The sequence below is a fragment of the Panthera pardus genome, unplaced genomic scaffold (genome assembly GCF_024362965.1).
Source record: "Panthera pardus isolate Hobbes unplaced genomic scaffold, ASM2436296v1 HiC_scaffold_15, whole genome shotgun sequence".
NCBI classification, from domain to species: domain Eukaryota; kingdom Metazoa; phylum Chordata; class Mammalia; order Carnivora; family Felidae; genus Panthera; species Panthera pardus.
The window spans coordinates 48,716,411-48,860,589 of NW_026526710.1; the positions used below are offsets into that span (position 1 = coordinate 48,716,411).

Here is a 144,179-nt window from a genome sequence, read left to right on the forward strand (position 1 = left end):
TACTGAGCCTCATCAAATGTATTTGCTTTGCAGAGCTGCAGTGGATTAATTCTGAATAAGTAATTTGGAAATGTTTTTATTCATTTCTGTGGAAACCATCTATTTGGATTTTCATATATCAAGATCATAGAGATTTGTCCCAGTCCAATTGCAATCTTAGTTACAGCAGTGCCAGCTTACATATTAAGGGCATAGATTTGCTCTGATGGCCCTTCAGAAATCTGTAATTGGTGTGGAACACTGACACTAACAGAATGTGTCTTATGAGGTCCTATGAGTTTGACTTCTGCGGATTAAAGGAATCTTTCTTGATGGAACAAGCCCTTTGGAATTTATTAACACTATCTGCCTCTCCCATTAACTACTCACTTCTCACACAATTCATTTGATCTGCTTCTCCTGGCATTTTAGAGTCAAACCTGAATCTGAGAGTCTAACTGATATTCGAAGTGATATATACCAGACATAGTCCTTGACTTTTTACCCCCAAACAGGACTTTTGTTTGTTTGTTTGTTTGTTTTTGTTTTTGTTTTGGGATGAATAATGCTTCCTTATATATTTCCTTTGTACAGAACAAGGTTCTATCTTTTTATTCTCAGGAAATGTCATCCTGTCTCCATCATTATTTTATGCCCTCCACCCCTACACTCAGTTTTGGGATTTTGGGGGGCACATGGTACCTTTTTTTCCTAAACATTACTGAGAGGGCTGTGTTTGTATGTGGGTAGATATTGGGGAACAGGCAGTGCAGACCTTTGGAGACTAGGGACCATGTTTTAAAAAAAAACCAATGCTGTGGGGATGGTCTAAAGATCTAAATATCATGTTAGAAATTTAAGTTGCAGATATAAATTGAGACAGCTTATAATAAATATTTAGGATCTCGTTCTCTCTCTCCCTATTTATCTATCATCTATCTTTTTTCCTGTCTCTTTCTTTCCTTTTTTATTCATGTTAAATAATTTTTGTACACAAATTGTTTCTTAAAACACTGATTAGTTACAATTAATTAATACTATGTAAAACCATTTATCTAATATGGCAAATATCACTAACCCAGAGGTGCTAGGCTTACCCATTTTGATGAACTTTTAAAATTCTGCTTATGTTTATATTATACCTAGTGGTATTACAGCTATACCAGCTTTCTTTTGGTATATTCTTACATTTAAATTTTATCTCTTGTAAGCGTTATGACAAACATATTCTTTTACTTAGAGTAAATTTAGTCCATTTACCTTTAATGAGATTACTGATATATTTCATTTTTTATCTCCCATCTTACTATTTGCTTTTTATTTCTTCTGTTTTATATCCACTTTTCTTTCCTTTCTTGCTTTTTCTTGAATTAAATATTTTCACTATACCATTTTTTTGCCTATTCATTTGTTATTTTACATTTTTTCTTTTTCTTTTGATGGTTAACCCAGAGAGACGACATGTCTCCTTGACTTATTATAAATGATTACTTTTATCTCTTCCCTAATACTGCTAAAAACTTAGAACATTTGAACTGTATTTACCATTCCTTTTTGTCTTTCAAATTATTCTTATTTTACAATTTAGTTATCTATATATTCTAAATTTCCTAAAAATTCACAATTTTTTTGTGTGGTCAACATTCATTTATAGTTACCTGCATATTTATCAATACATATGTATATTACCCATATATAAACTTTTTTCTATTCTTTTTTTCTTTCTTCTGTCTGTGCTTCATTTGGATATTTTCTTTTTTTTTTTAAGTTTATTTATTTATTTTGAGAGAGAGAGAGAGTGGAGGAGTGGCAGAAAGTGAGGGAGAGAGAGAATCTCAAGCAGGTTCTCTACTGTCAGTGCAGAGTCTGATGCAGAACTCGAACTCACAAACCGTGAGATCATGACCTGAGCCGAAATCAAGAGTCAGATGCTCAACTGATTGAGCCATCCAGGCACCCCCATTTGGATATTTTCTATTAATCTTTCAGTTTACCAATCTTGTATTCTGCTATATCTAATTTGCTAATTAGAAAATTATCTAATTAACTCCATTCATTGGGTTAATTTAAGATACCGTATCTTTTTTTCTTTTCAGTTTTAGACTAGCTATTTGATTCTTTTAAAATACAGATTCTAATATTTTGGTGAATTTTCCATCCTTTCATTTATATTGTCTACATTTTCCTACATTTTCTTTAATATATTGATCAAAGTTATTAGTTTGGTAACTCAAAAATCTGCATCAATAGTGCATTTATTTGTATTCTCTTTTTGTCTTTTTTGTTGTATTGATTATAGATTATATGGTCTTGTACTTTTTCTCCTGTCTAGTAATTTTTGACTTAATATTGCTTTTTTGTATAAAAGAACTGTAGTGGCTCCATATAACTTTATTTTCCATTAGGAAAAGTTTCCTCTGAACTATTTTGTGCAGACAAAGTGAAGAGGTGATTGTCTCAATTCATTCAGGAATTGAGGTTGGCTGGGGCTCATTTCAGGATTTTTTTTTTTTTAATGTGTACTGATTTTTGAGAGAGAGAGAGAGAGAGACAGAGAGAGAAAGAGAGACAGAGTGTGAGTGGGGTTGGGGCAGAGAGAAGAAGACACAGAATCCGAAGCAGGCTCCAGGCTCTGAGCTGTCAACACAGAGCCCAATGTGGGATTTGAACTCACGAACCAGGAGATCACGACCTGAGCTGAAGTTGGATGCTCAACCAACTGAGCCACCGGGCACCCTCCATTTCAGGATTTCTTAGTCTACCCTTAGTTCCTGTTCCTAGGGCAGTGTCTCCTAAGCTCTTGGCTGAGAGTCTGGTCTTTGTATCCTCAGTCTGAAGTCTGATGAAGATTCAGTTCTTTCTTTTAGTGGCTTTCGGCTTTATTTTTTAATCTTCTTGACTTGTATACCTTTAAAATTCACAAATGTCTTAAGGGAATGAGGAGTCATATATTTTAAACAGTTCTGTTTACCTGGCAAATCTTTAATTCCTAAGCACCGTGAGATTGTGGAAACTTTTTCCTGTCTTCTAAAAGTTTTTGACCTAGTTCCCTATTCTCCTGAACTCCAAACATTTCCTGTCAAGGAAAACTGGTTGTGCGTTTAGGGTTAGGGTTGTGCGTTAGTGATAAAAGTTTTCATTTTGTCACTTCAGTTCTGTATGACAGCTAAAAGTTTGCTTGTTTCTCTTTCCCACAGCGGATTCTCTGCCTGGGCCAAGGTTGATCAACCTGTGTCCAGGACTTGAAAATGTCCCAGGGAAAAAATGTACTGGTCATCATCAGCTCACTTTAGAACACTGTTCCCCTCTTTGGAACTTTAGTTCATTTAGTCTTAATTGCTTTTAGTGTTCTCTGATGCCTCACAAAATATTTTAAAAACTTAACTGATTCATTTTTTGTTAGTTGCCACAGTGAGTGTCTTGGATACTGTGGATTACTTCATTCTATGTAAACATTAAAAGTCCTTGCCCTCACACTTTTTCATTTTCTTCATAATTTATGCCACCATTCAGTACTCTACTCTGGAGAGGATTATAATATATTTTATCTAGCAGTTTTCCATATGAAACTAAATTAGTTGTTATTTAGCATATTTTCAAGAGTTACCTCACAAGCATTAATTGAAGAAAAAAATTCAATTTATTTTATACCTGTTCTTTGGACTGACTTTATATATTCCCTCTGCCCTGTCCTTCCCTGATACCCCTAGTTGGACATAAACTCTTCCTTCCAGGAACTCTCACATCACCTTATTTATGTGTCTTTATTGCACATATATCTTGCATCATGGTTATGTATATATTCTTTATATGGCACATCACAGAGCTTTGTCCATCCCAAAAGGAATAAATGAGGAAAAAACCTGACAGCATAATACTGGAGATGCTCTCTGGTATACCAAGAGAATTATTACCTATTCATCCTCATAATTTGTGAAGAGATCCCCTAAGAAGCAATATTTGTGAATGTTTTCTGAACAGAGGCCAGAATTGCACCAGCACTATCTTATTTGTGTACCGGGGCAAAGATTTTTATAAAAGTAAGGGTTTAATGCAACTGAACAAGGGTTTTTTCATTAAAATTCTGGCTTTCACAGTCATTAAATAGAGGAAACATGGTTAATATGACAAAGGCAATTAGCTCGCCCACACTTACAAACAGAGGCCATCGTGGAGTTTGTCATAGTGAAAGCAGTCAGAATTGTCCTTGAGAAAATCATGTACAACTTACATTTTCAAGATTATGACCATAAAATTTCGGAGTCAGAAATGACTTTACTACTCCACAGATTCTAATACCTCAAAAATCAACCTCTTCCCATTTATTGAGCACAACTGTGGGCAAAACACTGTGGGGAAACACAATATTTCAGGCATTGTCCTTTCTGCACCAAGGAGATTAATTAAAACAAGGCATAAGTATGTCATATAACACCATCAATATAATAAAATATACGATGGATGCTATATGAATGTATGTATAGGTAGTAAATATTCTAAGGATTTAAAGGATATGATGACCAGCCTATGAATGGTTTAGTCAGAGACTTGAATTATATTTTCTCAACGGACATGTAGCCCCAAGGGCCTTTGGTTTTAAAGTTCTTTCTTTTCCTTTCATTTTTTTTCTTTCCTGTGAGTTGGATTAACATGGCCAATCATGTTGGAAAATAAACAAATACATTTAATATGGCACTCTATCTCAGCTGGTTTTAATAATCTGAATTGCTTTTAAGAAGTACTTGTGAGACAAGTAAAGATCTTCCTGCCAAACTATATGAATACCATGTGTCCTGAATTGGGATGTTGGTGGCCTGAGTCCATTTGCAAGGAAAGTACAAGTTACCACAACTATTCTGGAAGAGCCTGGAGGGGGGGGGGGGGGGCGGCAGGGTGGGGGGCGGGCAGCAGCATTTCTCACTAGAAATGTTACATGAAGAAAAGGAGCAGAGATGAGCTGAATAAACAAGATCTCTGGAGAGCCAGGGCTTTTATGTATTTCAAAGTGTTTGTTATAGTGAAACAATATTAGCAGTGGGTGGAACTGAACTGAAGAGTGAAATTGGTGAGAGGGAACCAGAAAGAACACGTAAGAATGCTGGTTGAGGATCCTGTGGCACCAGTACCTAAATCGAAACTTGCCAATGCTTGACTGTTCCTCTAGCATACTATGACCTTATTAAAAATTACCATAAAGACCACTTAGTCACATGGAAACAGGTTTGTGAAATGCTAAAAATTTAAGGCGTCAAGATATAAATTTAGTTGCATAGAATGCAAAATGTCAAATGAAAAAGACATGGGTAAGAGTTCAGACCCCAAAAGATAACAATTATTGTGTTGTACGGTGGACTAAAGGTAATCTTTTTTTCCTCCTGTATTTCCCCAAATGTCCATAATTTGGTTATATTACATTGATAATTAAAGAAATATTACCTTTCTTCAATAAGTATTTTATGGCATTATGTTTTTTCAAAGGCACATTGTATATTATCTCTACCCTCAAGGAACCCCGAATCTAGTAAAAACCTCACAAATAGTATGGAATAGATAGAGTAAGAAAGCCATAGTAAGTCAGATGAAAAATATCACACAAGACTGTTGTGATCATGAAGGCTTAATGAAAGCAGTAGAGGTTGAACGGGACCTTGAAGGACATGATTTTAATAGATAGTGTTGAGCATGAAATGGCATTCTCTGTGGAGAAAACGCACAAGCGAAAGGGCAAAGATGGAAAAGCATAGCTGTGTTTGTGGAAAAGCAAGGATTCACACTGCTTAATGGACACCGTAGTAAAGAAAAATGTGACCTAAAGGGGGGCTGAGGCCAGATTTTGAGGTACCTGCAAGGCAAGTTGAAAAGTTGGACTTTGTCCTTGCATCCTGATAGTTGATCTGCGTATTTTACTTTGGAGTTTACCAGATGCAAAGCATTTTCACATTCTTTATCTATGATTTTCACGATAATGCTTTGAAGAAGAGATTGTATCGCCCGAAGTACAGATGACAAAGTGGAAATTGGAGAAGCTAAATGACCCTCCCAGGTCACAGAGCAAGTTCCTTTTGCCCATTCTTGCACTTCCCTGTAGTTAATTTACACTAATAATGTGGCATTTGTCATGCTGCATCACCATCAATTGTTCCCTTTCCCCTCCAGCACAGCCTCTTCATATATGGCAAATGCAGACCATTCACCTGGAGTGTCTACATGACTTCAAATGGTCGACTTAAGAAGTTTCTTTGTTGTCAGGAGAAAATGGTGGTTAGAGGATGACTATTCTATTCTAATTGATCAATTAATTAATTATTTTTAAGTAGGCTCCATGCCCAGCGGTGTGGGGCTTGAACTCATGACCCTGAGTCAAGACCGGAGCTGAGACCAAGAGTGGGAGGCTTAACTGACTAACCCACCCATGCACTGCAGATGATGACTGTTTTAAAGCTTTGGTTTGAATCCTAGCTCCACTGCCTATCAGCTGTCTAACCTTATCAAATAGTTTACCCTTTCTGAGCACAAGTGTCCTTACCTTTAATATATGAACAATATTTACCTCATAGAACTTCTCAGAAGAATAAATGAGAAAATATGTATAAAATATCAGCATAATACCTGATTCATAATAAGCATTATGTTACTGGAAGTGTTACGTTGTTATGTTATAATATTGTTGACATAATAATGTTGAATTAATAATTAAATCCTATTTCTTTTATTCCTTTTTCCTAATTTAATTCAATCAGTTCCCAAAAGTCTTGAATTTGAGTGACTTGATTGGAAGCCAGAAGCCTGCCGTCTCTCTAAATGTAGGACGACTTTGTCCTGCAGTCAAATGTTTACCCCCCCATCCTCCCCACCCCCTGCCTGCCTAACCCTGTGTGTCATTTTGTTGTACATGGGGGTTTGGAAGGTCAGAGAGGAAGAGTCAGCCCAATACATAAAAACAAAACAAAACAAAACAAAACCAGAAGGGGAGGTTAGAATCAAGGATCACTTTACCTGAAGTTATATAATTCTTCTTAGACTGAGGAGTAGACAGTTCTACTGTCTACATGTTAACTCCCTCCAGTCATCTTGTTTTTAGCATCATTAGTGAGCCAAAACACTAAAGTAATATTACTCCTGCTAATGTTAAGAATCGACATTTAGTGAGTCCTCAATATATGCCGGGCAATAACCTGGAATAAAATAAGCCACTCAAACTTCAATTTGTAGAAACTTTTTTTTTTAACGTTTATTTATTTTGAGGGAGAAAGAAAGCATGAGCAGGGGTGGGCAGAGAGAGAGGGAGAGAGAGAATTCCAAGCAAGCTCCATGCTCAGTGCAGAGCCCAGTTTGGGGCTCTGTCTCACCACTGTGAGATCATGACCTGAGCCTAAATCCAGAGTTGGACACTTAACCAACGGAGCCTCCCAGGCACCAGAACACTTTTGTCTTATTCTTATGCCATTGTGTTGCATTCTTGAAGCACGTTTTTCGTATGCATCTGTAGAACTGAACCTTTTGTTATTGCACCATGCCTGAAAACACAACAAATGTAGAATACTCCATCAAGAAACCCCATCCACTACTTGGCCCATGTTTATTGTACTAGCCAGGGCAGCCCTATACAGCTATAGCTACACAAAGCAAACATACTATTTAGATTTTTTTTTTATATTGACCTTTCTGTTTCTTATTGCCATTTTATTTTCTATCACAGTTTCAACATCCTCTAGGTCAGGTGCTTCTAGGACGTCAGGCTTGATCAGTCATGATCTTCCTGCTACCTCATCTATGGGAACTCAATCTATCAAGGGATGTTTACCAAACTTATTTTAGCTCATTTGCTGTTTCATCTAAAAAATGCTTTGACCTAGAGAACCAAGTTTAATAAGAACTCTGGCATTTATAGTGATGCCTTTTGGGATATGTTCAATAAATACTTGATACTTACAATGTCAATAATGATGACAATTTTTTAAGTGATGTAAGTGTCATGCAGCTGGGAAAATATAAATTTGGCCCTAACCGGGAAGCACAAATGCAGGCACTAATTTTTAGCCTATAGACACAGCTTAACTGAAAAACCTGGTCCCTACGCTCACTCTCCCAGTTTTTGCCAGTCTAGTTATGGACTTAAGTAGGTGGTTTCATGGGATTAAGAAAAAGACAAATTTTTGTTTAACTGCCCATGATATTTGGTTAGTACTGGAGCTTTTGGGGATTCAGGCCATTTGGAAGAATCCCTACAGCAACTAGCCAATTGGCTCAGGAGAAGATGGTAACAGAGACTACCTCACAGCAAGCATGGAGAGGTGAAGATTCAGTAGACGAACACAGAAACCCCATTTCTGTTGCTTTCATGGAATACTAGGAGGGATCACATGATCCCCAATTGTGAGTTTAGTCATCAACAAAGGTACATTTGGCTGGGAAAAATGCAAGTAGGTTCTTCTAACTTGCAGGTTTCAGGAAATAGCTTCCAACGCTTCATACCTCTTTGCCTAGAAGGTTGACCAACTTCTACCTTCAGTGACATGCCTCAGTTTCCCCTACTGTCTCCCACACCCTTTCTTTGCACTGCACTTCTTTCTCAGATTTTAAAAAATAAAACACAACTAAATACTATGTATTTAGATAATTGTTCTAATTAGCGTGTGATTCACTTATTCTTTAGAAAGTGTGACAGTGCTGTTTAATACATATGGTACTTCTAGTAATTTACACAAAGAGTTATTAGATCTTAGATAACTTATGCCACTCTTGCAGTGGATAAATCAGATTCTAATCATGATTTTTTAAAAAAGCTTTTTAAGTCAGCTCTACACCCAACATAGGGCTTGAACTCACAATCCCAAGATCAATAGTCACATGTTTTACTGACCGAGCCAGCCGAGCCACCCCTCTACTCGTAATTTTTAACACAACATTTTTTCAGAAGCATTCCATAATTTTTTGCATTGTCCATACTGTATACATTTATATATTCCAGGAAGCTAAATGAACGTATAAAATGTATCAGCAGAATAAAAATATTTAGGTATTTACATATTGTAAACCTTTAAACAATTCAGTGTAGAGATTTATACATATGCCTTATAAGTAGGAGTATGAGACAGTTGAATTAGTACATAAAGTTTTTATTTAAAGTTTTCCCCTTCCAAGCAAGCTTCATTTACACATTCTAATACTGTACAAAATTTACAATCTCTGTGACTTACTTACTCACTATTCACTTCTAATAGTTTGTGCCTTTCTGAAATACAGAAAGCTTTACTTACAGTTCTCATAAATGCTCTTATTTATTTTGGCTAGAAATAAAAAATAAATGAAGAACAAGTCTAAGGAAAGTGAATATCCTTGTATAAACTGTGACTTTCAGAAGAAATGGTGACAGTTGACAAAAAAGGTTCTGAAGCAGACCTTGTTCTCTTCGTGACGTCAGCTGGGATTTTTCCCAAGTACTGTAATTTTTCTTTCCTATATATATGTTTTCAAGGAAAAAGAAATGAAAGTTGATTGCACTGAATATATATATATATTTATATATATATTTTTACAACGGATCCTTTGGATCTGAACATACAAATAAATACAAAAACAACAAAGATTGCACTTTACTGTAGAAACGGCATTGGATTCCAGTACACCCATCTATCTCGACATGCTCCACGGTGAAAGTTTATCACCAAGGCATTTTTAGTCTGTGGCTTCCCCATGTTGTTGTTTTGAATGACACTTTTGTGGAGGGATTCAACAACACCTCTGGGTGATTAAAAAACATTTTAGGCTACAATTTAGTATTAACTGTTGTTTCAGCTCTGAAGCGCTTGAAAATCAAATTCATGTTCCTTCCAGTTTTGCTCTTTTGATTGTTCACATTGAAAACTATCTCATGCTCTCCTGACCTTCTGCTCCTACATTCCTCATGCTTCTAAAGACAACTAGCAATTGTTCAGCTAACTGATCTCAGGCATCTTTGGTGATAACAAACAAATATGATGAGTTGGAGAATAATCAGGGTAAGTCATGTGCTTTCCTAGAGCCAAATCCAGAGCCATTTCTAGAGCCAAAGGTGAGGAAGAGGGAGACATATTTGTTAAGAGCTATAATTCGTTCTTGTGGCTCTTTTAAGTGGTGTGTTTTAGGGACAGAGAGACAACTGGGATGGCACTTAAAAGAAATTTTTTCTTTCTTTTCATCCCTGAATTCCTGAAAGCAATCTCCCAGTTTCATCATAGGTTAAGTTTGGGTCAGACGTGTTATCCAACAGAATCTCTTCAATATTGTACGAAAACTTTGTCAGTCCTACCTTTTGAAGGAAATAACAGATGTGTTCACTACTTTTTTATATACTGTAAAAAAAAAAGACAAAACATGAGCTTCTGTGGAATGAATAGTGACATAGTATGTTTTGTCTTAATCTTTCATATAAAATTGAGGACACAAATTGTGACTGGCTAGCCTAGAGCCCACAGGGCAGAAAGCAATTGCTATGAGAGCCAACATCTTCCTCTTCTGTGATCCCGTGAGGTGCTGTAAGGGGCAGGCGGTACATGAAATGAAGTTATATAGAAACAAACATGTTCCCCTTTAATCTTATATGATTTTCTATAACTGTGTTGCCTATGGAGTCTGTGAAGGAGCCACAGGTTAGGAATATAGAATCGAGTGGCAATTTCTGTAATGCAGTGTAAGTATTTCAGTGGGTCGAATTCTGGATCGTTCATGAACACAATATCCCCAAAACTTCAACATAGGTCACATGCAGGTAGACTACAATGCACAATACTGATCTGAGGTCTGTCTGGGGCACTCTTCTGTATTGTATCTTTCTCCTTTTGAACGTTAAGATCCACATGAGGAGTTTTCGTAAAGCTGGGACAAGTTAAAACCAGTCTGAAATGGAAGAGTCTGTCACCACAGGAAGTTTGGTGTGATCCGAGTTGCAGACACAGTATCTGTTCAAGAACAGGTCTTTTTCTTTTGTCATTACTTGTAAATCATTAGAAACCAAGGGCGGGTTTCGGCAGTTGTGCCATTAGATGCACTGTTCCTAGTACAATAGTGATGTCAGCTGTCATTGTTTCCTAGAATGTGAGAGTGTTCATTCCAGGGTTCCCTGGCGTTATTTGTTGTAAGGTACACAGGCGGGCAAGATAACCGGTGCGCAGGCGGGACCTGCCAGTGGCTCTGCTACATCCCCTTCCAGTTCTGTCCAGGTGCCTTTTTCCGGGCAGTAGCATATTGTGGATGATTTGTAGGCCCCCTGTAATGGCAGAGGGGGGGCGTTTAGGGAAGAATGTTCCGAGAAGTGCAATGGCAATCCTACTTCTCACATTTACATTGGAAAGAAAATGTCAATTCTCTGCTCTTGCTAAAAAGTTCCAAATGAAAGCGGTGGATTTGAAACTGTTTTTTCTACAGGCAAATCTGAGATTTGCAAGATTGCAAAATCTGTGTGTGTGTCTGTGATTAATAATAAAAGTCGAGTGCCTTCAACACCTAGATGATCAGCAAAATCCTTTAAAATAATGGACCAAAAATTGGAATTTATCCAGCTGGTTTCAGTTAAAAAAAATTTCATCTTAGATTTTCAAATAATTTGGGTCAAACAATTTGGTCAATTTTAAATAGTTGCCTCACTTTTCTGGTTTTATTTTACTACTGTAAGAGATAAGATTCAAAACTAGTTCAAAATAAGCCGGACAAGAGGGCTTGTCAACTTCTTTGCACATTGATTTATTTTCAAGTGGCCACATGAGAAATTAAAAAAAAAATGTCTTTAATCTCGTTTCCTTTGTCAACCTCTGGGGGTAGTGCTTGTATGACATTTCGCTTCTAAAACCATTTAGCATAGGCAAAACCCCAAAATTCCAACCAACCTGGTCATCATTTTTTGAAAGTGTCCTCCTGGTACCTGGTTCTAAATGTGTCCACTCTTGCAGCTAGTAATGTGCACCAGTGAACAAACCCCTTATGAATATGTAGTTCAATGTATATTTGCCTACATATAACTAATACCTTTTTAAAACTCACCCCAAACATTATACAAGAACCTCGTTTGATGCAAAAGAAATAAGCTAATATTATTAATGCCCCAAATTAATATTAAGAAACCAACACCTATAAATCAACAGTCATCATTTAAAAAGTGAATGTGTAGACCATAAGGTCATACGTGTCTATGTGATGTAATGTGATGTAATTCGAACTACATGGCCACCTCCTCAAGTGTTCTTAACAAAAGAGAAGAAATAAGGAGCACAATAAATTTAAAAAAGAAACAGGCTGAACTTGTGTTAAGTCCTTATGTCTAACTTCCAGTTTTAGAGGAAATATGGAGACAGAGACTGTATTAAATGATATCGCAAGGTAATCATTAGCTAATTCCAGAATGTCAGCTTTTCTCTCTAATAACTGACCCTGTTTTTTTCAACAAGTTAATGGCATGGACGAAGAAGTGGAGTGGGGTGATTTTCCAGATTGCAAGAGATGGATGAGATATAATAACCAAATACAAGTGAGGGTATTGGATTCTGACTTGAACATATCAACTTAAAATATATATATATTTAAAAAAATTTTTTAAATGTTTATTTATTATTGAAAGACAGAGAGAGACAGAGCATGAGCATGGGAGGGCCAGAGAGAGAGGGAGACACAGAATCCGAAGCAGGCTCCAGGCTCCGAGCTGTCAGCACAGAGCCTGATGTGGGGCTCGAACTCACAAACCACAAGATCATGACCTGAGCTGAAGTTGGACGCTTAACTGAGCCACTCAGGCACCCCGAAATATATATATATTTTTACAAGTGAATAGGAAAACTTTGAATGTAGAATAAGGGAATTATAGTTAATTTTGTTGGGTGAGATGACAGTGTGTTTACATAAACGAATACTTTTTTATTTTTTTAATTTTTTTTTTTTTAACATTTATTCATCTTTGAGAGACAGAGAGAGACAGAGCATGAGTGGGGAAGGGGTAGAGAGAGGGAGACACAGAACCCGAAGCAGGATCCAGGCTCCAGGCTGTCAGCACAGAGCCCAACGTGGGGCTCGAAGTCACAAACTGTGAGATCATGACCTGAGCTGAAGTCGGACACTCAACCGACTGAGCCTCCCAGGCACCCCCATAAACGAATACTTTTTTAAAGATAAATACTGAAGCATGTAGGATCAAATACTTCAGCCAAAAGTTTTTGAGGGTGAATAGATGAAGTATGCTAAAATTTTGATGGATGTTGAAGCTGGATGCTGGGTTAACAAGAGTTCATTGTACTCTCAATTTCTGTGTAACCTTGGAAATTTTCCTGATAAAGATGGGGGAAAGTGAAAAGCCATGGAAAATTATATATCCTAAAGGGAATTTGTGGATATTTAACAGGTTCAAGTGTTTATGCCTTACTGGTCAGAAACTTTTCAGACAATTCAAACAATTCAACAAACTATTCAAACAATTTCAATGCAATATTTGTAAAACCACTTCAGTATCTTTACTTTAGTTGGAAAGCCAGAATCCCAAAAGCATGGCGAGAAGAGAGAAGTAGAGACCTACTGCATTTGGGGATATAGTTGATCAGACAGCAAGACAGCTCAATAGCAACCACACCAATTCTATTTTATTACTTAAAGTAACTTACTCCTAGCATACAAGCATGATACTCTTAAAAGGTTTATGTGTGAAAATAAATTCAAAATGGATGAAAGACCTAAATGTGAGACAGGAAACCATTAAAATCCTAGAGGAGAACATAGGCAGCAACCTCTTTGACCTTGGCTAGAGCAACTTCTTACTAGACACATCGCTAAAGGCAAGGGAAACAAAAGCAAACATGAACTATAGAGACGTCATCAAGATAAAAACTTCTGCACAGTGAAGGAAACAACAAAACTGAAAGGCAGACTATGGAATGGGAGAAGATATTTGCAAACAACATACTGATAAGAGTCAGTATCCAAAATCTATAAAGAACTTATCAAACACAACATCAAAAAAACAGACAACCCAGTTAAGAAATGGGCAGAAGATATGAATAGATCCTTATCCAAAGAAGACATCCAGATGGCTAACAGGCACATGAAAAGATGCTCAACATCACTGACCATCAGGGAAATCAAGATAAAAAACATGATGAGATATCACCTTACACCTGTCAGAATGGCTAAAATAGACAACAGGTGTTGGAGGATGCTGAGAAAGGGGAACTCTCTTGCACTGTTCATGGGAATGGAAACTGGTAGAGCCACTCTAGAGAACAGTATGGAAGTTCCTCAAAAAAGTGAAACTAGAATTACCCTATGATCCAGCTACTGCACTATTAGGTGTTTACCCAAAGGATACTAAAATACTGATTCAAAGGAGTACCTGCACTGTTTATAGCAACATTATCAACAATAACCAAACTATGGAGAAAGCCCAAATGTCCACTGACTGATGAATAGATAAAGAAGTTGTGGTATGTATATACAATGGAATGTTACTCAGCTATCAAAAAGAATGAAATCTTCCCATTTGGAATGATGTGGATGGAGCTAGAATGTATTATGCTAAGTGAAATAAGTCGATCAGAGAAAAAGAAATACTATATGATTCACTTCTATGTGGAATTTAAGAAACAAAACAGATGAACATATCGGGGTGGGGGTGGTGGAAAGAGGAGAGAGGAAAAGATACCACAGAAGACTTTTAATGATAGAGAACAAACTGAGGGTTGATTGAGGGAGGTGGGTGGGGGATGGGCTAGATGGGTGATGGGTAGTAAGGAGGACACTTGTTTTAATGAGCACTGGGTGTTGTATGTACACGATCAATCACTGAATTCTACTCCTGAAATCAATATTGCACTGTATGTTAACTAAATAAAATTTAAGTGAAAAAAAAAGGTTTATGTGTAGGTGGTAACATTTAGAGGGAAACACAAAGTAAGCACAAACAGAAGGAGAGGATGAGGAAATGTGGACACATACCATACTCCAGCTGTAGCCACCCACAAGGTAGATGCTGTCATCAAGCACTGCACAGCCAGGGCCACTTCGACCTTCCAAAATGGGAGTTTGGAGAATATTCCACTGGTCACCTTTTGGGTCATAGCATTCCACAAGCATTACGTCAAGGTGGGAGAAACCTAAGTGACATAGCAAAATGGAACCACATAAGAATAAACTCTCAGGGTGGCTGCCTGAGTGGCTCAGTCGGTTAAGCATCCGACTTCGGCTCAGGTCATGATCTCACGGTTGGTGAATTTGAGCCCCACATCAGGCTCTTTGCTGTCAGCACAGAGCCTGCTTCAGATCCTCTGTCCCCCTTTCTCTGCCCCTCCCCCACTTCCTCTCGCATGCTCTCTCTCTAAAATAAGTAAGCATAAAAAAAAATAAAAAAGAATAAACTCTCAGGGTCCCAATTCAGGGCTAGGGCTTCTCCTTCTCCTCCTCCTCCTCCTCCTCCTCCTCCTTCATCATCTTCTTCTTCTTCAAGTTTATTTACTTATTTTGAGACAGAGAGAGAGAGCACAAGCTGGGAGGGGCAGAGAGAGAGGGAGAGAGAGAATCCCAAGCAGGCTCTACACTGTCAGCACGGATTTCCGACACATGACTTGAACTCACAAACTGTGAGATCATGACCTGAGCTGAAACCAGCTGAGCCACTCAGGTGCCCCAAGGCTAGGAGTTCTTTTAAAAATAGCTCTAGGGCTACAAAATAGATCATTGTGTTTTTAAAGAGACAAAGGTATAAGTTTACTAGTGAAATAGGGAGACATGTTACGAGAGACCTAAAACAAACTCTGGGTATGTCCAATTCATTCAAAGCAAGAATGTCTGACTCAATGTCATTGGTAAATGTTGATTATATGGGGGTATATCTTATTTTAAAATGTTTATTAAAACCTTATTTAAAAGGTTTAAAATAATTAAACGTAAGCATTTTATAGAGTGCTTACAATAAGCTGGTTGTCTTCCAAATGCTTTCTGTAGATGAATTCACTTAATTCCTCTCAACCACCCCATGAGATAGTTATGCCATTATATTCATTTTAGAGAGGAGAAAACTGAGAGCAAGAGAGAAATAATGACTTGAGTAAGTCACACAACCAGGAAGTAGATAGGCTGAGGTTTAAACTCAGGCAAACAGGCTTCTGAGCTCATATTATTACAGGCTAAACTGTATTGCTTTTCCTAAACGAATATTTAACTCTCAAAATCTTTAAAAAAATTTTTTTTAATGTTTATTTATTTTTGAGAAAGAGAGAGAGAGAGAGAGAGTGTGCAAGCTGGGATGGGACAGAGAGAGGGACACAGAATCCGAAGCAGGTTCCAGGCTCTGAGCTGTCAGCACAGAGCCTGATGTGGGGCTCAAACTCACACACTGTGAGATCATAACCTGAGCCAAAGTCAGATGCTTAACCAACTCAGCCACCCAGGTGCCCAATCAAACTGTTTTAATTAAATGGTGTTCAGAATCTTTTACCTTTTTCAACAGTTTATGTTTATAAGCAACTATGATGAAGTGAATAGTTTCCAATATCTACTAAGGATCAAGGTTAAGTAGGGGGCTAACTTTCACTGAGGGCTTCTTCTCTCACCTCTGATGAAGTTTTTCAGTGACTGGGGCAGTAAGTGGGTTGCAGAGAACAACTTAAATTCTTAGACTCCACTGGGGCCCTGCCTTTAATTTAGAAAGTCAAAAATCTGGAGGGGGAGTGCTTCCTGGTCACTGAACAGACCAAATCCTTGATAATATTTTTCTTCTCTTTACATGTGTGCAATGGATATTTGCTAGCTGACAATTACAATGCATACACTCAGTCAAAATCAACCTACTGGACTCTTCAAAGTAATTAAAAAGATAGACCAAAAAGTAGAATAATTTTCATTCTTGAAGAAGCGGACAAATTATTTCAGGCCACTAACTTCTTACACAAAATAAATCACATAGATTTGAGAACAGTAGAGTGAAGGATTTACTGGAATTCTGTGGTATATTCCTTTCCTGTAAGATTATTGATGATAATTTCTGAAGCATGGATAATTGGAATGAGGACTGGGGAAAATTTCCAGTTCTGAAGTTCTAGTGGCATCATAGGAGGATACGTATGCCTTCTTGGTGCCCGCTACACATATGACATATGTTGATGATAAGCCTCAAAAACTATAAGGAAAAGATAATTACCCCTCTTTTATAGACATGGGATTAAGTGTCTTGAGTAAGACCACACAACCACAAGTGTATAACTGGAACCCAGATCCATACCCTTCTCTCTACACCATAATGCCTTCCTGAGCTGACCTAACTTTGATGTGTGTGTGTTCGCATTTAGGTTGTCATTACCCTGTGCAAGTATAACCTCAAATATTAAAGCTTCCTAGAATGTGGGGCAACTGGGTGGCTCAGTTTGTTGAGCATCTGACTCTTGATTGCGGCTCAGGTCATAGTCTCATGGTTCATGGGGTGGAGCCCCATGTTGAGCTCTGTGCTGACAGTGTGGAGCCTGCTTAGGATTCTCTGTCTCCCTCTCTCTCTCTGCCCCTCCTTCACTCGCATTCTCTCTCTGTCTCTCAAAACTAAATAAACATTTTTTAAAAATTCCTAGAATGTTTAGTCATCATTATGCAAAATAAATTAGTAGAAATCACATTTTAATGTAGAAAGCTACAAAGTTAATACTGCATACAAATATTTTGATGAGAAGGAATGGTGTATGGCTTGAGATGAAAGAGAAGCAATGAAAGAAAAAAGAATAAAAAGGGAAAAGTTGCAGCAGCAAAGGTAATCAATCCCTTCCCACTGGGGAGAGTACAAAGGTGAGCAGCATAGACTAGGTAGGGTATTGACGTTTCTGATTGAATACGAACTTGGAAATATTTACATAAAAATTACACCTGTGTGGTCTTTATTATGTTAGGGGTATATATGTATTGGGAGAACCAGAAAGGAATGTCTACATCTATCATTTTTTAGATGGTTGTATGATGGAAAAATAAATGCATAGAAGGCCTTATCTACCATACTTGGATGGCCTGTTTCACATTTGGTTCAATTTCAAGGATCATGGCAGGTCAGAGCTAGAGGAGATTTTAGAGATCATCTATACCAGTTTCTTCATTTTTAGGTAAGAAAACTGAGGCCCAATGCAGTTCAGGGATCTTAACAACACAGTTCTCTCTGCTTTCCTGTCAAATTCAGTGTGATATGCATGTAGATAGTTACACACATGCACGTAAACTACAAAAAGTTGTAGTCAGGGGCACCTGGGTGGCTCAGTGGGTTAAGCATCCGATGTGGGCTCAGGTCATGATCTACAGTTCGTGAGATCGAGCCCCACGTTGGGCTCTGTACTGACAACTCAGAGCCTGGAGCCTGATTTAGATTTTGTGTCTTCCTCTCTCTCTCTGCCCCTCCCCCACTTGCGTGCTCACTTTCTCTCTCTCTCTCTCTCTCAAATGAATAAACTAAAAAAAAAAGGTGGTAGTTATACCAATATATGGAGAGGAGAGGAGCCCAAACAAAACTCTAAAAATATCATGTTTTTTTTTTTTTTTATTAAAAAAGCAAGTAGAATTTGAGAAGCATAGGTTTGGTGTTCAACTCTTAAAAGAAATAATTCCAAATTTAGACATGAAATTCTACTAAATGTTTTCTTTAAGAAAAATCACGTATTAGCTTCTTTGTGCAGCTATGACTGAAGTTCTTTATGATCACTACAAAAAACAATTTTCTGGAAAAAATTTATTGCTATAACTTCGGAGATAGGGAATAATTTATTTTACTGAATTCATTGTTACAACAAATTGTTTGTGCTTTCAGTTATTAATGCTTCCGTTTTTTACTTTCTGTTGACATCATTATTCATTTCTTTAATGTGTGTGGTAACTTAAAAATAATCCTATCTGCAGAGGAGCCAAAATAAATGCCTGCCCAAGGGTACAGCTAATTTACACAGAGTAGATTTTATTTGGTCAACATGTTTTTTACTTGGTTAACTATGATTATCTAACGAGAAACCCCCTTAGCAAGAAACATGAGATGCAAATGATATTGTGATTTAAAAAAAAAAAAAGAAAGAAAAAGACCTTTCAAATGATTTCCTCCAATTGCATACAAGCGATCATTCATTACAGCCAAAGTGTGGATGGCGCGTTTTGTGTTCATATCTTGTTTTCGAGCCCAGACATCCATTACAGGGTCATAGCAATATAGCCATGGGACATACTCTCCATTGTGTACACCCCCTGTGAATTAAACATATACATACAAGTCAAGAAAGTGCCTTGGAACTGAAGTTTGGAACAGAAAGTGGAGGAATGACTTGCCTGAAATGTATATCTTCCCATTGTGCACTGCTCCTGCGTGAGCAGCCAGAGGCTGGGGCAAAGAGGACACATAACGCCATTCGTTCGTTTCTAGGTTATAGCTCTCCACGCTGGACAAATAGCCGGTTTCGTTCCTTCCACCAATAACGTATAAATGCTTGTCCAACCGACATGCATAGAAACTGGCTCTTCTACAATGAAAACAACAACCCACCATAAATCACAAAAGGGGCTCCATCAGTTAGGGAAAAGGAGGTACATCCCGCCCTAGAAAGGGTTGCAGAAATTTGGAAATAACACACACAGCTCCCTTCTAAATCTGAGACCTTTACAGTAATTGTACGCATTGCCTGTTCTGGTTAGCAATTTCATATTAAAGTAACAGTAGAGGAGAAAGTCACCAACCCTGTTTCAGCTTCTTTTATCTTGCTTTTTTATACACTGTTAAAGTGTTCACTAATGTTTGGGATATTTGGTACCTTGTACAGATATCACAGCTCAGTAAGACAAAGTGAAAAATGAGGTAGATAATGTAACAATAATAAATTATCTTGACATTCACTTTTTTCATGGTCCTTCAAGGGTCATTGTTCCCAATTTATAAGAGAACTACATCATCAAAATTTTTCTTCAATTATCATTTTTTTTCTTCCCAGTACTACCACAAATAGAGAAACTTTTGTGAACTGAATAGAGTGCTGAAATTTTGTTCTTATACAAACTAATCGTAGGAATTTCACTGATAGAGCTTTTAGTGTTGTTTCTTACAAAGCTACAGGATATTTTTTAGTCTCTTTTCAAGAGAGGCAATTCATTAAATTATCCCATTATGCCTTCAAAGATAAAAGACACAAGCTGTGTTGAAAGGGAGACCAATCCTGAGGTAGACCATAAAATAAGAGTGAGATATTGAGGACCTGAAGTAGAGTTTTATGGAAGACACAGAAGAGCTGAGCAAAAGATATTTTAAAGGACGATGTAAGACTCAGTAACTAGTAAGACATGAGAGCTGAGGGAGAATAAATGTTCAAAGGGGACCTGAAAATTTGGAGTTAGGATGACTAGGTTGATATATTAAGCAAGTCCTTAACCCTTTGCTTCTTTTTTTCTCATTGATGCTACTGGAATAATACACTTTATAAGGATAAGATATGAATAAGTACGATTGTTAAGTGCCAGGCCCCTCAGAGAATATAATTTATGTTTGATAAATGTATGGTCTTCATAAAAATAAGGGCCAAGACTCTTGGGCAATGTCAGTAGCAAGATCAAGAGTCCTAAAGATTTTTATCAGGAGATTTTCCAAGTTGTGTTTACAAAGTGCCAAAACCTCTAGGAAGCAGGAGACAGCGTCTTGATTAACAGTTTGGTCTCTGGAACAGATTGCGTGGCTACATGACTTATTGGATGTGTGACCTTTGACACATTAGTTAACCCCTCTCAGCCTCAGGTTGCTCATTTGTAACAAGAGGATGCTAATGGTACCTTTTTTTACAGGGTTATTTGCAAATGCATATGTAAAGTGCTGTCATAGTGTCCAGCTTTTTGTTCATGTGTCAGAACCATCACTTACCATGACCCAGGTAAAAATGTTATTAAAAATCAGCCATCAAGATGTTTGCATATAAACTTTGCCTAGCCATATTTTAAATGACAGTGAAATTTTTTAATGTTTGTGTAGGTGATTTATTACCAGTAGGTATGGTATATGTTATAGATGTTGATGTATTCAGTTTTATTTTTTTCTAGCTTTTTTGAGGCATAATTGGCAAATAAAGTTGTAATATATTTAAAGTCACAATGCAATAATTTGATATATAGATACATTGTGGAAGGATTCCCACAATCAAGTTAATTAACACATGTATCACCTCACATAGCTATTTTTTTTGTTTTTTTTGTTTTTTTTGTTTTTTGTTTTTTTGTTTTTTTTTTGGTTTTCTACTCTCTTAGCAAATTTCAAGTATACACTACAATATGAACTATAGTCGCTATGTTATATATTAGATACACAGAACTTCTGCATCTTATAATTGAAAGTTTATACCTTTTGACCAGCCTCTCCTCATTTCCTTCATCTCCTGGCCCCTAGCAACCACCATCCATTGTTTCTTTAAGTTTGACTTTTTTCTTTTTTTTTTTTTCCAGATTCTACATATAAATAACTGTGTTTCTCTTTCTCTGTTTGGTTTATTTCACTTTGCAAAACGACCCTTAATTTCATCCACGTGGTCACAAATGGCAGGATTTCCTTCTGTTATGGCTAAATAATACTCCATTGTAAAGATATGCCCCCTTTTCTTTATCTATTCATCTGATGACACTTAGGTTGTTTCTATATCTTGGCTTTTGTGAATAATGGTGCAATGAACATGAGAGTGCAGATACCTCTTCAAGATATTGATTTCATTTTTTTTGGATATAAAACAGAAGTGGGATTGGTGGATCATATGGTTTTTATTTTTTTTAATAGTCCTGAAAATCATGGATAATTTTAGAGCAAAATTTTGGCTCTGTTTGTATTTTTTCCTGTATTTTCCTGATGCTTTTGAAAGAAATATGTGCTGTGGAAAATTCAGAAGGACGATGAAGAACAGGAATGATGGAAAAAGAGGAAGGAGGAAAGGAGGAAGGAAAATAAAGAGTAGGTGTGGCAGATTTCATAGAGTGAGTCTGGTTAACCTGGGTCTTCTGAGCGGTTCATGAAGCTCTGAAATTGTAATAAAATTGTAATAAAATGTTGCATATATAGGTCTTGCACGTATGCATTGTTTGGAGAATATGTTTGGAGAAAGGTATTAGGAAGAAGCTTTTTAATCAGATTAATCCTTAATCTAAAAATTTTGAGATTTCCTGTTACAGAGAAGTAAAACCCATTTAAATATAAAATCAGACTAAAAACAGTTGCAAAATTAAGTGCCTGCAGATGTCCATTGCTTCCTTCTATTTCTCTAACCAGATTTCAATTGCTTTCTCATTGAATAAGATAGGTCAAGGTTGTCTTAATAGTGGTTTTACCTTCTCAGTTAAAATGTGTCATTGAAAAGCCTGACATTCTATAAAAATAGGCAAAAGTAACAGATATTTCTTCGTGCCATCGACACAATCCCTCTTCCATATGATGATTCTATAACAAGGTTTAGAGCCTCTGAAATAATTAATTTACCAATCCTACTAACGGGCCATCTTTAAATAATTTGGACTGTGCGGGCCGTAAGGTGTTCAGTTCTTCTATGCGCGAGATACTGGTCTACAAGAGAAAATGCCTGCTAGTCATGACAAGTATGAAAACCCTCCACCAAATAAGTGTAGATAATGGAGAATAAGAGCAAAATCTCCTGGTAGTAGTGTGCACTCCTTTCATCTAGTCTAAATTTCAGTTTTCTCACTTTTTTCTATCCTGGTTCCTTCCTTCCTTACTGACACTGAGTGAGCCTGTCAGAACTTGCTGTCTTTCTAGCCAAGATTTTCTTAATTTGATGCTTCGTGTGTACTCCTAGCTTTATCCACACAGTGTCACTGTTAGGATCTAAATGGAAAAAAAAAAAAAAAATCAGTAGGTTCCACTTCCTGACTAAAACTGCATTTTTATGTAGAAACTCCAATAGTGAAGATTCTGAGCCTATGACTTATTCCCTTGCATGTCCAAAGTGAGAATTCATGAGATACATTATAGGAACACTGGATAGTTAATGGTCTGTCAGCAACTGTGAACATTTGCTCCAGGCTAAAATTTTACCATACCAGGTCTCTCTTGGGAGTGCTCCCTGCCCCTCCTCCCCACATGAAGAGCACACATAATTAGGCTATTTGGGTGTTTTGTTTTGGTTTTTCTTTGGAAAGTAAGTTCAAGATTACTGAAAATTTTTAAATGGGATTACACTACTTGTATTGCAAGTTGTTCATCTCCCCCTCCTCCACCCCTCCTCCCCCAATGCCAGAGGCAATAATAGTCAATGTATTGTGAGAAGTTAAAAAAGACTACCAGTTGCTGGTAGTCAACTTCCACAAACACATTGTGAACACTGCATATTGTACAGGTCTTTCCTAGTTCTTTCTGACCCTTTGGATGGTCAGTTTATATTCTAGAGCATGAGATTGAATTACTATAACCTTAGCTTGAAATCTTGACTTTCACCATCATGTTAAAAACAACAAAAGATTTTTTCAGACAGAATATTGTCTCACATTGTTTCTTAAGGCTTGTAGTAACCATTAAAATTTGGAAACATTTTTTATGTATTGCTTCTAGCTTTTGTCTTACTCTGTGAAATATAAGCTTTGCTGTCCGTGCTTTCCAAACTGCTTTTTCTTTCTCTTTTTCTTTTCTTTTCTTTTTTTTTTTTTCTAGACTAGCTAGGGGTAAGAACTCCAGATGAATCACACCTACAATGTTTATTTTTATTGAAGAAAAATGTAAAGTTACCAAAGCATTTCTATTGATCTTAGTTTTAATTTTTACCCTCTTCTTTTTCCTGAAGAATCAAATCCTACATCTGAGACCACAACAACTCAGTAGCATTACATTTAACCGTGTATTTTCCTGTAATCATTTCACAGATAGTAGGGATGCATTTCATGAGTCGTTTGAGTAAGCCTAGAAGCAGTGTGCCCATTTCCCTGCTGAACTGGGGGATAGTCTGCGCTTTGATTATAGCACTCCTTTAGAAGCTCTGATGAGGTGAGATATCCTAAGAATCTGTCCAGCCGGCTCGAAGAGTGGGTTATCCCAGAGGTGGTTTTCAACAGGCTTCTATTATTCTCGGTTTGGTAACTTCTCAGCAGTTTGGTACCAAGAATGGAAGGAGGGAGGTGGGGGAACTTCTGGTGAGCCTGATTCATGATCTATACAATGTACAATTAATTCAATTAAATGTTTCAAGAAACTTCAGATCTGAAGGGTGTCTCATATATATATTTTTTCTTTTTTTCTTCTTCTTTGTGTGCTCACCAATTAAGCCATGATGGTAACTGACTGTATTTGCTACTTAGAATGGAGGCTTGGCAATGACAGAAAAATTTCATTTTAGGTTATAGATTGTTGCCAGGGTCAACCAACCCATAGGAGATAGGGAGCTAGAAGATTGACTGGGCATTTGTGAGATCTGCCTTTTCCCACTCAGCTCTGTAAGGAGCTCTTTATTTGGTCTATCGAGTTGATTGTTCTAAATCTAAAAAAAAACTTCTTTTACTAGGGACCTGACATGATATACCATAATGACTTAGAAAGAAACGTTAAACAGTCCATCCTGTCAACGGTGGCTGCCGGGCGCCGACAGACCATGGCAGGTCTTTTTATCAGGTCAATGAGCTGCTAAAAATTGTCTAAGTAGGACCCTGCCATGATAGGCCATAGTGCCTCAGAGGAAGTCATTATAGAATATCAAGTAAACAATACACATTTAAAAAAATTACTAATTAGGTTTTGCAGCAATACTTCTCATCCTTAGGGGCTCTAGAGTGAGATAATTGACCGCGACGTGAGTTATGCCTCCCAAACGGAAGGCGTGAAGGTTAATTATCGTGGTGTGCAGCCCCCCAGCAAAGGGGACCGCGGTGATGAGATGCTGACATTTCCAATAGATTATTGATATTCATTTTTAAAATATGTTTCTTAAAGAAAACTTTTTGGAATGGTTTTGATTAAAGGGTAGAGTGATGCAGCCACAATAAGAGCAACCAGGAAATAACCCCAAAGGGAGAGAAACAAGGTGCAGTGGAGAGGACATCAGGCGGCTTTTATGCAGGCACGTATGCACGAGAGGAGGACTGAGAACTTTGTCTGGATATTAACTGACTTAGAATCATTTCTTCAGGTACCTTGGAACTGCACATTCCCAAAAGTGTCTGTGGTTCTTACATTGTGCCTCATCGTTTCCAGTGTATAGCTTTTAGTCTCCCGAAAGAGGGTTTTAATATTTTTATAGAGAAGAGAGGGTTAGATAGGGAGCTTTCTCATACCGTAGATTCATACTGTCCTGCTGCAGGAATGCACATTTTTGAATAAATGATATTATCCGAAAACTTATTTTTAACTTGGAATTTATGAAGGACCCCATTGGATCTTACTGATGTAATTCAATCTAATCGAATGTTTATAAACGAGATGTTAAGGTGACGAGTCATGAGGGAAACAGGAAAGAAAGTTATTTCTTAAATACTTCAGTTGAGAAGAAGCAATAGGTTGCAGCTTATTGCAATTATATCGGATACTTTGCTCAAGAGGATGCTGAAGTATTATTTGAAAAGAATCAAGGGCTCAGAATTTAGCATGAGAATTTGCATATGCATATTAAAGTGTGGCCTTATGTAGGTAACAACCAGGAGAGGCAAAATATAGTATAAATATAGTATAAATATATAGTATTTAAATAAATACTATATAAATATAGTATAGTATATATATAGTATATATATAGTATATATATATACTATATATATATAGTATATATAGTATATATATAGTATAGTATATAAATAAATTTATAGTATAAATATAGTTAGTAGTCACTCGTCCCTTGGCCGCTAGGAGACTGGGGTGAGATGAGCACCAAATATGTAAAAAACTGAGATGATACTTTGCAAAACTCTTTTTTTTTTTTTTTAAAGCTAGCAAATGACCTGTTCTTGAATGTATAATGGGAGGATAGTTGAGAAGGCAAATGTACAAGATTTGAGTTAGTGAGACTTGAAAATTTAAGACTGAAATTTCTGCATCAAAATGCATACCATTGTAAGAATGGTGGGTTTTTTTTTTCCAATTATAGGATTTAAATATATTATCACCAAGAAAAGTGGGATAGGCAGTGAGATTTTAGCTCCACTTGCCAACAAACCAAAGTAATATAATAATGGAAGACAATCATACATTTTTTCCTCTTCCTACATTAGGACCAATAATTGATTTACTTGATTAGTTTTCCCCATTGAGTTAACAAAGGAGTTATTCCAAATGGGCGAGGCCAAATTTTGTATTTTGACTCGTATGTCTTTCCTTGGCTCCATTTAGCATAATTTGTGATAGGAAACCATTCAGCATCTATGCTTCCTGTAAAGTAGCCACAAATGTTTCAGACATAAGAAACAAACACTTACCTTTCTTGCATGGGTGGAAGTTGTATCCAGCTATTAAATCGAGGATCATATCGACTGACAAAATTTGTACTGTGTTTTCCTGTAAAAATATATGTGAGACATTTAAAACTTAGTTTCCTTTGTTGTTTTGCACATCTAATAGTGTTTGTAAGATGTGTCTGTTTTCAGGTTTAACACACACATGAATTAAGTAGGGGGACTAGTTAGCCCAGTCTGAGAAGCAGTAGGTCAGTAGAAGAATAAATGTGCCACCTCAAATATTTTTCCTTTTTCTTCTTTTCCACTCCATCTTCTCTTTCTTTCATTTTTTGGAATGAGTCAGAACAAAACTAAATCAGCCATTATGATAAAAGCAAGTATGTTTACCAAACCAGTTTTACCACAAAGTTAGGGGGAAATTTTCTGAATTTTGGTATTTTTGTGTTTTAAAAATAGGAACTTATTGTCTGTAAATAATCAGTTCCAGAGACTTTTTAAAAAGTTTTTTTTTTTTTTTACATTTATTTATTTTTGAGAGACAGCATGAGCAGAGGAGGGGCAGAGAGAGAGGGAGACACAGAATCAGAAGCAGGCTCCCGTCTCTGAGCTGTCAGCACAGAGCCTGATGTGGGGCTCGAACCCATGAACCATGAGATCATGACCTGAGCCGAAGTTGGACACTTGACTGACTGAGCCACCCAGGCACCCCTGTTCTAGAGACTAACTTGTGTAATATCTGTGGTTAGATCCTTTTTTTTTTTTTTTTTAAATGATCCAAGAACCTAGCAGTGGTTCTTGGGGAGTGGTTCTTAGCCCTCTCCCCATGGAAATAACAGCAATCACTTCAGTGAGAGTTTGCATTAGGAAATCAGTTTTAGTCCATTCACGTCATGTAAGTTCTGTGTGTGTGTATTTGGGGGAAGCATGGTTGCAGGTACATGTGCTGAAATGGGAAACATGAGTCCTCATAGCTGGTGAACCAGCTTTTCCCCTCTGTTGTGCCTAGGAAGCACAGCAGTGCCTTTAAGGTATTAAAATGAATCCTATTTTACATATAGATTGACACCAAAGCAAGAAATGGAAGTGAAAGACTGTATTCCATTTTCTGTGTAGCACCTGAGATGACAATCATCTATAACACTTGAAGTGTTAACTCTGAAAATGTTTTTGTTCATATATGTAAAACTAAACATTGAAATACAGGTACTAAACTTCACCACAGGAATAAACAGATAAGAGTGTGTGTGTGTGTGTGTGTGTGTGTGTGTGTGTACATGCTTGTGTCTATCCAACACAATTATTAATTGCATAAATATATTTTGAGCATTTATTGTATGTCTTATGTGCTCCAGGTTCTGAGAATATATTGGTGAACAAAAAAGGAAAAGTCCCGGTTCTTGTAAATGAATAAAGAAATATATATTTTCAAGTAGAGACGAATGTTATAAAGCAAGGATTGATAGGGGGCAGGCTAGTTTAAATAGAATGGTTACCTGACTACAGATGTTCTCTGCAGAATGAGCCTCTCACACAGTGGGCTTGGTGAGTAGGAAGTCCCAGGGGTTGGCCATGAGTTCAAATCCAGCAAGAATACTGGAGTGACTTAGACAGAAGTCAGAAGCATATCAAGGACCAGAACACAGTGTGCCTTGTGGACTGGTGTAGGATTGTGTCTTCTGTTATAAGAATAGTAGGAAGTCGTTGGAGGGTTTTGAGCAAATAAAAAACATGGCCTAATTTATCTCTTACAAAGATCACTCTGGCTATTGTGTGAAGAACAGACTGTAAAGGGGCCACTCTGAAAGCAAGGGAGCTATCAGGAGGCCATTATAAAAGTCAAGGCAAGGGGTGCCTGGGTGGCTCAGTCGGTTGAGCGGCCGACTTCGGCTCAGGTCATGATCTCGCGGTCCATGAGTTCGAGCCCCACGTCGGGCTCTGTGCTGACCACTCAGAGCCTGGAGCCTGTTTCAGATTCTGTGTCTCCCTCTCTCTCTGACCCGCCCCGTTCATGCTCTGTCTCTGTCTCAAAAATAAATAAACGTTAAAAAAAATTAAAAAAAAAAAGTCAAGGCAAGAGCTGATGGAGGCTTGAATGAAGGTGGAGGCATTAAGATATGTTGGGATCTATTGTATGGGCAGTGCCGATAAAATTTTCAGATAGACTGAGTATTGGTATGAGAAAAAATAAGCAATTAAGGATGGCTGCCAGATGTTGAGCCTGAGTAACTAGATGGAAGGCCATGAAATTTGCTGAAGTACGGAAGACCAGGCAAGAGGAATTTGAGGATTAGGAAGAGAAACCATTAGTTCTGTTGTGGACTTAACCTTGAGAGACCTATAGGGTCTCAAAGTAGAAGTATATGGTAGGCCACTAGCTCAATGAGGCTGCAGATGCAAATTTTGGAGCCATTAGTCTAGAGATATTATTTAAAATCATAGAACAAAATAAAACCCTTTAGACAGAGGGTATGGGCATGGAAAATAAGAGTCCTGAGAAAGAGCCCTGGAGTACAAGAAGAAAAACCAGCAAAGGAAAGGAATTGTCAGAGACAGGAGCGAAAAGTATGATATTTTGGAAGCCATGTCAAATAGTACTTCAAAAAGAGGAGCGAACAACTGACAATTGACCATAGTATTTGGCAACATGGAGGCTGATGGTAGTCTTGACAAGATTGACTAAGATCTAAGAAAACAGATGCAAGAGGAAGGCAATGCTTCTTAGGATTTTGCCACGGGAAGGAATAGATTATAGCTGGAGGATGCAGCATCAAAAGTAGGTTTTTTTGGTAGTTTGATTGTATTTTTAAGTCCAGAAATACCGGAAAGTCCTTGAGGGACAAGGCAAGAGGGAATGAGAAATAGGTCTTAGGTTGAAGCAGAAACAAAAATAGGAGGGAAGATAAAATACATGGGTAGCAACGGTGGGAAGTGAACAGATTTGGTAGTAGCAAGATGAAGATTTTATCTTCTGATTGCTTCTATTTTCTTTGAATTAAGAGGCAAGGCCATCAGCTGAGAGTGCAGAGAGAGGTTTTGGAGAAAGAGGCATTTGAAGAGAGAGAAAGTGTGAGAGAGTTAACTTGGAGGGTGGAAGAGTATATTGACCAGGGAAGTTTAGTGGAGTTGGCCAGTAGTGAGCATGGTTCATTAGCAGCCAGTGTGGCTCTGTGGTTTTCTACATCCACATTTAGTTGCTCAGGAGAGGGAAGAGGTGGAAGGGAGTTGGGTTTAACCAGGGCCAGGGCTTTACCAGGAGAGTATAATGAAAGGAGAGGTGGATGCAAGGACTGCAGGTGTACGTGCTAAGGTAATCATAGGAATGGGCACTAGACTATAAACCCAGTAAGGAGGGAGGTAAGGACATCAGAGGATGATGGACAGTGAAAAACTAGTAGGGTAGAGTGAAGGAGGTGTCATTCCCAGGATAACTGTGGCTAGCTGCCACATGAGAGGGCAGAAGGTAAAAAAAAAAACCCTGAAGATATTCTTTACAGTGATGGATTTTAAGGTTATGGGAGTGACAATAAAGAGATAGTAGAAAAGCTACCTGCCTCCAATAATAAGAAGTTCTGGGCTCAGGTGGTGGAGCCATGAAGTCCCCATTAGAGAGGGTGGCTGGGAAAAGAGTATTCTCAGAAGATAGCCAGGTTTTGATTAGAAAAGAATGGAAGCGATCATTAAGAGGAGAGTTGAAGGATTCTGAGGATTTTGTGGACGTGATATTATGAGTTCTAAGGATCTTGTGAGAGTCTGGATAGTGTGATTGGATGGTAAATTAAGTTTGATTTGGAGGTGTACAGAAAGAGTTAAGAGTTCCAGGAGTGAGAATGACCCCCAAAATTTGGATTCCACAAAGAGAGGCTCCAGCTCAAGGAAGAATTATGTCTAGAGTTGGTTTCTAAGGGAGTTTTTGCAGAATTTGTAATCACTTTATTCTAGAAAAAAATATTCTTAGTAGGTTTCAAGGTTCCAAAAGAATCTGAAGATAAATGCTGTTAATAGGAATGTAGAGCATACCCCCCCTATATAAGAATGTTTCTTTTTGAAGTTTGGTTTAGAATTTCCACTTAGAGGAAGACATCTGCCTCCTTTTAGCAATGGGGCAGAGTGCCTTCACATGCTGAGCAGTGGTGGCAGAAATTAGCAATTGTGCTTTGGTTGTATTGGTAGTGGCCTTCACTCAGAGAAAAGGCTAAGCAAGGACTGGTGTGATATGGATGTGGATGTGGATGAAGAATTTCCAGGGGCAGAGTCATTGGTGTGAAGGAGAGGTAAGGATGGAGGACTGGGGACAGAAAAAGAAGGAAGGCTTTCTGGAGATGGCAAAGGATGTGGTGAGGGGTAATGAACCTCAGAAGAAATGAATGTGGTAGAGTGAGGAAGGTGAGCTCAAAAGAAATTACTTGTTCCTTCTTATGGCTTCTATTGGACTCTACCAGCAGCTTAAGAATTTTTGGTTACTTCACTCCTTTAGTTCCTTCTCATCTTTTCTACTTTTTCCTAATTCTTCCCCCAATTCTTCTCTTTTTTGTGGTGATGCCCTGTCACCAGACAGGTTTGTTGACTACCCCTTAGGTGATAGGTAAAATGGAGCATGGGTGGCAGTTTTCAGACATGGGGGAAAAAGAAGGAGGGGGGAGGGAAGGAAGTTCCCTACAGGCAGTGTTTTTGGGAGCCAATCATCAGTAAGTGACAAACGTAAATTGGTTTTCTGTAAGCTGGGGCAGTGAGAGGATAGATGCATATGTATTAAAATATTATAATGCATTCCTATCACTAATGATGTGAAGGGAGTTAATAGGAGTTAATATCCCTAGCTGAGTAGAAAAAAAAATGGGAGCACCTGGGTGGCTCAGTCAGTTAAGTGTCAGACTCTTAATTTCGGCTCAGGTCATGATATCACGGTTCGTGATTTTGAGCTCTGCACTGATAGTGTAGAGCCTGCTTGGGATTCTCTCTCTCTTTACCTCTCTGCCCCTACCCACCCCTCTCAGAATAAATAAACTTAAAAACGTATGTATCCTGCTTAAACTTCTAGTAACTAATATGTTTTATGATTTCAAATTGTCTTGTAATCAAGACAATAGATAAATGAAATTATATTTGTATTTTATGAGTACATACGTGTTTTATGAGCATGTGTTAAATTTAACAATTTTGAATTTCATTCAAAGACATGCATCTCAGGCACCATTTTTGTAAGAACTAAAGTTTAACTTAAGATTTCATCTTTGGAACTGACATATCCAGAATATTTGAATTCATGGATTTTTAATTTTTCCTCCCTGGTAGCAATGAAATTAAAGCATGTTATATATTATCATCAGATTGTTACTCTTTATAAATTTTGGTATTAACTGCTTACTTTTTAATTGCAAAATGTATTATAGTATGAAAATCCCATTTTTTTGAGATGATTGAGCCCCTTCGTGGTTCTCTAAATCAGAAGTGATGAAGATTCTTTGAGAATAAGGGCCCTTTCCACTGCGATACAACACTGACTTTATTTCAAAATATCAAAGGCAAAAACGTGATTGTTATTTAATATTAAACAAAATCCGTATGTTTGCGTGAGGGGGAATTGTCATGAAATATGGCTCTGGAGTCAGACAGACCTACACTGGAATCAGCCCATCTTCGTTCAAACTGTACGTGCTGGCCAGTTATTTCCCCTCTTCAGGCTTAGACTCCTCATAGTAAAACTAGAAGAATCATGGGACAGACCTCTTGGGATGGTTGTGAAACTCGGTAAAATGGTGCAGGTGAGTGCTTAGCAAATTTCTGGGAAATAATTAGTACTCAACAAATACTACTGCTAATGGTTTAAAAAGAAAAAAAAGAAAAAGAAAAAAGAGTTGGCTATGGTTGACCAGACGGTTGTCGTCCAGGTTGCTCATTGTCACCGCCGTTCCCTCTCTGGAGAACCGCTCTCAGCTGTACAGGCCGTGTCCCTGCCTGCCCTCCTCCCTGACGTGGGGGGAAGGCCCCCGCCAATGACTGAATGACCGGAAGACTTGCCCGCTTGCCTCCTGATGTGACCAATTCTCCTCTGTTTAGGGGAGCCAAATCAGTGGTTCATCAGCATTTGCCCAGCTCTATACAAGTGACTTCACATGCCACACATGGCAGGGACAGAATGACTCAACTTTGCAGGTAGGACTCCCACAGCTCTAAAAGGGGGTCTTACAGACACAGAGTTAGCTGCTAGGCCCATATTGAGAGTAAACATAAAATTAAAACGCAGTAATGAAAGTTTTACTAAAATTCAATTCTGAGTCTCCTAGTGGCTAAAGCAAAAGAGGAGGGACACGGTAAACCATACAAATGCATTAGTGGTAATTTTCAAAAGCACACAGTGACTCAGTATTGTGGTCTGGCAAGAATTTGTCACATGGGTCTCCACATGGGACACGCCGAGTGGTGAGTGACAGATGTCCCTGCAGTAAATGCGATGCTGTGTTTTCTACAGTATTTTGTCACAGCATATTCACTGAGGCCTTTAAAATGAATTCCTGTTCATCTCAGGCGTGGGGGGAGGCAAGTCACTGAAGTCCAATGGCACAGTTTTGTGGGACTCTGAATTAGTTCAGAGATAACACCTGGACTCTCCAGCCTAGAGGAAGGAATATGTCCATGATGCTATTCCTTATCGCCCCACCCAACCTCTCAGCTGTGTTTGATAGAAAGTTGAACAGTAAGCAGTCATAGGTTATTTTGAGGAGGAGAGAGCATAACCCGGGGAGCAGGTTTTCTGTGTTGCTGAAAAAGTCTGTCTTAGAGGAATGGGAAGTTCATAGTGTTTTGTGAAAACTAAATGGTTGCACCAAGACTGGTACCTTTTAATTTAATTTCATTTCATTTCATTTCATTTCATTTCATTTCATTATTTTATTTTACTTTATTTTTATTTTTTGAGAGACAGAGAGAGAGAGAGAGGGAGCAAGTGTGCGAGGGGCAGAGAAAGAGAGAGAAGTGGGGCTCCCCCAAAGTGGGGCTCGTGTTCACCTGAAGCAGGGCTTCGATGTGGGACTCGAACTCACGAACCGTGAGATCGTGACCTGAGCCAAAATCAGATGCTTAACCCACTGAGCCACACAGGCACCCAAGACTGGCATTTTAAAAGAGACCTACAGGAACTGGGAAGGGAGATGGGCTAAGAGAACAGTGTCACCAGAAAGAGGACTATGCAGCCTTCTCTTGTCATGTGTTCATTTTAATCTGGCCTTCAAAAAGAATGTTCTGTAGATACTTTGCTTAGATAAACCTGATGGCTGTGCACTGTTGACTTACAAAGACTCTATTCAGTTCAAATTACGTTGGAGGGAGAACAGGTGAAATAGCAATGGGGAGTTACAGTGGATTGTATATATGCCAGTGGTGTTTTCGGGGCGGGGAACACGTCAAGCCTGTCATTGCAAAGGTAAGTTAGAGGAGAGATATTAAATATCATTTTTGCTCCTGTTCTAAACCTGTGTCTCACAAAGCCCAGGAACTGTCCTCTTTGGATAGGAACCAATAAAGCTGCAGGTTTTGGTAAAGAACGTCCTGCTCTCTTCAAAGAAATGTTCTTGGAGGGTGGCCGGGTTGTTTTCCTTTAAGATTTTCTAGAGTGAACAGATGTAACAATTTTCTATAATTTGCCTTGGTGCAGATGCTGAAAGAGAGCATTCACAATAAAATATATGCAGTATACGTAATTTCACTTGGATGTTCTGGGGTTTTAAAGTAAAAATGTGTACCTGCAAGCTGTTTTACGGTTTCTCAGTCATAATAATCTCTGTTACACAGAAGGCTACAACTGCAACCCCTCCTTCACGTGCAGGAGTTCCAAAAATATCTTGATAATTTTGCGTATTCGGCAAGGCACGGTGTTCTCCCTGGGCTGGCTTGGGAGCGGTGCTAAACGTGTTCAATTTCTCTTTGCGAGGAATTTATCAAGTAACCACATCCACAGGGAGGATGGTGGATAGTCTTCGAAAGGAGCCCCAACTAGAATGGGTCTCAAGTAAGAAATGCTGCAAGAGACCTTGAGCTGTGAAGTTCACTTCAGTTCGGACTGCACATGACGCTTATCTACTGAAACTGCGTTATTACACTGATAAAACGGGAGGAAAGTGGTGGAGAAGGTGGTGAGAATTCTTAATAGCTGCAGCTTGCTACCTGCCTCTGGGGAGTCTGTGCTTATGTTTGTGACGTTCCTCAGGGGACGGATAAGGAGAGGGGCCGGGGCGTCACTGCAAAGCCAAATCCCCAGACGGTCCATGAGCGAATGCTCCACTGCGCGCGTCCTCTGCCAGCTCAACGGTTGACCCTCCCTCCAATCGTCAGCCCAATTTACCGACTGCTTCGTGTGTCCCTGTGCACAGAAGTGCATTTCCCACAGTAATCACAAAACAGGCTGCCACCAGTGCCTTCCACGACGCACATGCTCGTTGCGCACCTACTATTGAGCAGTTCAATAGTTACCATTGGGGTTCCATTGGTCCTCTCCACCCAGCACAAACAAGAAGTTTTCTACCTCCACAACGCAGTGGTGGGCGCTGTTGTACGGCATAACTGGAATGGAGGGGGGAGAAAAGAAAAGACGCATGAAATTCTCCACCTTAGGACTTGAGACCTTGGCTCACTAGTTATTTGCTTCCACCAAAGGGTGTCAAATGTGAGAGTAAGTCGGAAGGAAGAAGACAGCAGCAGCCACAGAGCGGGACACCCGCCGGTCTCCAGTGGTTCAGCCGTGTGTTCACAGCAATTTCAAACCCAGCCCCTTTTGATTAATTTTACATAATGTTATTCCACAAATTAGTCAAGAACAACCTGTCTTGCGGCTTTCGAGTCTTAAGTTGTCCTCACCTGCCTGATGATGGGGATCGCATTCTAAAGCAATGACTGATAGTCCCAAATGGTCAGGGCTGGGGGTTACTTCTTGGAAGAAATAACCCTGCACGCGCTTGGAGCCGTTAAGATGCTCTGCCCAAACTTGGTTTGCTGGCAATCTTTCCATAAACAGACTCAGGGTGCTTGGTAGCTTTCTATTCCACAGCAATGAGCAAGCTGAATTTCCATACAGTTTTAAGTTTTTAAATTAAGGTCCTGCTGATTTAATGCCTTCTCCAAATGTATACGCTTAATTTCCTGTACAATGTCATTAGCAGCACAATCACACATTTTCTATCTATCTGCTTAGGAGCTCTTCTGTAACGAAGATAAAAACTGTCAGGAACATCACAAATATCCATCCGTTCCCCTGGTCTCGCCCTTCGCCCTGCCCCAATGTGGTTGGTGTCAGGAGGGGGGTGTTATTCAGAAACCCACCAAAGCCCCGGTTGCTCTGTGTTTGTTCTCATTTACATTTTCTTTTGGGAGACACACACAGTATGAATAGGACAGCCCTGTCACCCCATGTGCTGTGCAGTGTTGGTGGCTGCTATTGTAATATCATATGGCAAATGTAAACTCGAGCAGAATTAGTTATCACATCACATGCAGTGGTTTGGACCCAGTGACACCCAGTAGGAAAAATGATGTCCTTGTTCGGCTCATCATATGGGCACCTTAAATCTAGGTGAGGACAAATGGGGAGGTGATGTGCATGTTCAGGCAGAGAACTTATTGCTTGACACGGATCAACAGAGCACTTAAGAAACCAGTGCAGTGGGAAATCAATATGAGTCAGGGCCAGCTCTTCCTCTGTGCTCTTTTGCCAATGCCGAAAGAGACAGAGCCTATCCTAGACCCAACTTATTTGGGATGATATATGTCTCTCATTTCATTTTGTGTTTATCATCTTTTCTTTTTCTCAGAATGCACTTATGCTGGCTAACATATGTAAATAAAATTAACAAGAGACAGGCACAGCTTCGAAATCTATAACACAGCTTCGGAAAGAGCGAATCAGATCATTTAAGCTTCTTACTAAAGGATTTTAGGTGTTTGGGCTATTTTATGAGTTATTTATTTTTTACTGTGTGTATTCATTGTTTTTAAACTTATATTTCTAATGCTAGAGGCCTTGGTATGGAAACCCCTGATTTCTGGGACAATGTAGAAATTGGATGTGCTATGGATTTGTGTGGTCTATTAATTAGGTCATTGACATAGGGAGTCACCTTGGGGATGCCCTTTTGCCCCTCAACCCTCAGTTATCTCTTTGGAAAATGCTTTTAACCACATAGCTCTGCAGAGATACCATACAGTTTCTCAGAATCTACTGGGGCAGAATATATGTTGAGTTCACTGACCAACTAAAATCAAATACATTTTGAACACCTTTTTTTTTTTTTTTTAAACTAAACGTCATTGTTTGGATTATGATGTTGGTTCCAGAATAGCAAATACCAAACTATGCTGCTCATATATGATGTATATTGTGTATATTGTGAACAGTCTGGTGCCACTCCAGTTCACCATCATGTCAGCTGGGCAGTGTAAACTCACAGCATGGGTTATCATCTGCATGTGTCTATTCACATGGGACCTGAGGATAGGAATAGGGGCATTGACTATAACCAATGACTTTATGACTGCCACTCTTCCAATATTTAAATTTTTGGTCAGTTCAAGCCCCAAATCTTATAAAAATGAAAAACTGCATTATCATCTGTTTAACCAGAAGTCCTGCTTGATAATGAAGCACAATCTCTGAAAATATAACAACACTTGTGTTTTGTTCTTGCCATTTATTTGCTCCCATGCAGGCAAGCAGAAATTAAGTGAAGGAAATAATACATGATTTATTCTTAAGCCTCTTTCTCATTTGATTACCCCTATTGTTATGCTTTATGCAAACAAATGAAACTATTGCACTAAACTAACTATTGGAACCTTCAAAATAAGAGAGAAGGTCTTTGCAGTCCTAATATAAAGGCTGTTGAAGGCATCCTCATTTTTTACTCTTGTTTTTAAACCTTGTATGCTGTATTTCTTGGCTGCGTATTTTAGTATTCTCATTCCTGAATTATTGTCTTTTCTAAATTATTACCGTGAATCGAGGCTATAAATACACACAAATAACTCTTTGAAATTATTCTGAATGTGAAACGTTCCAAATTTATTAGAAAAAATCTATATTAAATCAATGTTTGAGTTTTGTAAAAGACCTCATTTGACTTCGGATTAAACCTGAAGGAAAGCAAAATAAATAGGGCAGTAAGCATGAGCAAACATCTGTTTAAAATGGCGCTGGTACTGCACGTATTTGATTACTTTTTAAATAACAAGGGATACATGCATGACCCTTTCCAGATTTCTCGAGAGGTGGACACCAGCCTCGCCCTCACAAGCAGGAATTGGAGGAGAAGTTTGTACTCATGTTCATATACAGCCCAGTGCGAGTTTTTAGCGTGTCAGTCAGTGAGTTAGAGGGAAAGGGTAAAGAGAAGCTAATCAGGATGAAATGAGATTAAAGGCTGTCTAATTTTACAGCAACTGTGATCCATCAGCCACTGTGAAAGTGACAGTGGAAATGAATGATGGAGACAGACAGGTGGGGCTGTACATTTCACTGATTTATCCTCAAATGCACTGGGCCTTATTTTATTGAGTGAACATGACCGCATTTATCATGACTGTCATCTAAACCCACTTCCCTCCATTTAAAAAGGTCACTTTACTCGGAGGGAGTAGGAGAGAGGCACTTTCAAATCAAATTTAAAATCTCATAACACGTGTTTATAAGGCCCTTTGTGAGAATTCTAAACTTTATTAAACAAACTTGAAATGCCAGAAGGAAAAGGAAGGAAAAAAAGTCAGAAAACTGAAAAAGAAGAAACCTTTGGTCACCTGAAGGGATACGTTCATTTAGTCTCTAAATTGGAAGCAATTTGTATCATTTTCCCCTTTCCCGCTCCAAACACGTGATACTCTATTCTAGTCTGGGGAGTTAAATTTATTTATTTAAATGTTTTAACATTTACATTTAGTATTTTTAATTAAGAAAGTAGGAAGCAGGTAGTACTATAAAATTAACTTGGAGAGGATATTAAGTCACAGTATTTACTCTGCAGAATGATTAATCATCACCCACACGGTAGATGTTAGCAATTGTTACAAGCTGTCACAATTTACTTATGTACCTGTTAATTGTTTCCCCATAATTTTAAGGCCATAAAAAAAAATCTCAGATACACAGATTCTTTTACCCTTCCCTGTACCAGTGCAATAAAATGTCCTGGAGTGTTATGTACAGAGTTGGTCTTCGTGGATATGAAAATGGAGAGTCAAACCCTCAGAGTATTTCGTGTTACCTTTCACAATACTAACCACCATTTACCAAACATTTACCATGTGCCAGGCATGGTTCAGGTGCTATAGATATAGATAAAGAAATGAAATAGGTCATGGTATTCATGTATAGTTACCTATATTGTATCTCCGAAAATATAACACTTGTGTTTGTTTTTGCCATTCCCTTGTGTCCACTCAGGCAAGCAGAAATTAGGTAAATGAAATAATATCTGATATTATAATGCACGATAAAATATAATGCCTGATAAAATGTACCAATATTTTATTTACTGATATCTTTGATTTAATAAAACTAACTCCAAGGGAGGCATTACTCATTCACTTTATGAAAAATACTGAGGCCTTGAGAGGTTAAGTCACTTGTTGAAGGTCATACTCAGCTAATGAACAGCACAGAGAGAATCCAAACACAGGGATAACTGGATCCCAACCCACGTTCTTGTCCATTTCACTCTACTGATTTTCAATAGGTATGTTCATCCAACCAGCAAGTAATTACTGAGTACCTGCGTGTTCAATGATGGTGTTCCTGAAATTTCTGCATAATTTTTTGCATTGAATCATGTCTTAAAAGTTTATTATTTTCATATTGGAAGGAACCCTTAATTAGAGCAAGTGGATACTCCTACAAAATTTTCTTTTTATAAATCCAGATGTTCAAATAGTTGGTTTTCTTAAAATAAGATATCGTTGTTTGATAAAGCCAGGAAAACACTGAACAAGTTAGCCAGTTAAGGATTGGTAGAGTCTACTGGCAGAGAGCTTTTATTTTTTTAAAAAACAATGAGGTCATAGTTTAACCCTGTAAGCAGATTCAAAGTATCTTGGGCACACAGGCCCTTTTCCTGACATGCAAAACATGTAGGGGGCTTGTATTTATGAAGGTCTTATTCTGTTAAGAGATCCACACTACTCTGTTTTCTCACATATATGTCAAAGCAGTATATATCTCTTCCAGCAGAAAGTATAGGTATCATTCTCAACCACAGATGGTCATGAACATCCAAAGAAGAGATTGCATATGGCTAAGCCAAGTTTAAAGGATTGCTAAATAAATAGTTACTGAATGCTTATCATTTTGCTGTAACATTTATGGGGGCCTTGGTTTTCTGTTGGCCTCAAAAATATAGACTTGCAAAACTGTCAACTATGACATACTTCTTAGGTAAAAAAAAATTAATGCCCATGGTAAAAATACAATCTTATAAAAAGTAAAGATATGCAGGACCAGTAAGTTTTCCTCCTATGCCTGTGCTTCCGGTTTTCAGTTCCTACCAGAGAGACTATCACCATTACTATGTTCTTGGATTTTCCTTTCAGAGAGTTTATATAGATAGGAGTCATTTCCTTTAATACAATGGACATACTGTTTAGTACCCTTCTTTTTGCACTCAAGAATGCATTCACTTACTCTTTCTCTGCCAATCAAATATTTGTCCAGCTGCTACTCTATGCCAGGCAATGTCCTACCTGCTGGGGTGGTCGTAGCGGAAAACAGCATCAAGGAACATGCTAGTCAGGGGAAGCACGTAGTGAACAAGTACACAAATAAACAGACACTTTTGTTTCAAATGATAGGTGCAATGAAGACAAGTAACGCAGGGTCAGAAGAGAGAGAGTGACAGGGTGGGGGGATGGTGATAGTGGTTAAGGAAGGCCTTTGTGAGGAGACTTTTGACTCATCTCAAACTGCCTGAGGAGAGCCAGGAAACCATGCAGGGTAAAGGTGCAGGAATAACAAACACAAAGGCCTTGAGGCATGGGCGTGGAATGATTCCAGAACACAAGACCAGATCAGAGAGGCATTCAGTAACTATTTATTTAGCAATCCTATAAACTTGGTTTAGCCTTATGGTATCTCTTCTTTGGATGTTCATGAAAATCTGTGGTTGAGAATGATACCTACTTTGTACTGGAAGAGATAGATATTGCTTTGACATATATGTGAGAAAACAGAGTAGTGTGGATCTCTTAACAGATCAGACCAAGATGAGGTCTAGGTGGGAGACCAAGGGCAGGCCAGGTGCAAGGATGCAGGCCTCCTCTGAAGAGAATACTTGGGTTGTCCACCACTGGATTCTTTTTTTTTTTTAATGGCCGCACAGTGTTCCATTTGATGGGGATCCTATAATGTATTCCATTCTTAATTCATTCACCAAGCATTTATTCAACACTCATTATGTGCAGACACTTTTCTGGTTGCTGATAATGCAGCAGGGAACTAAGCTCGCATAGAGCTTACATTACAGGGGAAAGAAGTATGTAAACAAATACATAATGAACAGGAACACGGCCAAATGAAAATAGATGACATCAGGAGAAAGAAAATGGGATGATGTGTTACAGAAGGAGTGCCTGGTTATTGTTCCACCCGGGGTGGCTGGGGAATGGCATTTAAGATAGAGTATGAAGGGTGACAGGGAGGTGCCACTCTAAAACAAGGGCCAGGAGTCCATGCAGAGACCCCGAAGCACAAATGAGCTGGATGTGCCTGAGAGGCCCACGGAAGCCTCTGTGTCTGGAACTCTGAGGTTATGGGATGGAGTCAGGAGGTAGGCAGAGGCTGGGTAGATAGGTCTTCATAGGCCAAGGTAAGTGGTGTGGATTTCATTCTTAGCATGATGGAAAGGCATTGGGGGGTGGGGGCGGTTTAAGCAGCTGAATGACATAATCTGGTGTATGTTTATAAACATTACTCTGGCTCCTGTAGATATGGGAGTGAAAGAGGGGAAAGAGGGAGACTGGGTAGGGCACCCTGTCTGTCATCGGGGTGAGAGATGACAGACACCTGATTGGGAAGCAGTGCTAGGGATGGAGAGAAGGGACATGTATTGAAGGGTTTTGCTCCAATGGTGCCCTGCTATGTCCTTGTAGGTACACAGCATGCATACACAGGAGTTCATCTGTAGGATTGATTTTCTTCCATGGAAATCTCTGGGCCAAACTATGGCTGCATTTTAGATTTTGTTGGATATTGTTACACTGTACCCCTTTTTACATTTGTATCTTTGCCAATATAGTAGGTGAACAATTGATACCAAGTTAAAATGTAAATATGTACATATTTCATTATGCTAGAGGTTGAACATCTTTTCATAAATTTAAAATCTGTTTTTCATATATTATTTTTTCTGTTGAGTTTTCCATTTCATGATATCAGAATTTATGTTACTTATAATTATGTGATTTGTGTTTTTGATGTGTTCTTTTCTATGGAGCTATCTAGACTGGCAAAATAAATGATATTCTGGAAGGATGATGTTGCTAGAATATATATTTGTAAAATATTTATTCCTTGAAGCAAATTCAAATAGCAATTACATGCTGTTGAAAACAAATACAACATAAAAGAAAGATGCCCCACTTTAATAATATTGAATGAGTATTCCTTCCTTGCCATAGAATCATATAGGAATTTTTAAAAACAATTTCTTCAACTTTATCATAAATGTAATTGGGAAACATAAATAATTTAAAAACTTATTAGTTTAATCCTACCCTCTGTGAAGACTTAGCAACTTGGCCAATGACTCCCTGGTGACAGAGACAGATACATAATAAAACATCTTGGATGAAGCAGGTGTTTGATAGATACTATTGAATAAATAATCCACAGAAAAGGCTCTATTACTTTTTTTTATGTCATATTTGGACTGTTCTATTTCTGTAAACTACCAACAGTAGTTTGTGAATTTGGGGAACACTTGATCACTGTGGACAACTAATCTGGAAAATTAAGCCCCGTAAGAAGTCTACATGGTCTGAGTTCAGTGGTGAGTGGGTCAATGCTCTGAATTAACCCAAAGGTTACCAACACTTTCTCCCTCATCCCCAACTTGTTCTGCACACCCTGAGCCAGGATCCCATAGTCCCATAGGAAACAAAATTATTGGAGTGAGTTATTTATGTTTATATATATTTTTTTCTGAAAAAAGTACATGTGTATTAGGTTTTGGAAGTTGTGCAGGAACCAAGAGAGGCTGTTTTCTGTCTTACAGTTCAAAATTATAGCTCAGGTAAGAGTTTTCCTGACAGTGAGCATTGCTTTGTTACTTCCTGTACCTTGCAACGATGGTGCTAAACGCATGCCTTTATTGTACACTTGACAAGTCATGACACAGTATATTAAAACTGCCTGTCTTTTGTTTGTTACCACTAAAGGATCTGTGAGCAACTTGAGGCCAGACTGTCATCTTTATAGCTTTATGCCCAATACATAGTACCCAGGCATTGCCATAGCTTTTATACCTAATACATTAATTAGAAATGCTGGTTAATCAATAAATGTTAGCAGCATGAATGAATGGATGCTAACTAAAGGAGATGGTGAAATTTACTTATTTGGTGGTTGTGAAAAATGTGAGTCCCAGAAGATGTGGAGGAGAGAGGGGTTGAAGGAAGAAAGGGAAGAGAGAGAGGAAGAGGTGCCTTAGATGACTTTTAGAAGAGATGTCACCCTATAAGCAATACTTATGTTTTACACAAAGAAGATTTGTAAGTTCCTCAAAAACCATGACATACTTCTTTAGGAGCTATCATAGATTTAATTGTGCCAAGGTCAAAGGTTTTCAATAAATCCTTGTTGATTTACGGTTTTAGTTCTGAGCTCTGGGGACACACTAACAACCAGCTTAAAATAAGACTTCTATTATCTATTTAAGCAAAACTGACTTTCAAAGCCTTATTTTTATTTTAATTAGAATATTTTCACTAATATGTTCCTAAATTATGACTGTGTTTTACCATATCAACTATTAAATTTTGGATACTTCCTGGCATGTTAGAAATTAAATGTAATTTGATTTTCTCCTTTTGGAAAATAAAAATATCTTTGGGAATAAAAGTTGCAATCTCTTCCAATAGTTTTGTGGGGTTTTTTTTTTTTTTCTGCTTTATAAAGTGTCGTGTTTTCAGGGACAGGTTGATGAAACATGTGTGTGCCTTGATGTTTACCCCTTCCTATGAGCCAATGCAATGGTTTCCTGATCTTATCTTTCGGGGGGGGGGGGGGGAGTGAGAAATTGCATTTTTCATTCTACACCTAAAAAGTCTCACTAAAAAATTAGTAAGCTCTTTAAATGAATTAAAGTAGCAGAGCACCACATATTATTTCAAGCTGTGAAAATAAGACCTTTGATGAAAATCAAGGGAGCTGCAACTAATTACTTTGGACAGTATGACAATACGGTAGCAAATATGATTGTCAAATAATTTGAAGTCTTTTAGATGATGGCCCCCTTGTCCCAAATTACTGAGGGCAGGAGGAAGGGAATGGGTGTGGTCCGTATGATGAGGATTTACAAAGAAGAGTGTTTTTGGTGTAGATCACATAAACTCAATATTGGAAAGTGAGCACTAGTGGTTCACATTAAAACCCATCAGATATCAAGATCACTTGTCGATCAACTATTTTTTCGTTGATTTGATTCAAAAACATGTATTAAAGAACTAGTAGTCACTGTGCTAAACTCCGGGACGCCATTCCTGTATTCCAGATCTCACAGTGTAAGAGAACATACGAACAGGGAAACAGGACACACGGTGCTCTTGGAGAAGAGCAATAGAAGTTCCAGGGAGGAAATGACTAAAACTTCAGGGAGAAAGAGAGGCTTAAGCTAAATCATAAGGCTAAAAATGCATTTTCCAAGTTGTCACAGCAGCCAAAGTCATTGTCAGAAAAAGGAATATCGATTCAAGACATATTTATTGAGCTCTTCCCATGTGCCAGAACCTGGACTAGACACCGGTGACGTTATTTTTATTTTTGTTAGAGTATTTTATAAAAACTGATTATTAAAATTGGATCAATTTCCAAATTGAGGAAATGTGTTTGGGGAATGTGGGAACAAATAAAAGGGATGGACCATTATCTGTGCTGTCTTTTTAGGCAGCTGTCCTATGGCCCAACTCAGATTCCCTCTGCAGCACTCTCTCCTTAGACAACCGGCAGTAATGGTCTCTGCTCTAATTAAGTCTCTCCCAACATTTGCAGTCACCTGCTAGTTCCAGAAGCAGTTGGTAGGATTATCAGAACAGCCAACAATACTTTTGTTTCTTGCAGACCATCCTTCACTGCATTTGCTCTTGTGTTATTATGCTATTGCACTTATTTGACTTCAAAGGAAATTTCACTGCAAGGATTCAGAAGGATTTGCTATACATTCCTTCCATGGCCATTTCATGGTGTGTGTCTGTGTACATTCACACAAGGTTGTGTGTGTCAAATCTGGGAAATACTAGGGCAGTTGAGCCTAGCAGTGACAATTATACAAAGTCAATAGCTTATGACACACAAAAGAAATTAAAGTGCAGCCCATGGTCTTAGGAGATGAGCCCAAGTTGGGTGGTATTTGCCATGGAAAGGCACCTAGAACTGTCTTGAGAAAGTTCTGAAATCTGTATTTCTGGGGAAAAGTGGAGAATTGTAACAGTGTGGATCTAAAGAGAGAGACAGGTAGGGAAAAACTATGAATACTGAAGTTGTCTTTTCACCTTTTTTTGGCACCATTTTTTACTGGCAAAACTAGACAGTCATTGGATGCTAAGTGATATTTACTTATAAATATATTTATGAATGTGCATGAATATTTGGCACTTTTCCTGTCTTGGAATTTAGGCTGATACCCTAAGGCTGAAGCTAATCTAAAGATATATTCCAGGCCATCTATGCAGGACTAAACTTGTTCTGTCTGGTTACATGTGTATATATACACACACACATGCACACAGACACACACATGCACACTTGGACACCCCTATTTAGCCTGCATGTACAATGACGTGGAAGACTGTTAGCAAGTGGGGAGTTTTCCTTGAGAGAATGTTGTGGGAATTTGTGGGAACCTTGGACATTTTCCATCTGCAGGAGAACAGAATACTCCTCCCACCTCCACCCCAAACACAAATCAAAGACTGGTGGAAGATTCTTGGGCCAGATGTTTCTTTGTCTCTTGGGGTTTGGCAGGCACAAGGAGAAGTCTGAAGGCAAGAAGCTGGTAGGAGCCATCTGGGATGGGAATGTGGAGGGAGAGAGCTGGGTCAGAAGGGGCCTGCATTTGTGGATTTGGTGGGGCAACAGTACCTACTACCTGCCTGTGCACTGAGCTGGTGCTTGGGAAGCTTGCTTGGCTAAAATTGCCATGCAAGGATCCAAGAATATTAATTTCCAGGTCAAGGTGACCCTAATAGAAGCTGTGTGGTGGACAGCTCATGGTATAGTGGAAAGTCTTCAGAAAGAGGTTTATAACAGAACCCATAAAGACAGCTCATCAAAAACAAAGTCAGCTTAAAGCATTTGTCTCCTGAAAGCCAAGTTCTAAAAACACTAGGCAAATAAGAGCTTTTCTCCCTGTGCCTTCCCCTCTGCCAGATCTATTCCTGGTAGAACCAGGTTACTCAGGATGGCCGAGTTTTCCTCCAGGGCTGGTCAGCCTTTCTCACCCTCATGTCAACGCTGGTACAGGAAAGGGCTAACCCAGCAGGCCTGAGACTGTTACCCATAGAAAAGCCTGGCCTTTCTTAGAAAAGTTGACCTTTGGCTGAGATCAGGGAATTTAGATTTTAGAGTTGTTCCCACTACCTTAACTAAGAGTGGCTATTTGTGCCCAAATTGAAAAACAAAGTGGTTTATCCTTAACACCTGCCTTTTTTCTGGGAGTATGGAATTTTGGACGTCTAGCTGACCAGCACTGAGTCTCTAATGAGCTTCACTGGTAGACAACATTTCACCGTATTACTGTAATTGGATGCTGTGTCCAGGAGGACTTTACTGGGAGAGGACTCTTGGAAGCTTGCACCTGGTTTCCTCCAGACTTTGCCACGTGCACCTTTTTCCTTTGCTGATTTTGCTTTATATGTTTCACTGTAATAAATCACAGCTGTGGGTACAACTATATGCTGACCCTGTTAGTTCTTCTAGTGAATCACTGAACCCAAGGGTGGTCCTGGAAATCTCTAATACAATAGGAGACACAGAATCTTCAAGTGTATTTAATGAATAAGGTTTTGATTTACCATCTGGTATAACTGAGGAGGCTTTAAGAATGTCTTGGGGCGCCTGGGTGGCTCAGTCGGTTGAGTGTCCGCCTTCAGCTCAGGTCATGATCTCATGGTTTGTGGGTTCGAGCCCCATGTCGGGCTCTGTACTGCCAGCTCGGAGCCTGGAGCCTGCTTCGGATTCTGTGTCTCCCTCTCTCTCTGACCCTCCCCCGTTCATGCTCTGTCTCTCTCTCTCTCAAAAATAAATAAACATTCAAAAAAAAAAAAAAAAAAGAATGTCCCGAGGTTGAAGCCCCAGGGAGGGGTGTGACATCCAACAGAGAGGTTTTGAAAAATCAGTGGTTGGGAAAAATCAAGTTGCTTTTAGTGAAGTTCTTTCAATAAACTGATTACGGATGCATATGTTTATGACAAGACTGCTTCTGGACTTCTGAGGAACCCTCTTGGCTGGAGAGTCATGGGTTCCATATTTCCTCTGGTTGGAATCAATGTGTAAATCTCTCCTGAGGATCAACTAGTGGCCAAGTCTGTCCTGTCAAGGTGCTAGAGGATTTGTCAAATTGACACTATGGCTCTTTTTAATTTCCTCAGAAAATTTACAGTTGAGTTGAAACACTGCATAGACATATTTGAGACCACTTGGAAGGAATAATGCAGTGGTGAAGGAGCTTTATGTCAAAGAAATCTGAAGAGGGAAGAAGTCCCTGAGCCTTGGCTTAGGTGGTGATGTGCTTCTGCCTTCCATGTCTCTCTAGCCATCACTTCCTTCTACATCCTCACACGGTGCCTTTCATATCTTAAAAAAAAAAAAAAAAAAAATCCAGAAATGGGGCATCTGGGTAGCTTGGTTGGGTAAGCATCTGACTCTTGATTTGGGCTCAGATCATGATCTCATGGTTTGTGAGTTTGAGCCCCATGTCAGGCTCCTTGCTGACAGCCTGGAGCCTGCTTGGGATTCTCTCTCCCCGCCCCCCCCCTTTCTCCGTCCCTCCCCTACTTACACGTGCACGTGCATGTGTGCTCTCTCTCACGATAAATAAATAAACTTAAAAAAAAGAAAAAAACCAGAAAATGCAAACTTCTTTCATCCTGCTGGCCCTTCCAGCTCTCCTTAGAGCAACCCAACTCCCTGGACCATAAAGCTGGTGAAAGAACACAGTGAATGATTGGTCCCATGTTGGTCTCACGACTCAGCCAGTCCCTTTAGAGGGGTTTTCGAACTGGAGCTGACAAGAGGAAACCTTTTCTTACTGACCACGGATCCTGGAGCTGCTTGTGGCAACAGAGAAGCAGTTCTGAACAAACGAGCTTGTGCAGTGAGGAGAAAAGAGACTTACAGAGAAAGTATCCTGATAAGATGTCAAAGTTTGTTTCTGAGTCATGTGTAAGGCCATGTGCTGCCCTGCCCTCATGGTGATGTGGACCCATGTGGTCTCTTTCCCCTGGGCTTTTCCAGTATCCTCCTGCCTCCCTGCTTTTGCTGTTGTTCCTTTTTGGCTTAGTCTTTCCAGAACACTCACAATTATCCTTCCATCTGAGTCAAGTCAGATGATGACACTCATTTCTATTCGGTCTTTTCTTTACATCTTGTCACCCTTAGAATAAACGTTCGAGTTTTCAGAATGGCCTACAAGGACCATATGGCCTGGCTGCTGGCCACCTTCCTAACCTTCTTTTCTCTCACTCTCCCCTCCCAGGGGTGCTTCAGCCATACTGGCTTCTATGTGGTCTCCCCACCCCCACAAACACGTTCCTGTTTGAGGGCCTTTGCACTCTGTTCTCTCTGCCTCTATGTTCTTCCTTTGTGTATTCTCATGGCTTGCTCTGTCACTTTATTCAGGTGACTGCTAGAAAGAGAGACCTTCCCTGACAATCCCATTACAAAAGGACTCCCTTGCTGTTCACCACTTCTTTACCCCGCTGTAATGATCCTGATAGCATTCGATAATGCCTACCATGATATAGGTTTTTTGTTTGTTTATAAACCATTTCTATACTAACAAGTAGGCCTTATACTAATATACTAGCTGCATGCTGCATGACTGTCATACTCATCACCAAATCCCCAGTGCCTAGAACAATGTCTGGCACATTGTAGGCACCCGGTAAATATTTGTTGATGATGAAATAGTTTAAGTTATGTTGAACTATATTTCTGTGACTCACAACCAATACTTCTAAATTTCAGATGGAGAATGTAAAGCAATATGGTTAAGGTGAAATAGTAATTCAATAAGCATGTGGCTTTAGCTACTAGGTTCAGTAGTGGAGACTTATGTGCAATTTACGTCTTAAAAGGGAAGATGGTACATTGTCACAGAGATCTAGGTTTTATATCATTTAACCGTGTGAGCTTAGGTGGCTTGATTTCTCCATCAGTAAGATGTAGATTATAATATCTACCTCAAAGGGCTATGGTAAGGATTCAATTAAGTTGGATAACTTACGTAAAGCACCAGGCTCATTATCAACAAGCTATAAAAGTTAGTTCTTTTATTGTCCCCTTTCCACTACCAAGTATTTGTACATTGTTTAATTTTACAAAAGACAAAGCATTTCCAGACAAGCAAAATTCCATTACTTGTGATATTAGCTACCTAATAAAAGTATGGACTTGTTAAAGCATAGATTTGATATAGAATTGACTTAAAATGTAGTTTTGACATATGGGAGTCAGAATGTGTGGTTCCCAGAAGACCACATCTGGATATGTGGATAGGATGAAGTGGTCCAGGTCTCCACATTTTCAAGAGTCATATCGGTGGTGCTTACAGTGGTTTAAACTAATTTCCTAAAAACACACAGTGCATGAGGGTAAGAGATTTCAGTTAGTTTTTACTTAACATGTATCACACACCTACTATGTGCTGTGTGTGAAACAGAGAAGAACATGAGCACAGACCCTGATCACACCCATCAGAGGAAAAATTTACACACATATGTACATTTAGTGCAAAGCAGACTATAGTTAATGATATGACAGAGGTCCAAAATTCAGGGAAAGACAAGACAAATGAAGAGTAATTATTTTAGTTGTCCTGGGAAATTATTTCAGTTGTCCTGGAAAATCCACGCAGGTGGACGTGTATTGGTTCTGTGCAGGAAGAATGGGAAATGAACCGGTGCAGAGGGGCTCAAGGAATTCCAGTCAATGCCATCTGTGTGCAGAGAGGCATGGTGGCTGGGGAACCGTTAGGCAGTTTTGTGTGGCTAGAGTGTAAAGTTTGAGCAGCAGTGGGATGTCAAGTTGAAAACTTAGCAAGAGACAAGGTCATAGAGTTCCCCAAATACCAAAGAATCTACCACTCTTACCAGGGAAGCACGGAAGGTTTAGGGAGGGGAGTAAAGCCTGAAGTGTGTGAACAGGTAATAGATCCTCTCTTTCAATCTTGCTAACATCCTTGCCTTACTTGGGTATATATCTGCTAAAATAAAAACAGCCATCATCTTAAAGCTCATAAATCCAACGAAACACAGAAGGTTCTATAGGGGAAAAAACATGAAGAGTAGGAACACTTTCAAGTGTCTACCCAAGAAAAAGTAAAACATAACCACGTGTAAAGGCTAAGAGGCAAAGCGAGACATCAAAAGAAAAAAAGAAAGACCACTAACGATATAAGCATTATTTGTGGAGAAAGATGGGGCAAGAAAATTTTTATACAATCCAGGAGAAGAAGAGAGGAAATAGTTCTAATAATTAAGAAACTAGGCATAACGGTAAGCAAGGTTGTCATTCAAACACTACTTCCAAATTGGATTTGCATTATCTTTCCCCTCATGTTGATACAATAGGGAGTAATATTACATCTACCCTACAGAATGATGACTGCTCTGTGCATTGTGACCCAACAAAGTTTGAATCACTATTTAGCTCTGACTCTTCACTAAAATAGCTAATGAATTGTCCTCTTTCCTCAGAAGGAATATCTCAGCATCAAAGATTAATAGAAAGGCCTAAATCCATTAAGCCCACCTCCTTCTCACTGTCCTTTGGAGCCCGTACCCCTCATGTCTGCACCTCCCCCCTGACTCAGCTTAGACTTCATTGCTCATCTCCATAGTCATTTTCTGGCTTATGTACTCAACTCTCTTGTTCATACTCGCGGTGCCAAACCAGATCTTGGTTATGTCCAGCCCTATGTCAACACCCACACAACTGAATGTGACTGGAGATATTTATACCACCACGTGAACAGTCCTCATTTTATTAATTAATTTATTTTTTTCTTTGCTTAATTCACCCTTCATCTTAGAAACTTAAAAAAGATATACAGGAAGGGTATGTAAAAGGAGAGGCCTCCTTTCCCCTTCCCCTAACCCTCCCTCTCCAGGGGTGGTATCCAGACCAGCCCTCCCACCATCCATTTTCAAACTTATACATAAATAAGAGGCCAGGTTTGGGTTTGTTTCTTTTAGTAACCAAAACCATGCTATATATATTGTTCTTCAATGTGCTTGTTGAAGATGTTCCCAACCCAGCACACTCCTTTTTTTTTTTTTTTTACTTTTTTTAATGTTTTTTATTTAGAAAGAGAGAGAGTGTATGAGCAGGGGTGAAGCAGAGAGAGAAAGGAACAGAGAGAGTTAGAGAGAGAGAGAGAATCCCAAGCAGGCTCCTTGCTGTCAGCACAGAGCCCGACTTGGGGCTTGATCTCATGAACTGTGAGATCATGACCTGAGCCGAAATCAGGAGTCAGATGCCTAACCCACTGGGCCACCCAGGCACCCTTCCCAACCCAACACACTCCTTTCATCCATTACATGTTCCCCAAAATTTGTGTCACCATTTGGGTTGCTTCATTCTGTGGTTTAAATTATGCCCACTTTTCTGCACACATTTAAGTACAGGGGCTGGAATCTGAGGGAGAGTCTCAGTTTGAGTCTCTGTTGATCTGAGGTGAAGGCATGTTGACTTGGCGTTAAGTAGGTGGCAGGCAGTGCACGCTGACTTGGGCAGGAGGGTGGCTGGACTGTAGATTTGGGACCAATAGGCTGATGGCACCATGTGTGACAGGGAAGTGGCTGGTTTTGCTCTGGGTTTAGAACCGGCCTTATTTTATATATATATAGATATATACACACATATCTATATCTATATATATAAGTTTTTATTTAAAACATTTATATATATATAAATAAAACTTGTTTATATATATAAAAGTTTTATTTAAGTTTTTATTTATTTCATGAGAGACAGAGGGAGTGAGTGGGGGAGGGGCAGAGATCGAAGGAGATAGTGAATCTCAGGCAGACTCCACACAGTCAGCATGGAGCCCTACAGGGGTGGGGGGTTCATATTCACAAATCCAAGAGTTGGATGCTTAACTGACTGAGCCACCCAGGTGCCCCAGAACAGACCTCATTTTAAATTCATGATATTGTTGCCTGAAATTCCTACCATGTCTCTCTAGACTATTCATGATCTCATTCTTTTAAGTCAAGGGTTCACAAACTATGGCCCTTGTGCCAAATCTGGCCTACAGCCTCTTATTGTAAATAAAGTTTATTGAAACACAGTCACACCCATCAGTTTATATATTGTCTATGGTGGCTTTCATGTTGCAATGGCAGAGGTGAATAGTTGTGACAGCTACCTAACGGCCTGCAGATGATAAAATATTTACTCTCTTGCCCTTTACAGAAAAAGTTTTCTGACCTCTGTCCTAAATGATGATTGCACATCGTGTTCTCTCTCCAACTCTTTAACATCTGCTCCTTGACTTGCTTTTAGCTGATAACCTTGTTTTCTATTTCGCTAAGAAAATAGAAACATTTAGAAAAGAACTCCCACAGGCTCCCAGCATCATACCTACCAAATTACCTATACACTGCCTTTGCTTTTGTTTCCTTTTGTTATTAAGGATGGATGGGCTGTCGCTGCTCCTTTCTAAAGTCAAGCCCTCTATTCGTGTAGTGAGTTCCATTCTCTCTCAACTACTCAAGGATATTTTCCCAGCAACATTATCATGTCTCATATCATCGGTCTTTTCCTGTTTATCAGATCTCTCCTAGCAGCAGAGAAACATGCTGGTAAATTGCCACCTTAAAAATTTTCCTTGGATCAGTATCCTCTTCTTCCTACCCATCCCATTTCTCTGTTTCTCTTTACATAAACAGTCCCTGAAAGAGTTGTCTTTACTCAAAGTTTCCAATTTCCCCCTTCCATGTCTACTTAAACACTTTCCAGTTAGGCTTTTAGCTTCATCATTCCCCTGAAACAGCTGTTGTTGCGTTAACATCCAGTGCTCATCTCACAGGATCGACCTGCAGCATCTGACACAGTAGATCACTGCCTCTTCCCCATGTATCCTCCTGGGAGACTATTCTCTCTGGATCCTCCTTCTACCCTCTCTGCCGTTCTTTGGTCCTACTCCTTACTGCTTCCTTCTCATCTTCTCAGTGTGTAAACGTTGGCATGCCCCAAAAGTATGCCCTTTAAATCTCCTCTCACCTCTACCCATACTCACTACCTCGGTGGTCTTCCAGCCACATGACTTTAGAGCTCCACGTGGGTATCAGATGGGCTCTCCAACATCACACGCTCCCAAACAAATCCCTGGTTTTCCCCTCCAAACACTCTGCTTTCCAACTAAGTCAATGTCAACTCTGTCCTTCTACTTGCTCAGGTCAAAAAACTAACTGGGCATTTTTGGCTTCTTTCTCTCATATTATGTTTGATAAAATACAGTATTTATTCCCCTTGGGATTAAAAATATCCGTTTAGACTTTTTCTTTGCCTACTCACAAATAGATAAAGGTGGATCATGGCATATATGCTTTTCTAATCTGCTCTTTTTCACCGTGAATATATGGTAAACTATTTTCATTTCAAAAAATAAAGATCTTCATTAATAGTTTTTAATAAACTATTGGTAAATGGTAAACTAATGGTAAGCTATTGGGGGGGGGGAGACAAATAAATTAAAATTTATTCGGGGCGCCTGGGTGGCGCAGTCGGTTAAGCCTCCGACTTCAGCCAGGTCACGATCTCGCGGTCCCGTGAGTTCGAGCCCCGCGTCGGGCTCTGGGCTGATGGCTCGGAGCCTGGAGCCTGTTTCTGATTCTGTGTCTCCCTCTCTCTCTGCCCCTCCCCCGTTCATGCTCTGTCTCTCTCTGTCCCAAAAATAAATAAAAAAGTTGAAAAAAAAAATTAAAAAAAAATTAAAAAAACAAATAAAAAAAATAAAATTTATTCAACAATCCCTAACTGTCAAGCAGAAGTTTGAGCCCAGTTAATTGCTGTGATAAACAACACTGAAGTGACTATCTTTGAACATGAATAATTATCTCCTTAGAACAAATTTTTAGAAGTAGGACTGCTGAAATCAGGACCATTATATGTCTTTAAAAAATCTATCTTTTTAATGTAAATTACATATAAATATAAATATTTTTTCAAGGTCCCTAGGTGAGAGTGATATACCTGTATTTATTGATGAAAATTGTATAACACCATAAGCAATTGATAATTTAGTAATGCTCTTTTACTAATTACATTTGAATTGCAATTATGAATCCAATGTATGTAGATGACATCACAGATTCAGTCTACAGAGAAAAGCCTTGTGAGGTGAATTCAAGGACCCTCTGCAATGATTCCGTGGCTCTCCAGGAGTTCACAGACTGGCAACCACAGCTTTGGTTGATGATGATTTAGACACACAATTCATTTAGCATATGATCACAAATGGAACCTATTTCCTCTTTCATCCAAGTTGCTTACTTCATGCTGTAACAAAGTATTACAGGAGTAATATTAATTCCAGTACTAAGCAGGCAAGAAAAAGTTCTCATTAAAGCAGAGTAATTATAGATACATATCGGAGTAAAGTAGGATTTTAACTGTGGGCTATTTAAATTAACTTCCTAGATTGAATCTTTTTATGTGCGGTGAGGGCTTCCCCCTGGAATTCACGGCAACCACTTCGGTGTTCTTCAGGCTCTCGGAAATGCTGAAGAAGAACTGCCTGTCAATTGCCATGGCTGCACTCACTGCTGCTTCCTGCTCAAACTCCCCTTCCTTCGACTGTTGCAATTTTGAGCGGAGCCACTAGATGGCGTACACTGTTCTTTGCTTGCCCCCCAGAAAACGCACCAAGAACTATGCTCAGATATGGGGCTCTAAGTAAGGCCAGCAAAACAAAGAGGGAAACTACAACAGTAAGCTGAAAATGCAGAGAAAATTCTGGCGTTCAGAGTAATCCATCTTTAAACTTCATACACCTCAGTGCTGAAGGTAATGTGGTTTATTTCCTCTTTCAGAAACTCACAAGGACAAATACTTAGCAGTGATACTCTATGGTAATAGTATTAAAAGGGGATATTAAAAGTAGGCCAGATTCTCCAATAATTAAAAGATCTGCAGATAAGTCCTGCGATGTTTATGTGGCACAGATGTAATGAATTAGAATTTACTGCTGTCCTTTGGTCTCCAAGAAACTTTGATCCATGCATCAGTATAAACTCGTATTTCTGTATATGGTGTACACATGGTTGGGGAAATGATCTGATTTTCTTTGCTTTTTAGGGAATAAATCCATACAACATTTTTAAATGGTAAATTGCTGTAAGAAGCAAACTTTTTAGAGAAAGTGAAGGAATAAATAAAGTCCTTTGCCTTACCTTAAAATTCTCTCTTGGGCTTTTAACAAATACACAGGCATTTAACTATGGATGACTTTTTTTTTAAGTAGCTTCAGTATTTATTTTACTCTTTTAAAAATATGTTTATTTATTTATTTTGAGAAGGGGGAGGGGCAGAGAGAGAAGGAGGGCAAGAATCCCAAGCAGGCTCCACACTGCCAGTAGAGCTGACAGAGCTCCTGATGTGGGGCTCGAACACAAGAACCATGAGATCATGACTTGAGCTGAAATCAAAAGTCAGGGGCTTAACCGACTGAGCCACCCAGGCGCCCCTCCTTTACTCTTTATTGAATTCATTAAAAAAATTTTTTTTTAATGTTTACTTATTTTTGTGAGAGAGAGGCAGAATGGGAATGGGGGAAAGGCAGAGAGAGAGGGGGAGACACAGAGTCCAAAGCAGGCTCCAGGCTCTGAGCTGTTAGCACGGAGCCCCACGCGGGGCTTGAACCCATGAACCGTGAGATCATGACCTGAGCCAAAGTCGAGCGCTCAACTGACTGAGCCACCTAGGCGCCCCTATTGAATCCATTTTTTAAAAATAGTAAATTGCTTTCAGTTAGGAAGCAAACATTCTAGGGGCGCTTGGGTGGCTCGGTCGGTTAAGCCCCCGACTCTTGATCTCAACTCAAGTCATGGTCTTGCAGGTTTGTGAGGTCTGCACTGTTAGCGTGGAGCCTGCTTGTGATTCTTTCCCCCTCTTTCTGCCCCTCCCCCGCTCACGCTCTCACTCAAAATAAATAAACAGACTTAAAAAAAAGAAGCAAACATTTTCGTGAAGAAAACAAACAGGGTTGCTGGGGAGGAGGTGGGTAGGGAGATGGGCGAAATGGGTGATGGGCAGTAAGGAGGACACTTGCGATGAGCACTGGGTGTTGGTATGTAAGTGATGAATCCCTAAATTCTACTCCTGAAACCAGTATTACACTATATGTTAGCTAACTGGAATTTAAATGAAAACTTAAAATATTAAAAAAAAGAAAGAGTAAACAAAAAAGTCCTCCCCCTCACCTTAAAATACTCTCTCAGATTTTTACAAATAACACATGCATTTAAACTATGTTTGATCCTTTTCTCATTAAGTAGTTTCAACATATCTCCTACTCTTTCTTGTCGTATTAACCTAGGTCCTCTATGAATTATAGCTCCTCATCTCAGTAGCAGTTAACTTTCTGAATCCTTAATAGTCACAGATGACTATAGCAAATCAGTAGGGGCATCCTTTGTGGGGAAAATAGTCTTCAAACCAATCAGGGCCCCTGAGCTGACAAGAGCTGCTCAAAGTTCATTTCCTCCACGCAGTAATGAGATGAAAAAAAAACGTCTATAGGTGGATCTTCACTTGGAAAATCTAAAAAGTCAGTGAAATTACTAAAAGGCCTTAATGGTGCTTCTGAAAACAGATACTAATTTTATGTTCTCATCTTTTGAATTACAGTCATCTGACATTTAGAAGTAATTTTAAGGAAAATTTTTTTATTAGCTGAGAGATGAGATTTCTTGGACTATAATGATAAACGATGACTGTATTTTAGGAATATGGTCAACTCATGATTATTCAGTGACCGGTGGTCTGGTTCATATATTATTCCAGTATTATTATTTCTTCTGTTACCTCCTTTCAGCCTGTCCTTTGGTCATTTAATTCTTCAGAGAGTGGGTAAAGCCAAAGGGCAGTGGTAAATGCAAATAAATTGATCATGTATTAGCCATGAAAGGCTTTGCTCTTGGGCGGGGGTGTGTGGTGAAAGAATAGGATGATAAGGTTAACATTTTATAAACTGTGAAGTTTTTAGTTTGCTGGAATTTTAACAATCAATTTTAGACTTTTATTTCATATAATTAATATTTAGAAATTGTTTTTTCATGTTGTTTTGTACCTAGTTTGTACTTTAATTTGTTTTAAATATTACTTTTATAGATATGAACCTTTTACATTATAACTCCTGAAAGCTTTAGGTCTAATTTATTATTTACATATAGTTTGTCCCGCTGTCCTCATCTGCCAGTCTATGCTGGGCCTATAAGAGAAAAATCAACTCAGATTGAGATTGAAATGTCCTCTCTCTCCAAACTGGCCTTCCCTGTTGATGGTCAAGGTATTGGACCAATAACTCCAAAACCTCTTATGAATTGTGTTGCATATACGAGTCATAGTAAATGGAGTAGAGTGAATATTTTGGTTCTATTTGGCCCACTTTTAGTGCATGGAAAACTGTTATGAAAAGTTCCTGTCACTGTTGTAGTCTTAAGGAAATAATAATCTGTTACAACTGCAGTTTGATGATAGATTTCAGTAACTGGAAAGAAAACATGTGGAAGTGAGAAGGACAAGGGGAAGAAATTCCTCATGGTGGCCTGAAATTTAGGCATTACAGTTCATGGTTCCTCATATAGCCAGAGGATGAATTACAGAATTAGTCTATGGGATTCAGACAAAACACTTCAGACCAAACAAAGGGCTATTACAAGACTCCTAACTGTACTTCCTTTACTCCTGAAAACTTGGTATTCATTCATTCCTCCATTCATGCATTCAACAGATAGCTCTTTATTGAGCCCTACTCTATATGCATTGGACGCACATAATCCTATTTTCTTAGAGTTGAGTAATTAATTCTCTTTTGCCTCCATCTCTTCTCCCTTTCAGATCTCAGTGATGCTATTTGCTTAATGCTGACTTCAGAATTTGTATTTCTAGCACTCTCTTCTCTGTCATATAGACCAATTCCAATCCTCTCTGGATACCTCCCCTTGAATATCTCCCAGTCTTTAATTCTCCCATTCTTCATTGATAATATTCACCAAAAATGTATTGAACATCTATAATTGTACAGGCACAGGTCTGGATATGATAAATATAGACACCACAACATGGATGTTCAAGACCGCACTGATTCTCCTGTAAACTTGCATCTTCTTGGTTTCCTCTTTTGACCAAAGGCCATCAGCTCAATTTGAGCAAGCCCCACCATCTCTTATCTCCTATTGCCCAGCATTACCAAATGATGTTTAACTCTATTTATAAAATGAGTTCTAATTTTACCATTCTTTCATTGTTTCCATAGCCATTGCTGTAAATCAGGCCCTTATTATGTCCTGCTTGGGTTATGCATAAATGATTAGCTTGTCTCCAATCTTCCTTTTCCAATTCGCCCCAAATTAGCTTTTAAAATACAGGTTTAATTATGTTATTTCCCTGCTCAAAGATTTTTGGTGATTCCCCACTGACTGTAGAATAAGATCTAAATGGTTTCCACTTGACCCTTTACACCTGTTCTCAACCCACCTTTCAGCAGTTCCCAACTCTTTGCGGTTTCCTCAATTTAAAATGAAGTGTCACACACCTTTGTTCATGTTGTTCTCCCTCTGGCCAGAATAAGAACTCATCACCTTTGCAGGTTACTTGACAGTTTACAAGGGACTTTCCCAGGCACCTTCTGTGAGGTAACGCAGGGATTATTTTCTAGAATTTAAAATGGGAAGAACTGAGACAATGAACACGTAAATCGTTTACTGAGGGTCATATGATTAGCAAGAAAGCCCGGATACTAAACATCAATGGACACTAGCACCAAAAAAAAAACAAAAACAAAAACAAAAACAAAAACAAAAACAAAAACAAAAACCAAACCAGATTAGATTCAGGTGTAGCATTTTACTGAACAGAATGAATTTGGAATATAGGTTTCCATCAGTTTTTGGTGTCAGGTATTTTATCTAAGAGCTTCTTTTACACAGAAAGCCAATTCTCACATTCCATACTATATCTTTGGATTTATTACACTAATCAGAGCTAAAAAATAGTTTCAGTATTTTATAGTCACTTTAATGAGCTCCCCTCTATTTTCATCTTTGTGTATTTTTACAGTGACATAGATATAGTTTAGCTATAGTTTAGCTAAACATTCCTATAATTTAGCTTTCTTGAACATTTTGTAAAGATAGCACTTGCCAGTTTCATCAAAATTGATAATACCTGGTGCTACAATTTGTTGGAAACACACTATTTCAACAAATATTTAGCTAGTACCTGTTTTGTGCAACTATGGTAGGCACTTAGTGCACAGTCCATAGGAAAGAACACATTTTCAAAGCTTGCCCACAATTTTTGAACTTGAACTATAAATAAGATATCTGTATCCCTTAGGTCCCTGTTCAAAGATCTGGATAAATGAGATATTTATGTCTTCATTAACAACTATAAGCCCTTTGGGGCCTCACTATATAACATTATATATATGAGTATATACGTATATAACATCATATACAAATGTATGCATGTGTGTGTGTCTGTGTGTGTGTATGTGCGCGTAGCTCAAACAATTTGATGTAACGCTCCTCCAGATTGATCACTGTATAAATAAGATGTGAAGGTAAAACCGGCTTTGATGTCTGTGAGTTTATTGGCTGCCGGGGTTGCTTAAGCTGCTATTGTTGTTCAGGCACTACTCACTCATTTCTTCAGTAATCACTACATGTGCTTGACATGTGGCTATCAGATAAATAAGGCACAATATTCTTGCTTTCAAAATAGGAAGGCAGATATCTAAACAACGACAACACAAAACAATAAGCTTCCTAAGGTAAGTGTGGGCAGCGTTCTGTGACAACACAGAGGAGACAGCAATTATTTGTCAGAGGTAGATCAGGGGTGACTCTGGCACATGGTCAGAAGGAGGTGCAGGGCCAAGTAGTTGTGACTCTGTGTGCTCCCTTAACACCCTGTACTTCCTTGTATCTTGGCCTATCATATTATATAGAACTATTTCACTGTGTTTCGTATGAAGATTGTGGAGACTTTCAGAATATGGTGTCTTATTTGTATCCCAAATTCCTAGCACAAAGCTTGAAATGCTGGAACAAGTGTTGCACAAATTATGTATGGAATTAGAACTGAAGAGCATCCGATGCAGAAGAGAGAGCAGGAGCGACGGCCCGGGTGTCAGAAGGATGACATTTCAGGGGTCTGCATGTAGTCTGGAAAAGCTGGAGGAAAAGGTGTGGGATGGGAGAAAGAACAGAAGTGAATCTGGGAAGGCAGGATTTAGAAGCTGTGGCGAGGAGGTAGATTTCACCGTGTGTGTTCTGGGGATTCATCAAAGATTTTATACGAGGGACTGACAACGTGAGTGGAGAGCAAGAGATGGGTTAAAACAGACGATAATGATGACAGCGCTTATTCGCAGGATGAAGGAGGGCTTAGAGGAGAGGGACAGGTCAGGGATGAAACTTCAGTTTTCAGGTTGGGGAGACGAAGATGCCATTTACTGCAAGAGAGAACAGCAAAGATGAGTCTGAAGGCAAGACAATGGTTCGAAGGCCAAGTGGAGATGCTCAGGAGGCAGGTGGAAATACAGTCTGGGAAGGAAACAGAGCTTAGTAGTCTGTCACCATCTAGTACGGATGCCACAGAGCAGGAAGGGTGCTCAGGATGAGAAGAGGGCTGGCATGATGTTTTGCCAAACACTAGTACTTAAAGGGTAACTAGGAAAGAGGCATCTAGGAATGTACCCTAGACATTGCATTCTTCCCAAAGGTACATTTTCAGAGTAAGAAGATGACTTAGCCAGATAGATGCAACCTTCACTGAGGCGAAGGATATATTAGAAGTGCAGAATGGATACTCTGTGGACCAGAACTCATGGCCAAATAAAACCCTCCTTGTTCTTCGTGATTTCAATACCAGGCCCACCAAGCTTCCCCACATATTAGCAATTTAAAAATTGTCATTCCCGGGGCGCCTGGGCGGCTCAGTCGGTTAAGGGTATGACTTCAGCTCAGGTCATGATCTCGCAGTTCCTGAGTTCGAGCCCCGCATTGGGCTTCAGATTCTGCGTCTCCCTCTCTCTCTGTCCTTCCCCCATTCATGCTCTGTCTCTGTCTCTCTGTCTCTCTCAAAAATACATTTAAAATGTTAAAAAAAATTTAAAAATGTCCTTCCTTTCCTATTCTTCAAGTTCTTCTCCTTTCCTTTGGAAACACGGGTACTTTAAGATGATCTTCTTCACATTGGTTTTACTACATGGAAACACGGGAGACGGGCGATGGCACATTGGCAAGGTGAACGGTAGGGTTGTGGAGAACAGAGTGTGTTCTCTAAAGCGAGGGCTCTTTGCCCCCACGTTGGCCAGAGCTGGGGCTCTGAGGCTGGTGAGTTTTGAGCCACTCTGACAGTTACATCCTCAATTCCATGCCTCTAGACATTTTGGTAACATTTGTGGGCAGGGGACAACAAAAGTGGCCAAGTCCATATTTAAAGTCCTATTCACAGAAAACTTGGGCATTTCTCAGTAGTCTGGTGTGGCGCCCACCTTTGGGAAGTTTTGGAGAGATCTAGGGTGCAGCAGCTCTGTGCCAGCCCTGATGCCCTGTGCCGTGCATCACAAGAACGGGTAGAGCTAAAAGGTAAAAGGTAAGCTTTTATCCCTATGTAAGGGATAAAAGAAAGAAAAAGAATGACTTTCAAACTAGATCTTTACTGAAGTTAATAATACTCATTAAGAATGATTCGTTATTGACATCTACATTCACTGAGCATTTGTGCAGACTTGAGTCCCATAACATTTACATTTTTACCTGTTTTTTGGTCCACTCGGGGAAAGCCTCCTCTCCCCCAACCTTGACATATTTGTTTTAAATGGCTAATTAATCAAGCTCTTCTTTTTCCCATGACTGGGCTTCCTCAGTTACCAATCTAAAAATCTTTATGTGGTGAAAAATGTTAGAACGCTTCATTCTCACCCAAGTTTGGGGAAGCCTTCTCCAGTAGCCTCTGTCTTCAGATCACAGGCACAGTGAACTCACTTGCCTGACTCACCCATTGAAATCCGCCATTATGCATCTGACCTTGAAAGATAGACGGCGTGACTCTCCCATAGGACCCTCCCAGGAATGGCTTTTCCTTCGGCATTTAGTGACAATCAGGAGGCCCCAGCTCAAACCTACGCTGTCCCTCAGACACATGGTGCCTTTTCTTTATCAGAAACAGAGCCTCCAGTCTAACATGATAGAACGACAATGACAAAAAAAAAGAGAGAGAGAAAAGTGTAAAGGAACCTGGGGAAATGGAAAGAAGCAATACAGTAGCAGAGCTGTGCTCTGTAAATAAGGGACCCACAGAGCCCTACAGGAATCCACACTGTTGAAGACAGCGGTCTCAGGTCTCATGACAAACACCAATAGTGCTTTCTGATAAAGGTGAGTCAGACCACGAATTTTTACTTTGTAACTTTAAGATGTGAAAAGCACAATGCTGTACCATGCAGAATGTCTTCGATTTGCAAAGAGAATCATAGGGAAAAAGAAAAAGTAATTCATCTTTTAGAAGTCAAACAAACATTCACGGTTATTCTTACTGTGAGCGACGGGCCTGGGATAATACTGGTTACAGGCTTGAGCTGTTAGTTGTTCCTGGTGGACAGGCTTGGTGGTGTTGTTTCGCTGTCCCTTTGTTACCTGCCTCCACTCCAGATTGTTAATTTGGTAGTGAGCCAGTTAGATCCAGGAGAAACTATAAACCAGCTCAGGTTTAAAGGAACTTGGGTAAGCCAAAGTAGATATTACAGTTCCAGACAGCTGAAAGTGTATCTGCATTTTGCCATTTTCAATCATCAAGTTTGGTGGTAAAAAAAAAGGCAGCTTATGAACAGCGGCGGCGGGGGGGGGGGGGCCTCTTCTGATTGTCCCTGCAGATCCGCCCCCCACCCCCAGTTCTTCAAAGGGCTGATGGTACTACGCACATCTAGGGCCTCCCTCTCCTCTGGCTTCTGCCCGGATTCAGTTTCAGAAGACTAAGGGGAGGAGGAGAGGAAGGTCAGGGTATTCCTTCCCCTGGCTTCCTTCCTGTGGGTCAGTGTGGGCCGCTTCCCTTGTTTGAATGAAGGTCCTGTTAGATGATCTTCTCAGCACAGCCCCTCTGTCCCTGGTTCTAACTTCTCCCTCTCCTTGCCTTTTTCAGGCCTGGGTGGGAACAGTGCCCCACCGTATTGGCACCAGGGTGTGGGAAAGAGGGGTGTTCCACTCTTAGCCCTTGCCCATGTCTCTCCAAGAAGCTCTTATATCTGCTTCCTGTTGGAACCCTGTGTCATTCGTCAAGTATGCTTCAGCTTTGGTAGGGCATCTTGTGAGTTCTCAGGTCTGCATTGTTTGCAACAAGGAGTTAATTATTTTCCATTCAAAATGGCTCAAGTGAGTTAAAGGCTTCTGATACATACTTTACTAAATAATCCAGTTGGAAAAAAAAAATACCATGTTAGAAAGAGATCAAATAATGTCAGTTACAGGTCAAAGAACTCCTAATAAGGTTTCATAGAACATGGCTTAATGGAAAGAACACTGAACTAAATTAGGTCAGAAGCCATGGGTTTGAGTCACAAAGTCATCAATTATTGCATGACCTTGACAAGTCACTTAACCACTCCGAACTTTAGTTTCCCCATATGTCAAACAGTAATAATAATGCCTGACCTGTTTATCCCACATGGTTATTATGGGGGACCCAATGAATGGCAGACTGGAAAGAGCTTTACAAATGTGAGGACTGGATAGAGATATTACCCAGGGTTGTTACGAGAATAAAATGCATCCAATAGATACACTTGTAAAGTTCCATTACCCTGGAGAGCCCTTAATACATGTCTACCTTTATCCTTAAAATAGTACCGACACGATGAAGGCAGTAGTGTTGAGTTTAAGAGGTAGAGGCCACTGCTTCGGGGGGACCTGGGTGGCTCAGTCGGTTAAACGTCTGACTTTTGATTTCGGTTCAGGTCGTGATCTCATGGTTCGTGAGATAGGGCCTTGCTCCTGGCTCTGTGCAAACAGCATGGAGCCTGATTGGGATTTTTCTCTCTTCCTCTCTCTCTGTTTTTACCCCGCTCATGTGTGTGCGTGTGCTCATGCTCTCCTTCCCTCCCCCCACCTCTCTCAAAATAAATAAATGAACTTAAAAAAAAAGACAGCTGCTTGGGTTCATAATCTGGCTACACCCTGAACTTTCTTAGAAACAGTCCTTGACCTTGGCTTCCTCATTTTTTAAAATGTTTATTTATTTTCAGAGAGAGAGAGAGAGAAGAGAGAGTGAACAAGCAGGGGAGGAGCAGAGAAAGGGCGACAGAAAGAGAGAATTCCAAGCAGGCTCTACACTGGCAGGGAGCCCAATGCAGTGCTCAAACCCATGAACTGTGAAATCTGAGCCAAAATCAGGAGTTGGGTGCCCAGCCAACCGAGCTACCCAGGCGCCCTGACCCTCATTAATAAATGGAGAAAGTAATGATCTCAACCTCACATCGTTACTCTGAGTATTTAATGAGATAATCCATGTAAGGCATGCAGCACACTGTGTTACACAAACAAGTTCTCCATCTATGTTAGCTTCAAGCCGTGGAGCATCTCAGTGAAGACAGTGTCATACAGTGGTTAAGCATCCAGATTTTGAAGTAAAAAATTTGTACCTTGGAATATTAACTATAATTTTCAACAAGTTATTTAGTCATCCAAAGCCTTTGTTTCCTGAATCCTTATCAAGGTAGTTGTCTCTGCCTTAAAATGTGATCTAAATAAGAAGATGTATGTAATCTGTTCAACACGGTGCTGGGCACATAATAAATGCTCATTAAAATGTTCATTATCGTTTTGGTGTTGCTAAAATCAAAACTCTCTTCCTTATCCTTTTCTCCTTTACTTCTTTTGCATAGATAGTCTGCAAAGAGGCTGGTTTTCATAACAGATACTTGCAAGTTCAAAGACAGAATAAAGACAAGCAAAAAATATAACCGTATACATGCTGGACATGTCCTTGAGAGGCCGACACTGTGTCAGCCTAAGCAGTATACGACTTTCTGGAGGACCCCATGGCTACTGAGTCAATGTTTAGCTACTTTGGGGACTGGCCTGTGGCCCTGGCAAACGTGAGAGTTAATCCCCTGATGCAACATTTGCCCAGTGTCTGTTGGCTATGTCCGGTGAGCCAGGCAGGGGAGTGGAGCGAGTCAACAAGGTAGATGGAATGTCTGCCCTCCTGGTGCTGGAGGAGAAAGTATCTCATTCATGTTCACAACAGAGTCTGTCTCCAAAGTTAAAGAGGAAGATCACAAAATATTCCCTGGGAGTCAGTATGGCTTGTGACTTAAGAGCATGATCTCTGGACCAAGACTACTTGAGTTTGAATCTTGGCTTTGCTTCTTACTCAGGGCATCGAACAAGTTATTTTATCTCTTAATGCCTTGGTTCCTCTTCTATAAAATGGGAGTCGTGATAGATCTTGCACCATGGGATTGTCGTGAGGGTTAGATGAGCTAATGCATGTAAAGGGTTTTGCCAGTGTCATAAATGTTAGTTATGAGACCGTAAGTATTGTTTTACTACCGAGAGGTGTGAATGATGAATAAAATAGATAGATCCTTAGATTAGAGTGCAAACGTTGGCAAATTAAGGGCTGCGGGTCAAATCTAGCTCTTCCCCTAGTTTTATAAATAAAGCGTTCCCAGAACACAGCCACACATATTCATTTATGTATTGTCTATGGCTACTTTCATGCAACAACAGCAGAGCTGAGTAGTTGTGACAGAGACCTCATGGCTGCAAAACCCAGAAGATTTACTATTTGGCCCTTTACAGAAAAAGTTGGCTGACCCCTGGGTAGACAACTTCTAACAATATTTCTTCTCAACAGGAAAAGGTGCCGCAGGAATTTTTTATTCTGGGAAACGTGTTTATTTTCATGTGTTTGCATTCTGGCAAGTGACACATTATACACTGCAAACAAGTGAAACTCAGAAGACCTCAGAAGGTACTGCTCTGTGCCCTCCCTGCCTCCATCAGTTCTGCTTAAGGAAGCAACATGCATGAGGATGATGCTACTAACCTACTTTCAGCAGAATAAATGTCCTGTTATTTTCCAGTAGTGTTAATGGATTTGCACTGTTCCATCTCTCTTTCAGTGGGCTGGCATTACCAGCGGTCACATATGCCCCTATGAAGCCGGTGGGGCACAGCTTGTGGCTTGGGAAAAGAATTCCTTCTGTATGAGGCCAGCTGGGCTGTAAAGAGAATTAGACTCTTATCCTTGGTTTTCCTCCAACCATGATAGACTAGGGATTGGCCATTATATTTGTAAGTGACTACAGTTTACTTGGTAAAAAGAACAAAAGTTGCTTCTTAAAAAGATATGTATTTGACGTTTCTGTTTTCTTTTTGAAAACGGAGTCTGGGAAACGTCACAGTTTTTCAAAGGTCAAGAAAGGTTACTCTGTCCAGTGAAAGTGCTTGGTAGTGCTACCCTTCTGGCCTCATCTTGTCCTCGGGTCTACCAAAGCTTTTCAGTTCAGGGCTGAGACCAGCTGGCGATGAAACCCTAATGCTGCGGTTAGCAAATGAACTGGACAGTAGAAATATATATACACAAAATATAAGAACCATCTTGGATTATTTTCTGAATTAGATCTAGAAACCCACTAACATGTATTTGTTACAAACACAATGGAAGATATCCGACCTTGCGAATTAAAAAAAAATTTTTTTTAATGTTTATTTATTTTTGAGACCGAGAAAGACAAAGCATGAGTGGAGGAGGGGTAGAGAGAGAAAGGGAGACACAAAATCCGAAGCAGGCTCCAGGCTCTGAGCTGTCAGCACAGATCCCGATGCGGGGCTCGAACCCATGAGCTGTGAGATCCATGACCTCAGCCAAAGTCGGACACCCAACCGACTGAGCCATCCAGGCGCCCCCCCACCTTGAATTTAATAATAAGATTGAAAGCACAAAACCATTACACTTCTCCTTAATTCATCTGCACATAGATCTTTTGATTATCACTCAGGTGGGAAAAAGGACTTGGGTTTTTGACAAGAATAAAGACAAAAAAGGAAGCTCTATCATTTTTTTTTTTTTTAAATGGAAGCTCTAAAGTGGAAGAAGTAATTTAATCCTAGGAAATATTTATGCACACACAAGAGCAGCTACTGGTATTTGGTAAACTTAGTGATTACAGTAATGAAATACTTCCAACAAATTTATGGACAGACAAGGAACGAAGATCTGAGATTTACCGATACACTACAGACGAAGGAGGCCCTCTGTGTCACTAATACAAGATAAAACAGACAAGCAAGGAAGCATACATGCACAGTTTTTCCCTCGTTAGCAAATCATGTGTCGGCACACAGATCTTACACGGATCTTTCTGCAAGTGAGGAGGTACACACAAAGCAATGGCAGGAGTTGCAGGTCCCTTAGAAGGGGAGATCGCCTCATTTCTAGGATGATGTTCCCCTAAGAATAACTCAATCCAACATTCTTTAATTAATAACAAAGGAAATACTGGAAAGTTCAACAAATAGATATGCATGATATCAATTATATTAATATATTCAATTTGTGCAGAGAACATTCCATTCTATTCTGCATAAAATGCTGAAGTGACCCGTCCAGTGTTGCTTCACCTTGAACTTTTTTTTATGATATGCACTTGGCTATTACTTGAGTAATGAGAAACAGAAGAGTGCAGACTCTCGAGCTTTTATACGGGTACACATTTTGGCTCTGCCATTTACCATCTGTGTGATCTTGAGCGAATTACTTGATGTCTCTGTGCCTCCATTTCTTCATCTCAAGTAGGGATCATCATGGCGCCTAATACCATAGTGGTGCTGTAAGAATTAAATGAATAAATGCAAGTGAAGTGACTAGGATGTGTGCCTTCCACACAGTCAGTGTCTAACAGCTGTCTGTCTGGTTGTATGTTTTCCTTACGTGTATCGTTTGCTAGGGGTTGTGAGGTAATTGTGTCTCCTGATAAGATATTTTTAAATCCTAACCCCCAGGACCTGTGAACATAAACTTATTTGGAAATAGGGTCTTTGTGAATGTAATCAAGTTAAGATCGGGTCAGACTGGATTAGGGTGGGTCCTAGAGACAATGACAGCTGTTTTTATGAAGGAAAGGGAAGAAAGATTTGGATACAGAGGAGTGTCACGAGGAAGGAATCTGTGTAAAGACAAAACAGAGATTAAAGTGATGGAAGCTACAAACCAAGGAATACTGAGGATTTCCAGGAGCCACCAGAAGCCAGGAAGAAGCAAGGAAGCATTCTCCCCCACAGTCTTTGCAGGGACCCGTGGCTCTGCTGATACCTTGATTTTAGACCTCTAGCCTCCAGCAATGTGAGAGGGTACCTTTTTTGTCAGTTTAAAAAAAAAAATTTTAATGTCTATTTATTTTTGAGAGAGAGCAGGGGGAGGGACAGACACACACACACACACACACACACACACACACACACACACTCACACACAGCATCTGAACCAGTCTCCAGGCTCTGAGCTGTCAGCACAGAACTCGACACGGGGCTCGAACTCATGAACCACAAGATCATGATCTGAGCTTAAGTCAGATGCTTAACCAACTGAGCCACCCAGGAGCCCCCATATTTTGTTGTTTTAAGTCACCTAGTTTTTGGTATTTTGTGACGGCAGCTCCAGGAAATGAATACACCAGACTTGGAGAGAATGTGAAATTAAAAGGTGAAACTCTAGTACCTAGAAAAGAGCTCACATGTGGTTCATTGGGTGTTCTCTGGATTTACTTATTTCACGGGGTCACCTATTTTTTTCTTTGCACAGAGGGGACTAGGTTTGGGCCAGCAAGGTTGGGGTGGCAGACAGCTCTCCAAAGTAAAGCTGGGTATCGCAAAGCTGTCATCTAGAGCTTGCTGTTGGTGCAGAAGCCACTTACTATGGGAGGTGACTTAAATGTAAATTTATTAAAATTCAATAAAATTGGAAACTCATCTTCTCTGTTTTAGCCAATGTGTAAAGTGCTCAATAGCCACATGTGGCTAGTGGCTGGTGTATTGGACTTTGATGTTAGAAAGAACGTTTCCATCACTGCATTAAATTCTATTGGATAGCACTAGATGATATTTTTGTTGTTTAAGATTATTTAGGAGGTAGTAAAACAAGCATACAGGTTATGTAGCAAAAAGGAAAGTGGCAGGGGCGCCTGGGTGGCTCCGTCGGTTAAGCCTCCAATTTAGGCTCAGGTCACGATCTCACGGTCCATGAGTTCCAGCCCCACGTCGGGCTCTATGCCGACAGCTCAAAGCCTGCAGCCTGCTTCGGATTCTGTGTCTCCCTCTCTCTCTCTGTCCCTCCCTGGCTCATGCTCTATCTCTCTCTGTCTCTCAAAATTAAATAAATGTTAAAAAAAAAAAAAAAAAAAAAGGAAAGTAGCATACTCTTGTAATAAGGGTAAACAACTCCATCATTTATTAAGGAAAAAAAGAAAAAGTGAATATGGTAAAATTGATACTTGGGCCGCTGTTCACAAGGCAAGTCTCACTTGTTGAATGAGCTATTGTTTCCTTCATAAAGTCACTTATGTCACTGCTTTTCTGTAACTTAGACAAAGGGTATTGTTTAGACTGAAAATTAGTGTAGCCGAAAACTATCCTATATCCAATGCCAGGCATCACCAAGGCAAGGTATGGCCTGTTTTGATCTTCATCTCTGGTTGAGATACACCTTGTATCAAATTGGTTAATATTTTGGTCCCTTAATACTGTGAAGGAAGTAAATGCCATAAGGCGACAAATGAGATCAAAATCTGTGAGCCACAGTCTCTCTCCTCCTCTTCAGATCTAATCATACAGATGAATAAATTGCTATAAAAATACCAAAACTAAAACTAAAAACAATGACTGAATCATTTTTTTTAAATCTCATGTACTCTGTGTTCAGGTAGCAAGAAATTTAATTCCAGTCAGACCAGTCTCCTGTGATTTTTTTTTCCTTTTCATCTAAGATATTTTTAATGCTCAGAGGCATTATAATAGAAAAGCATGTATTTTTGCTTGGTTTATACCCATCATCCTTACCATTACAACAAGACAAAAGCATTAAAGTAAAATTAATCATGTCAAAAGATTTTAGCAAAAACAAGTGAGACCATGCATAAAGCATCGCTTTGTCTAGTGTGAAGTCATGCTCTGATTAAAAACATATAATGAAAGCAAAAGCGATACATCATTGCCTTAGCAGTAGGGTTTTCTGAAAGTGCTTTGCGGTTCTCGACATAAAAATGTGGGAAGATTTTGGTCTTTGAAATTCACAATGATTATTGTTCTAGCTAAATAACTGGAGTTCAATCTTATTTTTTTTTTGAAAGAAATTAAGACTTAATGATGAAACAAGGTATGCCAGTAGGATTAATAATTAGCACCCACTATAAGGAGCAATTGTTTGCCTTGGCATCCAGACACAGAGGTAAGAACATGTCTGCTCAACAGTACCCTTTTGGCAAAACCATTGTTGAAGCCAGCTAAATGTGGCCAGGCTCTTAAGGTATCTTCTAGGAAGCATGACTGTTTGTTCCATCAAAAGCAATATAATTAGCAAGTACAAAGCTCTGGTCAGAGAGTGATCATTTGTATATGACACACAAAACCAATTTCTAACTGGCCACAGAGTCATGAAATACACATTTACTTCCTAACTCCAGCACAAAGTGATCTTGAGAATCTGAAAAGAAACAGTTTGCTTATTTGCACTTTGCCTTAATTACTGCTTTATTTTGATGGAGGTATTTGCATAGAATAATCACTCACCCCAATTATCTTTCCATTTTTTGTTGTAATTTTGAAAGTCATTTTAATCCTTTTTTTTAATGAGTTCTCTTTAAATGATAAAAACCATTCTGATCTATGGGAATTTTGTGGATCAATGTAATTTTTATCTATATACATGTTTGCATATCTATATTATAGTTGTGTAGTAGTTTACATATAACAAGCAGTAGAAATAGTTAAAATTACATAAACTCAGACATAATTAAACTATTTCAGGGGAGTCAAAATTTTATTTATTATTATTATTGTTATTATTATTTTAATGTTTATTTTTGAGAGAGAGAGAGACAGAATGTGAGCGAGGGAGGGCCAGAAAGGGAGGGAGCCACAGAATCCAAAGCAGGCTCCAGTTTCCCAGCTGTCAGCAAAGAGCCTGAAGTGGGGCTTGAACCCACAAACCGCGAAATCATGACCTGAGCCAAAGTCAGACACTCAACTGACATAGCCACTCAGGTGCCCTGAGGGGAGTCAAAATTTTAAAAATTCCACCCCAGGGGCACCTGGGTGGCTCAGTTAGTTAAGCGTCCAACTTTGGCTCAGGTCATGATCTCGCAGTCTATGAGTTCAAGCCCCACCTTGGGCTCTATGCTGACACCTCAGAGCCTGAAGCCTGGTTCAGATTCTGTGTCTTCCTCTCTCTCTGCCCCTCTCCCGCTCGTACTCTCTCTCTGTCAAAAATAAATAAACATTAAAAAAAATAAAGATGATAAAAATTCTATCCCAAATGCATTGTAATATTTGGGATTTATTTATATATTTCTTTACTTACTTATTTATAATACCTTTCTTCCCAAAAAATTTTTTAAATGCTTATTTATTTTTGAGAGAAAGAGAGAGAGAGCACGAGTGAGCAGGGAGGGGCAGAGAGAGAGGGAGACACAAAATCCAAAGTAGGATCCAGGCTCTGAGCTGTCAGCACAGAGCCCAATGTGGGGCTCGAACTCATGAACCGCGAGATCAACTGAGCCGAAGTTAGAGGCTCAACTGACTGAGCCACCCAGGTGCCCCTCTTTCTTTTTTTAAAAGTTTATTTATTTATTTATTTTGAGAGACACACAGAGAGAGCAGGGGAGGGGCAGAGAGAGAGGGAGAGAGAGAGAATCCCAAGCAGGTTCTGCACTGCCAGGGTGGGAGCTTGACGTGGGGCCTGAACTCAAAACCATGAGATCACAAGCTGAGCTGAAATGAAGAGTTGGACGCTTAACTGACTGAGCCACCCAGGTACCCCTGGAATGTATTTTTAAACATTTCCTTTAATACAGAGGTGTCTAATCTTCTGTGAATAAATATCAGTCCTGTCAGCAAAGTCACACTGATGCAGGAACAGATAGAAAGATGCATGAAGCAGCTCTCTCTTCTAACTCATCACTGTTCACAGAAGGAACGAGGATAGTTTGCATGTGACAAGAGTGGTTCAAATATTCACTGAACATAGGGTGCATGGTTTGTAATCATCAGGGATATTGAAGAAATATTTTGATAATCCTGAGAGCTTGGGAGGATTATATTTTTCCACCCACTTTGAAGTTAGGTGTGGCCAAGTGACTTATTTTGCCAATAAAATGTGCTAAATTCAGAGCAGGAGCTTAAAGAGTCCGTACGAAATTGTCCTCTCTCTTGCCATGGCAACAGCGACAAGTTGAATCATGGAGCTATCATGAGCCTGAGAACTGGAATAAGAAGTGCAACAGAGATTCCAGCAAACCTACCAGAGACAGGTGACTTGAAGAGAAATGAGCCAGTGAGATTTTGGGATTGTCGTTATGACTCCCTAGTCTAGCCTAACATCGGGTTTGCTATCAAGAAGGCCCACAGTGGCTGATGACAATGAAGTTGAGACTGGAGGGTGGAAAGATGAAAATGCGTGTTATGGCATGGAAAACCACTTGGTAAAACGGCTGTTTGGTCTTATTTAGATAGCTGATTCGTTATTTAATAATCTTTCACCTCTGGGCGCCTGGGTGGCTCAGTCGTTAAGCGTCAGACTTCGGCTCTGGTCATGATCTCACAGTTTGTGAGTTCAGGTCCCACATCGGGTGAGCATAAGCCCCACTTTGGGTGAGTTCGTGCCCTGCTTTGGGTGAATACAAGCCCCAGCTGAGCCCCACTTCTCTCTCTCTCTCTCTTTCTCTCTCTCTCTCTCTGCCCCTCACTCTCTTGCACCTCCCCCTTCCCCCCCCCAAAAAAAATCTTCCACTTCCAAGGCTAGAAAACAGAATGGTCACAATGTTCACAATTGTTTACTGTTGGTAGCACTTGGCAAGATCTACAAAAAAAGAGGTGATCTCACCAACAAAATTGGCTTATTTATTTATTTATTTATTTATTTAAAGTTTATTTATTTTGAGAGAGGGAGAGAAAGAATCCCAAATAGGTTCTGTGCTGTTAGCACAGAGCCTGACGTGGGGCTCAATCTCAGGAATCGTGAGATCATGACCTGAGCTGAGATCATGAGGCAGACGCTTAACTGACGGAACCACACAGGCACCCCCAAATTGGCCCATTTATAAGCAGGATTAAGGAAATGGAGTCCAGAAATTTAGGAGTGTGCAGCATTGAAAGAAGTAATTTTTAAAAAAATCTCATCTGGTAAGAGCTTTTGGTTTTGTGTGTCATACACAAAATGAAGTGAATCTTGAGCAAAAAGTTAAAGATATGGTTTTCACAGTAATTTCACCACATTAGAGTATCTCAGAAGAAAGTTTGAGTGAAGGGCGAGATCCCCAGTAAATTCTTTTAACTCAGGGAAAAGAATAAAAAGGGAGCTTTCCCATTAAAGACTGATAAATATACAAATAGAGTATTAGAGTGTGTGTGTGTATGTGTTTGTGTGTGTGTGTGTGTATGTGTGCATGGATGTGTGAAAAAGAGAGGAAAAATGAAAATTGAAAAAAAAAGAAGGAAAAAGCAATCTAAGAAGTATATCGGAAAAGAACTGTGGGCATGGTCACTGGCCATGGAGTGGATGTAAACATAAGAAGATAGCTAAGTTTACTAGGGAATTAACTGCCAAAAGAGCCACCAGCCTGGATTAAAAGAGGCTGTGACAATTAGAGACTTAAAATAACCACTGTCACCTAAATGTCTACAGACATGAAAGATACTTAAAAACTCTTCGGCTTCCAGGAAGAGCATAGTCTCAGGTTCACTTCAGATATGTCCAAGGAAGATAATGGAAAAAGATAATGGGATCTCCCATAAGATGGAACCAGGGGCTGTGGGGGACAAAGGACAAGGAACAGAACTAGGGAGGTCCCTAATCAAGGAACACAAACTTGGATAGGCACCCTTCAAAATGTCTGTTTGGTGGGATTGCTAACTTGTGATGCTCTTTCCAAATGAAGATGTTGACTGTGCTGATCCTGTTCCTAATCCATCACTGTGCACGATGTGGGAGGAGACTAGATAATTTGATTTTTTAGTTTGTTTCCAGATCCAGATCAAGAACAAATGAACCTAATATTGAGATGATTGTCCATCACCCAGAGATCATCACTGAGCTTGATGATTTAGGGTGATCTCCCCTTGTGGGGAGGAGTGAGTGTGTTTCCAGCATGGCAAGGAGGGTACATGGAATATTTAATGTCCAGTAGGACAGATTATAGTGGACACATTGCATTGTTCACCAGGTACTTGGATTCTCTTCTTCCTGAACCCTGGTAAGATTGCACTTCCCTGCCCACTTAAAATGGGGCGTGGTCTTGAGACCTAGCATAAATGCTAAATGTCACTTTTAATTGCCAATGCAAGACATTGCAGCACATTTTTCCCCCATTGCATTGATGACAGAAATACACGTTAAGATGCAGCCCCATATGCCTGGATCCTTAATGACTGATGAACAGTTGCTCTCTGCCAACCCGTGTTGGACACATAGCATGAGTGAGAAATAAATTTTTTGTTGAGATCTTGGAGTTGTTTCTTACCACAGCGTAATCTAGTCCATCTTGATTGACACACATCGTTTCATGCTAGAAATAGAAATTTCATTCGGAATCAAAGGTGTATCTTCTTTCTCAAACCCTTGATGAAAGACAAGATTCAACCTTTTGGCTTCCTCTGTTTGATTATATGCAAAACTAACTAAATAGACTAAAAATTTATTAAGGAACAGCTATCTTCCAGATACTGAGCCTAGAGCTTGATTTCTATGATTTGACTTAATTCTCACAATAACTCTAAAAAGGTGGGTATAATTATACTCACTTTGCAGATGAGAAGGATCAGAGTGAAAGCAGCATTCCAAGATCTCACAGTCAGCAAATGTCTGGGGGTATATTTCAATTCAGATCTATCTGTCCTGAAAGATGTCACTCTGTGGTGTGCGTGTGTGTGTGTGTGTGTGTGTGTCTGTGTTTGTGTGTGTTTTGTTCTTTCATTTTTGATACTGCTTCAAAGAGTGAAAATGTTAAGAAACCTGCATTGAATTATGGCTTGTCCAGTAATATGAAATGCAAATTTTCATAATTTGCAGTTTAGTCCATAAACCAAGATAATATTCTTAACCTCTAGGAGTAGAATATTCATTCAATTAACCTATACTAGTTTTAGTCTCTGAATGAGGTACTACGACAAGTACGTTGGATCCATTTAGATTTTCATGGGTGAAATGGGTCAGCACAGATTAAATCTCATTCATCTGCTTGGGCTCTTGACTAATGGCACTTGTTGGTGAGACAGATTGGTGTGGTACATGAGGCAGCACTGTTTGATGGAAATACAGAGGCCAGTGTTCTCTTCCTCATCCTGCCACTAAATCATCGTGTGACTCTGGGTATGACACCTTCTCTCTTTCAGTCACTTAAAGTAAAAGCCAAATTTGTGAACCTGCCATAGAAGTGCCTCCATGGTCTGGTTTCTGCTAATGTCTTTTGCCATATGTCATATCTTTCTCCCCTTCACTCTTTGATTTCAGCCATGCATCTTCTTTCTGTGGGGTCTAAGTACTTACTATTAATTTATCATTAACTAACTTGGAACAATCTTCTTTTCACATCTTTACCTGGCTAACTCTGTCTCATCCTTCAGTTCTTAGCTCAAATGCCTCTTCTTTGGTGACATTCTCTAGAAAAGCTAAACTAAATCAGCCGTCTCTACTACAGATCTTATACACCTTTTACACCTTTACGCTCTTCCTTCAGAACACTATCACATTTTATTATTATATATTGCTATCTGGGATTATTATTATTTTCTATAAATTAAAAAAAAATAATGTTTTTTTTTTTTTTTGAGAAAAGGAAGAGAGAGAAAGAGAGAGCACGAGTCGGGGAGGGACAGAGTGAGAGGGAGACACAGAATCCGAAGCAGGCTCCAGGCTCTGAGCTGTCAGCACAGAGCCTGACGCGGGGCTCGAACTCACGAACTGTGAGATCATGACCTGAGTGGAAGCTGGACCCTCAGCTGACTGAGCCACCCAAGCGCCCCTATCTGGGCTTATTATTAATACTGCCCCCCCCCAACCCCCGCACCACCAAAATCTAGGATTGGTGTGATAATATTTGCTTTGACTCAGCACTGTTTTCTCTGTATTGAGAACAATGCCTGCTGCATAGAAGATCTCAATTACATTTGTTGAATGAATGAAATTAATGTGTAAAATGAGAGGGCTGGGCAAGGAGATCATCTAATCTTTTAGTATTCACATTCATTGGCTTGCCAGACTTAGTCTGCAATTTGCCTAGGAATGACACAGAACAAATTTAAGCAGCCCATGTGACTCATACCTCCTTTCTACCAGACTCAGTAGCAAATACTACAGCTTGTGTGCAAAGAAAGCATCAAAATTATTTGTACACATGCTGTTCTCTGGAGAAAAAGCAATTGCTATATTCAAGGGAGGTATAAACCAGAAATAAAGTCAACTAGTTTTTCCAGGCACCCAACTTCCTTGAAATACAGTATTTTGGAGTGACCATCACACATATTTTTTTAAAAAAAAAAATCTATGAAAAATCCACTAATGCACTGGGGCATGAATACACAGTAGCAAATAATTCAAGATATATAGCAATGTGCAGCCAAGTATCTCAAATTAGAATTGAGCTCATTGAAGGTAAAATTAGATGCTAACATATTTAAAAAGTCCAAACACAATTCTCTCTCCTTCTTCTTGTCCAGAGTCATGGAAACAGCCACTCCATGAACTGAAATAAGTTCCAAGCTAAGAGACGACTGCCATGCTATTATATAAAGTCTTTAGATCACTACGTTTTCACTAACACTGAAAACTAAAATTAGAAGAGTATTTCTCCTCAGTTCTTGCTTCTTAAACCTATCTTAACAATTCCTTGAAATAGTCCCATATAATATGGTTCGTGGTTAACCCTCCAGCCCCACCATATACTTTCCTAGCCTCAGACTCTCCAAAAGATGCGTAAATTCATTTCAGTTTCTAGAAGGCACAAACTCTCTCTTGCCTTTTGGCATTCCTAGTCCTAGACCCTCCTACTAAAATACCTCCTCATCCACTTCTTTGCCTTAATAATTCTTACCCATTTTTTCAACTTCACAGAAAGTCATTTTGAGGAAATCTTCCCTAACCTCTCTCTCCTCTTTATTTATTTTATTATTTTTTTAAACACTTATTTATTTATTTTTTTTTTAACGTTTATTTTATTTTTGAGACAGAGAGAGACAGAGCATGAACGGGGGAAGGTCAGAGAGAGGGAGACACAGCATCTGAAACAGGCTCCAGGCTCTGAGCTGTCAGCACAGAGCCTGACGTGGGGCTCGAACTCACGGACCACGAGATCATGACCTGAGCCGAAGTCGGCCGCTTAACCGACTGAGCCACCCAGGCGCCCCAACACTTATTTATTTTTTTATTTTTTATTTTTTAACGTTTTTATTTCTGAGACAGAGAGAGAGCATGAACGGGGGAGGGTCAGAGAGAGGGAGACACAGAATCTGAAACAGGCTCCAGGCTCTGAGCTGTCAGCACAGAGCCCAACGCGGGGCTCGAACTCACGGACCACGAGATCATGACCTGAGCCGAAGTCGGCCACTTAACCAACTGAGCCACCCAGGCGCCCCAACACTTATTTATTTTTAAGAGACAGAGACAGAGTGTGAGTGGGGGAGGGACAGAGAGAGAGGGAGACACAGAATCTGAAGCAGGCTCCAGGCTCTGAGCTGTCAGCACAGAGTCCGACATGGGGCTCAAACCCACTAACCGTGAGATCATAACCTGAGTTGAAGTCAGACGCTCAACTGATTGTGCCACCCAGGTGCCCCATCCTCTCCTCTTTAGACTAAGAGCCCCTTCTGTGTTCTTCTCTAGCACCTTGAGGGTTCCTTCTCTATCCCTTAGCACACTCTATTGTAATTGTCTCCTTAGGTTCTCGAGAGATTATCTTATCTACATTCTATCCTCCCACCCAGCACAGAGTGGGTATTTAATAATTGCTTGTTACATGAAGGAACAAAGTCTGTAAACAAGTCTAAATTCTTCCCAGACAGCTTCAGAGTCCTTCTGGAAGCACCTAATTGTTTTCTGAGGTTCTTCTGCAATGAGAAATGCACTACCTATAGAGTCTACCTATCTGTCTAGAAATGAAATGAAATGAAATGAAATAAAATTAAATACTTTGTGGGGTTTGGGTCTAAAGATAATGTAAATAAAGGAAACCCACAGGTATAAAACCCTCAATTTAACTTACTTTTTATTTCTTGCTAAATAAATAATCATAAGAAATGAATATTAGCTTTTGACTAACTTGACTTTCCCTCCAACACATCCTCGAAGAACAGAAATAAACTGAGGTCAAGAAACAGAAGGGCTAAGGAAAGAAGTCCAGATGAAAGTATCAATACACAGGTTTACGATTTTCTGAATAATCAGCAATTATTGGATATTGGATATGATCAACCCTGTGTTTATCTTTTGGGACTGAAGTTCAATGTCTTTTATAAAATTTGTTTTCTTGGTACTATTCCTTCAACCTTTATGGAAAGTATAGTTAGCCTCTGATCTTTGTGACGTTCCTAAAATTAATCGCTGACACCCTGCCCAGGGCCGCCCCTGTGTGGATGGAATCAAGTTCAGTGTCCTCCAGGGATCAGAGGAGGCAACCGAGGAAACCTGGGCACAGGGGTTTCTTTTATTTCCTGTGATTAAAAAACACAAGGCCCCGAAGCCTTGCATTACCAGGTAGAGTCCAGAGCTGCAAATCAACTGAAAAGGAGGGGGCAGAATACGCATTTCTTCCTACCTCTGACAAAGGGAACCCAGTGGCCGAAAGAACGAAGAAACCTTGCTAACTTAATTCTTCTAATTTTCATTCTAACGTTATGAAAGGGGAGTCGTCTTTGACACATGGAAGGACGGATCTTTGTTTTGAACTCCTTTCCTTCTCATTGCTTACAGAAGGCACCTAATAAGTAGACTCTCTCATCCGAAATGTAGGAAAAAGGAAGCCAGTCCCCAGGAAACAGCTTTCCCCACCAGTGAAGGACTTGGCCAATGAAGAAGACAAATAAAATAGACGGCTCCTTAGTGCTGTCTCTCAGGGTGGGGGTGGGGGAATGCAAACCACTTCTACATGTGGGCTTCATAAAAACTTTGATCTGTAAGCAATGTGCTATCAAAAGTACAGAGTAACCACAGGAATTATTTTGTGTGATCTCTGCACCAAGGATTTGGGGCCTGCAAAGTACAGGAGGCATGTTTTTTTGCACTGGCCATTTTAGTATTCATGTCTCCTGTACTGCTTTCTAATAAGTTAAGAATGAAACGGGAGACTGCGTGCAGGAGTGAGAAATGCAGGAAGAGCAGAACTGTAAAATAAAAATGAACGAAAGTGCATCTCAACCTCCCGTCCATTATTAACAATCAAGAGGACAACAATGCCAAGTTTACTGTTACTACTTAACATTTTGCACTGACAAAGGGACTTTATAGTCATTTTTGCCCGTTATTTCTCGATACTTTTTTAAGAGAGACCACGGAGGTCTGTCACCATTCTCAACATTAATTATATAATGCTATATTAAATGATTTTTCCGAAGGGGAGGATAAAAACGCAATCTGTGCCAGCATGTTCCCAAAAAACAGTCTTTTCAGCGAGAATAATTGCTCCCTTTGCTGTTCAGGTAGACCAGACCGCTGACTGGCTGATGGTTGGATTTTGTTTTCTTTATGTTCTGTAGATCCACTCTCTCACTTTTACTCACCCCTCCTCCATTCAACTTATTATTTGTGCACCCCTTCAACTGTGATTCTAAAACGTAACATAACAGGGTGAGAAAAGAGAGAGAGGATGACTGCCTTTCCTCTTAATTCTTCTTTGTTATATAATTCATGTAAGCCGTATGGCTCCCACAGCGGTGGTCATGCTCCTGTCTGTGGAATGGCATCTTTCTCAAAGGAGCGTATTTGGGAGACAGGCTGAGAAATGTGTGCTCGAGCCAAGTGGGCGAAGGAGTCTTAAGATTCAGAGGCTTTGGCTAACCTCGAGTTTGCTAGTTAAGCTTGTTAGTTTGTTTGTATGGAGACAGCCATTTAATAAATAAGCAGACCCCAAACCAGGCACCGTCTCCTAGCCTTAATTGTCGTCCTGGTCCCCCTGCCAGAAGCTTCAGCAGTTCATCTGGGTCAAAAGAACGTCAGTGGGCAGCTTTGAAATCCATAATGCTTCATTGGATTTGGGGAGAATGTGGATTTTTGGTTTTTTTATTCCAGTGAGAAACATTTCTTCCTTTATTGTTAGATGGCCCAAATAGTGTGGAAATCTTTCAGTGACCTGACTTATTTATTAGTCAAATAAGATGCCTGAATTAAAAAATACAGACCAACAGCAGAAATCATCCAGGTAAGCTGTCTATATCTCTCCAACCAACCTGAAAAATATGCCCTCACTTGGGGCCATGTGGTCACAGCCCAACAGGTAATAAACTCTATTTTTTAAAGTACAGGTTCCAGTGAAATGAAGAGTGTAAGTGGAGTAGACATTATTTCAGAACTAGGAGTGTGCCTGACTGTAGAAAAAAGGTTCAAGGTCTTGGAGTATGCTCCCGTTATAAGAAGTCTATACATTAATGTCTTTGTTTCCTTCCACATCAAACCTGGTGAATGGAGTCAACAGATAGATACCCATTTATCTTTACTTCTTGGTCTGTGGATTGCCACATCCAACATATGAAAACCATGGAAGACGGGCTCCTGACTCGGGGGCAGCGGGTCCGAGTGTTGTATCTGTGGCAGTGCAATTTGTCTCTCCTCTGCATGGAGAGCCTGAGTTGACCGATACCTCTAGGGTACAAAACTATACACAATCCTTGTGCTAATGTTGGTAGTGATGTTACAATACTAGTCATGATACCTGCAATTTGTGGAGCTCACACAACGTCAGATGACTTATAAACACTTTATTTTAAAAATACTCAAATGGTGCTGACAAGAATGAAGAAGCCATGAATTGGGATATTTACATGCCTCGCTCAAGATCATAGACATGGGTTTGAATCAGGTCTGCCAGATTCAAGTTCATGCCTTCTTACCAGTTCCTTCTAAGTAAAAAGCTAAATCAGGCAACGTGAAAGCTTTGAGTAGGGTGACCTTATGTTTCAATGTATACCTATTGTCCCATCAGTAGGTCCCCATTTCATGCTCTAAAGTGTCCCAGTTTGGAGAATAAATTGGATGACCACCCTGTCTCCGAACAAGGTTTAAAATGAATGTAAGACTTTTCTTAGGTATTACTCATGATGCTTTAGTGAATCTTTTTGCCTTTAATGAAGGGCTTCAAACCAATAACAAATTGGACCTTGCCCGGTGTGTCTGGGAAAACAGACGGATTTGTGAACGAGTGTCACTTATTACTTGTGATATCCTTTTGCCTCTGTCTATCTCCGTCTGTCATCGCTCTTCAAAAATCTTTGTCTTTCCTTCTTCTCTCCTCCCCCTAGTATCCGTGTCTTATGCTGCCTAGACTTCCTCTATTGATCAAGTGTCAGACAATTGATTCTTTGGTTTTACTTTAAAAATACCGGTCGGTCACTCGTTGTTAACAGTACTTTTGTCAAAAAGAGAATAAAAACCATTTGAAGACATCTCTAACTTCTTTTTCTTTCTTCCTTCTCCTTAAGCTTGCGGCTATTATCCCCTCACTTCTTTACTATCACCGTGGTGGATAGGCGTCCAGGGAGCTTCCGCGTTGTGCTCGCGGACGCTACTGTAGTTTCGCTGGGATAAGCCAGCTCCGAAATGTATTATTTCAAGCACCACCTCACATGTCTGTGCTCCTCTTCTGCTCTTATGGGCAAACTGTTGTCCTGTTTCTATTCTTTTAAAGGGCTTTAGTAAGAGGAAAGGAACTGATTTAAAAAAAAAAAAAACAAGCTGATAAAATATATAACTGCTTCAAAGACACAACGCTGTAAGAAAATCTAACTTTTTCTTTTGGCGGTTTTAAATGTATGGCTTTGATTTATGGATCAAAATTACTCATTTATTATTTTATCTATACAGCTCTGGGCAATTTTGACAGTTAAAATTTAGTTTTATTGACCAGTGCAGCCACTGTGCCCACGAGGGGCCTGGTGCACACAGCCTGCTGCACTCAAGAAATGATGATTTTTGATTCCATGACTGAGTCAGATTGGGAATCATAACCAATATAACAATAAGTTCCAAATCTCAGTGCCCAAGGCAAGAGGTTTGCTGTAAAACACAGTCACCCTGTAAGGAGGGGAGGAAGAGAATCTTGGGCCGAAGTCTGCGAGCACAATTTAATGCAGCTGGGACAGGCCCTGGGTATCTGTCCACCCAAACTGTGGAGCAACAGAAGGGAGTGCTTCTCTAAGACCCAGTTCCACAGACTAAAGATTAACGAGCAGAAATGCTTAAAAGGCAAAATGCATGTTAGTTACATAGAAATGAACTAAACAACCATCAGGATATGAGAAAATTTAGTGCTATTCACCAACCTTTCACTTTTCAAGAAACCAAAAAAAAAAAAAAAAAAAAAAAAGAAAAGAAAAGAAAAGAAAAGAAAAAAGAACGGAAGAATTTCTTTTGGAACATCTCAGTTACTACCCCCTCTCTGTCACAGAAACACAAACTCGTGCAGTGGTTTTAGGCCAGTTTAATTTAGGCCTATTCCACGACCAAATTGGCCACCTCTGCAATGTTAATTTAGTCTTTTACTCTAAATCCCCTGGGATACATAAACAGACCTCCAAAGGGTAACAAATCAATAAAATGTCTAATTTGATTAACCACGTTTTCGCATCCATCAGGACAGCTCTGCGCGGAAATAAATAGGTGGGTAAATGAATAAAGAAGGGCACTCACTTGTGAGTATTTTCCACGTCTTCTTGTCATCATCATAGTACTGGACCAAATTGCTGGGGAGCCGGTCCGGCCCGGGAGGCAACCCTCCAACCAGTAACAGCATTTTCTTGTTAGAGCGAATTCTTCACCCAAAACAAAAGAGGAGATGGAGAACCACATTATTGTAGAGCCTCTTTAGTGGCAACGAAATCATAACCATCAAAAGAATGTTCCTTGCTTGCAGATTTCTATTTCATTTTTTCCTGTTTCTTTTCCCATTCATGTCTCAACAATTTTTTTTTTTGAACCAAGCAGAAAAATGATCAGAAGAGCAGCATATCCCCATACTCATGGAATAATAAGCTCCCTTTATGCAATTTGTTAGAGGTTCATTCTAGAACGACCTTTTTCTTATATTATCCCTTTAAATCATCACTCTTTACAGCTGAGTACACATGAAATGCTCTGGAGTTGTACTAAGGTTAAGCATTAAAGTTGCATGTCAAAAATCGTATTAGTCAAAATCATTATTATAAGCCATTCTCCACTCAAAGAACCTTGAAAAAATTAAGGTTATGCAGAGAGTTTGTGAGCCAACTCTTTAATCACCCAGGGAACTTCCAATACCAGTTTGGTACAATTAGTAGCACGGGGCTAACTGGGGTAGGTTAACGGGTATCGAGGAGACATTTTGTTTGTTTAATTTAGCTGAGACTTCTGCCTTCATCTCCTTCCCAGCGCCCCCTCCCTCCCCAGCCTCCCCCCACCCCCCACCCCATCCCTGGGCACCACTGGCGACACAGCAGCACCAATTGGTAAAAATGAGACTGTGAGGTTGTTTTGAGCCTCCCCAGAGTGGAGCCCTGCCAATGCTTGCCACTGATCCAGCGGCATGAACCTGCTCGACTGTGCAAAGTCACTCTAATTCCCTCCCTCTGTTTTTCTACCTTCTCCCCCAGGGGGCAACCACTGAAAGGAGTGACTACCCACCCATCAAGAGCTGGCAATTCGCTGCTATTAACCGTGACTGTGATTCCCAGTCTGCCTGGCAGTTCCTGAGAACAGGCCTGCAACGTCTCATATGCAGTAAAAGCTATAAGATGCACCCTGGCCGGCACACTCGACCTGATGGATGTGCGATCCTCAGGAAGGGTAATGGATTGAGCACACTTGCGATTGGAGCAGGGAGGGGAGGCCCAGACCCCCACAAGGGGCCTGCTGATTTAACGGTCGCTTTACATATAATTGAACTTTTCATTTACCTGAAAGGCTGAAGGTGGTGGTGGCAGAAAGGGAACAACCATGACTGAAGGAAAACGTCAATAAATACGAGAGGGTTCCCCTTAAATATGATCACAACCCGCGGTGGTGGCTCTGAATCTATTATTACATATTCAGCCTGTCGTTCTGATTCAAGGACGCTTGGCAAAGTACGCCCTTGTGGAGAAGCACTGTTTGTTGGTTAAGAACCTAACATTCGGAGAGTTAACTTAATACAGTTAATGACATTTCCATGTGAAGGAAGGGAACAAGAGAATTCCTTTAATGAAACTCTGGTGCCATTGAATGCATTGTATATGCCTCAGTAGAAAAAAATACCTTCTGGAGAAACTCCTATCAGGGAATCGTGGATAGTAAGTATAGCCATACTTACAGAAGAATGCATACTGTGATAGCAGCTTGCAATATTAATTTTGTCACAAACAAAGAAAACCCCTCACTTCTTTGAATTCACAGTACTTTGGAACTGTACCCATATGCCTTATAGACCTGTAGTTGTGAAACAAAAACAGAATATGATAGCAAAGAGCTCCATACTTTGAGGATTTCAGTGATCGGGGTGGCTGGTAAGAGGGGTTATGGGAACTCAGTGCAGTAAGTACCTTTCTTTTATTTTGAAATGAGAACATACATGACTGATGTGCTATATAATCTCTTAAATGCATGGTTACAGAACTATTATAAGAGGATTTTATTATTGTAGTTTTTGGGTCCAAATAATCAGCCAGCCTGTGAGTATAAGAGGAATCAAGATGAGAGCAGATACTCTTTTTTAGGTTGCTATCAGTTACCACGTGTCGACATTGCTGTTCAACTGGAAGGCACCATTCTGTGGTTTTCACGATGTGACACGCCTACCTGCTGCCAGACCTCTGGTGGTGGCAGATAGACCACTATCTACGGTTAGATGTAAGAGGAAAGGACTCAGTGAGGTGGTAGTGTGACCAAAGCAATATAATTAAATTTACGTTATGATATTTAAATAAAGGTACTCCTTTTAAAATGTGTTTCACGAATGACACATGGAGATAAATGAATGGCTTACATTCATTTGTAAGGTTGTTTCATTAATTGATAAAGCCCGCCTCCCTGGACCAATCCACATTGGTGATTTTCAACAGCGATTTAGATGGACCATCTCTGCAGACGAGGAGGGGATCTAGAGTCTTTGTTCTCTCTGCCTAAAGAGACGCTTGCTGCCATCTGTCCCCCGAGAACTGGCCTGAGACTACCGATCCTAAGCCACTGAATAGCTGGCAAATGACAACAACCCTCACCCCCGCCAACGATGACACAATTCAAAGCTAGCACAGCAGCAGCGACGGCCTCCACAGAAACTAAGACGAATCTCTAAATCAGCCAGCCTCCTCCACAGGGAATGTGACCAGGAATTCCTCGGAAGGAAAGGAAATCCCACCTACCCTCAGCGGCTGTGTGTTTCCTGTGAAGGTGAAGTGTTTGAAGTTCATCATGCGCAGCCTTCTTAGTGAGTGAAGACACATTTTAAATCCCGAATCACTACATTCATATCATCATCTATTTCACTTATTATGGCATTGCGCTTGGAGCATCTTGTTTCTAAAGCTTGTCGTCACTCACTTCTCCAAACCAGTATCGATATTATTTAAGTCTAAACAAAGTTTAAAACTCTACCTGGTGAGGGTGAATCACACAGAAGCCAAAAATAGGATAAAGCGTGTGAGAAGTAACAGTGCAGAAGAAGCAACACATAGACTAACAAAACACGTTGGAGTGGTTCCTCACCATTTTCTCCATTGACTGTCAAAACAGCCTTACGTCCCAGATAGAGCTCCATTTTACAGGGAGGTGAGAAAGTTCCCACAGTCAAAGCATACTCTGTGTTGAGACCTAGGCCTTCATATGCTACCACACCTGTGATCTTTTTACAATTCAAATTTGTTTTTTTTTTAATTTTTATTTTACCATAACTTCTGACTAAGACCCAGATGACCTGGATTCTAGGGCTAATTTTGCCATTCGACAGAGTAACTCTGTATAAATTACTTGATTTTTTGGAGCCTCTGATTTCTCATACTAGATGAATAGTATCTGACTTGCCTCTTGAAGGGATTGCCATTGGGATTATCCAAAATGAAGTGAAAAGTTCTATGTAAACTCTAAGGGAAGTGATTATTGATCTGTAGATATTGGCAACACAACGTGGGCTTCATTTCAACATACCAAGCCCGATTAAATAGTTAAAAAAGAAAAATAATATTTTTCTCTGAGATTCTTGTTGAGTTCATGTATATAAATACAAGCTAATGAAGAGGACTTCACTACCCAGCTGTTATCTTATGTGTTCTTAGAAAATTATCACTTTAATTACATTGGATATCTTTTGAGCCTTGTTATAAGAAAATATACATTTGGACAGTACATAAAACTGAACCTTTCTGGATCCAAATAAAGGACCCTAATAGAGATCACTCTACATTTCTTATTTCGTAAGAATAAAACAAATGAGACAAACCATCACATATTTTACTTTGATTTAAATGCAATGTCAACTATTCAATTACTCCTAGAAAGTAATACACGTGAATAATTCCTGTGGAAAAGCTTCCATTCTTTTTACAATGTGCAATTATAATAGTGACAATGACAATAATGACAGATAATAATGCATGTGTATTGGATATTGAAACCTCTGATTATCATGCTATTTATTTGATGTGTGTGAACTTCAATTTGAAAACACCATGATAAAAAAGATACCTTGTGAACCAGAGAAGTAAAATTAGGAGAATCTGAATTAACTTGCTGAAGGGGGTTTCAATTACTCTTTTCTAAATAATTCCAACCTTACAGGTTTCATTTTAGATTAGCAAAATCTACAAATGTAGCCCTTTTGCAGTGATTAGAGTTCCTTCATATGGCTACCTGTATACCTGTTAGAAGCCCTTTATATAGGGAACCAATTTAGCCAAAATTAATATGTTCTCTTCAAATTTGTTAATATTTTTAAAATACATGTACTCCTTTTTACTCTTCAACTTGACACCACCTAGATCAAACTAATGTGTTTAAAAGACATGGAATTAGAGACAAAGAGCTTAGTATGTCATGATTAATAATATTATTTCGAGCCTTTGATTTGGGCTCCTAGATTCTTGCATAGAAAAATATAAGGTTAAAAAGGCAATGGAATTTGAAGGTCCCCTTTGTTCCATCTCAGTAATTGCCCAACATTTACCATGTGTCATATTTGTGTGTGTGTGTGTGTGCGTGTGAGTGTGTGTGTGTATACGCATGTGCTCGCGCGCATATGTAGTTTGGTTACGGGGATGAATGATTGAAGGATGACCTAAAACCTCCTGGTGTAAACAAATTTTTCATCATACTGGTGCTGTAAGTACAGTAAAGTGTCATTTATTTATATTTCAGTGATTTGGAACTTTAATTATTGGGAAACAGGCCAGATAAAGTTTACCTTTCCATGATACATGAAAAAAGTTTTCATGAACTAAATTGCAAGAAGAATTTTAACCTGTTTAACAACCCAGGAGGTCTGCTGGCATTTTAGGGCTACCTATGTCCATTTAGACCAAATTCATTTTACAGACTACAAATCTTTCTCATTTATTTGGTAAAGAAAATATTCTATAATCTCCTAAGACTCATTAAATGAGGGAGTTAGAAGACAACTTTGAAGTAATCTAGTTCAGTGATCCCCAAGCCTGGTGAGTCACCAGAATCATCTGAGGGGATTATAAGATTTAGATTCTTGATATGGATTCTCCAGGCTCCACTCCCAGAGATGATGATTCAATTGGGATGAGGCCTTAAAAATCAGTAAAGTTTCACAGTCTTCCAATTGATTTTAACTAACGTAGAGCCAGATTTGAGGTCACTGATTTGGTCCTGCTCTCTACCTAAAGTAGAAATCTTTTCAGTAGTTTTTTTTTTTTTTTTTTGGTAGGTAATTATTCTTATCAATTATGTGATTTATTTTATTGTTTACAAAATTTTAATGTTTATTTTTGAAAGAGAGAGAGAGAGAGAGACAGACAGCGAGTGGGGGAGGGGCGGAGAGAGAGGGAGACACAGGATCTGAAGCAGGCTCTGGGATTTGAACCCTCAGTAGAGAGCCGGATGCGGGGCTCGAACTCATTAACCTGTGAGATCATGACCTGAGCTGAAGGCAGATGCTCAGCCGACTGAGCCACCCAGGAGCCTCTCAATTACGCAATTTATAACAAAATGGACCTTAGTTTTTCAAAACTGCTTTATTGTGGAAAGATGGCGGACAGTTGTGTTAAATATCTGTTCTTCTCCTTATGCTGAGCTGAAAATCTACCCAAGTCTTTTAGAGAAAAAAGAGCAAGCACTTGTGTCTGTTCTGGCAGGCTTCAAATATTGCAAGATAGTTGCCATAGGTCTTTTCTTTTCCGTGTTAAAAATCCTCCTTTCTTTCTGAGAAAGTTTCCGTTTTCCCTAGCATCACACTCACCTCCTTAAAATGTCTCTGCACCATCATTGTCCCCTTTGAAATATGTGATCAGAATTGTATACAATATAACAAATGTGGTATGTGATATGATGTATACATATGCATATATATAAAAATACATGCTATAAGGTTTTCTAAAATTACAGTAGTCTTTTAGCAGCCACAGTGCAGTGGTGGATTCCTGTTAAGCTTCCAGAGGATTACAAATATAAATTTTTTTTTTAAAACCAAGAGTTTTCGGGGTGCCTGGGTGGCTCAGTCGGTTGAGCGGCCGACTTTGGCTCAGGTCACGATCTCGCGGTCCGTGAGTTCGAGCCCCGCGTCGGACTCTGTGCTGACAGCTCAGAGCCTGGAGCCTGCTTCCGATTCTGTGTCTCCCTCTCTCTCTGCCCCTCCCCTGTTCATGCTCTGTCTCTCTCTGTCTCAAAAATAAATAAACGTTAAAAAAAAATTAAAATAAAATAAAACCAAGAGTTTTCAAGTCAGGTTTTTCCTATCCTATATTTCTTCTAGTTAAATATTTTAAACATCAACATGTGATTATTTTTTAATGTTTTTGTATCTTCTACTGATTTAGGTATTTTGTTTCAATTCACTTATTTTTTTTAATTAAAAAATGTTTATTTACTTTTGAGACAGAGAGAGAGAGAGAGAGAGAGAGAGAGACAGAACATGAGTGGGGGAAGGGCAGAGAGAGAGGGAGACACCAAACTTGAAGTGGAGTCCAAACCTGGAGTTGTCAGCACAGGACCCCACGTGGGGCTCGAACTCACTAACCATGAAACCATGACCTGAGCTGAAGTCAGATGTTTAACCAACTGAGCCACCCACGCATCCTTGTTTCAATTCCCTTATTACTTAGCAGTTATTAATTGAGTTTGTACTATGTTCCAGGTACCATTCTAAACACTAGAGCTAATGATGGGAATAAGAGGTATAAATTCCTTGTTCCTCATGGCACTTACTTCCATCCTAGAGGGAACATCTATTGAAAATATCATGGTTCTTGAAGTAGAGAGGCTGGTTGTTAAGGGCATAAGCCTTACAACTTGGGCGAGACCCCTGGTTTCAGTTCTTTCAAGAAGAGTGACCTTGGGCTGTTTTCCCCTTTTAACCTTATTTATAAAAGAGTGATAACAACAGACGTAAGGCATAGTTTTTTTTTTTTTTCAGGAATAAATTAAACAATATATGCACAACATTTATAAAGTGCTAGATAAATTCTATCATTACCATCCTCCTCTTCTTCCTCATCACCATCATCATCAGTATTAGCTATTTCTTTGTGTAACTTGCAGATTTGACAAGGTAGTGTGGCCTATGTCCCCATCCAAGTTTTATTACTTAAAAATAATAGTGTTGTATTTCTTTTGTTCAGGTGTTTTAATTATTGTAACTTGTTCACAATACTAACTCATTGGGGGCCTTTAGGAGTATATAGCTTTTTTTTTTTTTTTTTTTTTTTTTTTGAAACAGAGATTTGATGGAAAAACTAGGCAGTTATGAAGTAGCAAAGTAAACTGGGATAGATGATCATCTTCCCATCCTCTTAAGGCCAACTTAGTTTTAATTTAAGAGTTTTAATTTAAGAGTCAGTCACACATGAATTTAAATTCTCTTTCTACCACTTCATAGGTTCATACCCTTGGGTATATTCAATCTCTTTACACCTCAGTTGCTTCATCTGTAAAGTGGGGGTGCTGTGAGGGTTAAGTGTAATGGGAAAATAAATGGTTGTGAATAAAATCACCTTCTAGAGCCAGTCCCTTTAACAAATGAAAAGTACTTTGTGCTGCTGATGCCTTGAAATAAGTGTCTCTGCATAGTGAAGGAAGAGAAAAACTGATACCTCCAACATAATCCAGTAGGGAGAGGCTGGAGAAGATTGGAAGAAGTTATGACTCATTCCCATTACTTTCCAATTTCAATGGACTTTACTAAACCTATGATGGCTTGGTATTTTCTACTAGCAGGGAGAAAGGACAATTTTGCATCTGGTGGTACAGCAGGGATGTATAGTGGTGGGTCTGGAAGGCAGGAAAAGCCAGAATGAGGCAAGCCCCCAGGGATTCACAGAAGTGACGATGGTTTTGGGTTTCCACCGGCCATGAGATTGGTTTGTGTTTCCAACAATTTTACCAGATCTGGGAAGCCACCAGCTGACATTTGGTTCACATGTGGAAAATATTTATGTCGTTCCCATGGTAATCAATTGATTAATGATAACAATTATTATTATGCATAATTATTAACTTTACAAATCACTCATGTGAAAATCAATCATTGGCATTTGACTTTTTCTTATATTGTTTAGAAGCCTTTCAGAAACCATAGGTTGTGCTGTTTATAAATAGCCAGAATCTTTACTGCATAAGCAAGTTTCACAAAAATATAAAACCACTGGGCTTCCTACAGTGGTGTGGATCCAGATCTCATTAACAAATTCAACCTGCTCACCTTTTGGTCTGCCATCTCTCTTTATTAAAGATGTCACCAAGCCCTATCAAAGTCACCAGTTAAAAAATTTTTTTTTGATGTTTATTTATTTTTGAGGGAGAGAGAGAGAGAGAGAGAGAGAGAGAATCTGAAGCAGGCTCCAGGCCCTGAGCTGTGAGCACAGAGCCCCTGGCAGGGCTTGAACCCATGAACTGTGAGATCATGACCTGAGCCAAGGGCGATGCTTAACCAACTGAGCCACCCAGGCGCACCTCAAGTTACCAAGTTTTATGATAATCGTGACCCTTCTGCCATTTTCTTGCTATAGTCGATCTTTTGCCAAGTCCTATAGATTCTAGAGCCGTAAAGTTTCTTCGGCCTGTGTCTTCATCCCAGTCAGACCACTGTTAGCCTGATTCAGCTGGGTCGGCTCTCTCCCGAGCTGATGTAGCAGTGGTGTCTCTCCTTTCTGCACTCCCATTGAATCTCCCCTCAAATTTGAATAAATTTGTCAAATTAATTTCAGCAAAGCCTGATGTTAGCTATCAACCACTTCAGTCTTCTTTTGAAAAACTATCAAACAATTCCCCATTACCTATCATCTACAGGGGGCACATTTCCCCCACATTGTAACTTCCCTTTTCTCTCTCACAGGTAAATGCCTTCCCTGAGATTCTTTTCAGGGATAAAAGAGTTTCTGAGTTAAGGTCTGAAAAAACTTGAAAGAGGAATTTCAGCTGGAAATTGCTTAGACCATGGGGAAAAGTAAGCAGAGGAAGATCCGGAGTGATTGGCCAGGAGGAGACTTTGAAAATCAGCTAGCCTTCCCTAAACTTCCAGCTAGAACGGTCCCCAAAAGTCCCCAGAGGACAGCTGCTACCCTTTTCTTAAATTTTTCCAGAGAAGTAAACTCCCTTGAGAATTTGTTCCAGCTGATTTGCTGTTGTATTTAGGTTTCTTTATCATAGCTGTTCTTGGTAATTACACAGCAGCTTTCATCGGAAGAGCCTTTAAATAGACCTGATAATGCCTCTCTGAGGTAGGTAAACACAAAGTATCATTATCCCCATTTAACAGATGAAAGAATAGAGGAAAAAGGGCTTGGGCATCTTTTCCAGTGCCTCGGGATAGGTTTTATTTCCTCTATTTCACAGAGGAAATGTTTCTAGGGTTTTCTCACAACACCCTTCTGTGATTCTCAGGGTCAAGTGTAATTGAAAATGCCTTAGCCTCCCATCTTCTGACATTGGTGCTGCCCCTCTTCCTACCACCGTGAGTCTGGCTGCATGATGACAGGGGACTGGTCAGTTGTACACATTATTCAGTTTTTCTAAGATGGAAGGAACTGTAAGATTTGCTTGATCATATCATAAAGACAATTCATGCTTGCTGAGAAAAATTCTGTCTATACTTATAAGCAAAAAGGACTTAGTATCTAATAGGTGGTCAATAAATACTTCTTGTGTGAATGAGAAAATGATAAATTAAAGAACGAATGGGTGAAAAGAGTCACTGGTAATCCCACCTTTGAGATACATATCATTACAGACTCTTTGTCATCTTTTTTCCCCCTCTCATCTGTTTTAACTTCCAGTCAGTGAGTGTGGTGGTGAGGACATGAGAAGGCAAAAGGGGATGAGGAAAAGTCATGTTTCTGAACTATAAGGTGGGAGAGTCAGAGAGTAATACTTTGGGGAACAGTCTTATTAACACACACCCAGATCTAACCTGCCACCATTACTCTGCATTGCCCCAAACCCTTTTGTTTTTTATGCCTACTTGCACATGTCCAAATAATCAGTCTTACCGTTACCACACATCCATGAGTGTTAGTGGATACCTCTGTCTTTCTCTTTGTTCTTTGAGATTATTATTGTCTCATAGAAGGGGAGCTACCCCGATAGAGAAATGTTACCAAATTTCAGTTATTAGCACAATAGTGAACCTTCATGATATTTGCTATCTTCACACACTGATATTATTTAATATTTTATTTAAAACTGCTCACTAAAAAAAAGAAAAAAAAAACAAAAAACATAAAACTGCTCACTTAAAAAAATGTTTAATACCATTCTACTCTAACGTTCCCAGGGCTGGTTGCTCCCAGAATCACCTGGGAAAGCTTTTACAAAGTATCAAGAATGGGGGCAACCTCTCAGAGATTCTGGTTTAACAACCCAGGGTGGGACCCAGCACTGGTTTTTGTCCATTTGTTTTTTAAAGCTTTCTGTGGGATTCAATTGCACGGGTAATACTGAGAATTACTGCTCTAAGCAATTGTATTTATGAATTATGGGCTTCATGGGTTAATTGTTTATTTCTAATACATGCTCAAATGTAGTAATACCTCAAAAATAGATAAACATTTAAAAATTTTTAGAAACGGGGGCGCCTGGGTGGCTCAGTCGGTTAAGTGTCCGACTTCGCCTCAGGTCATGACCTCACGGTTCGTGGGTTCGAGCCCTGTGTCGGGCTCTGTGCTGACAGCTCAGGGCCTGGAGCCTGCTTCAGATTCTGTGTCTCCCTCTCTCACTGTCCCTCTCCTGCTCATGCTCTGTGTGTGTCTCTCTCAAAAATAAATACATGTTAAAAAAAATTGAAACGCAGTATTACCTAACTTGCTACGAGAAATTTAGAAAGGGCTTTTTGTGTACCGTCTGAAATTGCCTCACGTCCTCCCAGTGGTAGGTCATCATAGTTGAGGACACGCTATAATGAATGGAAGAAACCGGGACTTTAAAATTTGAATCTCTAAACATTGGGTTACATTCCACCCCTGCCACTAGTTACGTGTTTGGCCATGAGAAGATCGACCTCTTTGCCGACTACGGCTTTGCACTTCGCCATCCCAGATGACCACCTTCACGCTCCTCACCTCAGCCCCTGTAGCTCGCCAGGGTCTCCCCCAATTCTTCCCTGGCACGTACGAATTCCGGGTGAGTTGGGAATGTGACCATGTCTTCCTGTGTGTGGACGGGGTAGTTTGCTCGTGCCTTTGCCTCTTTCCTCTGGAACCCAACCTGTAGACTGGTTAATGGTGGTAGAGGTAGATGCGACAAAAAAGCGTTCATCTGAACCCATGAAATGCAGGCCTCCCCGGGGCTTAGCTCATAAGCCTGAAGGGCCAGAACAGGGCCATGTTTACGCTGTACAGAGCACTTCACACTCCATCCTTGGTCCTTTGCTTCACGAGGGACCGTGGCTTCTGGCCAACTTGACACCCGCTGCATGCCCTGCCCTGCTCCTTCCACACCTCCCAGATTAAAGCTTCCTTTAGCAACTAGAAGCAGCTGAATATCTTCTTTGCTTGATTACCTATATAATCCCTAATTCTAATACCTAGTACTTAGTGCCTTTCTTCTGAAGAGCATAAATTGCAATGGAAATGGCATCTCATTAATCCTCCTCGCATCCCTGTGAGGAAGTTGAGTGGCAAGTATTACCTCCTAGACTAATCCTCGTGCCTGCGTGTGGGACACCGGGTCTCACTGCTCACTAGCACGGATGCTTGCTACCGAACGAGCTGGCAGGGACAACCAACGTTTGTGTGATAGGAGAAAGCTCTTCTCCTTGTTCAAGGGAGAAGTGGTTCTATGCAGCCTGTCACAGAGGAGCCATTCGAGCTCTGTGTAGCTCGGTGACAGGGGGAGATAGAGCATTACTCACGCTAGTGATGGACTCATAAGTAATGCCTGCTCTTAAACTCCTAATAAAGCTCAATTTTTAGACTCTGCTGCCTCCTGAGAACCAGTCTCATTATTGAGACTTCTCTTTCTTTCTTTCTCTCTCCAGCCCATCTGGCCCGCTTTTTGGAGATAAAGTGACTTCCTGACCTGAGGAAACTGGTACCTGCTTGCTGCCCAAGAAGAAGTGCAGAAAGACACAAGGACACTGTTGAAAATTCACGTTCAGGATATAACAGACCTGGCTACAATTCCTTGTCTCTGAGAGTCTGGCACGCAATGGTCAAAACAAATAGATTAACAAAATCAGCATTCCGAAGGAATCAGCGTTCCAGTGATGCTGAGGGGGACCATGGCTAGATCCTACCTCATGATCTAGAGCCTGATTTTATCCATTACTCTAACTCCAGGGAGAGATTTCTCTTGGGGAAGCTAGGAAGCTTGTTCTGAGGAACAAGCCAGCCAGCCTCCCGCCAAGCGGGCTGTTTCCAGTTGGAGAGTCACTGCAGGAGTGGCCATACAGGAAGACAGTGAGAAAAGTTAGTTAGGAACCGAATATATTACTCCAGGCTTCTCTTGGAATATTCATGGCAACACATAGGTGTCCATCTTCAATTCAAGAAAAGGGAGTTTCGGCTGATACCTTCTAAATGGGCCCAGAATTTGAGTTTAGGGGAAGCATAATTCTATGAGACCATCCTGGGGTTAAGACAAATGAAGACGGTTGCCCTTACTTTTGGGTAGACACATAGCAAGGGACTGAGGCAGGCCCGGGGTGTGTGTGTGTGTGTGTGTGTGTGTGTGTGTGTGTGTGCTGTGGAGACAATGAGGTGTGGCTTGTGGGATCCAGCTTAGGGACACCCTGCTGCTGTGGGTGAAATAGGAATCTCTTATCCTCCTCCTCTTTTCCTCTCCCTCCCTGTGGGGAGCCAGTTCTTTCTGTTCTTTGCTGCTTCACCAACCCTGGAGGGCCTAATGCTAAAGTAAACCCTAGCTCCAGGGCTCTGTGAGGCTGAGAGACTCTCCAGCATTCCCCCTGCCAAGGGCATCTGTGTGGAAGGCTCACAGACCCTCCCAGTCGGCCAATGCATGACACTGCCCTCTTCAGTTATCAGATTTTCGCCAGGCGGAAACAAATTATCTTGGGAAAATTGACCACATTCTCTAAAACTGAATTGTGAACACTGTACTGTGTGGCTTGAATTATTCTGAAAATTCTCTGGTGCAGTAGGTACCCCAGTCTCATCATGAGGACATAAATCCCTTAGAGTCTGGTAATTCCAATAACCTTCTCTATCACTCATTTCCCCTCTCCTCATGTTAGTTTACCAGAGTACTTTGAATTTTGCACACATTTCCCTAAGACGTATCTTTCAGTAAATTACTGTTCGCATTTTCTCCCTTCTTCTATGATAGATATGTAGCAAATTGGAAAACAGAAGCAATTTTTTGTTTAGTCTTAGGATTTTCGAAGTGTGGTCCAAAAACCACCAGTAGCAAAACCACCTGGGATGTTGCTAAATATGTAGGTTCCTGGGTCCACATTCCTGATCAGTTCATGAAGAATCTCTGAGGTAGGGCTAGGGAAGATATATTTATTTAAAAATCTCTATTGGTGATTCTTAAGAGAACCACTGACTCACACAAGACTTTCTGAGGTCGAGGAAAGAGGATATTTTTCTCTTATAAAGGCTTTGTATTGCTGGAAGAGCTATTAATATATTGCTGACTTGGATCACTGCTCAATTGCCTATATAACTTTGCCGTACAGACTTAGTTGAAAAGTAACAATTCAGTTAGCTTCCCTAACCTGTTTTCAGATGCCTGTATCCTATCACTGGCTCTTGTTATAAACCGAATTGTTTCTGCCAAATTTATATGTTGAAGGTCTAACCCCCAATGTGACAGTACTTGAAGACAGGGTCTTTGGGAGGTAATTAAGGTTAAATGAGGTCATAAGGATAGGGCACTAATCCGATAGGACTGATGTCCTTATAAGAAGAGGAAGAGACACCAGAAATCTCTGTCCCACTCTCTCTGCCGGTACACCCACAGAAAAGGCCATGTGAGAACATGGTGAGAAGGCTGCTGTCGGTAAGCCAGGAAGAGAGGCATCACCAGAAACCAATCCTCCCGGCAACTTGACCTCGGACTTCCAGCCTTACAGAACTATGAGAAAACAAAGTCCTGTTATTAAGCCACCCAGTCTGTGTGGCAGCTCAACCAGGCTAATACAGACTTCCTTACAACTGTCCAACCAACAGGACCACAGGGCAGAAGAGACCAGTGAGGCTCACACTCACTTTTGGGAACTAAGCCTTGAGAAGGGGCCTTCTATGGTCAAACTTGCACAACTACCTCAAGAAAGGATCTTTCTAATTTCACCACAAAATAACTATACCTTATAGCAGCCTACCAGCTACACTCTATATGGAGAATTTGGAATATGGGGAGGCAGGCTCCTTATCTAGTCCTGTTTGGTGCCCAAGCACCATACATACGCAGTAAATGTTAATGGATAACAATGTTCCAGTAGAGGAAGGGCAGCTAGTAGGGATAATAACAGATACGGCTAATGGAGAGAAGTGATTCGTATAAGCTTTTGTGGCAGACTCTAATTAGTGCCTATAAAGCCATAGACACGAATTTCTTTGTGCTTTCAGAAATTCTAAATGCTTCTTACGCTCTGAGACTCTATAGTTTCCTTGCCATAAAAAAGGTGAAACATTTTCCAGAAAAATCTTTCAGAGTTGAGAATTATTCTTTCTAGGTCAAAAAGACTGTTGTTTTCTGGAACTCGGGCTCTCGGTTTGACTAGGCTGATAGAAGGCTTGAGGGGCTCCTGTCTGTACAGGGGGTGCTTCTTCCCTGGAATAGAGTTTTACTTAGACTACCTGCTGCTGGTTTAGTTTGCTGTGTCCTAAGTCTGGAGAAATCACAAGCCTTGAGTTCATGGGAGTGCATTACAGCGATGTTGACATATTTCCATTTTGCTTCGTCTGCTTTTGTCTCTTCCCAAATGTTTACTCTCAGAATGTCTGAGTGACAGCTGAAGTTTGTTAGGCTTCTAAGGATACTGAAGTGACTGCCTAGAATGAGTACCTTCTCTCCGTGAGTAAGACCTCCACAGACGGAAGAAGATGCTTGCCTTCTAAACACACACACGAGTGACTGATTTGAAGAGGTTATCTGCTTTCTTGGGATCTGTTGGCAGTGCATACTAAAAACGGTAAAGTTATCATATTTTCTGAAAACACTTTGTCCCCTTGACTATCCAGCTAAAGAAATCCACGTTAAAATTCCTACCACTTTGCACCCAGATCTGTGATGGCCTGGAGTCTTCTTTGTTATGTAATGGAGACACAAACCTTTACAGAAAGCAAAAATTTGATTGCTCAAACAGATTCATAATCAAAATAGAAACCGTCCACCCAGAAGCATAAACACTCAGTTTAGGAAACAATGTGCTGAACATACTTCCGTATCCACACGCTCAAAGCAACAGTTAGTGCAGTAACATACCTAACCTACTAAGAGTAGTAAACGTAATTTCTTGTCAAGAGTACCAGGTATTTTTTGTCCCCGAGGAAAACTGCCAGGAGACTGTAGCAAAGGAAGATGGAAGAGGACAAGTTACTCTCATGCTGAATTTAGCTTTTCCACGTCAGAAACTGCCTCGGTGATGTGTGTAGTGAAGCCCTCAGCTGAAACCCAGCCATGACTGAAAATTCTGGGCTGTACTAGTTCCTGCCGATCCCCAGAAGGGACACTTTTGCCTCCCCTTCCAATGGAGAGCACTTGTTTTGCAGTTTTGTTTTCTTTTTACATATGTCTTCTTCTTCTGCAGTGGCTCTTCTGCATTAGCATTGTCTTGGCAACCAAAAAATTTCACCTCATGTCATTGTCTCGGCAACCAAAGAGTTTCCCACGTTTCCCTAAAATAACTATTGTGTAAACAGAGTTTGAATAAAAATGTCTTATGTACCTCTAAGAAAATTTAAATAAATAAATAAAGTACGTAACAGACAGTTTTTTGAACACATTTTTGCTTCACCAAGTCCAAACTATCGGTTGAGAAATACAATGCCTAAGTAAATATAAAGCCAAAATCATCACACGAAGAAGAAAACAAACAACAAAGTCAACCGCAGATATTTTCTCCTGTCGTACCCAACACCAGGAGTTTTAGTAATAGACATATGTGTCATACCAGCTTATCTTGAGAGTTTTCCACTGTATGTCAGGTCAGCATGCATTTTCTTTGCATTCTTATCGGCTGCAACACCCAATTCCTGCAGAAGGTGGGCCCTGGGGGTGATGCAGGAGCCCTAAGAAACACTACTAAAGATGCTTCAAAGGCTCATAACTCAATAAGAAGGAGACAACCCAGCTAAAAAATGGCCAAAGGGTTTGAATAGACATTTTTCAAAACAAAAGGAACATGTGGCCAATATGCATGTGAAAAGAGGCTCAACATTGTTAGCCATTAGGGAGATGCAGACCACAGTGAGCTAGAACTTCACAGCCACAAGGACAGCTATGGTCAAGAAGATGACAACAAGCATTGGTGAGGATGTGGAGAAATTGGAAGCTTTACACACCGTTGGTGAGAATGCAAAGTGGCACGGCTGCTTTGGAAAACAACCTGACAGCTCCCCAAAAGGTGAAACATTTGTTCCTTGTTTTCTAAATAGCATATGAGCACTTCCACTCCCCAGTATACATATATATATACACATCCACAAGAAATGGAAACATAGGTCCATACACAAACTTGTAGATAAATTGCCCATAGCAGCATTATTAATAACAGCAAAAAGTGGAAACAACTCAAATGCCCACCAACTGATGGGTGAATAAAATGTGTTATAACCATACAATGAAATACTATTCAGCCATAAAAAGGAATGGAGTACTATTACGTGCTTCAATGTGGATGAACTTTGAAAACATTTTGCTACATGAAAGAAGCTGGTCGAAAAGACCACATATTGTGTGATTCCACTTATTGGAAGTGTCCAGAAAAGCAATACTATGGATCTCCGGAGCCAAGAAAGTGGATTGATGGTTGTCTAGGGCTGAGGGGAGCAGGAGAGAGATGGGAACTGATTGCTAACAGATATAGGGTCTTTTGGAGGGGGGTGATAAATGTTCTAAAATTAATTATGGTGATGGCTGCACAACTCCAAAACTACTGGGTTTTACACTTCAAATGAACAGATTGTATGCTATGTAAATTACATCTCAAGAAAGCCATTCGACATGAATCCACCATGGTTTTTCTAATGTTTCCAATTGCTGACATGGATGGATGACGAGGACAGAACAGACTCCAAGCCTGGCCTAAGCTCTGTAGTTCACTCGAAGGTGGATAAAACGGACATTTTAGCAGAAACCTTATCACTATCAGAGCAACACTTGGGATTCATGCCATGAGAATCCAGCTCTAGAAAGAACATATCGTATGGAATTAGGAGTCCTAACAAGTAAACAGAAGAGCAAATTAGATATAAATAGAACTACTCTTGTGAAAATAAAATCTATCAATTATTAAGTGTTCATAGCCAGGAACTATGTTTAGTGTTGTACCTACATTCTTCCAACATTCAGAATTGCCCAGATGAAGTGGGTATTAGTGTGTAAACTTTATAGGTAAGCAATCTGAAAACAAGTAAATTACCTAAAGAAAGCCAGCTTATAAGTGGTCCAGGTAGGATCTGACCCACGTCTATGTGACTTTTGGGTCTTAATTGCTATGCCATAGAACTGTTTAAGATATTTGCATTATAACATAGCCATTTCATTGGTACCTCCTCTTATGCCATACTCTCTCCCTTATTCATATATGTGTATTTCCTAGCTTTACTTTCTAGTCCCTACCTACAAATGTCATTTTGGAGTGAACACTCAGGAAAACCTTCAAATAGGGAGATTACAGGGATTGCCACTGACAGTCGCGGTGTAGTTGTCATAGTTACCAATCCACCCAATTGGTCTTTGCTACGAGGCACACACTTCTGCCTCTATATAATACACCAATATTGGCTGGGTTCCATCACGGTATCACTGAACCCTGTTAATGCATACGAAGTAGAAAGTGCTGAGGTTCTAGTGTGCATAGTAAAGCATTAAAGTTTTTCCTTCAAAGTTTCCCTCTTGGACTCACAGGTATTACATTCTCTCTTCTAATCCCTTCCATTTGCCCAGGACGTTCTGGTGTGGTTGGTCTTGAGAGGTGCTGAAAATCAGGGCCACACAGCGGTCTGCTGCTTTGTTCTAAGCGGGATTTACAAACACGGTTATTTTCTTTTGGTGAAAAACTGATTCTCCCAACCCAGTAATTCCTCACTCAGAGCCAGACTGTGAGTTGTTGACTGAGCTGCATCCACTCCCACATACAAAATAGAACTTCCGCTGCTAAAAACACATGTCCAAAATCTCTGTACAGAAAAACTTAAAGCTGCCAGCCAGCAATACGCACTCTGGCTGTGGATACGCACACAGACACGTACACACATCCATCTATCCGCATTTTTCCACAATGCTTTTACATTTGCAAGGACTCTTTCTTCTCTAATATTGGTGCTGTCTCTCTTCCTCCTCCTCTCCATTTCACCGGCCTCGCCTGTCTTCAGAGGCACCTGAAGGCACATAAGGCAGGGAAGTGAAACCGACTGTAATTCTTCAGTTCACTTCTCTGCAGCCTCCAGTGAGCCAGTCTCCATACGGTGGCCCAGCTGAGCTCTGAGGAAGTTCAGAGTCCCTGCGCAGGTGCAATTTACCAACCGCTCACAGGCGCGCTGGGAGCCCAGGACCTGACATATGCATGTGAGGGGCTCAGGGACAGCAGAAAACGAAGCCTCCAAGCTTGACTTTATGAGATTAAAAAGAAAGCGGACTCTCCTCTATGAATGGAAGAAACCAAAGGCTTTTATACCTAAAAAGGCCATCATTTTCCCTTTGAAGAATTATATATAAATTACTGAGAGTAATCAGAAAGTCTAACCTTCCCACTTCCTTCTGATGCCCTTGTGTTCACCTTCGGGTTCCCTCTACTTCATTCTTCTGGTCTTAAGAGTCTCTGACTAATTCTGTGCTCCAGTGAAATCACAGATATGTTTGAGAGGTTTCTTGACAGGCAAAAATGTATTCGAGTAAATTTTGCTTAATGTATCTTTTAAAATTAGTAAGTTAATTTTAAAGAGCATTTTCTGTTTATGTATAACACACATATGTGTGTTACATGTATGCACATATACACATATGTATATATACACACATATCTATATATATCTATATATATCTATATATCTATGTTTTTGTTTGTTTGTTTGTTTGTTTGTTTTCCTTCATTGTTTCAGCCTATCTTCACCAAAACCCTGGCAGGTAGAACTATAATTATTAACCCATTTTACTGATGTGGGGTTCAGCTAAAGTGGAGCTAGGACACATATTTAGGTTTATGACTTCAAAGGCAGTGTTTCCACCATATTATCGCTTATTGTCTCAGTTCAAATTAACAACAACAACAACAAAAAAAAAAAACCATGCTGATTTTTTCCACTGTGGAATTCAGCCATGTACTTGATAATCCTTGACAGGTCCTTCCTCTATGATTTGGACAATACTTCCCACATAACCCCTAGCCACACCCACTTTCTTTCTGTCTCTGGAAGGTACCAAACTTTTCTCTGCCTGGTGCTCACGTGTGTTCTCTTCTCCCAGCACGTTCTTTCCCTGGGAGGCACACCTTGCCTTCCTCCAGACCCATCACTCTGGATATCTTATCTTTCAAGGCTCATCTTAAACTTCTTTGTAGAGAAAGTCTTCTGTGGCCACCCCGATGAGGTTATAGCACTTGGTTATGTTGTCCCACTACATGGCAGTTGGCTACTCTATAGCATGTATTACCGGTATGACTGATTTATGTAATTCTTTATTCATTTTCCTTACACTGTAAACTACACAGAGTCAGCGATATGCCAATACCTACTTGGGGGATAGTCCACATCAGAACTTCTTGTTGGTGGTTTATTGCAACGCGTGATCCCAAGTTCCCACTGTCGGGGTGGGTTGGTCATAGGCATGGGTTTAGAAAAGCTGCCCAAGGTTGTGAAGGTCCCCTCGCTTCTCAGGTCTCCTGCCAGTTCCAATCATACTGAATTAAGATGATTTTCCAAAGAATGCGCTATATTTTCATCTCCTCCTTTGGCATAACAGATTGTCCCCTTTGAACTCTGACACTTCTGAAACTACTGCATTAACTAGCACAAGAACACAGAGGTTTTTGTTTTTAAGTAGGCTCCATGCCCAATGTGGGGCTTGAACTCATGACCCTGAGATCAAGAGTTGGATGCTCTACCAACTGAACCACTCATGCACCCAAAGAACACAGAGTTTTTAATAAAATGTCTTGATTAACTCAGATTACAAATATATGATTACTGAACTGAACTGAATCATAGGAGTGAAATACCACGATTGACCTTTTTTTCTTGGGGAAACATTCTTTTTTTGTTTCTTTTAAGGACTGACTTTTTTCTTTTCAATGGAACACCATCTATAACCTTGTAAACTATATAAGTTGGGTATGTAGTGACTTAAATGCTTCTAAATTTGTACTTCTTTGTCCAAAAAATATTGAACACTTACTTACTCTCCAAGCTCTAGAATTTCCTTGCCCATCTTTCTATACTGCTAGTCCTCTTTTTCTTTCTTTTTCAGATGCTTTATCTTTTAATAGTTTCTTTGATTTCCCATATTGCCTTATATTTTCCTTGCTGCTTCTTTTTCTTCTTTTTCACTTCCCTAGGATTTATTTTCTCTCTTTGCATCATAAATATTCACAACTTTCATTTCCCCACTATTGTAGGCTTTCTATACTACCTTTCTGCCTTAATTCTGATGTTGCAAATAGTCCTAACCCTATTTTCATTAATATTATTTGTGACTAGATAGACTGTTTTAATATTCACAGTGAAACAGACATATTCACTGGTTCATCTGTGTTACAACTGAGAGTCCTTCTTCTGGTTAAACTCATTCTCCTGCCTATATCATAATAGTGTTTCTTTTTTTAAAGAAATCATCATTAGTAATTCATGCATCATGAATTATCTTGGAAGTTAATGGAAAGGACATAACAATGAATATATTTTCTGAAATTCTAAGTGAATGACAGAAGGTATAAACATTTATGGCATAACAATTGTTAAAATGGTTTTCTTGAAACAAAATATAAACAGAATAAATTTCCAATTAGAGTAATCTTATTTTATGTTATTAGAATATACAGGCTTTTTTTTTTTATAATTCTGGCTTCTACCTGTTGTATTCATCACCTATAAGTATCACCAGTGTGAATAGCTCTCTATTGTCCTCACAGAAACAAAGCGATACCACTCTAGTACTCAGTGCACAGAAACCTAGAGGAAAAAACCTCTTGGTTCTAATTCAAGCACCTAGGCTTTGTTTTAGTTTGTTCCATTTTCACAGTTATTTTTCATAGTTAAATTTAAAGTTCTTATATTTATTGATTTATTTAAAATATATTGGCTCATTGTATTTTTAGTACGTTCGTTTCATAGTGATAAATCCCAGCAACCCCATTACATAGCTTTTTAATCTCAGAACTGATAATTAGGTATGGTAGACCAATGGTAAAGGATTTCGGCTTTCCAATATATTCCTCTCACTCCTTTTCATTGTTTGGGTGGGTTGAAGAAGCATTAGGAAGTTGTAACTTTTAATCTCTTCTGTGGTGTGATAAAACAAAGCTATGGAAGGCTTGGATTAGAGTTTGCTTTCTGTCCAAGCCATATTTATAATATACACTCATAACAAGGGAGTATTCTTCAGATGATGATGACCGACTTCCAACTCAACCCTATCTAGATAATTAGACAAAATTATCTAGCCTCAATTCTGAGCCTCAATTTTCTAATAGCTAAAAAGATGAAAAGAATGTTACAAGGACTAGAAAGAATGTAAGTAATATGTCAAACTCATGGTACGTACTCAATAATGATAGCTACTATCACTGTTGGTAAACAGCAGTGTGTGTGTGTGTGTGTGTGTGTGTGTGTGTGTGTCTAATAATCTTCAAAACAACCTTCATTTTTAGTTCAGCATCGGCTTTGTCAATTCACACTTAACTGAACCAAATCCTAAGTGTTCACTTCAATTATATTTAAGGCCAATATCAATTCCAATTGAACTCATTTCTAGATCAAGGTCAGGCGCTTGATCTACTGAGGGAGACAGACACATGAACCAAACCTACAAACCTACAACAGTGCTTCTTCAGAGGTTAGTCATTTTCGAGAAGGCAGGGAGGTTCTATAGACATACTCAATCCAGTAAATTCACTCCAAAGTCAAGAGTCCTGACACCACTTACCATTTGATCAAAGCAGCTGGAGATCTGGGATGGCACTTAGAGAAATAATTGTTCATGTACTCATTTATGTGCCTTGATTAGCCTGCTGGATATGCGCACGTCAATCTGAACAATGTGTTAAATGTATCTAATTTCCTACTGGAAATCATTTAACTATCATATAAATGATATTTAAACCTCTTCTGAATAATGACTATATTAGTTGGTTCTATATATAATATGCTTGATAAAATGAGCAGCTCATTCACTTTTTAAATTAATTACTATTTACCTTCTTAAGATTGCTACTTAAATTCTTAAGTTTTATTATGGAAAATTGAAACTAATTTGGCATTGGTAGAATTATTGAGACTTGTGTTCTTTCCAAGCAGAGAAAGAAAGATCAGTTGGATTCTTTCCACTAGGAGAAGGACAAAATTTTGTGTCCATTTTGGTCACTGATGTATCCCAGGTGCCTAAGACAGAGGTTTCTAACTATGACTCACAGAGCAAATCCAGCCTGCCTCCTGTTTCTAAATAGCCTCCCCTCCACTCCCCCTGCCCGCCAAATGGTTTTTACATTTTTAAATGGTGGGGAAAATATTTTAAAAAGAAGAATATTTCTTAAGATGTGAAAATGATATGAAATTTCAGTGCCCACAAGTGACATTCTAATGTAACACAGCAATGCCCATTCATTTACATATTGTCGTTGGCTGTTTTGTGCTACAAGGGAAGAGTGGAGTAGCTTCAACAAAGATCGTGTGACTTCCAAAGCCAAAAATAATTACTGTTTGGTCTTTTACAGAAAAAAAAAATTCTGACCCCAGAACTAGAACAGCATCTTTCTTTAATTTTTTAAAAAGTCAGATATATTAATACTTAACCCTCACATGTTTCTTTCCACAAGGAAAGTCTTGAGTCTATGTATAACTCTAAGAATGATCACTAGATCATATCCTTGCATGGAGAGGCTCATAGCAAGAAGCAGAACACTGTGGATGAGAACAGTGCCATAGTGCCAGGGCTCAGACTTTGGCTCCATCACTTACCAGCTGTGCAAGCCTGGGCAAAACGCTTCACTTCTCTGTGTCTCAGTTTATCCATCTATAGAATGAGGTTAATTATGGTACCCATCCCTTAGGGCTGTTTTGAGCATTAAATAAGTTCATGTTTGTAAAAGGCTTAGAACGTCCTCGGGTATGAAGTGGCTGTTGTAAATAAAGGAACTTTTTTTTTTTTTCTTACTGTACTTTTAAGTTAAGAAAATAGAGATACTTAGAAATTAGCTAAGGTAATGAGTGAACCTCAACATGTTCATAAATATGGAATAAATACAAGTATGAATTAAAATTTAAACATGTCCACTTTTTGTTAGTAAATCCTCTAAGCCAATACAACACATTAATATCTACTCTAATTGCCTTTTGATTGTAGGATATAACTATTTGGCTCCCATACCTGTGGTATAATTTTGTAATCAATGGTCCTGTTTCACATAATAAACAAATTGTGTTCTGAATGGTTGAGTAACTTCTGATACAAAAATCTAACTACCTAACAACTTCTAATTCGAGGGCATCAAATTGATATAAAAGGAAGTAACAATTTAGAGAATACATGGATAAAAGATTAGTTTGCTTTGCTCAGGTTGTTTTTCAAGCCTTATGAGGAGACCCAATCGAAAATATTGTCCTACATTTAAAGAGACACTTTTTAAGCACCAAAGCCAGGAATCAAAACTGTGTATTAGGAAAGCTAATGGCTTTTTAATCATTACAAGTCATTTTAGCCAATAGATAATTGTCCTTCTGATGTTTAAATAGATTTTCAAATTAATTTATGTGAAATCTTTAAATAGACTTTTTTAGAGAGTGAAATCTTTATAAGGGAGGCTTCTGTCTTCTATAAAATATAATCTCCGAAAAAGCACACTTCAGTACAGGACTGTAAAAGGGACTGTAATAGCTGATGGTTAAATGTTTTACAAAATATGGTTATTTTCACTAATGCTTTTCTATGACAGGTGTTTTCCTGTAGGTTCAATAGGCTTTTGTTATGTGCGTTAGTAATGTAGATTGAGGAACACACTGGTGAAGTGGGACACTGAAGCTTTCTTATTTTATAATCTTAATTCTTTCAACTTTCAATGAGCATTTACTTATACATTGTGTGAGATGCAATGAAAATGTGAACAGGAAGGTAATGAATGCAGTCCAAATTGACTTATTTGAACGACTACTAAATTATGCATTCAATTTTTAAAAATACAAGGAAAAAAGAAACTTTGGGGATTACTTAAGCTAAACTTAGACTATATGTCTTCTGATATTTACTTTTTAATGCCTTAAACATTGCATATTATGTCACTTATTAAATTAAATTTTCATGCTTTAGAAGCTTTCAATAATGACTTTCCCAGAAACTTTTTCAAGAACTTATTTCTTAAGTTTTATATTTCTTGAAAAAAAAAAAACAAAAGGAAAACAAGAAATAAGACTTCAAATGTCTTAAGTTTTGTCTACCCAAGTCCTTTTCTCTTAAATTAGTTATGCATATATTTGCATATCAGATAATAAGTCTCTTATTTTTAATTTATCATTCTCAAGGCTTAATTTGCTAAGATAAAATACAAATTTGAGCATAAATGGCATATTTGGAAAGACTAAGCAACTAAAACAAAGATTAAACATTAATTTGGGTATTTATAAGGTCTGTAGGCTTGGGTTGCTTTATTTTTCTAGATGTAATAAAAATTCAAAATTACTTAATAATCTTTAAAAGTAGTAAAAATATTGTTATTACACTAATAGCCTTACTTTCTATAGAGAAAACGTATTCTTAAACAAGTAAATTCTTTGTGAAGTCATTCTATTTCCTTATATTTTGTACTTTTTCTAACAGAGGAGTCAATTTTAATTTTTCAACTCCTTGCCTAAATTTGAGGATTTCTTTCATATTTAGACCTTAACAAATTTAGGTGGATAAAAAGTAATAAATATTGTGCATCTCTAGTCAATTGTTTTCAATAAGAGTGATGCATTTGCAAAAGCAATTGTTCAACACATTTATCCTTCTGTTAAACTACATGTAAGTCTAAGAGAACATTTTTATATTATGCTGACGCTATAATAGATGGGCCAATGTGATACTATTGGTCGCAACTTACAGCATCTTTGCCTACATTAAAGTTAAGATCCTGATGGGTAGTCTTACATTCTTTCTGCGCATTAAAATTAGAATAATGTAATTAATCCCGAAAAATTAAAATGCCACAGTTATCAATAATGGAACAAAATCGAAATTGTATTACTTTGAGATCATCAATAGGCTCACATGAACTGTTTTCTTCTCTGCGTCTTCCGCTTTTAAAGAAAAATACAGTTTTTCTTCCTACCGCAGAAGTATCAGATTCTTGCAGCATCCATGACACTTGTAAGCATTTAGTGGTCAGACGCCACTACATATCCTTCAAATGATATGGCCCAGTGAAGCTGGAAGGTGTCGTCACGGAGCCGGGAAGCCTGCTATCTTAGCCACCCGCCAGGGCAGAGCCAGCAGGCCCCAGCTGGTTACTGAAGCCAGGCTAAGGTGGAAAATGGATTTTGCATTTTGACAGTCAACTGTCCTAACACTGGACCCTGGAAGATACTTATTAGACAGAAGTGCATCAAGGGCTTGAGAAATTCTTTATGAGATCAGATCTGTAATGCTCCCATCCTCCAATCATTCTTAAAACAAGTTAAGTCTTGATCTTATTATCCCTCTGGATTTTACATGCTTTTAAAAATATGAACAAATACATGTTCAGGACTATAGCTGTGTTGTCTGTGAATTCTTTGAATATGTATAATATATGCTAAATTAAGTATACTTGTAGGTCATTTAGAAGTGATAAAAGTTAAGATTACAGAATATTAATCAGCAGTGCCCATTGGTGTGGTGACATCTGCCCATCACATTAAGTTTTGATCTTTAGACGAATGAAGAACTCTTACAAAATAAAAATACATTTCATGTTCTTGTCCATACTTAGACTCCTGTGCTCACTATTCAAGTACCCAAGGGTTTGGGTTCTTGCTTGTGTTATTGTCCTACTGTCATTTCTTGACACATTTCATTAACTCATCTCTCACAAATACTAGAAAATCAACTTAGAAGGTTTCTAAGTCCAAGGTTTCCCATACCCCTGTGGGCCTCACCTGAACCCCAGTGCTGTCTAAACTGTCTTCCTTCTCTTAAAACGTTTCTAGACGTTTTAGAAACATCCTGACTAAAAATAAATATTTAATTCCATAAAACTGCACATAGTGACCCCCCCCCCCCTTTAGATATCCTTCGGAATGAGAAAATGCCATGATGGATTTTTAAACCATGTAACACTTTGCTGGATTAGGCTGGGGTAGCCTGACATCTGAAATCATGATATTTTATCATGAGAAACTGAGACGATACTGCTTCTCTTTTCTAAAAAGAGAAAGAAACCCTCTGCTAGGGCTCACTAAAAGGGGTTTTAAAATTGGAGCCAACGAAACACCACGACTGTCAATGCCTACAGTTAAAACAAACCAACAGACAACTCAGCAACATTTTAAGCAGGCGTTATTTCTCTCTCCCCTTTGATGTGAAGCCCTGTTTACAGCACACACAGACACACTGCAAAGAGCAACAACAAGTCCCCAACTTCTTTGTGACTTCAGAGCAGGCACGAGGACCTAACTGGAGCCAGATGACAGCCAGTTTTCAGCTGTTTCCCAGTTTTCAGCTGTTTCCCCTTAGAGATGGGAGCTACAAGGCATGATTCACTCTGACACCCTGCAACCTCTTGCTTTGCTCTCCTTTAAAAGTGAAAAGGAAGGGCTTTCCACAAGATAGAAAAGTTTGCCTGGATAGGTGATGCCAGAATTTCCAATAGTGACCCTAATAGACAAAACCCTTGGGAGCTCTAACTTCCAAAGGGAGCAGACCTCAGTCACTAAACAACAACAACAACAACAACAACAACAACAACAACAACAACAACAGCAAACCTTGAGTGTCTGACAGAAAGAATGAAAGCTCTCCTCATGGAGCATCCCCAGGGCGCTCGTGCTCACCCAAGGCAGGGAAGAGGCAGAGTGGGCTGGGGACTTGTCATTGCAGGATCCTTTTCCTTAAGCAAGCTCATTTTGAGATTTGGAGGGAGGATTGGTTAGAGAGGGTTGCAAAGCTGCACTTCTAACTGCCCCGGCCTGTGGCCCCACCTGCCTGTCAATTTCAGTCCACAAGTCCCGCATTTCTTGCTCTGGGGATGTTGAGAGAACACAGGCTTTCTAGCGCTCAGGGATGCTCTCAGGCCAGTTCCCTGCTGACCTTTAATGGACTCAGAAATCAACTTTCCCCACAGTCTAAATTGTTTGTTTGCGTTTGTTTTCAGCTTGCCGGAGCCTCCCACACAGCCCACCCCTCTCCCCCTCCCCTCTGCCCCCTCCCCTCCCTCCGGCCTTTCGTGCTCACCAACTCCCCCCCACCCCCCACCCGCCCCCCGTCCTCCTCTTTGTTGTCTCCTACCTGCTGGCCAGGCTCTGCCTGCAGTGCTGCCTGAAGGGCATCAGGTGGTAGTTCATGGCGTCCAGCAGCAGCTTCTGGCAGACCGGGTCGGTGCGCATGAAATCCACTGACTGGACCCGCTCCACCAGCTCCGGGGCCGGGATGAGCGCGAAGCGGAGGCGCTTCATGAGGTCGGGCGCGTACTGCATGCGGGTCTCGCGGTCGTGCTCCAGCCACAGCACGGACATCTGGAAGAGCGCCAGCTCCGACTCCACGGGGGGCGGCAGCGAGTCCAGCAGGGCGCGCATCTCCTCGAAGTTGAGCAGCAGCACATCCTCCACCAGGTACTTGTTGGCCAGCTTCTTGGTCTCCTCCAGGCCGTGCAGCGCGGCGATCTTGCACACCTGCTTGTAGTTCTGCACCGAGATCTGGTCGTTGAGGAACTGCACGCAGAGCTTGGTGACCTGGGGGATGTGCAAGATCTTGCTGACCGACAGCACCTCCTCCACCGTGTCCAGGGAGAGGGTCACGTTGGCCGTGTAGAGGTACTCGAGCACCAGGCGCAGCCCGATGGACGAGCAGCCCTGCAGCACCAGGTTGTTGATGGCCCGGGGACTGGTCAGCAGCTTGTCGTCGGGGGAGGAGGAAGGAGTCCCGGGCTCCTCCTGCGGCGGCGGCGGCTGCTGCTGTGGCGGCTGCTGCTGCGGCTGCTGCTGCTGCTGGTCCTTGGGGGCCCCCAGGCCGTCCTGGCCGCCGACCCCTCCCCCGAGAGGGGGGTGGCTGGAGAAGAGCGATCGGAAGTACTGCGAGCAGGAGGCCAGCACGGCCTTGTGGCAGTGGAACTGCTGGCCCTGGGCCGTCAGGGTCACGTCGCAAAACAGCTGCTTCCTCCACAGCAGGTTGAGGCCGTGCAGCAGGTTGTCGCTGTGGCTGGGGTCGAAGGTGGAGGTCCTGTCCCCGGATCTGGACATGGCGAGCTGACTCGGCGCACCTGGCTTTAAACCCTCCTCCAACCTGGCACACAGGGGTGGGGGATGGGAGGGAGGGGAGAAGGGTAGTGGAGGGGGTGGGGTGTGGTCAGGGTGGGGAAGGGTGTGGAGGGGAGGGGAGGGTGAAGAACAACAATCAGTGCTCAGCTCGGCTCCTGCCCGGCGCGCCCCAGGACCCAGACCCTAGGAGTAAGGTCGGAAGGCAAGGAATCCGTGAGCGCCACCAAATGGGCCCTGTCTGGGGTCGGGGCGCGGGTTCAGCTCCCTGCTACTCCTCTCGCCACCGCCCACACACTTCGTCCCTCACTTTCCTAAAACCACCCCGGCTCGGCTCTTGGCAGCGACAGCGGTGGCAGCAGCGACGGCAAAGTGGCGGCGGAGGCCGAGACACCTCGTGGGCTTGTGTCCATGCCGGGCCTGAGGAAGGGAGAGGCCGGGGAGTGGGGACCCGGGGGTTCCCCGAGAGCGCAGAGGCGACCGTCGGCGGAGGTTCCAGGTCAACTTGTGCCTGCAGCTTTGCTCTTCGCAGTTGGTCCAGTTTGGGGGGGGGGGGGGGGAGCGAAGGGGACCCGATAAGCGTGCGGGTGGGCGATTCTCAGCCCTCCGAAAGCTGGGAACCCCTTCGATTATCCGTGCTGCCCCGAGAAACTCCTAGGCTAACAGTGTGAGGTAGCAGATAAAGCCCTTTCTTCTCCCGGGAAAGTGCAGCGGAGCGCGGTGAGGACCAGCTCAGTGGACTCGGCAGAGGCGGGAGCTGTCCTTATCAATTCTAGCTCATTTCCCTCACCCCGGCCCTGCCTGCTTCCCTGCTTCGCAAACTGTTGGCTTCCCCGTCACCGCTCAGTTTTGCTCATTTTCCAGAGACGCCTTCAGACCTGGCAGGAGAATCCTTTCAGCCCCCCCACCCCCGGCCTCCTCTCTCCCGCCCCCCCCCGACTCCCCCCGCATCTCAAAGCGCGGAAGTTCAGACGTGTATCTCCCCTTCCCTCGCGGGGCGGCACCGGGGAAGGCGAGGAGGGAGCCGGTGGGGCCACTGGGGCGGCTTTAGAGCCGGAGCCCGGAGGCCCGGAGGGATTCACGTGAAAGGCTGCGTCTCCCAGGGCAGCAGGAACACAGGCTTTAACTCCAGTAACTGTGAGAAGTTCAAGTTAACTGGCAGGTGTTGGGGGAGGGGGTGGGGGCTGGCCAACGTTGGGGGTGGGGTGGGGTGGGGTAGGGGGTGGAGGTTCCGTGCGGGGTCTCCGCATCCCACCCCGCGTCGCCGCGCGAAGCCGCAGCTTCCTTCCGAGCCCCTCCGTACAAGCCCCAGCGGCCCCCCACTCGGGCACCCCCACTCTCCTGGCCCTGGAACTACTTCTGTAAAAAAAAGTCTGAGCCGCCCGCATCCAGGCGGAGGACGGCAGGCCGGGGGAGGCGAGGCGAAATCGATCCGCCAGGTCCTTAACCTGTAATTGCACCTTCCAGGGCCGAGCAGAAAGGGACCCTCTGCCCACATCCCGCCCGCGCGCCCGCCCGCCCGGGAGAACCGCCGCCGCCGCCGCCGCCGCCGCCGCCGCCGCCGCCGCCGCCGCCGCCCGGCTCCGAGGGATCCCGCCGGACCTGCCCCTTCCACTGCGGCTCACTCTCTGCCCTGCCTGGCGCCAGTCCTGGATCGCCGGCTTCCTATTTATACCACACTGGGCTCCTCTCGACTCACTTTACCATCCCGTTCCAGGTGGACCCTAACCTCCCTCGAGCTCCCTCCCCCGGCAGGACCCCCTCCCCCAACGGCCCCCCAAAGCTCGGGCTTTCCTGAAACATCTCCCAGAGTCTCTCCCTTTAACTGGACCCGGTCATACCTCTCTTTCGCTCTCCCCGCTTCGTTGTCTCGCTCCCCACCCTCCCCCCCCCCCCGCCCCATTTTCCTCTTCCCCTTCCTTCTTGCTCTCCTCCTTTGCCTTTCCCCCTCATCTGCTTATTTCTTGCCATAGGAGTTTTATTCTTTATGAGCGTTTGCCACACAACCCCCCCACCCCCACCCCGAAACACTCCCTCCCCGTCCCTTCCCCCGCCAACAACCCAAAAGACAGAACAAAATACACACAAGGCAGACACAAGGCCAGAAACTTACCTGCTTTCAACCAGCTGCAAAGTCAAGGCTCACTTAAGCTCCCCCCCAAAAATCAATTGTCCTTCCTTTTTAAAGGTTTGCTCTCTCCTTGGGAGGGGGAAAACACCTTCTGGATCCCAACTCCAGGCAATCACTCTTTACAATTTATTTTGTCGTACATCATTTGATCACCATGAATTAGCAACAGCAAGAAAATGTAGGAGAGGGAGAAAAGAGAGAAAGAGAGAGGGAGAGAGAGGGAGAGAGAGGGAGAGAGAGAGAGGGAGCAGAGCTTTCTGCAAGAGAAGAAGAAGAAAAAATGTACGTGTGACAAATTATGCTACCAAGAAACAACACATCATTATCCTTGGGCCTGGGGCTCAGTGAGTCGTAACGAGAGTAATAGGAAATCCACGGTTGGGGAGAGAAACGGTCGTGCTTGGCCAGTAGAGAGAGACCATACAGGGGGATGGATGCTGGAGAGACTCGCAAAATTATGGCTCAAGGCTATTGTAAAAATTGTCGAGCGTAAATGACTGCGATTTCAAACATCTTTGGAAGAAAGAAGGGGAAAAAGCGAGCCCCCCCTTCCTCCCTCTCCCTCTCTCTCCCTCTCTCTTCTCTCTCTCTATAAAGAACCGTCAAGTTTTAGTGCGCATTGCTAATTAGTCAATTTCTCTCTGCCTTCACAGGCTGGCGACTTCGCTGCTGAGCTGAAACTGCTAATTTCTGTGACCAGCTTTTTTCTTAGCTGTGATCTGGATGAATGAGTAGCTGTCTCACAGAGATGACAAAAATAAACTCTAATCCCCCCCAAAATTTCCACTACATCTTTCTCATGCATAGATTTATGATCTTCAAGCGCTCTGTGCAATATGCAAACTTTTTTTTGTGTCTGTATATATGCTGTTGTTTCCAGATTTCACTACATTGGTATGCTGCTCCCCCACCCCCACCCCCACCCCATGAAATGCAGAAACCGTCTGATCTTAAAGTATGCCAGGATGCCACTTTCTAGTGTCTTGATATTTGGGGTTTGTGTCTGATTTGAAAGACACTAGCCCTCGCCTAAGAGGTGAGTGGCTGAGTGTACAGACTGGGGGGGGGGCGTGGGGTGGGGAAATTAGAGCGAGTAGGACGGAATACAGGACAGCCCTTCTCTTTACGTGTGTTTCCCTGTACTATTCAAGCTTTCTGATCTTGTTGGAAAACATATTTTCTCTATTATTTTCTCTGGTTAAGCAACCATCTCGGAACTTCTGTGTCAGCTCTTCAACAGATAAGGGTTCAGAAGTCACATTTTTTTTTTTAATTGAAAGATTATCATATTGTCAGATACGTCTTTCAATTAGGAGTGTTTGATTTCCAGGAGCTAGAGAGTCAAGTGCTAGGAAGCCCAGCTGCAATTTCACAAATGTAACCTTTAAACTTTGGACCTCATCTGGTATATAAGGATGACCACATAAAGCTCACATTTTTGACCCTGCTTAGCATGCAGAACGAAGCCCGGAATGATTCTGGAATTTCAGCTGTACCCGAGATTCATGTGTATTTTGGTAGAGGACACGTTCTCTAGACTCATTTCATGATGTATTGCGCCCTTACATTTATAGCCCTGCATTTTGGTTGTCAATGGGGGTTGGGGTTGGAGGTGTCCAAGAAAGAAAGAAGGGGGGTGGGGGGGAGAAGAAGAAGAAGAAGAAGAAGAAGAAGAAGAAGAAGAAGAAGAAGAAGAAGAAGGCATGCCCTTGAATAAAAGGAACATGAAAGAAAGCTGGATATGAGTTAAATTGAGTTTTCTTTGCCATTAAAGATATGAATATGATTCATTCTAATTCATATGTGCTCTGATTAGTAAACTTATTAAAATACACATCAGGGCACCACTGAAAGTCTGTCTTTCCACCTTCCCTTTTGATTTGTGAGAGATGGAAAGAAACCTGCTTAAGTGGGGGGGGGGGGGGGGGGAGAAACTGAAAATTCTTTGGTTTAGAAATAGGGAATTCCCCATTTAGAATAATAAACATTAACGTGCATGTGGGATATTTGCTCTTCAATAAATGAAGAAAGATCCAACTGAAGAATTTTACTCCTCACAAAGACCCTTCTCCATCAAGGTCCTAGGTTGTCTGAGAGTAAGATACTTTATTCAGATCTTGTTGAGATGCTGCATTTGATATTCGTATGCATAACAAAAAGCTCAAATACAAGGTAAAATAATAGAAAAGGATTTTTTGTTTAGAGCAGGGAAAAGAAAGAGAATAGATTATCCAAATATTCTGGCCCTACTATTTGTTTTGAATTTTTCCTTTTTTAATTTCCCCTATTTAGGTCCTGAACAAGAAGATTGTGTAAATGTAATATACAGTCTTTTTGTTGATGGGGGGGGGGGGGGTCTGTGTCATTAGCAATTAAAGCTATCAAGTATGTGGAGTATCACCAAATTCTCATACATTGAAAGTATAATTTGTATAGTATGCTTTTGATGTTTATCTTGTATGAGCTTCCATTAAAGTATTTGGAACTAAATTCAAAGGTCAATAAGAGTATTGATCATTAAGCTATTGCCATCTTTCCATTTTATCAAAAAGGAAGTAAGATGTGCTTTGTAGATCTCTAAATATCTTGATTTTGAATTTATATGTATTTTTTACTGATAAGATATGTTGATCACTGGTTATGATTACAAGGATCTTTGCTGCTCCCAAACAATATGAAAGGGACATTTCAAAATTTTTAACTATCTATAATTTTGATGCCTATTTAACAACCAGAGTGGAAGGGGAAAAGAAGAATTGGGGTTCTTGCAATTCTAAAGCAGCTGTTGAAATCAGTGGCTAGTCTGTTTTCTCCTGGGTTTTAAAGTTACACAATTTGAGAATGTTTAAAATTTCAGAGAAAAAATTACAATTGTGGCCGTTTTGTAAGCAATTAAAAATAATGTTGATAATAAAAAATCTCTTCATAATCTGTGTGTAAACTAGCATATCCATCATGTAAGGCTCACACCTCCAATATCTTGCACTGGCTCTGAATGCAATTGTTGCAGAACTCACAAATGATATGACACTATTTACAATAAATCCTGTTATGAAAGATTCAATTTGCAGCAATCAGATGCTAGCTACTAAGCGATTGTAAGTATTTGAATTTTATCCTACTTCGCTGTTCAACGTACAGCAATTGCATCTGTGTGTTTGATCTGTCCTGCTGAGCACTATCAGCCGTTTGCTTCTCTGCCACTATTGTTTTTAAAATGGCAGGAAGGACGTGACTAGTCAAGAGCACTCAGCAGGATGGATTTCACATGGCATAAGAGAAGCCGGAATTGTCTTATCAAAAAAAAAAAAAATTAAAAAAAACAACTAAATATGATCATGTAGTCATGTAATTCAAGCAGTCTTCATACTTCGGCAGAATTATCAAAATTATTCATCGGTGAATCTGCATTGAAACCACGTACAGTGGAGAGATTCTGAAGGTAGTGCCACTGAGCGGTCCACTAGAGCAGCCACCAGCTCTGAGCAGTCTGGTCAGCCTTCAGGGTGGCAGGGACCCGGGCGAATCAGTGGGTCTGGTTGCTTAGGACCATCTCGCTGGACTGGATGAACTTAAGATTCTCTTCAGAACAGTTCCAGAAGTCTTTCGCTGCTTCACATGAAGGGGCAGCCACAGCGAAACCTTATTTTCCTCATTCTTGACTCTTCTGCTTAAGATGTATGATTATCACCAAGTTATATAAACATCACAGCCTGGCGTCTCCCGTGTTTCTTTGGCTTCGTAAATACTACTTCCTGTGGCCTGACCTTTCTGATTGCCACCATTTGTAAAATGGATGAGGGGAAAAATTTTCCATTTTTACCATAAAACTGAACAAAGAAGGACCTCCTAGATCCCCGAAGCCAGGGAGAGGCATGACCCAGACAAAAATCATAAGTTTCTATTTTACATCGTGAGTAGATATGGCCAGAAATATCACAAAACCATCAGCATCAAGAAACTTATTGAAGAACAACAACAAAAAATAATAATAAATAACTGAAGTAGAAGTAAAAGATAAGAAATGGTGCTGTTGGCTAGCATTTAGTCAAAAGCCAATGGTTTACTGTTGCCCCAGGGTCAAGCCCAACTCCTCGGCCAGTGTTCCAGGTTCCTAGGCTCCTGTTCTAGCTCTTCTGGGAAGTCTGCCGTTAGCTGCTTTCTGAATACATCCCGCTTTCATACCACATGTTTACGTGCATCCCTACGGGAAGCCTTGGTTCTCTACATATAGAAATCCTACCTATTTCACAAGATTAAACTCATTCCTTTCCACACTGAAACTCTTCTTGGCAACCTTGAACAGAATGATCATAGCTAATTCTTACTGAATTCATTATTTGTTTGGTGCACACTAGCCGAAATCCTTTAGATGTTTTATTTTCTTAATCCTTTTGCTAATCCCATGACAGAGTATGGTAGATGGTAAGAATGATTTCAACTCTTCATCCTTCCTGGTATAAATACCCGATTATAAGGTGGCTTTGCTGTTCTCCCCATCAAGAGTGAAGTCTATTTCCTCACTCCTTGAATGTGAGCTGGCCTTAGGACTTGTTTGATCAATAGAATGTGCCAGAAGTGACTGTGTGTCAATTCCAAGTCTGAGCCTCAAAAGGCCTTGTATGCTTCAACTTGCCCTCTTTGAGTCCTGCCAGCTGCCATGTGAAAAGTCCACGTTAGCCTGGTGGCAGATGAGATCCCATGTGGTCCCAGCTGACCTGATGACTGAACTCAGAATGTATGAATGAGCCAGCCAAGATAGGGGAACCAATATAGCCCAAATTTACTGACACGCAGAACTCTTAAGGAAATAAATGGCTGTTGTTTGAAGCCATTCATTTTTGGGGTGACTTGTTCCATAGTAAAGTTAGCTAATAAAGAAAGGTATCATTATTTTAATCTTACCAATGAGCAAAAGGAAGTGCAGAGAAATCAAGTAAAATTTTCAGGGCCATACAGCTTTTTAAAGGTAGGGCCAAGATCCAAACCAGTACAACCTGACTCCAGAGATTAACCATTCTGCTACACTAGCCACAAAAGAAGTGCCTGCCTTCTATGAACGTCATTCGTTTATTCACCAAGCATATGCTAAGCATTTATTATATACCAGACAATGTGCTGAACATCGAAGATACAATGAGGACTAAAACTGCATCCTTGCCCTCAAGGGGCTAACATTCCAATGGAGGAGACAGGCAGGTAAATTAGACACAGCATGTGAATAATTACAAGGTGATAATTGCTCTAATAAGGGTATGTGTAATGAACTACTGGAGCAGAAAGAACAGGCTCCTACCTTCCTTATAGAACTTATTACCTGTAATACTCTTTTGACATTTATTATTTACTCCTTTGCATTGTTAGCTGCTTGTTTAGGTAAATATATTTTAGGATGTCAACTAGATTATAAGCTTCTAGAGGAGAAAAAGCCTTGTATCTGACAAAATCTCCCATGGTCCATAGCTCCGTACCTTGTCCATAATAGTTATTCAATAAATATATTGATGGACTATGAAAGATGAATTTTCAAATTTATCAGGGGAACAGCAGAAAGAACAAGGATGTATTTTATAATCAGGGACTGTGCTGGGCATTTAACTAAAGTGACGTTGCTCAATTTCTTGATTTTACTCATCTACTGCCTAAAAATTAATAAAATCTTCATAACATTGTGAAGTAAACATTTATTGTTCATAGCACATAGATAAGAGTCTGATAGAACCTTATGAATGTTTCCTTCAAATCCTTCACTTACGGCAACCATCACCAACAGAGTGCTCTAAAAATTTGAAGAGAATAGGTACTTTTTTGGAAATACTGATTAAACTAGTAAACAAAGGTAGCAGAGAGCCATGATTCTCAGCCTGCATTCCGGAAGGAGACCACTGACATTTGAATCCCAGCTTTGCAATACTTCCCTTCTTTGGGCTTCGGATAAATAACATTTCTCTGCCCAGTCTCTGCATCTGAGAATGGGGATAATTATAGTGCTCTCTCCTAGGGTTTTATAATGCTTAAAATTTTGGAAATATTTGTAAACGTGCTTAGAACAGTACTAGATACCTAGTGAGCACCATGTCAATGTTTGCTGCATAAAAATACACATATGTAGCTAACGACTTCTTAGCTTTCCTTTTATTTTTTTCTTTTCTGCACATTATATCTAGTCCTCAACAAATATGGGACAGAAGGAATAAAGAAATCTATATTTCTCAGGTTTGCAATAATCCATAATGCTGTTGAAGAGATAACTCGCCACTTTAACAAAAGAACCATGTTTTTGTTTGTTTTTTTTTTTTTACTTTGTTCTTTAGATATTTTGTGTTTCAGTTTGTTTTCCTATAGTTTTAAAAACCACCATTCTTTTACCTTGGGAAACATTTGGTCTTTGATGTATGTGTCTTGGGTAACTGAGATTCTAAAAATGAAGGACATTTATTATTAATAATGGTTTAACGATAGGTTGCCAAATATATACCTGACTCTGAAAAGTGCCTTTTTGGCAACAGGCCTTCATGCCAACGACTGAGCAGAGAGAGGATGTTGTTGGGCTACAGCTTTTGTCTTTGACATTACTTGTGACCCTGGACAAATCACTTTTATTCTCCAGGTCTCAGTTTCCCCATATTTGGGGAAAAAGAGGATTTTATTCATTTAACTAGTATGAAGCTGCACTGAGACAAGATTAGAGTGAACATTTCCCAAAGACCAATTGGGAATTTTCTTCGTGACTTGTAGAGTAAGATGAAGGTTTAAACAATACAAGAAGAAAAAAAAATTCTTCTTCCCCTGAAAACTGGTCGGAGGCTTGAAGTCAGAGTATTTACTCAGTCATCTTTGTACAAATAGTCAGATACAAACACATAAAAAATTGGAAGGATTTTGAGTATATCAACAGAGACACTCACAAATAAATTATTTTATATGCATCAAAGTTTTTGAGGAGTTGGGTTTAAGGGAAAGTATTTGCTTTACTATGGAAATGCCATATTCTGAATGATGAGTAAAGGAAGGCCTGGAAATCATTCCCTGTTAGCAAGACAATGCGTCTTTATCACGAAGGGTTGTCACCCAAATTTGCAAATTATCCTAACCACCTTCTCCACCCTCAAAGTTTTCTTTATTTGTGGCATTTTTTTTGTGCTCTTACTAATTCTTAAAAATAAAAATACGTATTGCTGTGTTGGAATATTCACCAGCTCACTGAAATTTTTTATAGTTAAATAGAAGGATGTAAGTTTGTTAGTCAAATATTTCGATGCTTTTTTTAAATTAAAAATTTTTTATTTTATTTTTGTTTTTTTGAGAGAGAGAGCGCGCGAGCATGAGCCGGGAGCGGGAGCCAGAGGCGAGGCTCAATGCGAGGGATATGACACTCCTTGATGTGGGGCTCGATCCCAGGACTCTGGGATCAGGACCTGAGCTGAAATCAGTAGTCGTGTGCTCAACCGACTGAGACAACCATGCCCCCCAAATACCTATGTGTTTAATCAGTAAATATTATTGTATCATTACAAGGGCATACCATCTTGAATGAGGTCTAATTTCCTTTACAGATAACCTGTTTATATGTTTAAATATCTGTTTATTTCCGTTCCCTACTTCTTTGATATTAGTACAAGTTTCTCCAATTGTCCATTTTCAGAATAGCCTTTCTCCATTGCTTTTATCTTTTTCACCATACGCTTTCTACTGCGCTATCCCACACCAGTACACTCAATCCTATTTTTACATATGTTTGTTTAAAATACAGTGTTTCATAGTATTTCAGAAAAGTTGTTCAAATTGTTCAAATTCTATTAATTGATATGGTTATATTGTTAAAGTATCATCTGACAGTTTGGATACGTTTTGGGATTTGGTTGGCTGAGGTGACAAAGAATTCTGTTGGGGATTTCACTTCATTTTATTTTTTAAAAGACAACTGCCCAACTAAAGGATATGTTTTCTCAAAATCTGGTGGTAACATGCAGCCACTGCTAATACAACATGATAAATCTAGATTGGAAACTTTCACTTTGTCTTTATATATTATTGAACTCAACATTAAAGTAACTTGGGTCAAGATAAGGACTGATTTAAGTTCTCGGTGGGGACTTGAATTTCATCTGCAAGAATATTTTGTCCGGTTTTATCTTGTTTTATATCAATATCAATCAAAGTATATCAACTGGCTTTCTAACAACAAAGGAAACCAAATGCTTCAAGAGAAAAGTGTCAAGAAATGCTCTTATTGTAGAAGTTTAAGATGGAGCTCTTAGGAGTTCTCATCTTTAAGAAGGGCTTTCGGGGGCGCCTGAGTGGCTCAGTCAGTTGAGCGACCGACTTCGCTCAGGTCATGATCTTCCAGTCTGTGGGTTCTTGTCCTGTGTAAGGCTCTGTGCTGACAGCACGGTGCCTGGAGCCCGCTTCAGATTCTGTGTTTCCCTCTCTCTCTGCCCCTGCCTTGCTCACACACTCTCTTTCAAAAATAAAATTAAAACATAAAAGAAAAAAGAAGGGCTTTCAATTGTAACTGCTTTTGCAAACCTAAAATGTATATGCTCTTGACACAAAATTCTACAGCATCTCTAAAGTGGGTAAAAATTGTCAGTTGAATCTCAAATGTAAATGCTTATTTGCCCATTTAATGGACATGTGCTATAGATGCTTGGGAAAAACTCAAGTATAATGATTTTAGGTAACATGTGCAGTATTTAATTTTGAAGGTAAAATTTTAAATGTGTGTGTATATTTGTTCTTGTTCTCCAAAGTTACTACTCTTCAGCATGGGTAGCTGTCAGTACTTGCCAAGAGTATTTTCTCTTGAAACTATTATTAATGTAATATTTTATTTAGTTTCTTTCTAAGCTACAGAGGTGCATTTAAAATAATATTTTTATTTTAAAATAGATTTAGATTTACAGAAAAATGGAAAAGATAGTACAGACAGTTCTCATATACCTGGCACCCAGTGTCACTTATTATTAACATCTTACATTAGTATGGTGCATTTGTTAAAATTACCGAACAATGATTTTAAAAAAATTTTTTAATGTTTATTTTTGAGAGAGAGAGAGAGACAGAGACAGAGACAGAGTGTGAGCAGGGAAGAAGCAGAGAGAGAGGTAGACACAGAATCCAAAGCAGGTTCCAGGCTCTGAGCCGTCAGCACAGACCAAGCCACCTAGACTCTCCTTAACGAACAATATTGGTGCATTATTATTATTAACTAAAGTCTATAGTTTTTTACAATTTACTTCATTTTTACCTAATTTCTTTTCCAGGATCCCGTTCACGATATCACATTACATTTGGTTGTCATATTTCCCTAGGCTCCTTTTGGCTTTACAGTCTCTCATACTTGTGTTTTTGTTTTGTTTTGTTTGTTGTTGTCATTGTTTGAATAGATTCCACACCCAGCACAGAGCCCAACATGGGTCTTAAACTCATGACCCTGAGATCAAGATCTGAACTGAGATCAAAAGTCAGATGCTCAACCAACTAAGCTACCCAGGTGTCCCGGACTTTCCTTGTTTTGGATGACCTTGAGGTTTTAGGGATATTGAAATGATAACTTGTAAAATGTCTGTCAATTGGCACTTGTATGATATTTTTCTCATGATGAGACTGGGTTTATAGGTTTTTAGGTGGAGAGCACAAAAGTGAAGAAAGTGTCGTTTAAATCTCATTGTATCAAGGGTACATGTGATCAATATGACTTACCATTGTTGATGTTAAACTTGATCATCTGGCTGAAGTAGTATTTGCCAGGTTTCTGCACAGTAAGGGTACCCCCTCCCCGCCCCCCGCCTTTCCCCCTTAAATTGTACTCTTCGGAAAGAATTCATTATTCACAGGCCTCACTTAAGGAGAGCAGAGTTAGGATCCAACTCCTTGGGGGTAAAGTATCTACATAAAGTATCTGGGACATGTCTTTAAAGGAGATTTATCTATTCTCCCCTATGTATTTATTTAATCATTTCTCTATATCAGTTTGGATCCATGGATATTTATTTTTGTTCTTTGGGTTATAATCCAGGACTACTTTATTTTGTTGCTTGAACTGCTCCTATATCCCTTGACATACTTCTATCATTACTGTCCTCCTTTCCTTCCTCCATTTTATTCCCTCCCTCCCTCCCTTCCATCCTTCCTTCCCTCCTGGCACGGCAAGATAGTGCATGCTCACATTGTATATTTAATGCCTCAGTCCTAGAATCAACCATTTCTCTATGGTATCTTCCTTCCTTTTCTTGGAGGCAGGATTAGAAATGAAGATCCGAACATTAGGTGTGCTAGCTGCTGCTGGGGTGCTTCCGTTAGAGCTGACAGCTGACAGGACAAGGAAATATACGTATGTATAGTATCCCGTATGTACACACGTCTATACATGTTTCTATATGGAGCCATCTGTATCTACATTAAGCTAACGACAAGTTCATATTGAAGTCTCCCACTCTAATCCATTATTAACCCACTTTATTTTAACTGAAATGGCTTACATGGGAAAAACATGAAGAGAAGGAAGAACAGGCAAAACAATGTCCCTACTTTGGGGTTGAGGAGGCCATAGAGCACACTGGGCTCTTGCAGAATGTAAACAAGTGCTCTTGTGCAGGAATAAACTACACACTTGAGTAACAGTCTTCAGATTTATCATCTAATGAGGTTATACTTTAAATGTGTAACATGCAGAAAATGAATATTTGCATTTGAAGTCAAATAAGTTTTTTAACTGAACTTTTCCAAGGCCAATATTTTTTCAATAACTTTTCAATAAGAAAGGTGTCAGAATTCTGTAACTGTAGAGGAAGAATTCTAACACAGGCATATTGAGAAGAACGTTAAGAAGGCCTGTTAAGAAAAACATTCCGGCTCTAGCTTGGTCTTGTTTCTACAGATCTGATTTTGCTTCTATTGATTCTGATGAGCACTAGAAGTTCCATAACAGGATGGTTGTAGATCTAGTTGGTCTAATGGTTCAAAGTCCAAGGGGAGTAAGGGAAAAGAACACAGAATTTAGGATCGAAAGAAATGGATTTGAGGATCACCTGCATCATTCATTGACAACATAAATATCCTGATGCCTCTAACCTTTAATTTTCTCATTTGTAAAATGGGATAATAATAATTTGCATAACATTTATTTCTAAGAGCAGTATAACAGTAAAGAAAGCAAATATATGTGAAAATAATTTTTGAACTGAGAAAAACAATGCAAAATTATTATGGGAGGAAATCGTACCTATGTAGGTAGTTGGTGATACTGCATAGTGATCAAGGACGTTGGTTTTGGAAAGAGATTGAGTTAAGACCCAGCTACACAGTTTACCAAGAAACCTAATTTCTCAAAGGATCAGTTTTCTTATGGGTAGAATGGGATTCATTTGGATTTCAGTTTAATCATCTATGGAAGAGAGAAGGGCATTATGTGGTTGATAATATCCTTTTAAGCTCTAAATATCTAAATTATTTCCTTGCAATGCTGATCGAGGCATTGGATATGGGATCCCAGCTCATAATGCAGAGCGTAGGTAAATTCTCTTGAAGTAAGTAGGAAGATTGGGCCTCCAAAGCAAGCCTGAGGGACCTCAGATAAATGATGCCTGCATTCGATGATCAGAGGAGGCTATACTCTGGGAAGCCTCCTCACTTGCAAGGGCCCCTTCCAAGCCTCTGGGAGTGGCCCTTGCAGTGTGCAAAAAATTTTTTTAAAAAGGATGTTTTAATTGCAACCAATTAAAATTTCTCTCTATTTTCACTTTGAATTTCCCTCATGTCAGATGGTATTGGGGGAGCCATAAACATTTTTGAGATGTGATGGAAGGGAAGTTGAACAGAGAATGTAGTGTGAATTGAGTAGGGTGTATTTATGTGTTCACAATTACTTTCGTGTAGAATTAGGTTATTATTAGCTGCCTCAGTGAAAAAAATGACTACCAGGAATATTCTGGCTTTCCATTGTAATGACTCATACAGCATCAAGGGAAAAAAAAGTGTAGGATTGGAAGTTCTATTGTGATAGGAATGTGTACACTTGAAACAGTCCTTAAAGAATATGGGGGTATTTAAGATGATTCCCTGCGCAAGAAAAGTGAAATCTCATAGCTTGTAGATGAAGGAAACTTAGAGTTTTCCCCAAAACATATCGTATATGTTGGGAAACTGAAAGAAATGTGCTATGCTATCAATAACAACAAAAAAGTGATCAATCATGGTAGAAGAAAGACTAGAAAGACAGCTCTTTTGTCCTCTAAACAACTATTACAAAATTTTTGCCATCATGCAATTGAAGACTATGAAGTCAAAATTTCATGGAAAAGAGCATTATAAAGGTATGTATTAGTTAATTAAAGTTCTGTTATTTTTGTGGATTTTGCAATGTTTGTAGTAATGCTGCCTTTTAAAAATTTGTCATTTTAGGCACCAGAGAATGTGTATCTACTCATGTTTCCTTCTTTAAGAATTCTGCCAAGTCTGTGCAAATAGCCGTGGTGGTAGATGGATTTCTCTGATGCACAAAGATATAGGCTGAATGTACATTTCCTTTTAGATCTTTTGTATTTCAGGAATTCCCGTGAAATGAACAGTTGAAGTTCCTGGAGTTTCCTTCTGTTTTTATGGCCTCTCCCTGCCGATCTGGAAGAATCCTATGGCTTCTGAAGGCCCAACTTGCTACCTGGAGGCGCTTAGGCAGTTAACTGATCACCACTGGGGATAGAAGGACCAGACTTGTTTGTTTCAGTTGTGCTGGTATACAGATGGGTCTCACTATGTATTCATTCATTCATTCAACAAATATTTGATGCTATTTGTGAGACGACTTTTGCATTCATATGTTGTTTCGTAGAATAAATGCTTTGAGGTTCGTGCAACAGAAGAATTGGTACTGTGAGATCATCTAAGCACACCGTCACTTACCAATACGGTTCTGAAATCTGTAGAAACCTAAAAACTCTTCTGGGATCCCAATCTGGATTTTTTTGAACTCATACAGATATGTGATGGCAATTCAGTAGCTTTCATCCTCAGTTGCTTTATTCTAATGGCCAACATGTCAGAATCTGATAGAGTATTTGTGCTAAATAAATTTCTTAATAAAAATGCAATGATTTAAAAACAGCAAATTATTTCGGAAAATAATGCATTGTTGATTAAAACATCTAAATAACAATTTAAGTAGTCAGTTCTCTATCCCAGGGTGATTTTGCGTGTATGTTTATATGCATTCATGAATGTATCCATGTGTGCACACACACATATGCGTGTGCACACATGAATTATACTTTTCCATAGATGCACATCTACATACACGTCCATAGATACTCATAGTGTATATAATGTCTGCGTGTGTGCACTTTGTAAAGCTTAAGAATTGCTTTACCCATTCTTGGAGGGTATGGTCTATTAAAATATTGTTTTAAGACCAATGTAATACCTTTAGTGTAGTAAGAAATATTACCTGTTTCCTATGACCCATGTAGATTCTGCCATGTAAGAATATATACACGTTTGCTCAGTGGCCTTGTATATTTCCCAAGAGTGGGGCACCAGGTGGCAGATGCCAACATTAAGCAACTAAAAAAATTTCGCTCTACTCTCTAAATATTTCAAAGTCCCCAGAATCTAAATTTTTGTACAGCTCAGCCCCACAGCATGGACTGAATGGAAGGCATATGTTTTTTTTTTTTTTTAATTTTTTTTTTAACGTTTATTTATTTTTGAGACAGAGAGAGATAGAGCATGAACAGGGGAGGGGCAGAGAGAGAGGGAGACACAGAATCTGAAACAGGCTCCAGGCTCTGAGCCGTCAGCACAGAGCCCGACGCGGGGCTCGAACTCACGGACTGTGAGATCATGACCTGAGCCGAAGTCGGACGCTCAACCGACTGAGCCACCCAGGCACCCCTAGAAGGCATATGTTTTAAGTGAAGGACTTTCTGAGCCCATTTCTGGCACCCAAGCAGCAAATACTGGCACATGAATCTGAGCTATAGATCATTCAGAATGGAGTTGGTCATTTTGCCCTCTACTATCTACAGAAAACACCAACCTGTTATCACAATATCCTAGTCAGCAATTAACTGGAGGCTGTGCCCATCCTCCAGGGTCCCCTTCACATTGGAGACACTCTCCTATTTGCTCTCTTCCATACCCTACTGAGAAGATATGCGGTTCCACTATGAGGGCCCAGGGGTAGCTTAAATATTTTCTGAAGTTATAGCTTACTGTAAGCTTTCATGCACTTACTCTGCTGAAGAAAATGAATTTACTACATGGAATCACACTTCTCCCACAATATCCCTGAGTCTCCACAACCTACAGACATATAACAGGCAAAAGAGTGCTTCTGGACACTCATCTATTAAACCATTTTCCTAAAATACCTACAATCTTTTCATATGAAACAGAAAAATAAAATCATTAAACCTATGGTTTGTCAATCACTTTGTCAAATCTCAAGAAATTGCATAATAAATTGTATACCTGCATCAAACACGAACACCAGAGGAGTCTAACAAGCTACATATTTCCAATCTGCTTGTTCTTGTATCCAAACAGTAGTTTTTGTTTTCAAGAGAAAGTCTACATCCTTTTGGAAGGCTTTTACAAAATATGGACATACATTTATCTATCAAACTAAGTAGAAATAATTGAAACACTTAACATGCACAGTAATGGGGAAATGCACGAATAACTTCATTATTAATGTCTATTGATTATTTATGTTTTCAAACAGGCAAATGTGCTGCTAGTATTTTTATCATGTAAATCTATATGTGCATTTTGGTTTTACCTGTTTATTGGCAAATTTACAATCCACATTATGGGCATTTTTATTGCTTTACACACTTATTTGGTATGCACATAACCAAGGTCAGTTTACAAACTGACTAGTGTTTACTCAATTTGATTACTATGTTACATTTCTGAGCAAATTTTCCCTTTGGAAAATTAACTGTACAAGGAAGCCCAGTAAATCTTTACTTAAAAATTCCAAACTTTAGATTGATTTCAGCAGTGAGTTTGTATTGATCTCAAAAGCTTTGCGTTCCTAACTAAAAACTAATCTTTATTTCACCCTTTAGTGACTGCAGCCATAAATATGCTCACTCCTACCAGTGTAGAGTGGATTAATGGTTATTGGAGATTGGGGCTTCCAACTGAGTCTGGGAAACCTTAACCTTTGGAGGACAACATGAAGGCATTTACCCCTTGTCAGCTATAATCCCTAGGTTCACTTTTGACATTTACCTGAGTGTTAAAGAGGAAGCAGAGCAGGGACTGGGGAATAAAGCTCCAGAGATTCTGCGTGGCTATTAATCACTCACAGTTAGATTGACTGCCGTGCCTGAAGCGGCTGCTTCCGGCCATCAGAGTCACAGGAAGGCAAGGCCCCCCGGCTCCACTCTGGAACCTGGGTTAACTCCTCCTGGGGAAGACTTGTACCGCGTGCCTGCAAGGAGGGGCTCCCTGCAACGCTGAAACCCATCTGTCACTATCCTTCCTACTTTGCTGTATTGATGGAACTAATATTCTGGGGAGTGTGTCCAACCCATTTGTATGATCTAATTATAGAGAGTTAAAGAGTTAAAAAGGAACAAAACAGGATTTGTTATCGAGGGATGATCAAATAGCATTCCGGGCAGCAGCAGATGAAATGTTGACAAATGGTAATGAAGCTGTAAAGCAGTGTTTCTCAAAGCGTGGTCCTGGGTACCTCCTGGATCACAATAACTGGATGAGATTGTCAACGTAGAATCTTCTGGCACCAGTGTTCCGGACTTCAACAAGCACTCCAAGGAGTTCTTATGTCCCACAAAGTGTGAGACACAGAGTCACCCTTTTCCACTTTATTTTTATTAAAAAATTTTTTCTTAAATGTTTATTTTTGAGAAAGAGACAGAGGGCAACCAGGGGAGGGGCAGAGAGAGGGGAAACACAGAATCCGAGGAAGGCTCCAGGCTCCATGTCAGCACAGAGCCCTAAGCTGGGCTGGAACTCACCAACCATGAGATCATGACCTGAGCCCAAGCTGGACGCCCAACTGACTGAGCCACCCAAGCACCCCACCCCTTTCTGCTTTCTATAGTGGAAAGTAAAAGTTTTAATTTTCTTGGAAATGATGGCAGAAATTACTATTAGCTAACTCAGTACCCATATTTGTCTTTCTTTTTTATAATGCAACCTTAATTTTCACCTGAGCTCCTTGTTGCACAGTTATTATTTTCCAGCCTTCCTGACAGCTAGATATAAGAGGGGCTTTTGTGTAGGCCTCATAAAATGGCTCCTTTAAAGGGTTGGGGCATGCCCTTTATCTTCCTTTTCTTCAGTGTGCTGCCTAAATGTGTGTCCATATTAACCGGAACCTCAGCAGCTCATCCTGGGCCACGAGGACAAGGCTGACACCTGAGATAGGTGGGTCAGAGAACTTGAAGGGGCTTGGGTCCCTGATGATTTCATGACAATACCACCCTGGTCCTGGGCTGCCTATGATTGGATCTCTTTTACATGGCAGAATGAAACCTGTGTGTTTAACCCTTTACTGGGGGAGGGATTCACTATAGTTCATAGCTGAATGAGATTAATAACTGCTACAGATCCCTTGACGATTATGGGTTAACTTCAGGCAAAATCCTCCCACTTTGGATGACCCAACTTTTCCCAAGCTTTATTATTGCCCGTGACAGTGAGAGTGCATCTGAATATTAATCGTCATTTTGTTACATTTCTGTGGGCTCAGGAGTCAGGAAGGTACTCCTAGAATTTCAGAAAGGTCTGTGTGCTGTTAAAAAAGCTGAGAAGCTGTTACAAATGTAAAGTCTTGGACCCGGTCCTGGATCTACTGATCTGTTGTCCACAGAAAGGTGATAGGTTTGCAGTGGCTAGGTGGCTGGCCATGGGGGTTCTAGGGAGGGCAGCAGCCCCAAGGACAGAGGAGCATGCAGGAATCTAGATTGTCTGTTAGAGCAATTGATCACTTAGTGGTGCCCTCCATGCTCCATGAAGTTAACCTTTATCAGACTTAAGGCTAGGCCTGTTACATATGGATGAAATGCAGTGTCTTAAAGACATTCGAAGCTTACTTAAAGTGTTCCTTTTACCTTGAGGAAGAAAAGATTGTATTTCTTTTCTCCCATTAGTATTTTTACTTCTTCTGTTTCCAAATCTGATGTTCTCAAGTCGTTACCTTTGCGGAGGGATAACACTTCCAACACTTACCGTCATGACTCTTAAGACAATGTGCAAATACAGCAAGCAAAGATTCTCTATTTCCGTCACTGCTGCTGGCGCAGTTATTGAAGTCATTTATTAGAGGCTTTGTCCCTTTTTTTCTTTTCACCTTCATTCTGCCACAGATGCAGTTACAACCTTTAACATGATTATCTTTATTGATACATTGATTAATGAAACGGCTACAGATTCACTTGCCCAAATTCATTATTTAATATCATAGTCCAACATCTCATATGACGTTAGTTATATTAGAACAGGGACAATCAAAGTGTGGTCCCCGGACCAGCAGCAGTAGCATCACCTGAGAAGCTGCTAGAAATGCAAATTCTTGGACCCAGTCCTAGATCCACTGAATCAGTCCTACTTCCACTGGAAGTAGGGTCCAGAAATCAGTGTTTTTACAAGGCTTCTAGATGATTGAGATGCCTGTTCAAGTTTGAGAACCAGTGTTCCAGAGTGAGTCCAGTCATGTCTTGAACCTAACCCACCAAGAATAATTAAAGGTATATTCCTCAATGTTTCCATAAAAGTGAAATCTTAGATTCCTATATATGGGAATTGAACATTTAATTATATTGCTTTCATCTCATCTATCTTCAGTCTACAAATAACTGGGCCAGGCAATAAGATGATTCACTTTGTGCTAAAATAACACAAATAATAATAACAGCTTACAACGTATAGTATTTTTTTCAGTCTTCAAGGTGCTGGCACATTTAAAATTTCATTTGATTGTGCAGCAGATTCAGATATACCATCTGAGTTAATGCAATTTAATTGTGGGACAAAATTATAAAAACAAACCGTTGCAGGGCCATGTTTTATTTTTTTCTTTGTCCCTATCGCTGAGTTTTCTGGCATTAGAAACTACACTTGGTAAAATAAATATTACTTAGTGAATGATCACCTAAATGAACAATTTTTAATAATACTATTTGATTGGTATTTGCTAATGAATAAGAGGGAAAATCTATGGAGCTTTAGGTCAAGTCCATTTGGAAGGAGAGAGAATTTATGAAAAACATTTCAATTTTGTAACCATGTATTTGACACTAAGACCTTTGACAGAGGTTAATACTCACTGACCTACAGATAACACTGGAAAGCTTGACTTACTGTCCTCATTTCAATGGAAAACACAAGCTCAAGATGGCCATTGGATCACACTCATGGGGCAAATGTTCTTTTTGTGTTATTATGAAATATTGTTAGATGGGAGAATATAATTTTTCAAGAACATAAATAAAATATTTAGGAATTTGTTTTAAATGATTCTTAAATCCATTTTCCTTATACCTATAATATAAATTGTGCTTTTATGCTCCATTAGTTTACTAAGTATGGCTTAAATAGTATTTTTAAAAATTATATTAAAGATAAAAATTAAAAATTGCCTTTGAAAATGGGGAGAAATAAAGCAAAGAACTTTAAAAAAAAGCCCAGTTTCTAGCGAAGTGCTGAGTTTATTTAAAGGCATTAACCAAGTACTTTTACTAATATTCCAGGATTGTCATCCCAACCAAATATTTCAGGGTTTGATAATATTCTCTCTTAGCTCTGAGACTCTTAAAAAGTAATATCAATCCTAAAACCCTTAATCTTTTCGTAAGCTTTCCAAAAACAGCAAATCCCAAACCACAGTGTTTTGAAGCAAACTTCTGATAAAGAATTTGGAGTATTTTCAATAAGAATAACAAAATTAAATTTCCAGGAGCGTGCTTTAGTGGAAAAGATTCAAGCTTTGGAGTTAAAAAACTGAGCTCAATTTCCACCTCTTTGACTTACTAGCCCTAAGTCCCAAGTTAGTTATCCCACTGAACATCAGTTTCCTCATCTATAAATTGGGACTTATAATAATATCTCTCTCATGGAATTTTTGTTAGCATCAACCAGAATTACGTGTGTTGATTTTCCAGCCTACAGACTGGCAAATAGAAAGTCCTCGATATACAATAGCTCCCATTATGTGAAAAAACAATGCAAATGTACATGAGATAATCTGTAAATGTAAAAGGATTCATCCATGTTGGTTTGATATATTAGTTTTTGCGGAAACAAAGCGAAACAGTTATAGTTGGGGAATCACTATTTCTAAACACACACTTGGAAAATTCAAACCTGTTTGATTTCATGACTTTGTTCAGTTAGTGCACTAAGGACTCACGTAAAATCTGAGGAAATAGCAAAGTCTTCTATCAACGTGTATGAGGGAAAGCTATGCCCAATTTCCTAGTAATTCAAAAAGAAAGCTGATCTGGAATTCTGGTATGCTGAAAGGCAGGGAACTCAATAGGCACATTCGGATAACCTGCATGCTTTTTTTTTAAATTTTTTTTTTAACGTTTATTTATTTTTGAGACAGAGAGAGACAGAGCATGAACAGGGGAGGGGCAGAGAGAGAGGGAGACACAGAATCTGAAACAGGCTCCAGGCTCCGAGCTGTCAGCACAGAGCCCGACGCGGGGCTCAAACTCACAGACCGTGAGATCATGACCTGAGCCGAAGTCGGACGCTCAACCGACCAAGCCACCCAGGCTCCCCAAACCTGCATGCTTTTTTAGTAACGAGAATATAGCGCTGAATTTTTAAAGAGAAAAATAAAGATGACAAAGTGACTGACAGCATCCAGAAATGATCCTATCCCGTCTTCCATTCTTAGATAATTTTCACATCGTCATCTATCACTTACCTTAAATGAACAGTAATAAAATAAGGGTGAACAATATTATGCAGGAAGACAACTAGCCTGTTGTCTTTTAATTCACTGAACACCCAGCCTCTCCTGAACGCTTACAAAGCGTCATGTGTTATGAATTCCAAAATGAAAGAGATACAATACCTGCTCTCGAACAGTTCAGCAGTCCAGCTCTGCAGAACGTAAGTGAAGGACAGATATCTCAAAGAACCTTCATAATTGTCGAATATGGGGGTAAAATCAGATGAGTGAAAATAGCCAACAGACGAAGCACTAACTAAAACCCACTCATTTTGAGGAACTTTCATGATAACGCATACATAGTTATGCACACCTTACAAATAATACCACAGATAAACCAGTGAGAAAAGGCCTGAAGGCGAAGATACAGTTTCTCATAGCTCTAGGATGCTCCATTTTTTTCAGTCCTAAGCACAAGATTATTTATACAGAGCAACGGTTCTTAAAGTGTGGTCCATAGACCCCTGATGGTGCCTGAAATCCTTTTAGAGGGCGCACGAGGCCAAAACTATTTTTAGAATAAACCAAGATGTTATTTAAACTTTTTAGCATGTTGACATGTCTACTTACAGTGGAAAAGCCGTGTGGTAAAATTGCTGATGCCTTAATAAAAATCAAGGCAGCAGCACCAAACGAAACAAGCAGTCATTGTATTCTTAAATGCTACTCCCTTTCAGGTTAAAAAAAAAATTGCCAGTTTCATTTAAGAATGTCTTTTTTTTAACGTTTTTATTTTTTTTATTTTTGAGACAGAGAGAGACAGAGCATGAACAGGGGAGGGGCAGAGAGAGAGGGAGACACAGAATCTGATTCCACATTGCAACTGATTCAAAGGTAACTACTATTTGTTGAATTGATGTAATATCCAAAAAGAATATCAAAGTTATCTGAAACGGGTACACAAATGCCCTCCCTTTTCTCTCTACCTCTCTGTGTGAGTCTGGATTTTCTTCACATGCCTCTCCCAGAGCAACATATTATAGCAAATTGAATGCAAACGTAGACATAAGAATCCAGTTATCATCTATTAATCCAGGCATTAAAATGATTTAATATGTAAACATATTTTTTAAATGACAGGCTGTTCACTAATGTTTGTTTGTTTAGGACAATATAGTTACTTTTCATAAAATTATGATTTATAAACAGGTTTGTCATTTTCAAATGAATGAATAAATATACATTTGAAACGTCTGCCTTTTCATTTCTAGCAAGGTAAATATCAATAGGTATGATTCATATAATTAAAATCTCTTTGGACTACTACATATTTTTCAAGAGTGTAAAAGTTTCCTGACACAAAGGGTATGAGAATCACCCGTGTGGATTATAAAAAAATAACTCTTGGTAAGGTTTTGATTTCGTAAACATATTCAATTTGGAAGATCTCAACAACCTTGGTCAAATGCAACATATGAGCATGAAAGGCCAAAGTTAAAATTGCTGTGTTAAATGTCATACAGGGATTCTTGTGGGGGCTGGGAGTTGTTAATGGACTTCCAGAAGAACCACAGGAAGTGACTCTCCCTTATAAGCAAGTCCCTCTGGTAAGATCCTCAGGGCATTTATTCTCTGAAGGCCAAAATACTTCTAGCACTGGAGCATAAGGTACTTTGATTTTGTGATACCCCAGGATGTGAAAAATAATCTCAAGGGATGATTATAAAAAACCTTCAGTATCAAATAATTTTCATTTGCTTTAATTTTTAAAAGCCTTATAAATATTGAACTTATGATTGCTTTTTAGAGATATGTTGTATGTGTGTATATCTATGTATGTGTGTGTATGTATGTGTGTGTGTGTGTGTGTGTGTGTGTGCTAAACTTGGTGTCTAACATTTACTACCTGAGGGATATGGATGTTAAAACATTAAATGGCATCCATGCTATGACGACAATGCTTGTGATATGAACTAATATAACCATTACTGAAGCTCACCTGTTAAACTTTTCCTTCAACTCTAGCCACTTCAGTCTTTTGTTTTTCCTCTTCCTTCCCAACGAGGTTCTAGCTCAGTACCCTCATTGTAATTGACTCCCCCAGGCTCTGTCCATTTTTATTAAGCACCAAAATGTCAGCTAGTTAGCCAAAAGATGTTGCTGAACTCTGCATGGTGCATTGCACACACTCATATTTAAAGGTATACATGAGCAGGGGAGGCCTTCTGCAGAGCCAGGAGCAGGTCACAAGAAAAGGAAAGCCTCTTCTGCAGTCACTCCTGCCTGCCGGAACTTCCTCTTGGAACAGAATCCCTTCCGTTTAAAGCTGAAAATATGGGGGAGATCCAGATACCTCCAATGTTGTACCTTACTGCGAATGAAGAACTCCAGAATCTGTTCAGCAGGTATCTGGAAGGAGAGGCTAGCGGAGGACTTTCCTGTGGGAGAGGAGAGCTGAAGGGTGTGGGGGCCAGAGACACCAACATTAGTTTCCCCGGGAGTCCAGGTGGCGTGGTGTCAAGACCATGAAGGCTGGTGCCAGCTAGACCTGAGTTTGAATCCCTGTTCACCCACTCATTTACCAGCGGAGTGACTTAAGGCTATCTGCTTAATCTCATGGAGAATCAGCCTCCTCATGTGGTAAATGAGGACAGCCGTATCTACCTTGCAGGGCTGAGTGAAGATTCAATGAGAGCAAGCGTGTGACATGCCTGGAACACAGTAGGTGTCCAATAAATGCCTATTTTCTGTTTCTGTTTTAGAGGTTTTCACATACATTTTGGTAATTCGTTACCTTTTGAATGGGCGAATGGTCCCATTTTTCAGGGAATAGCTAGACATATCTTAACGTCTTCCCCATGTCCTAATGAGTTTACCTGTTTTAAAACTTTTCATAGTATTTAACACAGACCAGTATCAAAAGCTTTCTTTAAAAAAAATGCAAAGAATAGGGTGTTCATTCTATTCTCTCAGTCTTCATGGTCAGTTGTGTCTTCCAGAAATTCCAAGAAGTTAGTGAGGCCCGACCTTCCTCTTTTTCTTCTTTTCTTTTTGTAAAGCATGCCAGCAATCTTTAATCATGCTGTGATTTTCTAAATGCCACCCAGGTTAGCTTCTGAAATAGTTTCAAAGAAAGATCTAACCCACAGACACACAAGTAGCTCATTTGCAATTTTTAGAGAGGACTCAGAAACATCTTTTTTTAATAGTACATTGTCAGTTTTCTCCCTTTATTTTCCTATTCATTTCTAGAGAGAAGCATTTCCTTTGTCATATAAATTTTACTAAAAATTCAAGCCTGATTACAGTTTGGTGTGTGTTATGTGTGCTTTTTGTTGGGGTGATTAACATGCAAACCGCTTTATAATGTCTTTTTCTTTTAAAAGAAGAAAAGTGGGTATGTAAGGTGGATGGAGTTGATCTATTAGCTGCTTCCCAGGTCACCTAGTTTCTGATTGTTAAAAACTAATTTGATCAGTAGAATTTACTGTTCAAAATGGGAGGCTTTGGAAAGGAAGATTAGTATAGAGAGAATAGGCTAGAAGGAGGTTGAACCAAGCATAGCAAGCGCTCTATGTATTAATAGAGAGTGTGCTGTTGACCTGTCTTATTACAGGCCAGAAATTAGCCATCCAATCACTCTGATGGAAGAGGAGAACCGTTTAAAAGCTGGTGTGAGACGAGTACAAAGGGACAGAGGCAAGACACAAACAGCCGGAAAGTCCAGTGGGAGGAATTTCATCAGAGATGTGAGTACACCTTGCAGAAGCAAAGCTCACATCAAATGGTTTCTTTGAAGCAAACGTTTCTCTGCCTGCTTTGACATGGCAGTGACCATACCTGAAGTCACAGTTCAAAGGGACAATCTCAGAATGAGGAAAATGGTAAACCGGACTTAAAAAAAAAATACAGTGATCTCAGAGATGTATAAGAAGCACACAATGGCAAAAGCTTCCTTTAAAGGAGCTATTTTTCAATTGTATTCTTTTCCTTGATGACAAACAAATCAGGATCCTTTCACTTGATGAAGTGTTATTGCCAACAGGAAACTCTTTAAAAAGATTTTTTTAATGTTTATTGTTTTGAGAGAGAGAGACAGAGTGTGAGTGGGGGAGGAGCAGAGAGAGAGGGAGACACAGAATCCGAAGCAGGCTTCAGGCTGCGAGCTGTCAGCACAGAGCCCGACGCGGGGCTCGAACCCACCAACTGTGAGATTATGACCTGAGCTGAAGTCAGATGCTCAACCGACTGAGCCACCCAGGCGCCCCCAGGAAACTCTTTAGTGTCGACACCCAGGGATAGCTTGTCCGCCTGGGGTTACCTACCCCTCCTATGCTGAGCAATGATCGGATGAAAATGTTGGAGCTAGTTTTTGGAGTGAACTGAAGCGTATGGTGTGTGATAAGCCAAAAACATCAGTGGCATGCAGGGATGAAGGCATAATCAACTGGACTTGGGGCCCGATGTGGTATGCCTTCTTGCATTTCCTTCTACCTTACATTTCTGTTTGAGAGATTTGCTTTCATTCTTTTCAGACCTCCAGTGCGTGCAGTGGAAATCCTCCTCAAGCATTCCTCTCTCGATTTTGTTTTCTCTCCCGATAGATTGCATGCTTCCTTCCCCCTGTGAGAAATAGGTCTGGCAGCTTCCAGGCGGGTTTCTTAAAGTGTAGTGGGAATGCCTTGCGCTATTTGTTGAACTTCTTACAACGGTTCTCCTACATCATGCCCAATGTGCTATTTGCAAAATGCACGGCAAATAACCATTCATCACTTGACATCACTGTTGCACGCCACCGCTTTATTTCTTCTCCTCTAGGTGAGTGGAAATGATGATCTAACTGAGATCACAATCATTGCTGATCAGTACCCAGCCTCCTGCAAAGGCCCGTGTGAGCACACAGACTTTTTGTAAGACGCCAGCCTCTGAGCAGATATCAGATGGAGAACCCTCCCCCATCACCTTCTCGCTGCTGAGAAACTTACTAACTTGGTATTGTTCAGGGAGTCACTCAAGCGAGGAGAGTGGAATTCTACCTGTTCTTCAAGGTAGAGTATCTGGTAAGCTGCTGCAGAGACTGTAAGGCACTTATAGCTCTTTCTACGTATAAAGAGCTCATGGTTAGGTGAATGCAAACCTTGAGTGAGAGCTTTGTAACTTCCTGTGTTTGTCTGAAGTCATGCACAAATTAAGCCAGTGTTGTAAAACAGAGCCCAACAAATATAGTCCCCTTTTTCAGGGGCTGTATATTTTTTAAAGCTGTATTTCCCCCCTCCACACACACACACACACACACACACACACACACCGGGGAAAGGTGTCCTAGAAACAGATCAGAAACACACGGAGCTGAAAACTTTAAAGAAAACTTTCATAAATGCCATAAATGCTCATGTAAAGGTTTTTTTTTTGTTAAAACATTGGTTGTAATTTCTACTAGGTGTCACAACTCAGTGAACCATTAAAAGTGAACCGGCTCACTGAACCGAACTGAACTGAACAGATGGAATCCCACCCTCGCAATGCTTGAAAGAGTCTGTGAACAATGCGAAGTCTTCTCTTAAGCTCCCTCCTTGCAGGTGCTTACCTCACTAGTGCACACATGTGGGGGGATCTCAGGCTAGAACACAGCCCCTCCGCCCTTTGTTTGGTTGTATGGTGCCCTTGTTCAAGCGGCAGGGAGGGCAGTTCATTTGAAATCCTCAGGGCCACCCCCATCATTTTCAAAGTCCCAGTGTTATTTTCCATTTGTTTCCACGTGTAAGTTTTAGGAGGATGTTTGGTTCTCTTTTCATTTTGCCTTGAGTTGTAATTTGCTCTAATCTGTCTGGATACAGATATACCTCAAAATATTTTTTGAAATATTTTTTCTTTTGCTAAATTGGCCTGAACAACACGGACTACTGTTGTTGTTATTATTATTATTATTTGCTGGTCTTTGGTTTATTATTTAAATTTTCTTTCTTTTCAGAAAATGCAGTTGAATGCCAGACCATGACACAGGCAATTTTAGGCTGTTCTTGACTTCTTTTTTTTATGTTTGTTTATTTTCGACAGAGAGAGAGAGAGAGAGCGCATAAATGGGGAAGGGGCCGAGAGAGGAGACACAATCTGAAGCAGTCTCCAGCCTCTGAGCTGTCAGCACAGAGCCCGACTCCCAAACAGTGAGATCTTGACTTGAACCAAAGACAGACGTCCAACCGACTGAGCCACCCACATGCCCCTGTTCTCGACTTTTAAAATCCTCATGACAACATGGGGGAGGTAAACTGATCGACACAGTTATAAACGTGTATACTGAAGTGCCAAAGGTAGTCTTACAGGACCAAGAGATCAAAGGGCTGTTTTTAGTCAATTCGTTAAGCATTAGTTATTCAATTGATTAGTTCAATATGTACCTATGAGGGCTAACGAGGCCCAGGCATTATACTGAACATTGTGTGGGATCTAAAGTGGAATGATGTTCAGCTTCTGCTTTTAAAGAGACGTAATTTAAAAGAGAGAAGCTAGACAACAATTGTGCATTTGAAAATTCGTACCCTCAAGTGGCTCCTTCATTTCTATATTTTTTCCTGCTCTCCTTCCTTTCTGGGCTCATGACTGGTGCCATGTTCTGCTGCCGTGTGATCAGCCCATCAAAATGTTCACTTTTGGGGTTTTGTAGATATGTTTATTTTCAAGGCTCGTGTTTTGTAAGGCTTCAAGATGATTTTGCTTCTTTGAAAGTCAGACTGTTCCTTCAAAGCATGTTCTAACAGGGTTTGGGAGACAATGGGCCAGAGAGAAAGCCGGAGACCCAAGACTGGGAGCTTGGTTAGGCACAAAGGTTACTGGCAGGTGGATCATTGATTAATTCCAGAGAGGTCAGTTGAGGGAGAGATTAGCAAGTAAGAAGACAAGAACCAGGGAGAGAGGCGTCAGGGATCGGATACCAAGGTTAGGATTCTGCAACACACAAGGTCAGAGGGTGAAAAAGAAGTTTTTGGCAACATTGGGTCATGAGTCCAGGTCACAACCCCTCAACAACAAGAGATTAGGAGCCGTTCAAAAGGTCTGGATAATAGGCATAGGATATAAACAGAAAGCACAAGCTTGATGCTGACGGATCCTGTGGCTCTCAGCCCTTTGACGTGGCTCTTGAACTCAGGCTGGAGCTGGTTACAGGGGCAGGCACGTCTGTCTGAGTCTACAAGCAGACAGTTTTTTGATTCGACGAAGGATGGGGCAAAGAATTAAGTATTTTGTGAGAGCATTAAAATATTATATTTGGAATCTGTCAGTGAACCTGGATTTCTGAGTTTACATATTCCTTCAGGATTAAATCTGCCATCTAATTTTTACACAGTAAAACATAACAGTGAAGTTCAGCCTTTCACATTGTAGATTTGAGCTTGGGTCCATGTCGTACATATGAACTTACGTAGGGTACTTAACCTCTCAGAGACAGGGTTCCTTCAAGTGTGAGATACAAATGACACCTATCTAAGAGTGTGAAATATTCTCAACATTTAAAAATAATAGATATAAAATTATTAGTTGCAGACATTCTTATTATCATAGTCCTCATTATTACAAACCTGGATTTTTTTACTCAGGAATCTTATCCTTTTCCCTTTCAGAATGCAAATATTATATTCTATGAAATTAATAGTTTGGTTATTCTCATTGATTTTTTTTAAGTCAGTGACTCAATCTTCTTTTAAAAAGTCTTTGCCTATTTTTTATGGGTCCTGATAAGCAGCAATAACATAAGCTTATGAGGAAATGTAGTTTAAACCCTCCCCCTGCCCCTAAATTTCCCAAGCTTACATCCAGAGGTGCCCATCTAGGAACATGGATCATAACACCAGGAGAAGGACTGAAAAGCCTAGGAAGAGCAAATATAAATCCTTCTCTATCTTGTTCTCATGAGGCAAACATTTTACAGTGTCACTACCCCAAAATCACACAAAAATGAGTTCCTATGTGATTCCTTGGATTTCCCACATAGGAATCGAGTTAATCAGGTTTTCTTTTGTGTGTGTGGTCAGTACTTACACCAAATGGATACTCAACTGTGGAATAGTTCAAAATGTGTTCAATTTAAATCCTATTTTAACTACTCCCCATGAATTACTATAGAGGGAAAAATACCCGCCATAAATAGAAGACTCCCAAAGCGGAAACTGATGGGTATCATTACAAAGGAAAAAACAGTTGTCTTCCATTCTTCACATTGATCTTTCATACACTTTATTTAAAAATATTAAACTAACATCAAATAAAGGGCAAGAATTTTGCTTTTTTAGGCTAGATCGATCTGAACCTGGATTATCATAGGCTCTTGAGAAATGTTTTTGAGGGGAATTTTTTCTTTTTCCCTGATGCCTGCTTGTGTTCTCATTCTTGCTACTTACTCCCTACCATTATTTTATCTTCAATAGTGTTTTCACATCCATTTCTGAACCTTAACTCATTTGTGTTGCCTGAATGTTGGTGTCACACGCAGTGTGGCATCAGTTTGGATGTTGGGGACAAGAAGGCCATTGTCCTAAAAGCAACCATCAGTCTGTGGCTGATTCCACAGTCAGACAGGATTCACTCATCTATAGATTAAGTATACCTCAGAATTTTATGCTTTCACTTGGGGAACAAACTAGTCACTTGGACTTTTTGCTTGATAGGAAGTTGGCCATATCTTTGCAGTTGTAGATTCTCACTACCCCACAGGCTCTGGGCAGGAGGACAGAGGAGTGAGAAGGTTATGTCTACATTCAGATTCTGTGGAGCCATTGAAAGATCTAGGAGCGGATGGATCCCTAGGAAGGAAGAAGCCAACTGTACCTCGCTCAAGCCACACTGTGAGGGTTCTTTCCCCTGTACATCTTCCAGATTACAGGGTCTTAGCTCCATGCTTCTGCCTCTGGAATGCCTATCTCCATCCCTTGTTTGCTTCCTTCAAGTTCATATGTTGTCTCTTTTGCGACACTTCCTCACACACTTGTGTTCTCTGGCCCCAAACAAATTTAACTGCACACTTCTCTTTACTTCCATAGCAGTTATTTATGAATCTTCTTCCTCCATTCACCCATGAACTTCTTCACAGGAGGTTCCATCTAATCTTATTCATCTTTGGAAGGCAGAGTAATTTAGTGGTTAAGAATACGGACCCTGGAGTTAGAAGGTTTGGATGAAACTTTTGTTTCTTCCACTTACTAGCTGTGTGATCTTAGAAAAGATGCATGGCCACTCTGAGGCTTAGTTTTATCATCTGTAAAATGGCTGTTTGTTACACCAGAGGGGTTGCTTTTATAACTAAAAGAAAAATCCACAGAAAGCACTTGGTACAAAGTAAGCCCTAAATAGCTATGAACCCTGATTGATCATGCTGTTTAATATGCTTAGTGCCGAGCAGTGTCTGGCTCATAGCAGGGCCTCAGTACCTGTTTTGTTTCATTCAGCCCATGTCATCATTAAATTCCGTGGTAAAAAAACATATGGCTTCAAAAGGTAGCCTATACATTTCTTTCACTACAGGATAGGAAAGAGTCAGGATAGAACCTTTCCATGAAAGACGGTAGAATGGAGATGGAAACTGAACCAACTAAAACCTATTGAACATTGTGAAGACTATTGCTCAAGCAAGAGATTGGGGAGTTAGAGATCACTTTTATATCACTTCTCATTTACTATATGGATATAGAAATATCTTTGGATTTTTTTTTTGGTAGCTCAGTTTCAATATCCACAAAACAGATATCGTAGTGCTAACTTGCCTTCTCCAGATGTAAAGAAAACAGAGCACAACAACACTCAACCAATTTTATTACAAGCCCCCTCCTGCTCTTACAGCAGGGAAACTGAGATACAAGTCTGGGGACTTGATCAAGGTCACAGTCAGTGGCAGAACCAAATTAAAATTCATGTTCCCAGAGTCCTTTCCATGCCATTGCTTCACCTACTGACCCATGGTGCTCTACCAAGAAGTACTTCTGATTAAGTGAACTTTCAGGTTTCAATAACACAAAATCTTGGCAAGGACTTTAGGTAACTATCTCATATCATATACCCCGGTCACTTTTTGGCGAGAACCAGCTGTCTCATATGTGTGTTGACTTAATTGCCTTGTACAGGCTGACATTGACAAAAGGGGTGCATTTGCAATGTTGAACCAAGAGTATAAGAGTTTATTAAAGTCTCTATTTGAAAAATAAAAAAGGGCAAATAAAAAAGGGGACAGATGCCTTCCTTGCAGACTGTATAGTCCATTATCAGGGACCATGACTTTTTTGGTTCTCTATT

At 40.0% G+C, this 144,179-nt stretch overlaps 1 protein-coding gene across 1 annotated transcript; it reads right to left on the reverse strand.

Moving 5' to 3' along the window:
• Window positions 1-9,082: 9,082 nt before the first annotated feature.
• Window positions 9,083-112,011, reverse strand: KLHL14 (kelch like family member 14). The gene is made up of 8 exons (XM_019465450.2): window positions 110,927-112,011; window positions 83,147-83,268; window positions 34,810-34,899; window positions 26,365-26,443; window positions 19,270-19,460; window positions 19,030-19,188; window positions 14,929-15,086; window positions 9,083-11,227 (listed from the first exon to the last, which is right to left on the reverse strand). Exons 1-8 carry the CDS (start codon window positions 111,874-111,876, stop codon window positions 11,087-11,089), a joined length of 1,890 nt encoding a protein of 629 aa, XP_019320995.1. The 5' UTR covers window positions 111,877-112,011; the 3' UTR covers window positions 9,083-11,086.
• Between the last annotated feature and the right edge of the window lie 32,168 nt (window positions 112,012-144,179).

What these genes read in the sequence shown, in the direction of transcription:
- KLHL14 (XM_019465450.2), bottom strand. Translation starts at nt 111,876, where the DNA reads ATGTCCAGATCCGGGGACAGGACCTCCACCTTCGACCCCAGCCACAGC. An exon ending in AGGCAGAGCCTGGCCAGCAG is followed by an intron (nt 83,269 to 110,926) that starts GTAGGAGACAAC and finishes TTTTGGGTGAAG; the next exon opens with AATTCGCTCTAACAAGAAAA. An exon ending in CTTCCACCCATGCAAGAAAG is followed by an intron (nt 19,461 to 26,364) that starts GTAAGTGTTTGT and finishes TTTTCATTGTAG; the next exon opens with AAGAGCCAGTTTCTATGCAT.